This window comes from Brassica napus, chromosome A4 (genome assembly GCF_020379485.1).
Source record: "Brassica napus cultivar Da-Ae chromosome A4, Da-Ae, whole genome shotgun sequence".
Lineage (NCBI taxonomy): Eukaryota > Viridiplantae > Streptophyta > Magnoliopsida > Brassicales > Brassicaceae > Brassica > Brassica napus.
In genome coordinates, this window is record NC_063437.1 from 14198373 (window position 1) to 14340394 (window position 142022).

At 34.0% G+C, this 142022-nt stretch overlaps 18 protein-coding genes and 1 pseudogene across 26 annotated transcripts; 11 read left to right on the forward strand and 8 right to left on the reverse strand.

The window, feature by feature from the left end:
• The first annotated feature begins 777 nt into the window (after positions 1-777).
• On the forward strand, positions 778-3332 carry LOC125608031 (putative clathrin assembly protein At2g25430). The gene is made up of 2 exons (XM_048777745.1): positions 778-1023; positions 1136-3332. The coding sequence occupies exon 2, from the start codon at positions 1159-1161 to the stop codon at positions 3106-3108; it is 1950 nt and encodes a 649-aa protein (XP_048633702.1). The 5' UTR covers positions 778-1023; positions 1136-1158; the 3' UTR covers positions 3109-3332.
• A 1076-nt stretch (positions 3333-4408) lies between these two features.
• LOC106394094 (receptor like protein 21) lies at positions 4409-10887 on the forward strand. Of its 4 annotated transcripts, none has more exons than XM_048777750.1 (7): positions 4409-7067; positions 7384-7539; positions 7628-7696; positions 8187-8261; positions 8413-8487; positions 8617-10142; positions 10219-10284. In XM_048777750.1, exons 1-7 carry the CDS (start codon positions 6680-6682, stop codon positions 10282-10284), a joined length of 2355 nt encoding a protein of 784 aa, XP_048633707.1. In that variant the 5' UTR covers positions 4409-6679. The 4 variants fall into 4 exon arrangements, with proteins under 4 accessions (XP_048633707.1, XP_048633703.1, XP_048633705.1 ...); XM_048777749.1 differs by lacking the exon at positions 8187-8261 and adding exons at positions 7832-7906; positions 8018-8086 and having other exon boundaries at positions 4413-7067; positions 8617-10887; XM_048777746.1 differs by lacking the exon at positions 7628-7696 and adding an exon at positions 8018-8086 and having other exon boundaries at positions 4412-7067; positions 8617-10887.
• Positions 10888-11472: 585 nt separating this feature from the next.
• Positions 11473-14434, reverse strand: LOC106391136 (EIN3-binding F-box protein 1). Its single transcript, XM_013831706.3, has 2 exons — positions 14117-14434; positions 11473-13926 (listed from the first exon to the last, which is right to left on the reverse strand). Exons 1-2 carry the CDS (start codon positions 14139-14141, stop codon positions 12080-12082), a joined length of 1872 nt encoding a protein of 623 aa, XP_013687160.2. The 5' UTR covers positions 14142-14434; the 3' UTR covers positions 11473-12079.
• Positions 14435-16457: 2023 nt separating this feature from the next.
• Positions 16458-17243, forward strand: LOC125608204 (glutathione S-transferase T3-like). Its single transcript, XM_048778181.1, has one exon. The coding sequence runs from the start codon at positions 16458-16460 to the stop codon at positions 17241-17243; it is 786 nt and encodes a 261-aa protein (XP_048634138.1).
• Positions 17244-27465: 10222 nt separating this feature from the next.
• Positions 27466-29031, reverse strand: LOC106394116 (BAHD acyltransferase At3g29680-like). The gene has a single exon (XM_013834719.3). It carries the CDS (start codon positions 28798-28800, stop codon positions 27490-27492), a length of 1311 nt encoding a protein of 436 aa, XP_013690173.2. The 5' UTR covers positions 28801-29031; the 3' UTR covers positions 27466-27489.
• Positions 29032-39242: 10211 nt separating this feature from the next.
• Positions 39243-40807, forward strand: LOC106420801 (probable sugar phosphate/phosphate translocator At2g25520). The gene has a single exon (XM_013861655.3). The coding sequence runs from the start codon at positions 39465-39467 to the stop codon at positions 40500-40502; it is 1038 nt and encodes a 345-aa protein (XP_013717109.2). The 5' UTR covers positions 39243-39464; the 3' UTR covers positions 40503-40807.
• A 2424-nt stretch (positions 40808-43231) lies between these two features.
• On the reverse strand, positions 43232-46794 carry LOC106410519 (G-type lectin S-receptor-like serine/threonine-protein kinase At1g11280). 2 transcript variants are annotated; one of them, XM_048777752.1, is made up of 8 exons: positions 45415-46794; positions 45207-45351; positions 44997-45107; positions 44644-44777; positions 44348-44558; positions 44023-44260; positions 43781-43931; positions 43232-43687 (listed from the first exon to the last, which is right to left on the reverse strand). In XM_048777752.1, the coding sequence occupies exons 1-8, from the start codon at positions 46585-46587 to the stop codon at positions 43394-43396; spliced, it is 2457 nt and encodes an 818-aa protein (XP_048633709.1). In that variant the 5' UTR covers positions 46588-46794; the 3' UTR covers positions 43232-43393. The 2 variants fall into 2 exon arrangements, with proteins under 2 accessions (XP_048633709.1, XP_048633708.1); XM_048777751.1 differs by having other exon boundaries at positions 45207-46791.
• Positions 46795-48051: 1257 nt separating this feature from the next.
• On the forward strand, positions 48052-50595 carry LOC106380565. Its single transcript, XM_013820346.3, has 2 exons — positions 48052-48285; positions 48606-50595. Exon 2 carries the CDS (start codon positions 48636-48638, stop codon positions 50505-50507), a length of 1872 nt encoding a protein of 623 aa, XP_013675800.2. The 5' UTR covers positions 48052-48285; positions 48606-48635; the 3' UTR covers positions 50508-50595.
• A 5017-nt stretch (positions 50596-55612) lies between these two features.
• LOC106377696 (RING-H2 finger protein ATL34) lies at positions 55613-56539 on the reverse strand. The gene has a single exon (XM_013817952.2). It carries the CDS (start codon positions 56506-56508, stop codon positions 55942-55944), a length of 567 nt encoding a protein of 188 aa, XP_013673406.2. The 5' UTR covers positions 56509-56539; the 3' UTR covers positions 55613-55941.
• Positions 56540-57543: 1004 nt separating this feature from the next.
• Positions 57544-58501, reverse strand: LOC106377694 (RING-H2 finger protein ATL60). The gene has a single exon (XM_013817951.2). The coding sequence runs from the start codon at positions 58175-58177 to the stop codon at positions 57581-57583; it is 597 nt and encodes a 198-aa protein (XP_013673405.2). The 5' UTR covers positions 58178-58501; the 3' UTR covers positions 57544-57580.
• Positions 58502-60651: 2150 nt separating this feature from the next.
• Positions 60652-62884, forward strand: LOC106380564. Of its 3 annotated transcripts, none has more exons than XM_022718196.2 (4): positions 60652-60830; positions 60998-61940; positions 62010-62109; positions 62359-62884. In XM_022718196.2, the coding sequence occupies exons 2-4, from the start codon at positions 61007-61009 to the stop codon at positions 62456-62458; spliced, it is 1134 nt and encodes a 377-aa protein (XP_022573917.2). In that variant the 5' UTR covers positions 60652-60830; positions 60998-61006; the 3' UTR covers positions 62459-62884. The 3 variants fall into 3 exon arrangements, with proteins under 3 accessions (XP_022573917.2, XP_013675799.2, XP_013675798.2); XM_013820345.3 differs by having other exon boundaries at positions 62010-62105; XM_013820344.3 differs by having other exon boundaries at positions 62010-62884.
• A 5365-nt stretch (positions 62885-68249) lies between these two features.
• LOC106418126 (F-box/kelch-repeat protein At2g44700-like) lies at positions 68250-69414 on the forward strand. The gene has a single exon (XM_013858784.3). It carries the CDS (start codon positions 68355-68357, stop codon positions 69393-69395), a length of 1041 nt encoding a protein of 346 aa, XP_013714238.2. The 5' UTR covers positions 68250-68354; the 3' UTR covers positions 69396-69414.
• A 7472-nt stretch (positions 69415-76886) lies between these two features.
• LOC106449992 (F-box/kelch-repeat protein At2g44700-like) lies at positions 76887-78405 on the forward strand. The gene has a single exon (XM_013891648.3). It carries the CDS (start codon positions 77061-77063, stop codon positions 78096-78098), a length of 1038 nt encoding a protein of 345 aa, XP_013747102.2. The 5' UTR covers positions 76887-77060; the 3' UTR covers positions 78099-78405.
• A 386-nt stretch (positions 78406-78791) lies between these two features.
• On the forward strand, positions 78792-80247 carry LOC106449989. Of its 2 annotated transcripts, none has more exons than XM_022692384.2 (7): positions 78792-79036; positions 79115-79157; positions 79264-79351; positions 79442-79504; positions 79590-79685; positions 79775-79852; positions 79950-80247. In XM_022692384.2, the coding sequence occupies exons 1-7, from the start codon at positions 78961-78963 to the stop codon at positions 80034-80036; spliced, it is 531 nt and encodes a 176-aa protein (XP_022548105.1). In that variant the 5' UTR covers positions 78792-78960; the 3' UTR covers positions 80037-80247. The 2 variants fall into 2 exon arrangements, with proteins under 2 accessions (XP_022548105.1, XP_013747099.2); XM_013891645.3 differs by having other exon boundaries at positions 78793-79036; positions 79259-79351.
• A 2113-nt stretch (positions 80248-82360) lies between these two features.
• Positions 82361-83090, reverse strand: LOC106449988. The gene is made up of 2 exons (XM_013891644.3): positions 82900-83090; positions 82361-82818 (listed from the first exon to the last, which is right to left on the reverse strand). The coding sequence occupies exons 1-2, from the start codon at positions 82998-83000 to the stop codon at positions 82473-82475; spliced, it is 447 nt and encodes a 148-aa protein (XP_013747098.2). The 5' UTR covers positions 83001-83090; the 3' UTR covers positions 82361-82472.
• A 232-nt stretch (positions 83091-83322) lies between these two features.
• On the forward strand, positions 83323-87414 carry LOC106446815. Of its 2 annotated transcripts, none has more exons than XM_013888618.3 (5): positions 83323-83897; positions 84044-85753; positions 86070-86190; positions 86290-86349; positions 86627-87414. In XM_013888618.3, exons 2-5 carry the CDS (start codon positions 84075-84077, stop codon positions 87239-87241), a joined length of 2475 nt encoding a protein of 824 aa, XP_013744072.2. In that variant the 5' UTR covers positions 83323-83897; positions 84044-84074; the 3' UTR covers positions 87242-87414. The 2 variants fall into 2 exon arrangements, with proteins under 2 accessions (XP_013744072.2, XP_013744073.2); XM_013888619.3 differs by having other exon boundaries at positions 84099-85753.
• A 222-nt stretch (positions 87415-87636) lies between these two features.
• On the forward strand, positions 87637-90162 carry LOC106448688 (annotated as a pseudogene).
• A 241-nt stretch (positions 90163-90403) lies between these two features.
• Positions 90404-100469, reverse strand: LOC106446814 (protein TIC236, chloroplastic). The gene is made up of 23 exons (XM_013888617.3): positions 98403-100469; positions 97995-98193; positions 97851-97910; positions 97470-97574; positions 97110-97250; positions 96880-96942; positions 96552-96782; positions 96383-96466; positions 96021-96178; positions 95420-95927; positions 94999-95169; positions 94836-94895; positions 94452-94574; positions 93926-94201; positions 93714-93779; positions 93424-93555; positions 92512-93318; positions 92160-92440; positions 91828-92084; positions 91487-91725; positions 91214-91405; positions 90863-91135; positions 90404-90757 (listed from the first exon to the last, which is right to left on the reverse strand). Exons 1-23 carry the CDS (start codon positions 100172-100174, stop codon positions 90611-90613), a joined length of 6345 nt encoding a protein of 2114 aa, XP_013744071.2. The 5' UTR covers positions 100175-100469; the 3' UTR covers positions 90404-90610.
• Positions 100470-134475: 34006 nt separating this feature from the next.
• Positions 134476-135762, reverse strand: LOC106391137 (mitochondrial fission 1 protein A-like). Its single transcript, XM_013831707.3, has 5 exons — positions 135529-135762; positions 135203-135341; positions 134997-135118; positions 134859-134922; positions 134476-134765 (listed from the first exon to the last, which is right to left on the reverse strand). The coding sequence occupies exons 1-5, from the start codon at positions 135619-135621 to the stop codon at positions 134680-134682; spliced, it is 504 nt and encodes a 167-aa protein (XP_013687161.1). The 5' UTR covers positions 135622-135762; the 3' UTR covers positions 134476-134679.
• Between the last annotated feature and the right edge of the window lie 6260 nt (positions 135763-142022).

Here is a 142022-nt window from a genome sequence, read left to right on the forward strand (position 1 = left end):
GGTTCGGTTCGGATCTTTGCGGGTTCGGTTCAGATATTTGCGGGTTTGGTTTGGGTTTGGATAGCCCGTTTAAATTATTTTAAAAAAACTAAAATTCAAATATGCTTAAAAATTTTCAAAATTTTTAAATTAAAAATAATATAGAACATATAAATTTGAATAATATATGCCAAAATACTTAAATTGTAACTAAAAATTGAGTTGGCTTGAATATTTTGATGTAAAATTGTTTAGTTGTTTTAAACATTTACTTTTGACTATTTGTATATATTTTAAGTATTTTGGACAACTTTAAAATATCTTATATATTTTGTATATATTTTTAGATATTGAGTTTAAAATAACTAATATATTTAAGTATAATTCTGATTCGGATATCCGAAATATTTTGGTTCGGATCGAATTTGGTTCCGATTATCTAGATACCAAAATTTTGAACTCGTTCAATTAATATCGATTCGGATTTGGTACTACTCTTCTGATCCGATTCGGTTAGGTTCTTCGGGTTTTCGGATTTGTTGTCCTACCCGAGTGGAGATATTTAACCAATGACCAATGTTGATGTTCTTAGAGTTTGAGATTTATATTTTTAAAAAAAAAAAGTTTGAACGTCAGTTATTCACTGACAGTGAACTATGTAAAAAGTTAGGTAAATAACACATTTACCTTCCGACAAGCACACAGCTGCCGACAATGCCGGTAAAAAAAGTTTCGCATCTCTCTCCAAATCAACGGCTGAAAAATAGCCACGTCATCCCGAACTCGAACTCTTGTCTTAAATCCACCTCTTTCTCTCTCTTTAGCCCACCACCACCTTTCCCTACTCCTTTCTCCGAATCTCTCCACAACAGCCTTCGAGCCTTCGAGATCTTCTTCTTCGTCCTCCTCCTTCACAGATCTAAAGATCTCAATAACCGAAGAAACGAATCTCCAAACAATCCGACACCGTTTTCATCTCAGACGTCGTCGACGAATCTTCCTCCCTAGATCTAGCGAAGAAAACCTCTCCTAAATCTCCAAACGGTAATCTCTATTAATAGCTTTCGAAATCAAAAACCAATTTCATTATTTTCAAATGTTTTTTTCCCGTTAGATTCAAATAGTATTCGAACTCTTTTGTTATTTTTCCTCTCAGAAAATTCAAACCCGGTTTAGGAGATGGCGCCGAGCATCCGAAAAGCGATCGGAGCGGTTAAGGATCAAACGAGCATCGGGATCGCGAAAGTGGCGAGCAACACGGCTCCAGATCTGGAAGTAGCCATCGTGAAAGCCACGAGCCACGACGACGACCCCGCGAGCGAGAAGTACATCCGCGAGATCCTCAACCTCACCTCCCTCTCCCGCGGCTACATCCTCGCCTGCGTCACCTCCGTCTCGCGTCGCCTCGGGAAGACGCGTGACTGGGTGGTCGCCCTCAAGGCCCTGATGCTCGTCCACCGCCTCCTCAACGAAGGAGACCCTCTCTTCCAAGAGGAGATCCTCCACTCGACGAGACGGGGGACGAGGATGCTCAACATGTCTGATTTTCGCGACGAGGCGCACTCGAGCTCGTGGGATCATTCAGCTTTCGTTAGGACTTATGCATTTTATCTTGATCAGAGGCTCGAGTTAGCTTTGTTTGAGAGGAAGAGTGGTGGTGGTGGTGGTGGGGGTGGGGGGAGTAGTAGCTATCATAGCAATGGTGATGACCGTTACAGTAGAGGAAGAGATGATTTTCGATCTCCCCCTCCCAGATCTTATGATTATGACAACGGTAGTGGTGGTGCTTACGGTGGTGGTTATGGTGGTGTGCCTAAGAGATCTCGTTCTTACGGAGATATGAACGAGATTGGAGGAGGGAGAGATGAGAAGAAAGCTGTGACGCCTCTTCCGGAGATGACTCCGGAGAGGATTTTCGGGAAAATGGGGCATTTACAGAGACTGCTTGACCGGTTCTTGACTTTAAGACCAACCGGTTTAGCTAAGAACAGTAGGATGATACTTATCGCGTTGTATCCCGTTGTGAGGGAGAGTTTTAAGCTCTACGCTGATATCTGCGAGGTGTTAGCTGTTTTGCTAGATAAGTTTTTCGATATGGAGTATACCGATTGCGTCAAGGCCTTTGACGCTTACGCGAGCGCGGCGAAACAGATTGATGAGCTTATCGCGTTTTATAATTGGTGTAAGGAGACCGGCGTGGCGAGATCGTCTGAGTACCCGGAGGTTCAGAGGATTACTAGTAAGTTGTTGGAGACGTTGGAGGAGTTTGTTAGAGATAGGGCGAAGAGAGGGAAGAGTCCTGAGAGGAAAGAGATCGAAGCTCCTCCTCCTCCTCCTCCGCCGGTAGCGGAAGAAGAGGAGCCTGATATGAACGAGATCAAAGCGCTTCCTCCTCCGGAGAGCTACACTCCTCCTCCTCAGCCTGAGCCTGAGCCGGAGAAACCGCAGTACACGGAGGATTTGGTTAACTTGAGGGAAGATGGAGTCACTGGTGACGACCAAGGGAACAAGTTTGCTCTCGCGCTATTCGCCGGTCCGCCGGGGAGTAACGGGAAATGGGAAGCTTTCCCGTCGGATGGAGTGACCTCCGCGTGGCAGAACCCTGCTGCGGAGCCAGGGAAGGCGGATTGGGAGCTGGCATTGGTTGAAACAGCTAGCAATTTAGAGAAACAGACAGCCGCGTTAGGCGGCGGGTTTGACTCGTTGCTGCTCAACGGCATGTACGATCAAGGAGCGGTTAGGCAGCATGTGAGCACCTCGCAGTTAACAGGTGGCAGCGCGAGCAGCGTAGCATTACCTTTACCGGGTAAAGCCAACACTCAGATACTGGCCTTACCTGCACCAGATGGAACCGTTGAGAAAGTGAACCAAGACCCGTTCGCAGCTTCGCTAACCATCCCACCGCCTTCGTACGTGCAAATGGCTGAGATGGAGAAGAAGCAGTATCTGCTGAGCCAAGAGCAGCAGCTGTGGCAGCAATACCAGCGTGAAGGAATGAGAGGCCAAGCTAGTTTGGCGAAGATGAACAACACTGGTTCAGTTCCAGGTGGAATGCCTTACGGAATGCCACCTGTCAACGGGATGGGACCACCACCACCGACGGGGTATTACTACAACAATCCTTACTGATTTCATTCTATTTGTTATTTGCTCCACCAAGTCTTATTATGTATGTGTAGATGACTCGTTTGTTTTTTTCTTCATTTGTTCACCTTCGTTCTCGTGTGTTTTTGAAATGTTTCTTGCGTCTCTTGATCGAGTTTGGATTTATAGTTTATGTACACTTTATTGAGGATCTTAATTCCATTTTGTATAACACATTTTGATATATCTCTAATGTTTTTCACTGTAAACTTATTGAGAACAACTTTTGTTGGATTTAAGAGTGTTATTGTTTGACTTGCAAAAAACGCTATAGGACTTTGTTATGTTGTGCTACTCCTATGAGGTTTGAAGTCATTGGTTCAATTTTTTTTTGGTAATTATTAGGTGATATAGATTTGTCGCTTTCTTATCTTTTACAAGGCATAAATTATTCTTTTCTATAGTTGAGATTGGAAAATGACAGCGCGAGATGTGTATATATGGAAGTCTGTTACACCAAGAAGTGGGTGACCCAATGGGTTATTATTTATATATATTGACAGCTAGGATGGGACCCCCGTTACCAAATGTGTGTATAAATGATCAGTTCTTTTAAATTATGGAGAATGAATAATAATAAGGGAGAATTTGTTGAATATTCATAAGAGGCAAAAGAATGGAGAATATAACCATTATACAGTAACTCAAGATGGTTGAGATAATTTGCGCAAAACATGACTAAAATCTCCTTCCAGACGCGTGCGTTTGATGTTGAAATGCAGAAGATAAAATTATCATACTGTACTACACACTATTTAGTATAGTCACACGAATAATTTCACTCTAACTATAATATATTTCATTTAGAATAGCATGGCAATTGATGTTAGTTAACATAATGAAACACAACCAAATAAACCCTAAACCTGCTATCTAAACCATAATTCTAAACACTAAACCCTAAACCCAAACTCTAAACTCTAAACCCAAACGGTAGACTCTTAAATCCAAACCGTATACCCTAAACCCAAACTCTAAATCCAAAATCTTAACCCAAACCGTAAACCATAGCAGAGCTACCTAAATCCTAAACCAAAACTCTAAACCATAAACCCAAACCCTAAACACAAATTCTTAACCCAAACCATAGACCCATACGGAGCTACCTAAACCCTAACCCCCACTAAACCCTAAACCCAAACCGTAAACCCTTAACCCAAACCTTAAACCCAAATTGTAAAACCAAACCATCGCCCATAACAGAGCTACCTAAACCCTAACCTTGAAGGTCTAAACCCTAAACTCAAACCCTAAACCCTAAACCCCCTAAACCCAAACTCTAAACCCTAAACCCAAAACGTAAACCCTTAACCCAAACCGTAAACCCTTAACCCAAACCCTAAACCCAAATTGTAAAACCAAACCATCGCCCATAACGGAGCTACCTAAACCCTAACCTTGAAGGTCTAAAATATACTATATTTCATTTAGAATAGTATGGCAATTGATGATAGTTACTATATTGATGAATGGGAAAAGGAGGAAAATGGAGAGGGGAGGAGGAGGAAAGAGGAAAGATAGAAGTATGGAGGAAAGGAAAGAGGAATAGAGAGAGAGACCGGGGAAGGGAGGGGAGCAGAGAAAGAGTAGGAGGAAGTGTAAGAGTGAAAGCGACATCGGAGGAAACTATACTATTTTGATGAATAGATTAGTATACTATAATGTAATTTTAATTCAAATATTGCATGAAAGCAATATAAACTGTCAATACAAACATGTATGTGAATCTCCATTAACTTTGAACATTCATTCAACACTAACGAAGGAAAGGAGAAGAAGGAGAAAATACTAAGAAATCATTTCTATTCTATGTGTATCAAATAGAATAGTACAACGCAGTGTGTACTGTTTATCTTCTCCAATAGTTCTGCGCATTCTCTATTTCTTAATCTACATGTATCAAAAGTAACAAAATTCTAAAGGCAATTAAATATATAGAGAAAAATAATTTGATGATCAGTTGTTGTGTCTGGTGATTATACAGCGTGCTAAATCAGGATCTTATGCTCTTCAATCTAACCAGATTACTTTGATTCGTTTATTTTGATTGTAAAGTTCGTCGGGAAATTTAACGGCTTCGTGACTTTTGTGTGATGAAAAGGAACAAAAAATAAAAAGAAAAAACGCGTGTGTTAGTTGGTAAAAAGTGAGGGTAATTTTGTATATATTGTAGAAAATATATGGTATATCATAGCATATGCCTTATAATAGTTATGTACTTAGTTTTTTTTGTGCTATGGTCACGTCTCCTAATTTCCCTAATAATAAAGCTAAAGATAAGCTGGAGTCTCTTCATGTCCAACTCATGTAAGGGTGGGTGAGCCAGGTGGCATTTCTGGCACACCGTCCATGACATCCGTGTGATACTTATATAATAATGGTTGACTAATTTTGCGAATGATCGGGATCTTCTGTACTTATAGATGGTGTGGTCAGTTAGGGTTATTGGCTGGACTGGATCCAAGCCAAACAAGGAAAATATGCTTTAAATGGTTTCAGAGTGTTCTGGTAGAGGCTTTTTAGTTTAAAAAAAAATAGAAGTCCAAAATATGATAGTGTTAGATAAAATTTTAGATCGGTTTAACTAATATTTTAGTTAATTTTCAATTTACCTAAAATCATATAAAATCTATTAAAAAGCAAATCATTTCAATAACTAGTGAATATACTAAGTATTTCTAACTTTTGATGTTAGGTTAGAGATCATTTGGTCACAACTTTTTCAAAATTTATAATAAGATAAAAATCATTGTATTTTTTTTGAAACACAAACTTCCATTAATAGGTGAGGGGGTCTCCCTCATTTACTACAAGACTTTGCTTAGCAAGTTCATCTGCAACCATATTTTGCAGTCTTGAAATCCAAACAAAAGAGATAAATTCAAACTCAGCTGCTAGAGCTAAGATATCGAAGACAAATCCAAACAAAAATCCTTGTATTTATCTCTAGATTTTTCATGCAAAAGGTTTGGAGAAAACGGAAATGCAGGCATAATGGAGATTGCACCTTATTTCGCATAATCATCCATTTCATCGATAAGAATGTTCGCAACTGATTATCATTTTGTACATCCGGAAACCACAGATATGAAGATGGACTCAAAGTCTGGTTCGATATCCTTAAACTACTCTGTATTGCTCATGTATTAAGTTAAAGCTTACAAAAGTCTCAAAGTGATTCCGTTTTAATATTGGGATGAATAAATTCAACGTTCTTAATAAAGAACCCTGAAAAATTGAAATCGATAAGAACAAACCGTAGATATATTGCATCTCAGACTTGACTTGACTTCGCTTGCTTCTTGGAATACGGATATGGGGTCTTAGGCCACACGTATATAATACAATTATGGGTAATTTGGACAAGAAAATTCAAAGTAACCGATAGCTACACGCCTAAAGTTTTTTCATTTATAAAGACTTCAACCTTTTGAATAGTATGCGTTCTTATCGTGTTGAATTCTTATAACCGTGTGAGAATTTTCATTAAACTCCCATTTCCCAAATTGCTTGCAAGTTTATCTCCTTTGCTTTTTTTATATATATTTTATTTGCAATGGATCGAAAGCTTTTCTTGGGCCAATTCTTGATATGGGTGGTATTACTGTTGGGGCAGCTACATGGAAGCATAAGTTGCATTGAGAAAGAGAGAAAAGCTTTGTTGGAGCTCAAGAAACACCTTATCTCACTGAGTGTAGAATGGGGATACGATACTGTTCAACCTACTTGGACTAATGATACAAAAAGTGATTGCTGCCTGTGGGAGGGCCTTGAGTGCAATCGTACAAGCGGCCGGGTTATCGGGATATCCATTGGTGACATGATGTTTGAAAACTTCAGTTCTCCCCTAAATATTTCTTTGCTACAACCTTTTGAAGATATTCGAAGACTGAGCCTATCCGTCGAACAGAACGGATTTGATGGCTTCTTTGATGATGTTGAAGGTATTCTTAAGGTTTTTCACAGCGTTAGATTACCCTTTTTTGATGTCTAGGCCATGTAGAACAACATTACAATCAATTAAGTATTCTGTTAGAGTGAAGAATACTATGAAGTAAGAAATCTAAAAGCTCTATATTGCTTGGATGATTCTAACAACCAATACTTCATCCATGTGTTTATTGGAGCTTAAAAGGAATAGTATCTAATACATATCATATTCATCCTAAGTCCATATAGTTCTATTTTCTTTTGCGTAAAAGTATAAATGTACTTACTGAAGTGATTAGGATATCTTGTTAATGGGCGTTTTGTTTCCAGGTTATAAAAGCTTAAGGAGATTAAGAAACCTTGAGATTTTGGATCTCTCTTCAAACAGATTTAACGACAGCATATTTCCCTTTCTTAATGGTGCATCATCACTTAAAACTATTTTTCTTCACAATAACTTGATTGAAGGCCCTTTTCCTGCTGAAGGTGTGTTTTTTCTAATTTAGTAACCGCTACAATTGCTATCACTCATTTTGTTCTTATTATTCTTACATTCTCTTGGACTCTCTTTTAGAACAAAAAAACTTGACAAACTTGGAACTGTTGGATCTGAGTCTAAACATGTTAAAGGGCTCCTTGTCAGGTACCATCTACGTCTACTATATACCAATGTCTTTTGTCTTTAAGTGTCTAACTTGTAACAGATTTAACTCGGCAGATATCCTATATTCATATTAACTAAATGTGCATTGATTTGTGTCTCTTTGATTTGCAACAGATTTTACTCACCTCAAAAAACTGAAAACTCTAAATCTAAGTTCCAATTACTTGTCTAGCTCAATGGAATTACAAGGCAAGATTCTTCCATTTTTCTTCTTTTGTTTTGTTTTGGATGAAATCCTCATTTATATTCAACAATGGTAATTTTTCAAGGTGAAATGTCTTGGTCTTTATTTTGTTTCAGAACTAAAAGATTGGACAAACTTGGAACTGCTGGATCTGAGTCGAAATTTTCTAAACGGCTCCATGCTAGGTAGGATCTAAATGCTCCATAATTTTTGAATTGTTTATGCCATCTCATAAATAAATCTTACTCATATTAATTCTTAGTGTCTTGTTTTTCTGTGTCGCAGAATTTTCTTACCTCAAAAAGCTGAAAGCTCTAAATCTAAGTTCCAATGATTTTTCTAGTTCTATGGAACTGCGAGGCAAGTTTTTTCTTTGGTTTATTTTATTACGAATGGAAATGAATATATAGCTTCTTTAAATTCAGACAATGATCATTTTCAAGGTAAAAGACTAAAAGGTAAAAGACTAAAAGCTTCTTTAAACTCCTTTGGCCTCTTCCTTATTATTCAGAACTAAAAGACTTGATCAACTTGGAACTGCTAAGCCTTGCTCAAAACAGTTTCAGCGGACCTATACCAGTAGAAGGTAACCTATGTTTGCTTTTCCTTTTAAGATTATATGTATGAGAAGTGTCTCCTGAATTCTTGAGTATAACAATACAACTCTTCTTATTGTTCTCATTATCTTCTTGTTTTTAAAACCCTCTTATTACAGTATTTTGTGAAATGAAGAGTCTGCGGGAGCTCAATCTTAGAGAAAATCAGTTTGTAGGCCAGCTTCCTCTTTGTTTAGGTAGTTTGAAGAAGCTACGAGTTCTCGACCTATCATCCAACCAATTTAGCGAAAATATACCATCAAGTTTCATTAGCCTTGAGTCCCTCGAATATATTTCACTATCAGATAACAACTTCAGTGGCATATTCTCGCTCAACCCACTCACCAACCTCACAAATCTCAAGGTTTTAAAACTTTCAACAACGTCGTCTGATATGCTACAAGTAGTAGAGTCAGAGAGTACTTGGCAGTCAAAACTTCAACTCAGTGTTGCTGTACTACGATCTTGCAGCTTGAAAAAAATCCCTTCCTTTTTTCTGTACCAGAAAAACTTGCGTCTACTTGATCTATCCAGCAACAAATTATCCGGAAACGTTCCTACTTGGCTGCTAGAGAATAATACACAACTTGAAGTCTTACTCTTGCAGAATAATTCGTTCACTATCTTCCAGATACCTACTACTACAATAGTGCATCATAATTTGCAATTATTGGATTTTTCAAAGAATGATATTGGTGGGCTGTTCCCTGATAACATTGGCCGTCTGCTTCCGCATCTTGTACACATGAACGGCTCAAATAATGGATTTCAAGGGAATTTTCCATCGTCAATGGGTGAGATGAAGAACATTTCGTTTCTCGACCTATCTTATAATAACTTCTCTGGGAAGTTACCTAGAAGCTTTTTCACCGGCTGTTTTTCACTGAAATACCTGAAGCTCTCTCACAACAAATTTACTGACCATGTCCCTCCTAGAGTAACAAACTTTACTTCATTGGATGTGTTGAGATTGGATAACAACTTATTCACAGGGGAGATAGGAGTTGGTTTGCTTAGCTCCAACGCTACATTGTCGATTCTCGACATGTCCAACAATCTTCTCACAGGTGCAATTCCTAGTTGGATATCTAACCTATCTAATTTGGAATTTCTATTGTTATCAGATAATAACATCCAAGGCGCAGTACCACCGTCTTTGGGGAACATGTCCTCAGTTTCATTTTTGGACCTCTCTGGAAACTTATTATCTGGAGCCATACCTTCATACGTTGGTCACTACGTGAGATATCTCTTCTTACGAGACAACAACTTCACAGGAACAATTCCAGACACATTGTTGGCACGTCGTGTCCGAATACTTGATCTGCGGAACAATAAGCTCTCCGGGACTATCCCGGAGTTTGTCAGTACGGACTTGGAGGATCCCCCAGAGCTAAGTATTCTTTTGTTGAGGGGAAACAGTTTAATAGGATCGATTCCAAGGCAGCTGTGTGATCTGAGAACTATTAGAATTTTAGATCTTTCACATAACAAGCTCAATGGTTACATACCTTCATGCCTTTACAACTTATCATTTGATCTCGGAGTGGCAGAAGAGGATACAAATATCTACATTGGGGAAGATTACAACCCCACGAGCTTTCAGTTGGAATATTACAAATCTACATTTGTTGCGGAGAAGCTTGTAGTAAAGTACACTACCTATCATGAAATTGCAATAAATTTTGCAACAAAAGAAAGGTATGATTCTTATACTGGAGGAACTGAGTTCAGTGAAGGTATACTTGGTTATATGTATGGAATGGATCTGTCAAGCAATGAGTTAAGTGGTGTTATCCCACAAGAGCTTGGAAACCTCTCGAGAGTTCGAGCACTTAATCTATCTCACAATTTCTTGTCGGGTTCTATACCATCCAGCTTCTACAATCTGAAGGATATTGAGAGCCTTGATCTTTCTTACAACGAGTTACATGGAAGCATTCCTCAACAGCTAACCAGCCTTATTTCTCTTGCCGTGTTTGATGTGTCTTACAACAATTTGTCAGGAATGGTTCCCCAAGGAAGGCAATTCAATACCTTTGACAAGAGCAGCTACGTAGGCAATCCTCTTCTTTGTGGACTACCAACCAATATAAGTTGTGATCAGGCTAACGAGAGGTCAGAGGAAGAAGATAATGGTGGAGGGGAAGAAGAGGACGAGGAAGCTGTTGTTGACATGTTGGTCTTCTATTATAGCACTGGCTCAACTTATTTGACAGCGTTGATATGCATTCTTCTACTTATGTGTTTTGATTGTCCTTGGCGTCGATCATTGCTACGCCTTATTGATGCTTTCATTGCTTCAGTAAGAACTATGTTTCCTTGAAATCATTTGAGCCAAATGTGGAATCTTTTTGCAAAATGTTTTCGAGTGTTTCAGACTCAAGCATTAATTCCTAGTTAAACTTCTTGAAGAATATAAAAATTTAAAAGTTCCTTCTCTTTTGTTGAAATATATGCAATCATTTTAAGGACTACTATCCCTCTGTCTAATTTTATTCGTTTACATGTGCTTTGGATTTACTGTTTTAAAAAAATCCATGTTATTCAATCTCTTTTACTCTCACTTACGATAAAGATTGTGTGGAAGAAGACGCTCAGCTTCCAATGATTCCTTGTCTCCACTTTGAGGGTTCATAATTTGGGAACTTGGCCCCATCTTAATTAATGATTAAGATTAGTCAACAAATAACAATAATAGCGACAACGAAGACTCTTAATAATGACTCGCTTTCTTACTTTATTATAATCCCACTCAAATCATATCGTATCCACACAAATATAATCGTTGGCCAGATTCTTCTCATCAACCACATTCATTGAACTAGACCACATTTCGTTTTTGAATGGGACACACACAAACGTAAATCAAAGTCAAAAAGTCATGTTTTCACATACAATCTGATTCTCTGTCCCATATACAGTCTTAAAGGTGTAATAATTTCTCAGATCTCGAAAGGATACCAAAAATAAAATACAACGAAAAGAGAATTTTATTCAATACTTCATTAAACCATCCCAAAGAGCATATACATAACTTAGTACAGTGTTCATACAGATCGTAATACAGTTGCCAGGGAAAAAAAACGAGGGCTCTGGAAAAAAAAAACAACAAGAAAAAACTCTTTTAAAGAGTTTGTTGCAACAAAAGCCAGAGCAAACCTCTAAGAAAGAACCCATGGCAACCTGAACAAAATCTTGAACACGTGTACACATCACACAGACCCTTTCGAGGAAAACCAAACATGAACAAGACAAGCGACGCAAAGAAAACGAAACATACAAAACAGGAGATGATAAACCCTAAAATCTCGGTAATACCCGGTAAGTATATTCTCAAGCAACCACACGACATTCCGGTTTCATGGCAAGCTAGAGTTCCCCCTGATTAAAAGGGGAACCCCTGCAAAAACAACATTGACTGGAAAAAGAAACCGGAAGCCGAGCTACTTGGAAAAAAGGGTAATACCGAGCTTAGCGAGAGAGACACACGCCTGAAAAAGAGCTGACACTTAACTTGGAACAGTAGTACTAAGATACCTTCATTATAGGTGGATAGAGTTGTAACGTGGAATTGGTGGATCAGGAGAGGATGTCGCATTTGTAAAGCCTCTCGACTAAGAAGTCGACAGTGGAACAGGACACTGATCGACACTGTTGGAGATTTAACCCCAATAAAGTCGAACCCAACTTAACGATGGATGGTAAGCTCTTGTCAGTGACCATAGCGCAACCTGCCATGGATAGGATCTGAAGTTTGAGTTTTTCAGAGGAAGCCAATGCTTGAATCCCAAAATCAGAGACCGAGCATTTCGAAAGATCCAAATCACTTAGAATCTGGCAGTTTGCTGCAATAGAGACTAGACTGGCGTCAGAGATCTTGCTACATCCATCCATGTTCAAGACTTCGAGAGTCAAACCGTTGCGAGCAGAGATGGCAGAGACGACTCTGTCTGTCAAACCGGAACAGCCACTGAAGTTCACCTTCACAAGAGAGTTCTGAAGTAGATGTAAGAAGCCAGACTCTGTTATCCCCTTGAGCCCACACAGCTCAATATCTTCGAGCTGAGGGCATAGCTTCCCAAGTGCGGCAAGGTTTGCATCTCCAAAGCCAGGGCAGTTGCGAACAGACAGAGAGCGTAGACCACTGCAGTGAGACGAAGCAGGTAATCCCGTGGCGAGATCTCTAATCCCCAAACAGTTCACCATTGAGAAAGCCTTCAGCTTTGCACCACAGTTCAAAAGAGAACCAAAAAACCCAAACTGGGTGACCCTGTGGCACTCTTCAAGCTGAATACTCTCCAATGACAAAGAACCCTTCGCAAAAGAGACCAAACCGTTGTCGGACAACAACGGGGATTTACTGATCAACGCCTTTTTCATGTTCGGGCATCCCTTCCCAACAGATTCAAGCCCTGTGTCAGTCACTCCCTGGCAGGCTGTGATGGTTAAAGAGTTCAACTTTTGCAGCCCAATACCATTTCCCATGACCCAGAATCCCTTCTCGGTCACGTGCGACAAACCAGCGAGCACAAGTTCAGTGACCGACAAGCCGTAATGACCAACAACCGCAAGAGACACATCAGTGACATTCAACATCTGAAGCTTAAGCTTCGTCAGGGAACACGTGGTGTTAGACAGTAACGCGGCGACTCCTTGATCCCTGACGAGAGGACAGTTCTTGATAGACACCGACTTAAGCTTGGAGCAAGACCGTGCAACAGCTTGCAGGCCTTCATCTCCGATCCTCAAACAAGCCTCCAAACTAAGCTCGCTCAAGTTAGGACAGCTCTTGGCGATCGCCACCAAACCCTTATCCGTGATTGCAGGGCAACGGCTCAGGTCAAGCTTCTCAAGCTGAGGGCAACCCTCTGCGATCTCCAAGAGACCAACATCAGTAACAGCAGAAAGGTTACACAGGGAAAGAGAGCCGAGAGAAGGGCAGCTCCGACCAATCGACCTAAGACCAAGATCCGAAACCTTATCGCTTCCGCGAACAGAAAGTTTCCCGAGTCCACCACGGCCAGCAGTTCCAACAGCGACAGCAGCTAGTCTAACATCAGTCGCCTTCTTCCCATCTAAGCTCCTAGATAAGCATCCTTCACAGTCATCTTCGGTTTTGTTGTCAACAACAACATCAAGCTCGCTTTGTCGGATGCTGGTTACAAGAGTAAGCCAGTGTTTGGAGACGAAAGCGCAAGCGGTCCTCTCTTGTGGGCCAGGTAAACGCCTGAAGATCTCGAAGAGGCACTCATCAGGAAGGAGGTCGATAGAGACTGGCTTCTCCTCCTCCTCAAAAGCACTGAAGAGTGAAGGCGCAGCAGCCACGACGCGAGACCTCTTGCAAGGAGGGTAATAGCAATCAACGAGGGACAGGAAAATGTTAGCTTCCTTTGGATTTGAGCCACGTCGGTAAAACTCACTTTCACCTGAAAAAAAAATTAAAAAAAAAAAAAAAATCTGATTCAACTCAAAATCTAGATCTATTAATCGCAGATCTATAAAATTATTCCAGCTCATCATACACGATCGATCGTATTCAGATCTATAAAAACTCCAGCTAAAAACACATTCAAACGCCTAAAATCTAATCGAATCCCTTAGATCTAAGAGACTCACCAGCAAAGCTATAGATCTGAGACATGATTCGAGCTCCAACTTCCCAGGAAAAAGAACGAAAGCGCTTATTGATTCAACAAGCGAAAACCCGTGGGAGAGAGCAAAAACGATAGATCCGAAGACGGTGAAGAAGAGAAGGAACGAATCAGCTTTGATTGTGTTGAAGAAAGAGATGAACATGAAGAAAACCCTATCGTATAGGGCAAAAAGGAGCAAGGGAGAGAGAGAGAGAGAGAGAAGGAAGGAAAAAAAATAAAGGTGGAGAGGAGAGAGGATATGGGTCGCAACAATGAGGTGAAGATGTGGTTTTTTATACTTTGGATGAAATGTAAATGCAATGTATCTGTTCCTATAAGCTAAAGATCTTTATTATAAAAAAAAAAAAAAAAAAAAAAAAAAGATCTTTCTTTATTTATTTCTTTATTTATTTATTTTGTCTCTATATTTATTGCCACACAAAAAAGAAAGAACTGCAGAGGAAGCCCCCTCCAGAGCGCGTTAAGACCATGTACATCAAGAGATTATAAGAGGTTCATGGGCTGGGTTTCACAGGATTTTAATCCAAAAAGAAAATGTAAAATGGGTTAATTTAAGTGAACCGGGCCGCTTGAGTGATCCCGTGTGAAGCGAGTTCACAACACGTGTCGCCACGGTATTGGCTTGCCCTTTCTCAGATGTCGACGCGGAAAATGAAGGCGTCGCGTGTTTCTCCTCATTTCCGCTTCTCTTCCAAAAGCTAGGGTTTTCTAGGCGAGAGGCGATTTGTGCTGCGACCACGATCGAGAGGTCGTTTTTCCATCAAATCGACGAGGAAGAGTGTTCTTTTCGACTTCACCGTCCTTTGTAATCCTCTCTCTTCTCAGTCTTTTTATTTTTTAGGGTTGAAAAGCGTCGATACGAATTCGAATTGGGGGTTTCTCCTCCAATAGAGTCTGGAAGTGAAATCGATTAGGGGTTTGTTTGTTAGGGTTCTAAATCGAGTCTAAATCGAGTCTGAGAGATTTCTATTAGCTGTGCTCGATTAGAGGGTTTCTTTGTTTAATAGAGTCGGCCTGCCTAAAGTTGTGGTTTTTTTTAGGGTTTAATAGAGTCGATATGAATTTGAAAAGGGGGTTTCTTTGTTTAATAGAGTCGGCCTGCATAAAGTTGGGGTTTTTTTTACGGTTTAATAGAGTCGATATGAATTTGAAAAGGGGGTTTCTTTGTTAGGAATCGTTTGTTCTAATAGAGTGGAGATATCTGTTTGGGTTATAAGAATTTTGGCATTAGTTTGTTCTAATCAATTCGTTTTGTGGTGCAGATGGATCCCTCAGAAGAACGTAAACATTCAAAACAACAAAAGGAGTACTGTGACATGTTAGGCTTCGTGGAGGATTCACAGTACGGTATTCCAATACGGTGTGCTTGCGGTGGGAGAATCATTGACGAGGTCCGGGGGAAGGAAGACTACGACAGTCATCCTGGAAAGAGGTTCTTCACGTGCATAAACTATGAAGTTAGTATATTTTCCTTAATCTATGTCATTAAAATTTATGAAACTCGAACTGTCTCTAATATTTTGTTTTCTGTTGTCAACAAGGATAATGGGTTGCACTATAGTCATCCTTGGGTGGTTGGTGTCCAGGAGGAGATGGAAAGGCTGAGGAAGCGTCTGGAAGAGGCTGAGGAGGTTATCAAGGGGGTGCCGAGTCTCAATTACCAGATTGAGAGCCTGGAGGTAAATACCAGATTGAGCCTGGAGCTTGCTTTATTTCTGTTGCTTTAATATGTATGTCCTCTATTAATATTAATGAGTAACACTGTATTCTTGTTGTTTGCCTGTCCAGGAACAGGTTCGAAGCCTCACTGTCCAGGTCGGTACCCTAGAGAAGCTGTGCTTCGACTGAAATAGAGAGGTAAATGTTCTAACCCATCTCTAGCTGTGATGTAGACTGTAATGTGTTTGGCGGGAATTGATAACTAGAACTAGAAGAATTGATAACTAGAACTAGAAGTATTTAAAATTCGCGTTTTAAAATTCTCTAGAACTAGCCTTGATAACTAGAACTAGAAGTATAACTAGAACTAGAAGTATTTATTAGTAAGAGTAGCCTTGCTCAGAAAAGTAGAGTGGAATTAAATCTGTCTTTAAGTAGTTGATAGTATTAAGTTGTTGATTTGATGTGTATTTAGTTCTCTGTGTGGAGTAGTTGTTCTCTATTAGGTTTTATATTCAATGCTTGGCTGGTTGAATTTAATTTAGCTCTACTACCTGCGTGAAAACAACCTTAAATAGAGCAGTCCATAACCCCATTATCTTTAAAAATATACCTAAACCATAACTAAAACATAAACCAAAACCATGGAACCCTTTTCCACACAAACTTCCGGTTTCATTTCCCTACTAGCTTCGCAGAGCAGTCCATACCCTAACTGCGACCCTCCAGAAGCAGTAGCTAACTCTACTGGGTTAGTGAAACCGGCTTCCAAGAGGAAGTGGACAACTAAAGAGGACCTTGTGCTCATCAGTGGTTGGCTGAACACGAGCAAGGACCCTATTGTCAGTAATGAGCAGAAGATCACCTCCTTTTGGAGGAGAATAGAGGTGTACGTGAATTCTAGCCCTCTGCTCACTGGCAGCGCTCCAAGAGAGTGGGGTCAGTGTAAGCAGAGGTGGGGAAGGGTCAACGAGCAAGTCTGCAAGTTTGTAGGCAGCTACGACGCGGCTTTGAAGCACCAATCAAGTGGTCAAAATGATGATGATGTGATGAAGGCTGCCCATGAGATTTTCTTCAATGATTACCAAGCCAAATTCACCATGGAACACTGTTGGAGGGAACTGAGACATGATCAGAAGTGGAAGTCAGTTTTGAAGTCAAGAGATGGCGGGAAGGAGAAAACGAAGGAAGCTGAACAGGTAATGGCTGAGGACGAGGTTAGACCACCTGGTGTTAAGGCTGCTAAAGCAGCCAAACGCAAGAGGCACGGGAAAGAAGCTGCATTCGATCAAATAGAGACCATCCTGGCTGAGAGAAAAAAGATCTCCCAGCACAAAATCCTACAACTTCTACTAGCCAAGATTGAGACTGATCTAACCCCTAACGAAATAACCCTCAAACAGAAACTCATATCTGAACTACTTGATTGATTTGGTTAATATGTGTAGTAATTAACTTATGTTGTCACGTTATTGTTGTGCAGGTTGCTTTGTCAGGAGTTGCACGATCACGGGTTGGTGTCTGTTGCTGTCTCACGGGTTGGTGTCTGTTTTTCTGTCGTATGCTTTATGTCTATCGGATGCAGTGTAGTATTTTTGTTGGTTTCTACACTGATGTTGCTTTGTTTCACGGGTTGTACTTGTTCTCTACAATGCTTTGTTTCACGGGTTGTACTTGTCACGGGTTATGTAACAAAACAAGCATATATAAATATGCTCTCTTGATGTATGCTTTTATAAATCAAAAAACTCTGCTTCTCTTGTTTCTCTTCGATTCACATGTTCAACTCCATTTCTCTTTGCCTCAACGTACATCACCAACAAGAAGCAACCAAACAACCACCAAGAACCAAGAACCAAACGTAAGTTTTAAACAAAAACTTACACTTTTGTTAAACATACCTGTAATAATTATTCAAAGTTAAAAAAATTCAATGGGTTGGATATTAAAAATTCAACCGATTATTCAAAGATTTCAAGTTAAAAATATGCAATAGTTTGGATATTAATAATTATTCAAAGTTAGAAATATTCAATAGTTTGGATAATACAAAGAGTTCATCGAATTACTAAAAGTTTTAAATATTCAAGAATTATTCAAAGTTATAAATATTTAATAATTATGCAAAGCTAAAAAAATTCAATGAATACTCTAGCTGATTCGGACCAGTAAAAGTTATAAATATTTAATAATCATTCAAAAACAGGAACAATGTCAAGCAACTCAGATGATGAAGTATATGAAGTATTTGAAGAAATGGTCGACCAACAAATTGATGATTACATCGAGTCTGCTCTAACCAAACAGCCGAAGACACGAGTATATATCGAAAGAGATCGGGAAGTAGGACACATGCAACTTTGGCAGGACTATTTCAGTGAAAATCCTACATACACACACGACTTGTTTAGGCGACGTTTTCGAATGAACAAGTCATTGTTCCTTCGCATTGTCGAACGTCTAGGTAATGAAGTTCCATACTTTCAACAACGGAGAAATGGTCATGGAAGGAACGGCCTCTCTACACTTCAAAAATGCACTTCAGCTATGAGAATGTTGGCTTACGGTCGTGCCGGAGATGCAAATGACGAGTATCTCCGACTTGGGGCAAGTACTGCAATTTTATGTTTGGAGAATTTCGCGGAAGCGATAATACAAGTGTTTGGAGATGAGTATCAAAGAAAACCAACACCTGAAGATCTTCAAAGACTACTTGATTCTGGAGAGGCACGGGGGTTTCCGGGAATGATAGGCAGCATCGATTGTATGCATTGGGAGTGGAAAAACTGCCCAACTGCTTGGAAAGGTCAGTTCACACGTGGTTCGGGAAAACCGACAATTGTCTTAGAAGCCGTGGCATCACAAGATCTTTGGATATGGCACTCATTTTTCGGATTACCAGGTACACTCAACGATATCAATGTTCTTGATCGGTCACCGGTTTTTGATGAAATTTTACAAGGTCGAGCTCCTAAAGTGAAGTTCAAGGTGAACAACCACACTTATCGTATGCCCTACTATCTTACCGGCGGGATTTATCCTAATTGGGCAACATTTATCCAATCCATCCCGCTTCCTCAAGGTCCTAAAGCAGTGGCATTTGCAAAACGTCAAGAATCGACCAGAAAAGATGTAGAACGGGCATTTGGAGTCTTGCAATCGAGGTTTGCAATTGTTAAAAACCCTGCTCTTAAATGGGACAAAGAAAAGATAGGAAAGGTAATGAGAGCCTGTGTCATATTGCACAATATGATAGTAGAGGACGAAAGACAAGGATACATTCTAGCTAATACATCTGAGTTCGAGTCAGGAGGATCTAGCCGAAGTTCGGAGGTGAGAAGGAGAGAAAGTGTGAATGTTGATATGCTTAACATTCGCAATAAGGTTCGGGATTCACAAATTCATGAGCGTCTCAAAGCTGATTTAGTTGAAAATGTATGGGCAAAATTTGATGATCGTAGTGACTAATCTTTTGTATGTTCTTGAATTTCCAATGTATTGAATAAAACATTTTACAATTTAATTAAAAATATTTTCTAAGTTTATGAATTCTCAATGTATTGAATTACAACTTCTTTAAAAAAAACAAATTTTTTATTTTTTTCAAACTTTGTTTTTTTTCCCAAAAATATATTATTTTATTCGTATGAACCCGAACTTGAGGTTCATTGATGCATAACCATATATGAGAGGGTTCAACACTGTTCACTGGCCCCACCATTAAATTTATAAAAAAATCCAATGAACCCCAAGGGGGGGTTCATTGATGTACATGCTCTAAGGCAAAAAGTAAATAAAATGGCCAAATGGGGGTGAGAATCCAAGGTGTTTGGTAGTTGGGATAACTCTATTCCTCTCCTTTGTATTTGCGACCTACGGTATCTTCCATCTTCTTTTTCCTTGGGAATTGTGAGGCTATGTATGTAATTTATCAGAAATGCAGGTAGAGTAACGGCCGGGTTTCCTTGAACTTTGATTTCGAGATCCTCAAGTGGGAATAATGTGGGATCTAAACACACATGACACAACTAACTGAGAGACTCAGAATATCAGTGCCATGGGTCATACAATTCTGCTGTTTCTTCTCTAAGTATGATATTCTATAGCTGAAGAAATGGTGAATGAAACATTAGTTAGATGGTTAGTTTCAATAAAAGTTCATAGTTTGACTGAATAAAACAATAGCTTCAAAATTCGTATAACAAATTAGTTATGATAAATATCATTCTACAACCTTATTTTATATTGTCTCGGTTTTGAGAATAAATCGAGAAGAAGGAAAAAAAAAGTGTTTGAAAGAGGTTTAGGACTTGCACGGTGAAGATCGACCCATAATAGGATGCGATCGATCAATTTTAAGAGGACTGGTCGATCTGATCGAGTATGTCTGATCCTTTTCCATTTGCAATTTTTTCTTTTTTCATCGTCGAGGTGCTTAGGAACCAAGATCGACTGATCGTTGTAGATGGATCGGTTGGTCTGTCCTAGATCGACCGAGGCTGAAGTTCATGGTCAATCTGCTGCCCATTTGTCTTTTCTCTTGTTGGAAGCTTGTATAAACTTGGCCAAGATCGACCTGTCTTGACCATAATTTCCGGAAATCTCATAAATTGAACCCATATAACACATACTAAGACTGTCACATCATACTTTTGAAATGACAATCACGAGCGTGCAATTTTTAAAACGTTGGCGATATATATAAACCATCAAAGGAAACAATGTTAGAAAATGGTTGGAGACAACACCACAAAGTTTAATTTTTCAACAACTAAACCTCATCTTCAACCACAGCAAAATCGATGCATTCTTCGAAACCACTAACATTTAGAAGCCCACTAACATTATATGAGAACCAATTGCATCCAGCCCGCGAAAAGCAACCAAAAAGAACATCTATACTATACTAAAAGCACAATAAGCTCAAAATCTAAGGTGTCCACCTAGGATTATTAATTCCAACCAATGATAGAGCTTCATCTCTCCACATCACCATCGGTTTTGTTTAAGTTTGTGAGCCCACGGTTTGGTTTGGTCATTAATTTTTTCCAGCGTTCAGATTTCGAATCTCCATCTCGGTTCAATCATTTTGGTATGTTCGGTTATACTGCTTTTTTGTGATCAAGATTAGGGTTCCATAGTCACGCCTCTTCAATCTGACGTTTCCGTTTTCGCTCATCTTTTACTGCAAAGACAATGAAGTCTTTTCTCAACTCTTAGCATCCTCTGTCGTTCAACTTCTCTTTCTGGCCAATAAATGTGAAAGGAATCGTTTTTGGCAAGCAGGCAATGCAAATCACAGTGCATCAACGGAGGAAGGTACTGTGCTCCTGATACAACGGGAGAGACATGATCGATCAGGATTTGCGGCAGGCTTGCTTCTTTAGAATGATGAATGAAAGTGGAAAGCCTTGGCTTTGGTGGGATTATGTCACCGAATTTCCATCCGTTGTCCCATGAAACAGGAAAATTACAACAGACTATAAGCCGATCAAGTTATTCGCTCTCTTGGTAAACCCAACATCTTCTTCTTATTCTATATATGTCTTTCAAGTAGGAGTAGATGTTAATAAAATAGACAAATTCATTGGGGACATCAAAGCAAATACTGAGAATCACGTGTTCAGAGGTGAACAAGAAGCACAAGTGAGCTCTCTATCTTTTTCTCCCTTTTTTTCCACAAATGTAAGGCTTCTAACTATTGATTGCTAATTTTGTTTAAGGTTGGGAAAGGCTCGCGAGGAGATGTGACAATATTACCAACTATTGTGATAAACAACAAACAACCCAGAGGTGAGAGAAGCAAGGATGTTCTGTTGGAGAGATCAATGGTGCTTAAGGACCTTTGCTCAGGGTTCAGCGAGACGACTGAGCCACACATATGCTTAAACAAAGGTCCTCTCTATCCTTCCTATACATATCTCTATTTGATAAACACTAATTTTAACGTATGGTTCTGTGATTGCGCAGGCAGACATAGAAACCAACGAGTGTTTGCAAAACAATGGAGGGTGTTGGGATCAACATTACAGCTTGCGGGGTGTATAAGATCTTAAAATAATTTTTATTGTTTTGTTAGAGTTATGCTATATATATATCTACGTATATGTTACAGTAAAAAGGAATCTCTTTATTGCAGGCCACTTTCAGAGGAAGAGTATGTCAATGTCCTGTTGTTCAAGGTGTCAAGTTTTGGGTGAAGGTAAAAACTAATGCTCAAATGTATGTTATAATTACCGTAATGATATTTTTTCACATGTTTAAACAATGGAGGATGCTGGAAACATACTCAAATGGGAAGTACATATTCGGCTTGCTGTGTAATATGGCATATCTCAAAACTAACTAACTTCCCCTCCTCTGTTTAAACATTCCCTCTCTTTCTATATATCTGACTTACAATGATTAATTCTTACCTCTTTTTCAAAAAAAAAATGATTGACTCTTACCTTTTATTTTATTTCTGTAGTTGTTGCTGCTGTTCAATATGATCATTGAAAAGGCTGCAAATGTCCACCTGGATTAAAGGGAGTTGGGCTCAAATATACAGTTTGTGAAAGTCATGACTCATGAGACTTGAACTGGAAATGGTGGAGAAAGAAAAGAAAGAATTCATCTCTCGACTTCTCCAAGGTCAGTATCTTTCATTCAGTTTTTTAAAACATATATATGTTTAACAACGTCCAGAGCTGTCTTTTTCATTTGTTTTGGTTATGTTAGTTGTAACAAAGCTTATATATCAAATAAATGCAGGATTTGGAGGAATTTTGCAGCTAAAACAGTCACTACACGTGTTCTTTAGGTGCGGAATCGGTAATGGTCGAACAGTTTCCTTCTGGTACGATTACTTGACTGAGTTAGGGCATATTGGGGATCTCTTGGGTCCTGCGGGATCAACAACTTCGCATACAGTGGAATGCAACTTTTTCAGTAGCAACACGTCTTGGAAATTATTACTTTCCTCCCGTACGTTTTCTTAATGCAGAAACTCCAATGGTTGGCATTTCTTCTACACAACGTCCATAAAATTCTTACGCGATGATGTGTATTTGTGGTGAGGTCCTGCTGGAATTTTTTTTTAAATAGATTGATCTCCTCCAAAGCGACATAGGAACGGCTTAGACAACCTGCACCTGTTGTTTCTTGCCATACTACGGTTTGGTTCAAGCAAGAAATTCCAGGATGTTCTTTTGTTACTTGGATTGCTATGTCATCTAGACTCCCTTCTAGAGATAGGCTGTTGTCTTGGGGTTTGACTGTCCTTGCAAGCTGTTTTCTATGTACGAATGGTACAGAGTCTCATGGACATCTCTTCTTCCACTACGCTTTTGCAGTTGGATTGTGGAACATATTCACGGGGAACCAGCTAGACATTGGCCCATCAGACTTCTTGGACTCGGTGGACTGCATGACTTATCACCGGACAGTGCAAACATCTTCAAGCTGCTACTGCAACTCATCATGTATAATATATGGAGAGAACGTAACTGCAAGATTTCAGACAAACTTCCTCTTCTGCTGAGGCGGTTCTCAGTATAATTGATTGATCAATGAAGGATAAGCTTCTCTCCATTCCAACAGTTTACATCTCCCTCTATGCTCTAGCTCTACCTCTAATTCATTGAACCTTTCAGCTAATGATGCTCACTCTTTGTTTTTCATTTTCTTTGTTTCTCCTCCTCTGTCCTCAAAAGAGATAATAAAATGAGAGGAGATTTTGTTTCGGTTTGACTCGAAAAGAATCTAATCGCCATGTAACCATTTTGAGTAATCATGTCATTGACTTTGGCTCCGATGTATTAGATATATATTGGTGTTAGCTTTGTCTCCTCCCAGTTCAATTAAATTGTATTATATACTTTTAAATTATTTGATCAATGTGAACAAAGCATGTGTTTCCATGCATTAAAATAATGAACACTATTCTAAATTTTAATAGAGATATAGATAAAATTATAAAACAAACCAGCATGTATGAAATTATGAATATGTCATCAATTTAATAAAATTAGGTTATTATGTTGATTAATTGTAAAAGCCTATCATATATTTTCATTAAAAAAAAGTCTATCATTTTATTATAAATTGTTGTCTTGAACAATATTTCAGCTTAAACTTTTAACTTAACAAAATTAAATTTATATATATTTAAAACATCTATTACTCTCAAAGTATAAATGAAATTTTTTCGAACAATTTTTAAATGTTTAACAACTAAATATTCTACCATAATGAGCTGAATTTACATCAATATTGTTTTTAGGTCCAATATTAGTCCTTTTTAACAAATAATAAAGAATTTACAAATTTAAATATTATTTATAAGAAATTTTTTAGCATAAGTTTTCACGGGTGTATAATACCAACTCAATATCACTATGCTTCTTCCACATAACCATTATATATCTTCAAAAATGGATTTCAAATCATTCATTATAAATCAATAAAAAAATCCATAAACAAATCCAAAGAAATATCATTGCATGTGCAGATCAATCGTCGAGGAGCAGACAACGTTGGTAATATCATGGAACCATCAATCAACGATTTTAACCAAAAGCACTCAAGATAACCGGGTATGAGCAAGTGCAACAGAACAGAAGTCTCTTGCATCATTTCTAACCAGATCAAAAAACAAAAAAAAATTAGAAATAAGAAAGAGAAAGCCTAAAGGAAAATAGAAGAGAAAAAAAAACGATTCTTAAAAAAAGGACGTTTCTGAGGTTACTTCTTCACATGTCTCTTTTTAGTGGCAAAAAATATTAATCTATGAAACCACTTATTCATTAATTTATAAAAACCACTCATGCTGTTATTCATGTTGTTCTAAGCAAGTACGAAACAAAATAATACGCTATTTTCACAAACCACTATCAAATACATCAAAAAATAATTTTTAATTCAATAAAAATAAAACATATAAATCCGACGCGTAGCGCCGGAATACCACTAGTAATTCTAATACCATCTCAAACATGTCATGCCGACCACCAAAACACATATAAAGATAAAATCTCAATTTTGAATAAAACACATAAAAACGTGACCACACAATGTTGAAAACACGAGTTCATATTTGTTTAAAATCTCCTTGAAAAACACTACAACTTCTTTTTATAGTCACGTGTCATCATATGATTCTTAAAATCTTTAGAAAAATAGATTGGTTCATCTAATTATATCATAAGTTTTTTATTAAACTAATCATAAATTTATTGTTAATATTCTTTATTATTTCCTTAAATAAAAGTTACGAAATTGTCTAATGTGACTAAAATATATGACAATTAATGATTTTGAATAATAAAAATTTGATAAAAATTAGTGTATTTTCTATCATATTTGCTTAATTTTCAACTATTACAATAAATTAAATAACTACATTAACTATATAATAAAAATTTAGATTTTTCTATATATGTTATATTTTGATTTTTTTTAAATGACTATAAATTACTAAAATTGTTAAAGGTCTCATATTCAAATTATGTGATCTATGGTTTAAAATTTTGATTTATGACAATATACAAATGATTACAAAATCATATAAGTAAAAAGTCTAATTAATTAATTATTAAGATTAAAAGATATATATATATATATATATATATATATATATATCATTTTAAATTAAACTATGTTTCATATAAAATACATAAATATTTTAATTTCAAAATTTACTCTGAACAATTTTGTTTTTGATAAAAGCTTTGAACACACATTGATAACTTAATTTTTTTAAATTATAAATTACTAAAACTATTAATCGCACAATAAAATTTGTGTTGTAAGTAATTTAAAGTTTTTACTATAAAAGATACAAGTGATCAAAAAAACATATGAGTATAAAGCATAATTTAATAGACATTAATATTAATATATTATGTTGTTAATATCATTTAAATTTAATTATATATCCTATCAAATAGAAAAAAGTTATTGTTTGGATTAATTAAATTTATTTATATGTTTGCACCAATTTAATTATATATATAATAGTTACTGATTTTTTAATTATTTTATATATATTTATTATTTCATAAGTAAATACGCCGATTTTAACCTAGTTTATATTAAACAACTCTACCAAGAAAAATAAACTCAAAGTAAATAATAATCATAGCCACCAAGTAGGAAAAAAATAAATAAACACAAAACAACAACGAATACAACTTCAAACCAAAACAAACACCCAAGTTCAATGTACAACCATGTTTGTAGTATCGCTGCGACATGCAATTAGTTGCAAATCACGACTTTAAATTGCTAAAAGTTAACGGTTAAAAATTAAAATGTTTATAACAGACAATAATAAAATAAACATTCGGTCGTTGGTCGCAAGAACCTATGATCACAATTCACAAAACAAACAACATTTCATCACATTGTCATAATCGCATGTCGCTGCAACATGCAAACGAATATAGCTTACATCCCTTATTCAGCCCAACTGTTTTAGAGTAGTAACACACAACAACCACAAAACAAACTAACCCTCCTACCTATCACATAACTTCCCAGTTCCCACTATAATACAAAAAACGCACCCAAGCTAAACAAATAAAACCAATAGTCGACCTTTTATCAAAAATTAGTTTCACCAAAATTGAACCCAAATGCAGCATGGGAAAAACTCTAATATTAACATGAGTGACTAATCAAGTACAACGATAATTTGAAATTCAATGCATGATCGCATACTTGTTTTTTACAATCCATTTTGAAGTTCAGAAATAAAAACATCCATCTCCCATTTTTCTCTAACACATAGGGCTGTTCAATATGGTAAAACCGAACCGTACCGAACCGAACCGAACCGAAATAGACAATATGGTTTGGTTTTGGTATATACCATATAAACCGAATGGATATAATTTTATAAAAACCGTAGGATTTGGATATGGTTTGGTATATAACCGATTAAACCGAATAAACCGAACAAAACCGATTAAAAGTAGAAACATGTAAATATGTATCTATTTTATAACAATACATGAAAATCTATTTGTTACATAAGTTAAATTTGTGTTAATAACTATTATAATTTTATAGTAATAAAAAACCTTAATTTGTAAAACACTTGAACTATAACTAAATAACAATACATCGCAATTCACATTTTATTTTCTAAGTCTTTTTTTTATCTTTTTGATTTATTTTAGTCTTCACTAAATTAATATGAAGATTATAAGTTTGATAGACAATAATTAATGGAAAATTTTCAATTGAAAATGCATGATTTTAATGAACACTAAATATGGAAGAGTGGAAAAACTTTTATTTCATGTTTCTGTTTTGTTTCATATTTTTATTTTCAAAATTTCAAGCTTTGATTTTAGTTATAGATTTGATTATTTTATTTGATGGTAGAAGTATTTTTACTTTTTTGTTCATTTATTTGAACAGGTAATATATTTTTAATAAATGACTGTGTTGACAATATGACTCTAAAATTCATATAATATGATCTCAAACAAAATAATTATGTTTTTTGGTATAAAACCGAATAAACCGAAAACCGACGGTATATAAACCGAACCGAACCGAAGTAAATATGGATTTAGAATGGTAGTTATATTTTACTAACCGAAATACCGAAAACCGAAAAAAACCGAACCGAAACCGAACCGATATCCGGATTGAACACCCCTACTAACACATACCAACCTCCACATCTTACAGTCCATTTTGAAACTCAGTAACAAAAACATCCATCTCACATTTCTTCAAACACATGCCAATCTCCACACCACCGGCTTCATCCCTGCTCTCCGACATAGAGTAGAGAAGGTTTCCGCTGTTGGATACATTCTCAGTATGAACGGGTCGTCCCCACCCAAAATCCGTCTCATATATCCCAAACCTGTTAGACCCACCAACGGACAGCTTCTTTATACCTGGTTCTATCTTTTTCAACCCTTCCTCATACAACTCCCATATCGACTCAGCCCCTCTCAAACTCAAATCTCTGACCGCATCATTGACAATCTCCACACCGTTAACGAACCCCTCTTCTCCCAAAAACATCTTGCCTTTGTACCCTAAGAAGTTGATAGGCAACACGCAGTTCCCAAAGTAGCTCGCAGGAACCGGCGGGTCTAACCGGTCTCTAAAATCAGCAACGAACGTGAAAGGAACCGGTTGGTCCGCGTTGACTCCACGCGCTTTCACAACGCATGTCAGTACATAGGCGTACGTGACTACGAAAGTCGACAGCTGAAGATCGGAGCGAGTCGACTCGCTTTTGGCTCGCTCCCTGAGTTTCTTCACGTTCTCATGAGTCAGCTCGAACGCGAACCTGACCACGTCTTCTTCGATCTCTTTCACGGGAGGAAGCTTTAGTGTTCTTACGTCTACAGAGAGATTCGGCAGTTCGGATGGAAGATTTATAACCGTACGATCTAGAAGCATAGGTAGGTCAAGATCTTGCGGTATTGCTCCGTACTTACAGATGTGAGCCCATGATTTGAGAAATTTCACGAGAGTCTTGCCGTCCACGGCAGCGTGGTGGATTGTGGTTCCGATGCAAAAGCCTTGGTTCGGGAACAAAGTGATTTGAAGAGTGAGAATAGGCGCTGAGTCAGAGGAAACCGGTAACTCGGGGACTAGAGCGCATAACTCAGTCTGGTAACGGAGCCCTTTGCCGGAAAGATGAGAGAAGTCGGCATCTGTCTCAGCCACCGTGAGAGAGACGGCATCTTGCGGTGAGATGATGATGTGCGGCTTGGGATCTTCTTGGTTCCACTTGACGTGGCCGGAGAGAGGGAGAAAGTGTGAAAGGACGAGGGAGAGGGAGTGCTCGAGCTTGGGGAGGATGAGTGAGTAGAAGGAGTGGCGAGATGACTCGGTGAGTTTGTAGAAGCTGACTCGGTTCGTGGGAATGTCTTTTAGCCACACTAAGTCGAAGAAACTGAGTGGGAGGATGAGGGAGTCGACAAGATCTGTTGCGGGGCTGATCCGAGAGATCTTGATCACGTTATACGCCATGGTTGAGAGATATGTAATGGAGTAATGAACTATATCTCTCAGACAGACTTGTTGTGATGGCAACGTAGTTACTATGTATTTATTTCCCGTGAGATAAGGTTAGGTGGGCCAAATCAATAAATGTTTATCATCGGAAGCAACGCATCATCACGTGAAAACCAAATATAAAATGGAAGTAAGCAAGATCTGACAGATGAAAGCGCGACGCATCAGATCCTCCACAATGGTTGCAACACCCTCCCCCACATTAAACACCCTCTTTTTCTATTTTTAACACTCCAAATCATCAGTTTCATGTATTTGTTTAATGACACCGTTTGGAAACAATGGAAAACAAAACCATCTCTCTTAATGACACAGTCTGCGCCTAACTTTTATGTATCAGTTTAAGTTCTGATAATTTCAATATATATCTCAACTTCATGAAAGTTTAATAATGCGATACATCCTAAATTAGAGATTATGAATTATTTGTTGTCCAAAAAAAAAAGAGATTATGAATTATCTTTGTTTTGTGAAAAATATTTGACACTTTTATATTTTAAGTATTTTCTATGAGATGAGTTTTCATTTTCTATCTTGCTAACTAATTAAGATAAAAAAAATTCTCTTTATAGTATTATATTTTTCCAAACAAAAAGTTATATTTTACTTATTTTTTGCTTAATTTTTGCGTAATTTTAACTTAATTTTACTTTTATTGATTATTAAAGTTTTGCCACATCAAAGTTTTTGCAATGATGTTTATAATAAAATTTTGTTTAGAAGACATATTAAACTTTTGTAGTTATAATTTTATGGTACTATGGTATAAGATTTATATGAACTTATAATTCTTTTTACCGACCACTAAAAGATCGAATATTTTTTATCCATATCTGTCAGACGTAGACGATACCGGTTGGCAGGTATGGCATAGAAACGGGACGAAATGTCCTAAAGGGACAATCCCCGTATGACGACTGAGCGAAACAACAGGTTTTCAACCCAAAAACCTCAAAATTTGAGGATTTGAGGTTGGGTTGGATATGCTCTTATGGTTTCCTTTATTATTCTTTCGGATAAATCGATCACCGAAATTTTAACTAGACAATTTTTGTTTCCCGGTTACACAAAAATTCCAGTACGAAAGTAAAACCATGACCCAAAAACGGCCATTTCTTCTTCGTTTCTCTTTTAAGTGACGACTCGTTAAGATCTACAATGACATATAACTATGACGTATAAATGGATCATATAAACCATTCTTTTCTAAAGGTATACAGAATTTCTAATGAAATCTATTAGTTAAATGGTTTGCTCAACATTTTAAAACAAGATTATGTTTTGTTTACCCACTAATACCGCGAATCATAAGTTATGAATTCAGATTTTGTTGGAGTTCTTCACATTTTATAGAGTTTTTCAAAGTTTCAAATTAACATGATCGTGACATGTGTTAATAATTTTTTTAAGATTGCGACATGTGTCAAAAATATTATCTCTTTTCTTAGGATTTAAAAGAGATTTAGAAAATAAAGATATTATTACAAATATCTTCTTACAATTCTTTTTAAGATTTTGGAAAAGAACAATTACTATTACATAGTCTTTTACAATTATATATTGTTAAAATTATTGGATAGTAATTTTTTTTATTCTAAACAAGTAAATAATTGTAAAAATTTATTTGGAAGTATTTTTTTTAAGAAAAATATATTTTCGTTTTAAAAGATAATAAAGAAAGAAAATTGTAAAAGAAAAATATTTAGTAAACAAAATCTAAAAAAACAAAGTATAAAATCCTACAAATACAATATATTATTTTAGAAAAATCAAAAAGTAAAACTAACTATAAAATATGTAATATTTCTTCTTAAAAGCCTAAACAAAAAAAATTGTAAATGTATTACTATTATATTGCTATTATATAGTCTTTTACAATTATATATCGTTAAAATTATTGGATAGTAATTTTAATTTTTTTAAATCCTAAACAAGTAATTAATTCTAAAAAGTTATTTCAAATTAATTATTTGTTTTAAAAAATATAAATTTCGTTTTTAAAGATAATAAAGAAATAAAATTGTTAAAAGAAAAATATTAACTAAAACAAATATAAAAATATTATAAAATCCTTAAGTACAAGAAATTATCTAATGAAAATCATAAAGGAAAAATAACTATAAAATAAGAAATATTTATTTTTTTAAAGCCTAAACAAAAGAAAATACTAAAAGTGTTACTATGATTTTACTATAAATAACAAACTTTCTTTTTTATAGATAATTGTATGTTAATAATTTATAAACCAAAAAATAGCTACAAATATTTCACAACTATATTTAGGTTTAAGCTTCTACATATTATTTTCAAAAAAACAAAATATTATTTACGAGAAAAGTATTACCTAAGTATTTTCTTTTAATTTCTTGATACAATTCAATTTTTCTTATAATCTTATCCCCTATATATTAATTGAGGAACATTTGAAAAGATGTAACCTCAATTTTGTAATAATTAAAAAAGACTCCTTGCTTATATGTCAATCAATTAAGTAGTTAATTAGTCCTATGTGTCAGCCTCACATTAAAATTGAAAAACATGTTGGTCCAATTCGATTGTTATATCTCACTAGAAACATTTAATACCAACTATATAATATCATATGATATTAACTAAAGCAAGGTGACTATTTATTATATATTCTTTCATTAAATAAAACCTACAGAATTACCAAATGTGATTATGATATATATATAGTTATTAATGATTTTAAATAATGAAGATTTGCTAATAATTTGTATGTTTTATATCATTTTGTTTAATTCTTTACTATTAAACTAGGTTAAGACCCGCGCCTTGCGCGGGATGAACATTATATATATAAATTATTTATATATTATATGTTTATAACATATTATGAAATAATAAATATATATATTGAATAATTAAAAAGTCATTATCTACTACTTATATAATTAAATTGGTGCGAACATATAAATAAATTTTATAAATCGAAAAAATATTTTTTCTATTTGATATGATATATAATTAAATTTAAATGATAATAACATATATATGGTATATTTTAATATTAATATTTATTAAATGATGCTTTTTGCTCATATTTTTTTTATCATTTGTATCTGTTATAGCAAAAAATCTAAATTGGTGATATCAAAATTTTCACTGTGGGATTAATTGTTTAAGTAATTTATAATATTTTAAAAAATTAAGTTGTCAATATTTTTTCAAATTTTTTATCAAAAAACTGTTCAAAGTAAATTTCAAAATTAAGATATTTATGTATTTTTATATGGCATATAGTTTAATTTAAAATGATACATATGTTTATATATCTTTTATTTTTGATACTTATTAAATGAGACTTTCAACTTATATTATTTTTTAATTATTTGCAGCATGTCATAACAAAAGTTTTAAATCGTAGATCACAAAATTTGAATGTGAAACTTTTAACAGTTTTAGTAATTTATACTCGTTTTTAAGAATTCAAAATATAATATATAAATAATTTTTTAAGTTTTTATTATATGGTTAATATGATTGTTTAATTTATTTTAATAGTTTAAAATTAAACAAATATAATTATAATACACACTTATTTTTATCAAATCTTTATTATTCAAAATCATTAATTGTCATATATACTTTAGGCACATTAGGCAATTTTGTAATCTTATTTAAGGAAATAATGAATCACATTAATAATGTATTTATTGTGGTTTAATAAAAAACTTATTATATATTTAGATGGACCAACATATTTCTCTAAGGATTCTAAGAATCATTCTAGTGATGACACGTGGCTACAAAAAAATGTTACAATGCTTCTCAAATAATATATAGGGGATAATTACACAATTACATTAATCATATATTAAAATTTTAGATGTTTTTGTATATGTTGTATTTTGAATTTTTCAAAACGAGTAAAAATTACTAAAACTGTTAAAAATCTCACATAAACTTTTGTGATCAATGTTTATTTTTTTTTCTATAATAAGATACAATGATAATAAAATCATAGAAATAAACAATTTTATTTTAATAGGTGTTTATGTTAATATATATATATATATACTTCACATCGTTTAAATTTAAGTATATATCATATGAGATATATAAGATTGATTGTTTTGATTTGTTTATTCTAAAATGATTGCGAATAAACATGAGCGGTCATTTGATTTATATGTACAAGTCAATTTACTATATAATACTAATTGATTTCTTAGTTATTTAATATATAATATGCAGAAAAATATAAAATAAGTATTTATTATGCACAAGGCGCAGATCTGAACCTAAGTATGTATCTTAATAATTTTGAATCTTAACGATTTTCTAAATCTTAGGCCAAAATAAAAGAAAGAAATGAGAATAAACTCAAAAATCAATATTTATATCGAGTAATAACCAAAATGACACAAAAAGAAGAAAAATATCGAAGATAGATGGAATTAGCACGTGAACGTAAACTTTTCATAACCATATTTAACTTTTAAATTACTAAATCATGATATAAAACTGAGCTAATATAGTTTCATCGTAACTAAATAGTAGGCATGAGACTCTTCGGCATAAATGTTAGATTTTTATGCGATAAATAATTTTTTGACCTAAAATATTTTTAAAAATGGGATCAGTTCATCAGTAAACAAATTATGTAACTAACAAAAAATGTTTTATAAAATTGTTTAAGAGCCAAATATATTAATTCGATCAATAATATAATTTTTTTTCCATACCATATTTCTTAAATAATTTTCATATAAATTTATAGGTCTTATCCTAGTTACATTTTATGATGTTAACGCAAAATTTTCAATTATGATGTGTTGTTGTATATGAGTATGTGTGAATATTAAAGTATGATAAATACGTATAAGACAAAATATTAAATTCGTTAAACAGAAAATTCTATTTAAAAGACAAAATATTAAATTTGTTTAACAAAATATTAAATTCGTTAAACAAAATATTTAACTTTATAAAAAAATTAAACAAAAATGAATTATAGTATCCTACCAATATAAGAAAATTTTAAAGAAATAATTATAAAATAAGTTTTGATCAAAAAAAAAAAAAAAAAAATTATAAAATAAGTAAGTTTCCTTTTTTAAAAGTCTAAATAAAATAAAATTTTAAAAGCAATATTAACTAACTTTCTTTTTTCACAGGTAATTTTGTGTTTAGAAAATTATAAACCAAAATAACTTCAAATATTTCACTCGATATGATTGTTACATGTGCCAATAAAAAAAAATCTATTGTTAATGTGTCAATAAATACCTGCCATTATGTGAATTCCTATTGTTTCCTAAAATCCTAAATAAAATAGATTTTGTAAAGTAAGTTTTCCTTTTTTAATCTTGACCAAATAAGATTTTTTTAAAAAAAAAAAATCCTTACAAAATATAATTGTGAAAGTCTATTTAATAGTAATTTTCACTTTTAAAATTTAATGATAGATATGATACTAAAAATTATTTAATTAACAAAGAAAAATTGTTAAATAGTTGTGACATTGAAAAAATGAATTTTGAAAATAGGAACTTCTAAAAATAGTTAATATTAACTGGAAATAATTATTTGATAGTAATTTTATTTTTCTAAATACTAAACAAAGTTAAATTTTAAAAAATCATTTAATATTAATTTCCATTTCTAAACCCCTAAAAACAATTTAAGAGAATATTTGATATATTTTTAAAAAATCATAAACAAAAGAGATTTTATCATGTTTTTAAGTTTTTAAAAATTTAATGATAGACATGATTTTTAGTGTCATGTCTATCATGTCAAAACATTTTTAAAAATAAAGCTAACAAAAAAAAAAGTTTTAACCAAAATAAAATTGTAAAAACTTATTTGGTAATGTTTTTAAGAGATAATTTAATGATGAACATCTATACTATACTAAAAGGGGGATATAAGCCATGGAGAGGGTGTCCACATAGGATAGAAAAATCAACCAATCAGAGAACCCGAAATTGCCATGTCATCTCATTTATTTTTCGTAAAAAATAAAAAAACAATGCAAAGGTGAGAATCGAACCCGGGTTAGTATGATATATATATAAGACAGTTACCACTAAGCCATTGAAACTTTCTTGGATACATATACAAGAACCACTAAGTATATAATCACAAACTCTTATGTACATTTACAATAATATGAATTCAACTTTCAAGACTCCGATAGTTTGTTTTGTAAAAAAAAAATAAGTAAGTGACTAAGCTAATATATTCTTAGAAAGTGTGAGAACGTTGACAAATATGAAAAAGCATAGATTTTTGTTTTCGTGACAAAGTTAAGAATTTTGTAAAAGTAAGTTTAACATATAAATTTTCGTGACAAATATGAAAAAGCATAGATTTTTGTAAAATTTTGACAAAACAACTCATAACATACTTCTCTAATGTCTTAATAAAATATTATTTAAGGGTGCAATAATTAAATATATTAATTCAATAAATTTTGTAATTTATAGACAAAACAATAACACAACAAATTTTGAAACATTTGTTTAACCTATCGATTTTTTTTCATGAGAATCCAACTAAACAAGATAAAAAAAATAATTAGATTTAAAAATATTTAATTACCATTTTATTCAATTTTGATTAATTTCAAATTATCATAATGTATCTTTTTGAAGTTACAAATATGAAAAAGCATAGATTTTTGTACAATTTGACAAAACAACTCAAAACATATTTTTCTAATGTCTTAATAAAATATTATTTAAGGATGCAATAATTAAATATATTAATTCAATAAAATTTATAATTTATAGACAAAACAATACCACAACAAATTTTGAAACATTTGTTTAACCAATCGATTTTTTTCTTCATGAGAATCCAACTAAACAATTAGATTTACAAATATTTAATTACCATTTTATTCAATTTTGATTCATTTTAAATTGTAATAATGTATCTTTTTGAAGTTACAAAAAATAATGTTTTTTCTTTATTACACTAGCATTATATATAGATTCTATATACACAAAATAAATATAATATAACAACATAAGCATGCTTTCCCCGATTCATATGAAACTTTTTAAGTTATCCACCAAAGCAAATTAATTAAATCAATGAAATTTTTAAAATACAGTAAATTAATATATAATTTTATTTTAAATAAAATTATTTAAAAAGTGTATTTTCGTTAAAACAAAATAATAAATAAGTAAAACTGATTTGATGGTAATTTTTATGATATATATATATATATATATATATATCAATTCTGTGAAAGAAATAGAAGCTTAATATGGAAAAAAATCTTAAATACAAAAACCTCTAAAAATTAACAAAAAATCTAATAAATTAAACTATGATATCACTTAAAAGCTTCTTAGACCATATTAATAAAATATTTAAGCGATAATTAGACAAATTTGATTTTTTTTCCAGCAAAAAGTTTATTATTAATTAGCATCAGTTATTTCAAGATGTTTAAGAAATGGTGGACAAACAAATAGGATGGACATTAATGATATATGAACTATGAATAGTACTTTGTGAAGCAGACTTAGATAACATATCTGCACATCCATTTTCAGTCCTTTTTGATGCCTAAATTTAATTTCTTCAGAGTAGTTATTCCACAAATAGATCGTATGAGATATTGTTTTGATATGTAGATTTGTTTTTTCAATGTTAAGAAGATTGACAACTGTAAAAATGTCTCCTTCGTATATGATATGTCTATAACCGAGTCTCCAATATGAGACAAATTTGTTTAAAAAGTAAATAATTTTATTTTTCTTATATTATATAATCAATATATATTATTTACTGATAATATTAATATAGTTATTCATCTATCACAAATATCTATGCAAATATGTGAATCAAGTACAACAATCAAACAACATAATGATTTCCACAAAGAAAATTTAAAAAATATATTTATGTTATGTAGTCATATTTTATATTTTTTAAATAATGTAATACAATATTATACATTATTTTTTATAGAATTGAGAAATACATATATCAGTTAGACAAATTAAGCGATAATTAGACAAATTTGATTTTTATTTTGTGAGCAAAAAGTTTATTATTAATTAACATTACTTATTTCAAGATGTTTAAGAAATGATGGACAAAAAAATAGGATGGACATAAATGATATATGAACTATAAATAGTTTTTTGTAAAGCTGACTTAAAAATAAAATTTTACTTTTCTTTTTAAAAAATAAAAACTCTTCCAAAATTTTCTAAAAACTTAAAAAGATCTTTAAAATTCCAAAAATTGAAACAAATAAAGAATTTTTTTTATAAAATTAATTTTGAAATTAATTTTATTTATTCTTTCAAAAAATAAAAATTCTTCCAAAATTTTCAATTTTTTTAATACATTTGCTAAAAGTTGAAATTAATTATACACACATAAAAAGTTGATAATTGTAACTTTAATTTTTTGCATTTTATTATAATTTTTAAAAAATTTAGATTTTTTTTTTAAAAATGATTTTTTTTTTATTTTTTAAAGAAAAAAAAATATTTTAATTTTAGTTCAAAATTTATTTTATGAAAATTTTGGAAGATTTTTTATTTTTTTAAGAAAAATAAAATTTTATTTTTTTAAGAAAAATAAAATTTTATTTTTTTAAAAGAAAAATAAAATTTTATTTTTAATTTTAATTTCAAAATTAAATTTATAAAGAATTTCTTTATTTTTCAATTTCTTGGAATTTAAAGATCGTTTAAATTTTTTAGAAAATTTTGGAAGAGTTTTTATTTTGTTAAATGAAAAATAAAATTTATTTTCAATTTTAATTTCAAAATTAATTTTATAAAAAAAAATTTATTTTTTAATTTTTTGGAATTTTAAAAATCTTTTTAAGTTTTTAGAGAATTTTTTATATTTAATATGTACCAAATAATAGTAAACATGTTAGTAAGCACATTGAAGTGCCAGTAGCCCAGTGGTAAAATACCTTGTCATTTGACCATCCAACCTGGGTTCGAATCCAGGGGTCTACATATTTTTAATTTCAAATTATGTAAAACGATGTCGTTTTCAAATGAGATGAAACGACGTCGTTTCATTTAACGTCTAGTTAACACTGTGTTAACTGTGAGTTCAAGGCGTGTTAAATTGGCAAGTCAATATTAAGTTCATTAATAAACTAAAAAAGTCAACAAAAGTAAATGATTTTTTTGGTCAGGCTCGAGTACAGGTTTTCTTTGACAATTCGTGAAAAGTTTGTGTTTTTTTTGGCCGAATTCTCATTTTTTATCCATCCATGTCTACATCTTTTTATGTTCACGTATTTTTTTTACATGTTCACAAATTTTCATCCACACTTCTTATTGTCCATATATTTCTTTTATATAACTGTTGAAATATATAAAATATATATATGAAAATGGATGCTAAAATATAGAGAAAAACAAATTACAATTTATTGTAATAATTATACTTTCTTCAAATGTATTAAACTCTGAGAAAAAAACAAATAAAAACAAAAGAATTTTGCAAAAAAAACAAAAAAAAAAGTTGAGAAAAATAAATAAAATAAAAAAATACAACCATCTTTTAGTTTTTCTTAACCAAACGCGAGGAATACTGCTGTAAAATCACAAGAGGTAGAAGATGACAATGTGTCCTTTCAGTGAAAAGTGTCTTATCATAATAAAAAAGAGAAAAATGTGTCTGAGAAGCTAACGCACTCCAACAAGTATCTTACTAGGTCAGCGAATGACAAAATTCTTTTTTTTACAACTCAACGGACTCTGGTTCGACCCGAAGTTCATTTTCTTAAAAGTCACCAAACGTTACGACAACAACTACACTAGCACCAATGATACAACGTAACAAGAACGCAGCGAAACTGTCGCGATGCGTGAGATTCACGTGCTCTTTATCAAACGTTGACTTTTTGTTTCACCGTTATTCACCCACCTTTAATTACTTCGCATTTCTTGGTTACAATTTTCCATTAATTTAGTCCTACTAATAGCTTAAGCGATTAGTAATAACTAATCACTTTAAGGCAACGTAAAATCAAAGGAGTTTACAACTTTTTATTCATTACGATGTTTAGTAAAGTTGGAAACTGAAAGACTTCAGATAAAATTATAGTCAAGTAATGTTTCAGGAAAAAAATGTAAATAAAATACAGTTTAATCAAAGTACATCAATAATAATGCATCATCGCTTAATTTTTATAAATGGCTAAGTAGTTGGTTTATAAGAAAATAATAACTAAGAATATTATTAAGATCAAGATTGGACAACTACTGTTAGAATTTTTTTCCCAGCTATTTTTTAAAAAAATAAGAGACAATTAAATCATGATAACTTGGTCTTGGATACACGGACGAGCAATGGAAATTTAACCCAAAATTCACAATTCACTGCTTTAATGCACTTGGCTCTGTTCACTCTTATTATATTATTTACATATTTTGTAATTTGTAATTGTCTAAAAACAAAACTGGTAATAATTTTTTTAACTTGCAGGTCCCACCAGTAAGCCAATCGTCAAATAGCCAAGCACCCTTTCGCCACGTAGCATAACACAGTCACGTAAGCCTTCCCTCTCTACCTTAAAACCCCATTCACATTGAGAAAAACAGAGAGGAGAAGACGCTCGGCTATTTATCCTGCGCACCACCACCACCAACACTATGGGGAAAGGTCGTGCACTAAGCGACGGAGTGATAAAAAAGATCCTCCTCTCCTACACCTACGTGGCAATCTGGATCTTCCTCAGCTTCACCGTGATCGTCTACAACAAATACATCCTCGACAAGAAGCTCTACAACTGGCCTTACCCCATCACACTCACCATGATCCACATGGCCTTCTGCTCCTCCTTAGCCATTATCCTCATCAAACTCTTCAAGATCGTCGACCCCGTCTCCATGTCCCGCGACACCTACCTCAGATCCGTCGTCCCCATCGGCGCGCTCTACTCGCTCTCCCTCTGGCTCTCCAACTCCGCCTACATCTACCTCTCCGTCTCCTTCATCCAGATGCTCAAGGCCCTCATGCCCGTCGCCGTCTACTCCATCGGTGTCTTGCTGAAGAAGGAAGCGTTCAAGTCCCGGACCATGACCAACATGCTCTCCATCTCCTTCGGCGTCGCGGTCGCTGCCTACGGAGAGGCGAAGTTCGATGTCTGGGGCGTTGTGCTTCAGCTTGGGGCCGTTGCTTTCGAAGCCACGAGGTTGGTTCTGATTCAGATCTTGCTTACTTCCAAAGGAATCAATCTAAACCCCATCACTTCTCTTTATTACGTGGCTCCTTGCTGTTTTGTTTTTCTGTCCGTGCCTTGGATCTTTGTGGAGCTTCCGGTTCTGAGAGAGGCTTCGAGTGTCCGTTTCGATTTTGTCGTTTTCGGGACAAACTCGGTATGCGCGTTTGCGTTGAACCTTGCTGTGTTTCTCCTCGTTGGGAAGACTTCTGCGTTGACTATGAATATCGCTGGCGTCGTGAAGGACTGGCTATTGATCGCTTTCTCCTGGTCTGTGATTAAGGATACGGTCACGCCGTTGAATCTTTTTGGGTACGGGCTTGCGTTTTTGGGTGTTGGGTATTATAATCATTGCAAGTTGCAGGCCTTGAAGGCGAAAGATGCTCAGAAGAAGGTTCAGGCGAGTGATGAAGAAGCTGGGAAGCTTTTGGATGTGAGGGAGAGTGAACGTAACGAAACTAAAGATTGAGATGCTGAATCTTGATCTGGTTCAAGAATTGCTATTTCAGGGAATAAGAGCTGAAGGGTTAAAGGATGAATTTTTTGAAAGAGTTTTGTTTTTTTCATAGGTATGTTTATTATTATGATCATTATGGTTGTTCGTTTAAGTTATTACATAGTTGATTTGATGGTACGCATGGGGTTTTAGAGGTTTTATAAATCTTTGGTAACTCGACTTGTCTTCTCTTGAGTTTATTTATCTTTGTTTTCTGTACTTTTACTCTTTTGTGGGTAAAAGACTTGTTGTAGTAGTAACTTCTTTATATTTTTGCACATCGAAACTTCTTTTTTCTTTCTCCAACGAAAACGTTTTCTTTGGAAGTCAGAAGATGGTCAAAGCAAAAACATTTCAATGTATTGAAACTTCTTTGATTATGTCGGATCGTTTGGAAGCAAGATCCATGAATCTCGGGTAAAAGTTAAAAGTTAAAACATTCACATACGGACGTTATAATAATGCATCATTCATACTGACAGAAGGGTCTTTTAAACATCTCCAAATAGCGTTCACTTTCTTAGAATCCAGTAACTAAATATGAGTTCAAAACATACAACACTTCAAGAAAACACTAATCCTGACGGAAAAACCGTCGGAAATCCGTCGAGAACGCGCAATCCCAACAGAATTCGATGAATTCTCAACCGACAATAATAGTCGTTGAAAATTTTCATCGGGAACGATTCCCGACAAAATTGATCTGTCAAGAGTAGTCCGTCGAAAATTCGGACTGAGTCCCAACGGATTATGGTTTCAAGTTATGAAAAATGAAAAAAAAAAGACTATCGAGATTATCCAATTACGTTATACATCAAATATATATATATATATATATTTATTTATTTTTTTTAATAGTCACAACTAACAAAGATACTTAAAACCCATTTTATAAAAGTTGTCTACGAATTCTCTACGAACACAAAAAAAAAAAATACAAAAATAGTTGTCTACTAATTCTCTTAATCATTTATATAAGTATACATAATGTTTTTTTTTTTTTTTTTTTGAACACATGTATACATAATGTTACTAGATGTTTATAATCCAATTGAATTACCTTTAGGTGATGTTATTCTGAATATAATTTTGAGTGTTTACTATGTCCAAACTTATTTTTACACTTATCATATTACCCGGTAATTTTATTGTGATCGTTAACCCCTAAGTTGTTATATTTTTAAGATTCTAAATTGATTTTCATCGGGAATTCCTCGAAAGTCAAGTTTTTTTTATTTTCGTTGAAAATTTCAAACGGATTCACGACGGAAATATTTTTTTTCTATGGAAATCAACTTTTTTTGTTTCCTTCGCAAATCCGTTGGACGGAAGTCATCTTTTTAGTAGGAATTTCGTCAAAACTACAACATTTGAAAAAAAAAACATTTGGGAACTTCAACACTCGCTTTGGCATAAAGCTGTTTTGGTTTCAGAATACGATTCCTAAGCATGCATTGGTTTGTTTCTTTGTGACTCAGAAATGATATTCCTGTCTCTCGGCAGATCTTCCTATAGGAGAAGTGTTCAGTTTCATATGAGAATCAAGCTAAAACTGATTAGTCCAACATTTGTAGACTGAACCAAACATTAGACATCTGACTGGGCTACATCTGTGTTTGGCAGATTGGCATCCTAGTTTTGACATCTACAATTAATTTCTCACTAAACAAACCTCTACGATATTGACAAACCAAATCAGCAATTCAATATTCTACTCACGTCAGCACCTGCTTAGACTGTGTACATTGGTTTAAATATTTAACACCATATTTTTTATTTTTAACACTTCACCACGTCTTCTTTTCTTTTTCCTAATAATCCGATAATTATATTATTACAAATTATGAAAAACATAACAAATTTTTTTATAGTTGACAATTCTACATGCTTTATAAAAATTCACATCTGACTACATTACCCTGAGCCGTGTTAGGTTTACTTCACACACGGTACTTCTTGCACAATCCTAAAGACTATTGTAAGCATTTTCTTTTTTAATCTGCATATTTTTTTCCAGAACACGAAACTCAGACCTCAATGTATAGAATTATTAATGAACTATTAGTCAAACTACTGGACTATGTGGGTTTCCACCTTTAAATAGCGTTAAACACGTTTTTATTCTCAAACTAGCACAAAAGAATTAAAATGATCAAAATATGTTTCATTAAAAACTTCACTAAAAAAATAAATGATAATTATATCATTTCCAATAGCTATATTAAATAAATAAAATTTTAAATTGATAATATTTTTTAACTTTTATAATTCTTTTTAAATTTTTGAATTTTTTAAATAAAAAATTGTTAGGAAGCAATTTTTTTAAAAAAAAGTTTAGGAAAAACAACGTTTATGACATCTTCTTGAATTTGAGTTATATACATATTTAAGAAAGCAATACTAAATAGATATGATCTTCTAAGATATTTGATAAATGTGCAATATCTTCATAAATTTTAGGAATGTCTGTTATTATTGGTCATTAACTTCAGTTCTAGATAATTGTGAAGGTTTGATCAATACTGTAATACCTATGTTTTGTTGATCTAATCCATACAGATGAATTGCCAGCGCAGAACATTTTTTCCAAAAAGTCCAATATGCAGCAATAGAGAGGTTCTGTATGGTTTCTTCTTCTTGAATTTGAGTTATATTCATATGTACTGGGAAAAACCTGAAAGGAAAAACAGAGCAGACACATGAATAAATAACATGGACGCTTCCAGGCCTATAAACCAACTTCATATTTCACAGAGGTTTCAATGCAAGCAACATCAAATTTTGTGAAACAACCAAACCCAAATCACGTCATGTGTATTTAAAAGTTTAGTGGCCACAATACATTTTTCAGCATAGTGGAAACTCTATCGCCCATAAATTGCAGTTTGTGTCATATGATTTACGGACTCTAACACAGAGACAGTACTCTCTTGATCGTGATTCTGCAATGCAAAGACTGGTTGTTGTGGTCTCGGAAGATCTGTTGTGGTTGTGATCATGGACACTACTTGTGCAATGTTTGGTCTGTCAACAGCTTGCTGTTGGATGCAGAGTAAACCAATCTGAACACATCTCGCGACTTCAACTGGAGAACACGAGCTGGCAATATCTTGATCCAAAAGATCAACTCCATCGGTCTCCAGCCAAGACTCCCATGCCTATTATTATATAGTCCAAAAAAGTTGACAGCATCTAAGAAACTTGTGTGCATCAAAAAGATGTTGTGTGATTTTTGAACTTGAGATTCTTACATATTCAAGAAGGGTTTTGCCTTCCATTCCACAATTAAAACTTGAGATCTTCATCCCACTAATAATTTCTAACAGAAGAACTCCAAAAGCATATATGTCAGACTTCTCTGAGAACATCCCTGTCCATGCATATTCAGGAGACATGTATCCTCTGTTCATATCCAATACAGTACAGCCTAGTAAGTTGACATAATTAATATTTTGACTGAGAATTAATCACTGGGATATATATGTATACTTACATAGTTCCGACAACCCTACGAGTGCTGTCTTGATGTTGAGTTCCTTGAAACATGCGAGCCAATCCGAAATCTGATATTTTTGGGTTCATGTTTTCGTCCAAGAGAATGTTGCTGACCTTCATGTCACGGTGTATGACCTTGAGGCATGAGTCACGATGGAGATAGAGAAGCCCACGCGCAACACCTTCAATAATGTTGAACCTCTTGGGCCAATCAATCTGAAGCTTTAGAGTCGAATCTAGCCAAACAAGATAAAATCATATTCATGAGCAAAGAAAAACGGACTTCAGGAACATGAAAAAGCACAAGGGACTAGGGAGCAGACCAAAGAGAAAACTGTCGAGGCTTTTGTTCACCATGAACTCATAAATTAGTAGCTTTTCTTCTCCATCAATGCAGCAACCCAAAAGCCGAACCAAGTTTCTGTGTTGTAGTTTTGAGATGAGTTTTATTTCGTTCATGAACTCTTCTGTACCCTGTCCGGAACTGCTAGAAAGCCGTTTAACCGCTATTTCCTTCCTATCTGACAGAATTCCCTTGAAAGCAAAGTTGCAGACAGAGTCAGTTATCCACAGAACAATAAATAAATAACACAGACATGATAATTAATATATCTGTTACCTTATAAACTGGACCAAATCCACCTTGACCGAGTTTGTTTGAGATTTTAAAGTTATCAGTAGCAGCTCTTATGGTATTCATCTCAAAGAAAGTTAATCCTGAGATTTCTTCTTGTTCCAGACCACTTTTCCAGGCTAAAACTCAACACAAGCTCAAGTAAATGTATAAATACATGAAATACAAAAAAAACTTCTATATAAGCTAGAAAAAAACCATAATCTCTATGGGGCAGATACAAGTGGAAGTGTAGATTAGATCACGAGATAGAGATGTGGAATACCTCTTTTACATAAGTGAAAGTAAAAAAAAAAAAAAACCACAAGACAAAGAAAGAGAGTTATTATGTATCTCACCATTTCGTTTTGCTCTGTATCTCCAGTACTTATATGAGGCAAAGGCCAAAATCACAAAAATGGAAAGGCAGATACTACCAGAAATAATCATCATGGTCCTCCTGCTTTCAGCTGAGAGATTTTACCACAAAACCAAACTGTAAAAAATGGTAAAAAAAAACCACACTAACAATAGAAATGAACGAAGCTAAAAAAAGTATTCAGCCTTACCAAGTTCTGAGCTTGCAAGACGAATCGAAAGAAACTCTCCTCCAGCAGAATATTGAACTGTGTCCATTAGCTCCTGATTCCAAAGCAAGCATCCGATTCCAGTAACAAACGCAAAAGCAGTGCATGAGCAGTTTCCGAGACAGCCCTGTCGGCATTGATCTTTATCAGCAAAGCTTGCAGCGTATTTGTAGAGATCTGGAGGCTTTACATTGGAAAGACGATAAAATGCGTCTGTAGATGACTTTGTTGCCTCCTGACGACAAGATGATAATTCTTTACGTCTCACACATCCAGAAGTCTTGTTTCCTCGTTTCCACTCCTCTTTGTGTTTTGGCACAAACCCTTTTATGCATTCACACTTTATAGGAGTGGACGTCACACATAACCCAAAAGGTCCACATGCACCGTAGATATCACACTTATTCGCTGGAGTCACAAAGTCCACAACCCACCCCGTCCCATTGTAATGAGACGTCTTTACATATCCCTCTGACGTTACGATAACTCGCGTAAGCAGCTGAGAGTTTCTCTGTAAATAAGAGAAGTTCCCTTTCCCGTTTGCTACGTCTTGGACAAGGCTAAACGGACTCGCGTACGATTCGTCCATTTGCGGTACGCCGGTGAACCCGGTCTTATCCCACGGACCGCTTCTTTTATAAACTTTGTTGCCTTTCATAGTAACGAGCTGTGACGGCACTTGCGGCGTCAGCTCGACTGAAAACTCGCCAGGAGATGGATCCGTTTGGCTTTTCCAAGAGGTCAACACTCGCTTCTCCTTAGCGGCGAGGTTGTACGTTAGCGATGAGAGAGGGAGCAGAGTATCCCCTGGATTCTCGAAGCTTTGCCACAGAAGAGTTCCTGAAACTTCATCGACCACGACGAGATTGCCTGTATCTAAGAGCTTGGCGTGACACTTGTTAGTAGAAGGTTCTCCTCTGGTTGATGACCAAACAACTCTGTTTCTGCTGTCAAGCAAGATAAGACTCCCGTTTCCGCTGATAGTGAGGTTTGCCGCAGGGCTTGTGATAGGCTTTTCTCTGTTAGCCACCCACACAACCACCAGCGGCGTGATTTTCTTGAACCAGATCCCGACATACTGGTTCCGGGAGTTGTTAGGACTGAAGAATCCTAACTCGTAAGATTCACCAGGGGAACTCAGAGTTTGTCCTAGTGACAAAGGACTTTCTCTAGATATAGCTGCGTCGCCACAGTCAGAGAATATACTTAGCCACCAGAGAAAGCAAAAGAGAACTACATCCATCTCTCTCCAGTGTACCCCCATGTGTGCGAAAGAGTTCTTCAGATCTAAATGTATGAACAGAAAATAGTTGAGTCTGCTAGATGTATAGTATAGTATAGTATTATAATCATATATGATCATTGAGTTGTTTTTATATTTTGGCACCTCGTTTTTTTTGTTCTGAAATAAACCTTGTCCTTCAGTGAATAATAATTAGAATTGTAATATTGTATTCCTATTTTAACCTCCAACTTGCAGGAGCCCTGTCCATGTTCAACGAGGCCTTTGTCTGATAGTACACAACGTATCTTAATTATTAGAATTTGGTTATTGTATAGAAATCTTGGGCCAATGGCAAACACTTTTCAACTTCTAACATGTTGTGCTAAGACGTGAAATGAAAGGAAAAACAGAGCTGCCAAAAATGAATAAATTGTTAGAATCGGATTTATTACGGACTTCTACCTTAAAACCAATTGGTAATTAGTGGATTAATCCTTATCCTTTATATATTACTTAATGTCCTTTAGAATTCTCGATGTAAGATATATATCCTAATACCTCTCTTCAAAATAATGGCTCTTATTGGCTAGAAATTTCGAAACTTTAAGACATTTATATTCGATCGAGCGAGTTTAACACAACCTTTATATCTGGTTGGAAGGGTTAATCACGACCTTTATACCTGGTCGGAAGGATTAATTTTTAATTTTTAATTTTAATTAGGAGTTTAGGGTATTTAAGATCTGAACTCTGATACCATGTTAGAATCAGGTTTATTACGGGCATCTAATAAACCTAATTGGTAATTAATAGATTGGCCCTTACCCTGTATATATTACTTAATGTCTTTTAGAATTTCCGATGTGGGATACATATGCCTAATATAAATTACATGGACGCTTCCAAATAAGTAGATTATTATAAATCGGCTAAAAGAACTTAATAGAACTGTGAGTCTGTGACCGTGATGCAAGTTAATCTAGAAAACACTTTCTTCTATGTGAAGTGATTTATTGGTTGGAGTCTGAGCAGGTTTCGTATAGAATTGTTAAGGAGAGAACATGAACGTCAAGCTTGACTGCTTGAGTGTCCTTCCATTAACAAACAGTTTGCCGCAGAGAAATAGAACGCAAGTTTGAGTTAATAGTATTTGTAGTTGCTAGTGTAGTCGATCTATTGCTGTTGAATTCTCTTGCAGTCACATTTTGTTTGTTGCCTATGATTTCTTTATTTTTTCCTTCTAGTAGAGGTATGACTTTAACATGGTTCGTCATAGAGCTTTGAATCTGTTTAGTCGGTTCACCTCTATATACGTTCCTTTGTATTTTGATAAGCATTCATAAATCTATTGAATAACAAAACCAGTAACATCAGATTTGAATATAAAATTTAAAATAATAAAATCGAATAAAACTAGATTTTGTCAGAATTTCCAAATCCATTAAAATATAGTACTAACCAATAACAGTTTTTAAAATCACGTTAGTCTGTATCAACGTGTGTTGGGCTTCCATTTGTATTCATACTTTGCATGTTGGGCTTAATATAGAGCGTTGACAAAAAAAAGCCCATAACCTATTGCTTCTGTTAACCCACAAATTAATCATTTTCTTAATCACATCACAAACCGGTGCTTTATCTTTCATCTCCTTTCCCAATTACGAAAACATCCTTAAATCCATAAATCAGAGACAGTAACACAAAACACGTTCCGAAGCGCCGCCGATTCAGTAGAAGAGAGAGAGAGAGAGAGAGAGAGACCAATTCTCTGTTTGGGATCGCTCTGCTTACTCCCGGCTCCAATCTTCTTCAAACCCCTTCCTTTTTACCGTCTATGTAAGATTCCTTATTGCTTCTGTACTCTAGTTTTCCTCTTTTTATTAAAAACAAAAACTCCGATCTTTACTACTTTGTGTTAATACCCTCTCGGTGTGTTTTAGGACGACAATCAATGTCCCTGCGGACACATTTAGGGTTTAGGATGTCTTTGAAACGACATAACTGCATACTTCATGTCCGAATTTTCCTTTTTTTTTATTTATAATTCATTATTTGCTGATTAGGGTTTCGTCTAGTTTACATTGTATCACTTTTGGGATTAGCCTTATTTATTTTGAATCCTTGTCTCATTAGTGATTGATTCTCTCTCTGATCAGGTATTAATTATAATCATTGGAGGACTTGTAATGGAATCTAATAAAGAAGAGGCTAATAGGGCTAGCGAGACTGCGAAGAAGAAATTTTTATCAAAAGATTTTCAGGGAGCGAGGAAATTCGCATTGAAGGCGCAGTTCTTGAACCCTGACCTTGAAGGAATCGCCCGGATGGTGGCGACTTTCGATGTCCACGTGTGCGCTCAGAACGTTATACACGGGGAGATAGACTACTACGGCGTTCTCGGTATTAACCCCGAGGCTGACGACGAGACTGTGAGGAGACGTTACAGGAAGCTGGCTGTGACGCTTCATCCTGATAAGAACAAGTCTGTGGGAGCGGAGGAGGCGTTTAAGTTTCTTTCTCAGGCGTGGGGTGTGTTCTCTGATAAGGGGAAGAGAGCTGAGTATGATTTGAGGAGGAACTTGGGGTTGGTTGAAGGAAGAGGTGCTGCTGCGGCTGCGGGTTCGTCATCGAAGCATGGTGAGAATGGGTTTCAGAAAGTTGCTACTAAAGTGAAGAGTTCGAAGAGAGTTCCAAAGCGGGCAAGTGATGCATCTGCTCCTGCTGCTAGTTCTGATGGAACGTTTTGGACTGTGTGCCGCACTTGCAGAACACAGTATGAGTATCATCGTGTTTACTTAAACCAGAACCTTCTTTGTCCCAACTGTCGTAAGCCCTTTATTGCTGTGGAGACTGATCCTCCAGGGTCGGGTTCGATCCGCAAGACCTTTCACGAGCACCAGTTTGAGTCTATTCGTCAGTCAACAGATGGTAGAAAGAGAAGTAGAGACAACAGCAACAACGGTGTGTATGGTGGTGAGTATGATTCCTTTGAGTGGACTGCAACCAAAACCGGTGCACAGACCGGGTCAAGGAAAGACGATGCTGTCCGTAGAGAGTACACGAGAAGGGTGGCTGGTGGTGCTCCATCCACAAACGCTCCAAAAAGAAGAAAGGGTATGGATAATGCAGTTGCTGGTGGCTCCAACGTGGCAGCAAGTTGCTTTGCTCCCAAGTCCAATAGCGTGAGAGAGTTTTCTGATGACGAATTGAAGAATCTACTGAAGAAGAAAGCAAAGCCGATAATCAGCAGAAAGCTGCAAGAGCTTGCTGAAACTGATGCACGCAAAAGTGCCATTGAATCATTCTGTCTTGACTCCGTTGAGGATACTTCTGGTCCTGATAAAGATTTGGATCCCTTAGAAGTTACTGATCCAGATTTTTGCGACTTCAACAAGGATCGAACTGAGAAGTCGTTGAGTGATAACCAGATATGGGCTTGTTACGACTCTTTAGATGGGATGCCTCGAGGTTACGTCGTGATAGACAAGGTTATCTCCGTGGATCCGTTTAAAGTGTGTATCGTTCAGCTTACTTCAGAGACGAGCAGTGAGCTTAGGTCAACAAAGTGGCTTGGCTTTGGTGTTGATAAAGCTTGTGGAGGTTTCAGAGCTGGGAAAAAAACCCAAATGTGCAGGTCACCTTACATTTTCTCACACAAAGTGGAACAGGTCAAAGGCAATCATCAAGGAGAGTTTCTTATATATCCTAGAAGAGGCGATGTGTGGGCTATGTATAGGAACTGGTCCCATGAGTGGAACTATCTTGCAGGAGGCGAAGCGATAGAGTATGATGTGGTCGAAGTAGTTGAAGGGTATAGAGAGGAGTATGGTGTTTCAGTGGTTCCTTTGATGAAAGTTGCCGGTTTCAAATCAGTTTTTCAACATCATTTGGATCTTAAAGATGTAAGGAGGATCTCAAGGGATGAAATATCGAGGTTTTCGCATCGGATACCGTCTTACTTGCTCACAGGTCGAGAAGCACCCGGTGCACCCAGAGGTTGCATACAACTCGACCCAGCAGCAACACCATCACAGCTTCTTCAAGTTATAGATATGTGACTGTAAAAGGTGTAAAAGATTACAAATTATTGTACTTTGGTAATGTTGTTTACCTATAACAAGGAACCGTTATGATGTTTTGTTTCTTTTAATTTATGGGTAACAGAGTGCCGGTCTTGATGACATGCCGATGAGACACTGGAGTGGGATCCCCAGTTTTTGTGACCCGTTATTTTAAATATTAAAAGTAGTACACCGAAAATGGTGGCGCCTAGGCCCCTATAAACAGCAAATTGGTCTTAGTTAAATTAATTTTCATAAAATCTTATTTATATAAGTCAAACAGTTTTAAGTTATTATAAAGGGGAATTGAGTTGTATAACGTTTAAACAAATTATAATTCATTGTATAACAAAAAGATCTAGCTTGCATATATGTTTTGTATATTTTGTATAATAATGTCATTATATCCGTGTATGCAACTGGTGAAACCTACACAAAGAAAACAAAAATTAATTAATTATTTATAAGTGTAAAAAGTAAAACACGATGAAGTCATAGACGGTAAGCATACACAACAACTCTTTCATTTTTTTTTCTTTTTTTTTAAATCAATTGATTCTCACAATCGTGGTTTTGTTTTCATACTTTGTTTCTGTTTTGGTTTTACAGATCCAATGGTGAAAAACAGACAACGATGAAAGCGTAGACGGTGAGCACACACAGCAACTCTTTCATTTTTTCCTTTTTTTTCTTAAATCAATTGCTTCTCACAATCATGCTTTTATTTCCACACTCTGTTTTAGTTTCCGTTTTTGTTTCACTCTATATGGTGGTGAAGAATAATGACGGTGAACGAAATGAATGTGTATCATCCTGTCTAAAAAAAGAAGAATTGAAGAAGATGAACTCGCCGTCTATACTATATTCGGTGAAATGAATAGTATAATATATATTCTTAAGTATAGCTACCTATGTATGGTTACTATACTATTTGAGACATATTTCTATACCACTCCTTAAAAAATATAATAATATGTCATGTTTTTAAATTTGATAGGTCTCTTCTTTGTCATTTTGTGTGATTGACTGTAATATGAAATTCATTTTTCGAGTGTTGGACAAATTTGATTATTTGGAACATTAGTTTACTATACTACTTAGACTATATGAAATATAAGATATGCAACATGCTAACCAAGTAAATGTGTTTTCAAATGTTTAATATTGGAAAACAATTTATAGATTGTATTTGAGTTTATAGGTTTATGCCTAGGGTTTAGATTTACTAAGTAAAGGTTTGGGTATAGTAAATCATATTATATACATCTTATTTGGGTTTATACTTCCTTGACTAGGGTTTAGTAATTATGATTTAGAGTTTAGTATTTAGTAGTTGGTAGTTGGGGTTGGGGTCAGCATTAACTTCTTACATGCAATCATAAACATTTCATAATTTCATCAGTTTTTCATCAGTTTGTACTATTCTATTTATTGATTAGTGATTAGTTGATTGAGTTTAATGATTAGTTGATTGGATTTAGTTTATGTATGATTGGGATTGACATTGAAGCAAACATTACCACCTTCCATGAAGGTATATCCATATCAACATTTGAGAAATATGATATTTTGTTCCATTATATTTGGGTTTAGGGTTTATACTTGGGTTTGATTAAGATTTTGGGTTTAGTATTTGGAAGGTAGAGTTGAGGTTTGAGTTAGTGACCCTATCATTATGATATATGGTGTTTTAGACATCTTGAATATATGCTTTTCAATTGGTTTTCAAGTCTTTATCGAGTCTTCCTAGTACTTTTCGAGTCATTACAGGTCTGGAGTTGCATTGGATGGGAGATGGACCAGCTGGAACAAAAGAGGCAGAAAACAGTGCAATTTGGTGATTTTCACGCAGAACAGTTGAGCAGAGTACCCCGAGTGCCTGTTCCAGTGGCAAAACTTTTTAAGGAAGTTTCCAAATATTCGTGATTTTACCTAAGGCTTCCCCCTTTTACTCCCAGACCGCCATAGGCCTGCATATATATCTTTTCTTATTTTTTATTATCATTATACACAAGAAACCATTGGAGACTTTTGTACTTGAAGATTTGCTACCTTGAAAGGGAGAAGGCTTCATCTCTCTCACCTTAAGTATATTCATGAACCCTATCTTATTTATTTATTGATTCAACATGTTTTCTTCATCTATTGTCTCTGTGATTTCTCTGTTCATGGCTGATTAGTCGCTTGTTAGGTTTAGGGTGTTAGGGATCATGGATCAATGAGCTAGACACAAATAGGATTATTATTCCTTGATATCTCTGTCTATTGCTAATATTAATGCTTGTCTTAAATTGGCTATTTATCATCTGATCATAGGTTTAATCTAATCATCAAAAGTGTTTTAGATTGCTCGAAAAATCATAGATAGGTGATTTGTCCTTAGCCAATGAAAGCTGATTTTAAGGCAAATCGTGAACCAATTCAATCCAAACTTAATGCTTGTCATCATTCTCTAATCCAAACGACATTTTAGGCATTAGGATTTCTTGATAAATTGGTAGACACCACGACAGTAGGTTTATCTATTCTTGTTGTTCAAGTTTAGATTGGCTCTTATTGCCTTCATGAATAGTTGTGTAGCTCATGATCCTAAGTATCCCGATGAATCACCCTGAACTTAGCTCTCTTAATCATCTGAAAACCTTAAACGAATTTATTACTTGCTTGTTATCAAACCTTAATCTCAAACCCCATCATTGTTTTAGCTAAGTATTGATCCAATAAAGATAAAGTGTAATCGTTGGTCTCTGTGGATTCGATCCTAAAGTGCTACAACGACATACCATTCGATTGTGGTAGTGTGCACATTAGGTTAATTGGTATGCGTATACATGTAATATCACATTATCGTTCCATTTGACGATTAATAAAGCGTATTCTATTTTGTTCACCAATATGTACTATACTATGTATTTTGTTCCATTCTATTTGGATTTTAGGGTCTATATTCGGGTTTAAGGTTTGGTGATTAAGATTTAGAGTTTAGTATTTAAAAAATAGAAGTTGAGGTTTGGGTTTATTGATAGCAGTTTAGGGTTTAGTATTCAAAAGTTAGATCTGTAATTAGGATTTAAAAGTTGTGTGTTGGGTTAGAGCCCTATAGTATTTAAAAGTTAGGCATAGATTTAGTTTAATATTATACTATTTTCATATTTTGATCATTAGGTTTAGGGTTGATAATTAAAGTTTATATTTGGGTTTAATATTTTAAAGTTTGGTTTGGGTTTAGTATTTAAAAGTTGTGTATTGGATTAATATGAAATGCATTCTTTATTGAAAAATCTTATATTTTATCTATTCATTTTATGGTCATTCAGTCACCTAATTATAGTTTATATTTGGATTAGGATTTATGATACAATATTTAGGAGTTGAGATTGTGTTTAGTATTTAAGGATTGTGGATGTGGTTTTAGTCCTTCTATACTACTTCGTGTGATATGAATTATAATATTTAGTACATACATATGTGATCAATAAATATGTAACGTGAATGTCTCTTTTTTCTCCACTCCTGACCATATATTATTTGCTATAATACTAGCCATATTTTTCTTTATCTATGTCATCTCACCTTCTTCCCTTTCACTTGTTACTTGTACGAGAAAAGTTTAAAACCGGATTAAAAAAAGACACAATTGTTAGTTGCCTAGTTATGTCAAAATCAGTGATATGCACTTAATTATCTTCTCAAACTTAGCTATTTTGCAAATTTACCCATTTATAAAGGGGTTTCAACTTATCTGAATTAATTTAAATCTGTTAAATTAAACAAATAATGTCTTTAGGTGTTGTCTTCGTGTGTGATATGATCTTACGCGTGTTCGAGCTGGTGTGTTAAGCTGTGTGGATCGCAGTTGTCGTTTTTCCAAGATTATGTTTACATATTGGATAAGGATTAAGCAAGAGATTCATCCTCACCTTTTCACCCATTATGTTGCTGTTCTGTTACATTATTTTTGACACTCAAGCTCTTTGCTGAGTTTTTTTTGGCTCCAGTCTAATGATTTGGAGTTTCAGCACATGTTACTTAACTTATGAGAAGTTCCAAGATTGAATTGATTCCCTTCTTGATTTCCAAGCTTTTGATCTTGGTGGTTCTTTAATTATTTGGAGCAATATAAAGAGTTAAGCTTGTCTTTCAGCTTTGAATTGTAAAAGCTACAAGGTTTATACCATGGTGATTCTCAATTCAGCTGCATTTTACCTCAATGATTATCTTCCGAATCAGGATGGATTGAGGCTGGTCACAATTTATCTTAGTACTTACTGGTAATCAATATAGCTAAGCTTCTAATAGTTATTGTTTTCTATTTTGTACTAATTTTTTGTTTGCAGCATTTCTGCATTTATGTAAGACCAATTTGGTCATGAACCTATATTACAATGATTCAGTGTTAAAAAAAAAACTAAACAAATAATGACAGTATAAATTCACAATTTTCTTTTTGTATACCTAATTCAGATAATTAAAACCAAAAACTAAATATTTTATATAAATGTGAATATATATAAATTAATAATTTGATTTATGTTTAGGCTTGCTTAGGCTTCATTTAGGTTCAGAATAATCAGTTTCTTCAGTAGGTATTGCCTAGCGAACATACCTACCGAATTTTTGAACATTGATTGAAACTAATACTCCCTATATATCATTTAAATAGTTTTTAATATTTTTGAAAAAAGATTAAAAAAATACAATGTTTATGTCATTTATCTTGGTTATTTAAAAATAACATTAAACAAAATTAGTTCAACTAATAAAAAAAGTATAGTATTTTATAATTAGTCATAAATTTTAAATGACATTAAAATTAACTAGAATAGTGAAAACTTCACTTATTGTGAACAAAATAAAAATTCTTAAACACCACGTCTTAAAGTGATATGTAGGGAGTAAATTTTATATAAATAAACCAACTTAAATATCTTTTTGAAAAAATGCTATTGATTATTTGTTTTCATATATATTGGCTAGTTTTTCTTTGCTTCTATTCTAAAAAAAAGGAACTTTTTTCATTGTGTTTTAGTTACTTAAGAAAAAGAAGCTTTACCGAATCTGAATACTTTCGTTGCTTTTTTTTTTTTTTATCATCTATTAGATTAAAGATAGATTTGCAACAGTTCTTACTCAGAGCCGGCAAAGGACTAATGATACAACCCGGAAACACACGATGATACAACCCAAACTTAAGAAAACAAAGAAGTAAAAAAGAGGCTAGAAGCATACTGGAGACTAAATAAGGACTTCAAGAACGATGAAGCTGATCTGAACCGGAAGCAGGACACTTCTTCAAATAAGGACTTTCGTTGCTTTTCTGACAGTAGTTTCTTGGTAAAATAAAAACAAAAATAGTTTTTTTGTTTACAATAAAGTAGTTTCAGTTATAACAAGACATGAAAAAATAAAAACGAAAAACAAAATCACTCTACTAGATTAAAATTTGACGGCAGAGAGGGCAAGAGTTACTGGTCTGTAACCACTCGGCGATACATCTAAGATGAAACCGATGCGAACAAGGAAACACCAGTTTCATCTTTTCATCATTCAACATGTCCTCTAAGCATATGGCACAGGTCGACTCTTCTTCTTCGTCTTCTTCCTCCTCCTCTTTTTGATGAGAATACGTTCCCGTGACGAACACGTTTTCGGTAGTAACCACGTCAACGAACATGCGATAAGGTTTTCCTATGTGTTGAATCGTACAATAAGCCATCTTCTCGGTGATAAGATCAGATGTATGAGGAGAAAGGAGGTGATAATCGATGAGCGAGAACAGATATGACGGACTAAAGTCGTAGTCGTGGAAATCTAAATTGATTTGAGCGAAATAACTCGTAGATGGGTAACGTCCAGTACAAGTCTTTGTTTCTGACGATTCGTCGATGGCTAATCTCTGGATTTGGTTTACAAGATTGATGCAAATACTATTGCGTGCAGAGGGGTGATGAGGAACAGGGGTTCCGTCGACATCGATCGATACTAAAGTAGTCTCCATTGTTTTTTTTTTTTGGGAACAAATCAAAAGCAGAGAAAGAGATATGAGAGCAATCGTTTGAATGAGAGAAGAACTGAGTGTTGATATACGACGACACTTTTTTCTCGAACGATAAAGTTTCCTGTTTCATTCTTAACTTAATTTCCTTTTTTGTTAAAGAAAAACTTAATATGCTTTTTTTTCTTCTTAAAATTCGAAAGTTATTGGTGTTTCCATTTTTGGTTGTTCCATTTTTCTTAAAAAACGAACGTTATTTGTTTAGTAATTTATTAGGCAAAGAAGAAATAACCAAAATTGTCCAACTTAACTAAAATTTCAAGTAACAGAAATTGTCAAAACCATCTAAATCAAATCTAAAATTTTAAAAGAACTGAATTTATCAAAAATTTATAGCTTATTCTTTTTAAAAAATAAATATATGATATCAACTAACAATATATTTGTCTTAATTATTTTGTCCAAAACATAATCAGATATAAGCCGACTCTGAATCTGAAGTAACCCAAGCCAAAAGCGATCATATTTGGATCAATATGTTCTTATGTGAGTTTGTGTTTGTGCAGATATCGAAAATGTCAAATACAGTATGCTTATTGTATGACAAAAATGATGTTAGTATATATCCCTATGCATTGGTGACTGTGTTGTTAAACATGATTCATGTTTTGAAGAATATTTTTGTGTGCCTAATATCTAGAAAGCCCTAAAAGGTAAAAGGTGCCTGGATGCAGTTGCAAAAATGATAAAAATGATGTTACCAACTCCAAGCTCGACATCATTCTCTATATTATAACACACTTGTTGATAAGATCCTAATATCCGATTCACTAAGTAATTGTTATGTTTGAGGAAACAATTATATAATGAAACATTTGTTGATCAAGAAGCAGATGTTTCTTGGTATTCAGGTAATAAGCAGACGTTTGTTGACCAATGCTTTTAATTTGTTGGGTAACATATAATCTCTAGTGTCAAGTTCTCATTGTGTTATGTTACCAAAAAAAGAAAGAAAAACAAGGAATCTGAAGTAGTTTCAATTACAATACATTTTAAAAAAAACGTAAGAAGCAGGTCACTCAAAATCACTCTTTACGAACACAATTTCACGGCAGAGAGGGCAAGAGTTGCGACTCTGTAACCACTTGCTGATACATCTAAAGTGAAACTGATGCGAAAAATGTGGCAATTTCAACTGTTTGTTAGTCCACAAATCCTCCAAACAGATGGCACATGTCGTTTCTTTCTTTAGGGTCTCTTCTTTTCCAGGAAGACAAGAAACAGGAATCTTGTGGAACACGTCTTGGACCAAAACAACGTTAACGGCCATGAGGTAAGGTTCTAGTAGAAACCCGTTGTTCCGAGCCGCTTGTTCAGCCATCTTCTCGACGATCTGACGAGACAAGTAAGGATTATGGAGATGGGAATCGAGACGAGAAAGAAGATCTTGTGAACTGGTTTTGTCTTTATAGAGATTCAAGCAGATATGAGGGACGGGAAGAGGAGGCGCGGGGTAAAGTCCAATACAATTGATGGTTCCATCTGATTCGTCAACGACATGTCTCTGGAGTTTGTGGAAGAGATTGATGCAAGCTGTATTGAGGTAGCTTCTAGTGCTCAACGACACACTCACATCTATATGTACTTTAACATCTCGTGGAACCGTCTTCATTTTGTGAGGAAATGTCAACAAGTAAAGACGCAGAGAAAGAGAGTGCCGCTGATGCTATTATTATATAGAACAGTTTTTTTCAAACAATAAAAGTTTCCTTTTTTTATTTCAACCTTATTTCCTTTTTTCTTATACTCAAAACGTTCCTTTTTTCTTATACTCAAAACGTTCCTTTTATTGTTTCCTTTTTCCATTTTTGGAGCACTCCTTTTATTTTTGTTTTTCTGTTTTTTTTGGGAAGAATTGGAAAAAAATGGACACTTTCAATTTTATTTTGGAAGTGATTGTTTGGGATGTAACTGTAGAAAATTTATTTTAGAATTTAGTTCGTAAGATTTTTGATTTAGTTTTAAGGGATGTATCTTTAAAATTTCATACAGCTAAAAAGATGGGGCTTTAAAAAATAAAATTTTTACAACCATTTTTTGTGTGTTTTTGTTGTACCTTTAGTTTTTTTGGTTGTAGCTTTAAAAACCAAGGTGAAACATAATTGGTAGTATTTAAGGATGTAGATAAAAATTAAAGCTAAAGTCACTTCCTACAACCCAATAGGATTTTTGATACTCTTGGTCATTCTGAACATATTTTATCATTTTGTAATAGAAAAAGTAGTAAACTAAAATTTTAAAATATAAAAAATATGAAAAGCATTGTAAACATAAGTTGACTATTTTATATGTTTAAAATTCTTTTAAAAAATAGGAAATCATATTTTATTTTATGTCCTAGCTATAGAATACTCATTTTGGCTATCTACTTATCCAGAGTTTGGGTAGTAAGTATTTTCCATTTTTGGACCACTCCTTTTATTTTTGTTTTTCTGTTTTCTTTTTTGAAGAATTGGAAAAAATGGACACTTTCAATTTTATTTTGTCCCAATAGGATTTTTGATACCCTTGGTCATTTTGAACAGATTTTACCATTATGTAATGAAAAAAATAGTAAACTAAAATATAAAAATAAAAAAAATATGAAAAGCATTGTAAACATAAGTATGACTATTTTATATGTTTAAATTCTTTTTAAAAATAGGAAGTCATATTTTATTTTATGTCCTAACTGGGATAGAATACTCATTTTGGCTATTACTTATCTAAAGTTCGGATAGTAAGTATTATACATAGATCTATCCTCGATATATAACTCACAAAACTTTATTGTGTATTCTATTTTAGCTATAATTCGTTAGGTTATATTCTAGCAAGATGTTTTTAGTGTACATGTAGCTAGCTATATACAACTTATAGTGACGAATCTATGAATTACCTTTTCTTGTTTACGCATCATAACTTGTTATGCCTTTTACCTTAAGTTATGCTTACAGAAGAATAATTTCCCACCCTATCTACAGTGTTCTTCACAACGTATAATACATATTATAGCCAAATCACGAAAAATATGAAAAAACTTCCAGTCCGATCTCTTGAACCTCAGTCTAGCCACTTTAGTAGTCTGAATCCCAGCCTGCAACACAATGGTATTTGTGGTTATAAACCACTGACCACTAACCACACACCAATCCGAAAATCTCTATAATACGTTACTAACCGCTAACCACATGTAACAAAAATACAAACACTTTCATCTTGAGTACTCACCTTAACTCACAACAACTTAAAAACCAGACTTTTCTTTTCTTTTTTTTTTGTTTCCTGATATTATTTGTTGTATGCATTTTGAAAATTCCATTAATATTCGTTCTTGACCACTTGACCACAACTAGAAAAAACAATCCTATAGCTATTATCTATGACCACATCCATGCACAACATAATTGTCCACAGTTCTCAGGTTATTTCATCGAATATACAAAATATTTATCAAGTAAAAACGAGTTTACCAAATAGATTTTTTATTTATGTTATGAACTAAGAAATGGATTACTAATTTTATCAACAAAAAAAAATTTGGCGCTTTGGAAAGCGGGTCAAAATCTAGTTTATATATTAAATATGAAATGTTGATCTATTAGATATGTGTGTGTAAAGATTATAACTAAATAAAAATATTTTTTAAAAACACATGGGAAACTAGATTGTTACAAGACAATTTTTTTTTTTTTGAACCAAGTTACAAGAAAAATAAGGTTCCTAACTAACTGTTTGATTCAAGAATATTTAAGTAAAAATAAATTCATTTACCTAGCTCAAAGTACACCACAAGTAAGAAGTATGTCAAAGTGTAAGATTCCAAGCCCAAAGTTTGTCATAATGCTAAGCATTCAGGGGCTTCAGCTGATGATCCGGACTGTTCTCAGAATTAAAAAAAAATACTTGGATCATTCGGTGGACGTGCCATGTAATGATGTAACAAAGTAAAGCTGATGATCCGGACTGTTCTCCATAAAGCTTTTCACGTTTTCATTAGTAATTTACTTTATTCTTTCTATTAGAAGCCCATTAAGCCTTGAAATGATAAACGACAAGCTCCATTACAATCGGCCCATTACCAATTGACTTATTCGGCTTGTTAAGAGTAAATAGGTCGGTAGCATTTAATTAAAACTCAAAATATTAAATAATATAAATTGCTAATTTCTGATCACGCCTAGTTTCATCGGTATCTCTTCAAAGCCCTAAATCTCCCAATTTCAATTGCGATAAACTTGTTCAGAGGAAAATCCTTATCTTACGTTACTCAGATTTGTACAAAGGTATGTTCTTTTGCAGTTTCTTCGATCGAATTTGGAAATTCTATTTCTGTTAAATCTGGAAATTGTATTGCTGTGCTATGTGGGAGAAATTGATGTTTCTGTCACTTTTATTATATTGAATGCATCACTAATAAGTTTTTTTTTTTTTTTTTTAATTTTGTTTGCAGAAAGCTATTATGAGATTCAGAAAAGGAAGCAGAGTTGAGGTTTTAACCCTCAGAGAGACACCTTATGGCGCGTGGCGAACGGCTGAGATTCTTTCAGGCAATGGTCACACCTACAACGTTCGATATTACTCGTTCGGGGTTGCAAAAGACGAGACATTGGAGGAGAGAGTTGCGAGGAAGATGATCAGGCCTTGTCCTCCGCTAATCGATGTATACAGGTGGGAATCTGGCGAACTAGTTGAGGTTCTTGATCATGTTTTCTGGAAACCCGCTACTGTCCTCAAGGAGTTGTCGGGACGATGCTATGCTGTTCGGTTACTTGGTTCCGCCTCGGTGGAGCTTACTGTTCATAAAGTTAACCTCAGGGGTAGACAATCTTGGCGAGATGAAAGATGGGGTCTGATCGAAAAGGTGTCTTGTTCTGTGAAGTCCTCTACGTTGACTGGTTCTTATGTAAACCAGAAGAAGCTTAAGCCACGTGAGAGGAGTGTTGTTTCTATAAGACTGGTGAAGAGACCTTCACCCTGTGAGTCTGCTGAATCTTGCACGGGAACTCCTAAGAAGATGAGATTGACGGAAGGAGGTGCTGCTACTTGCTGTCAAATGGTGAGGGTAAGAACAAAAAGGTTTAGTGATGATGCATGCTCGGTTGGTAGTTGTAGCCCTATTAGATATGATGAGTCAACTTCTTTTCTAGATGGTGGTTCTAGCCAAGACGCAGACTCTTATACTAGTGATGCAGAATCTTCAAAAGGATGCAGACAAGAAGTGAGGAGGTTCTGTAGGCCTGAACTGTCCACGTACCGGAGTACACTGGGGAAGTTATTTGCTCAAGGACCGCTTAACTGGGATCAGGAAGCATCACTAACGGATCTCCGACTTTCGCTGAATATATCAAATGATGAACATTTGATGGAGATAAGAAACCTAACGTCTTCTGCTGGTACAAGGCAATAGTAAATTTTGTTAGTAATCAAATATTCTTTTTGATCATTAACAATCTTATCTTCAGGTACTTCCCTGCAATGTGGAATCAGCTGTTACATATTGTTCTTTTCCAAGAGGGTTCTTATAGTGATGATCTGTATAGGCAACAGAGTGGAAGAAAGTATGTATGGAAACTCCAATCCTTATTGTGATGTTCTTCTTCTTATAGTCAGCTTAATTTTCTTTTGTTATAATTTTGGGATATTGAACTACAAAATGTTACAGTATATGTGCTTTAACATAAGTCATGTTTTGAGGATTGAGTTTTTTTTTTGGTCGTCTTTCATTGATTTACGCTTTAGATTCTGTTGGATAAGCTATTTGTATTTTCATTATTATTGGTTGGATTATGGAACTTCCCTACATTTTTTCAGGAACAGTGCTGCAGATCTTGCTTCTAGAGATCTTTACTCAGATGCATTGGGTTTACCTATCCGTGCAAAACACGAGGCCCCTTCTTACTCAAATACATAAGTTAAATTGTACTGTCTTTTTCTTTTTGGTTATTCAAAACTGATCTGTTGCAGGTGTTGTTGGATCAACTCTGTTCACAGGCACTTGATATGTTCCTGTTCTAAGGAGGAAATTCACGGTCTGGTTGGATAAGTTCGGTGATAACAAAGTGCATACCTGAGAGACTATTGAGTTGTGCCAAATACTTACGACAGTAGTCTTTTTAATCTTTCAGTAGGTATGATTCTCATGATATCTCTTCTAAACACTCTGAATCCGGAGCTGTCCATTTTCGTTAGTTTCTGCTATGTATACTTCAATTCAATACTAAGGGGGATTCATATGTTTGAATAAAACAAAAATTAGATGGGCGTTTTATTAAGTTTGGGGTCGTTACATTATCTTTGATTGTGATGCTAATGATGTTATTCAAGGTCTCTTAAGCTTTAAAGTGTGGCCTACAATGCAATGCTAACAACAAAACATTTTCACTCGGACCATATAATTGACTTTACAAGCTTCAAGATATATTTTAAGCAAGGAGAATATACGTAACAAAATTGCTCACTATTAACATACAGCCAGTCTTTGCCTAGACCACTTAAATTATACCATTAGACTAAAACAAATATCAACATTTGTGGCTGTAATTTATTAATAAAAAAATTTGGCCGGAAGTTTATGATTTATTAGCTTAGCCCAGAGGCAGGCTATCTATCTATCTAAAACAGGGTTTTCTCTCACCTTCTGCCTCCACATCAGCAAGAAAGATGGGACATTTTTTGCCACCTGTCACCTAAAAAAATTCAAGGAAGTTCTTAAAATCATTCCGAAAAACATTATGGGCTTTGTCGTAACAAGACCAAATCTTTTATTTGAGCTTAAATCAGGTTTGATTGTGCATGCCCATTTGTTTGTGTGTCATAACTAAGTCGTCCCTTTTCATACCGTATCCGATTAACATCCTGTAACGCCTTTAGATCCCATTAATTTCCTCCTTTAATCCGGCCATTAATATCTTCATCCCACTCAACTCCACTCTGTAGCTTCCTTGCAGATTCATTTGTCTGATCTGAAGGCGGAACGGTGAGGTAACGTGTTGAGAGAAAGCTTTTGCGTTTCTTGGTCGCTCATGGAGTTTACAAAAGAACACAATTGACAGCCAGCTCAACCAAATGCCGGAGAACTGAAAGCCGTGCTCTCTATTCCTCTTCACCTACGCAGAAGACGTTATGCTTCGGAGTGCGGATTAATGGCTATCAATCAAGTCCACTACGTCCTCATCACTGCATGTTAACTCCGTCATCAGCAGTTTGATTGAGCATATATAAACACCGTCTAAAAGCTGCAACCAAATCTGATTCGTCTTCCCAAATCAGAGCTCCCGTATAACAGACTCAAACATTTAAAAGTTCGAGATCGTCTAACAAAATCTCCGCTTCATCACGCTTTGACAAACCAGACCCATGTACGATTCTACTTCGTTGTTAAACAATAACGTTTGAGCAGCAGCAGCACCCAAGTTGTAAATGTCCCAAAAGGTACTATAGCACTTAGTTCACACACCAGAATTTTATGGTTCTCGCATCCGTATCATAAAATTAACCTCTAACTATGTAGATTCTTTGAGAAAAGATGGCCCAAAGGTACAGGATGTGGTTGCCCAAATCCAAGCTTCTTACACGCAACATGAAAGGTGAGTTGTGTTTCCAAAACAAACAACCATATCCCTTCATCCGGACCCCCATTCCTTGCAGACACTTAACATTAATATTAACCAAAATCTTTTCCAGGTGAAAAGGCTGAGGCACACACCTCTCTGAGAATTTATAATGAAGCTGGTGAGTTTAAAACTGCATTGCTCTGTCGTCCCGCTTCGTCTCTCTGAAAAAAAAAAACAGAACAAGGTGCATAACTACTTTGTTTTTTATTCTTACGGGTTACAAAGAATACTTACTTCTGTCTTGCTTTAAAAACATTACAACGCAAATTCTGATATTACTCGGCCGTGGTTATACGAGAACTATTTGGGCAGCACTGGCACTCCAGTTGTAAATGTCACAAAATCTACTATATCAGCGACGAGTAAGTTCAAACAACAATCAGGGCAGTGAAGAAAATTTATGGTTTTACTGTGTAGATGCTTTGAGCAAGTTCCCGCAACAACAGGATGCTTTCGTGCAACGCCAAGCTTCTAAAACGCAACATGAGGTTAGTTGTGTTTCCAAAAAAAAAAAATTTCCCATTCATTCACAAACCCACTTCTCTGCAGGCATTCAACCTTTTAACAACAACAAAACTGTTGCAGGCAAACATGCTGAGGAACATACATCAATGAGACACATCATACCTCGGCTGCACAGGGTAAATTACCATATCTCTCTTTCTCTTAAGTAATACTTACAGAACTATTTTTGAAACATATCTTTAACTTAAACAATACAAACTCTCGATTGTATTAACAGGCGGTATATCAAAGGACTGCACCACGGTATTTGCGTCTGTTCCTCACCTAAATCACGTGATTCCCGCATTGTTATAGCAGACCGATCTTGCCACTAGACACGGTAGAAACCTAAACAAACGAGTAAATAAACTGAACTTGATGTGTGCATAAAATTTGACTACTTTAAATTTACTTCTTAGGTACGGCAAGCAATAACGAGCAATGCGGCTTCGAATTTGTGCCTTCAAGACAGCTGCTTCCAAAATCTCAAGTTAGATTATCTTCCCCAATTTATTAAAATATACAAATCCTGCTATCTTTAAGCCAACGCTGACACTCATCTTTTGTTTGACTTCCCAGCTCTACATTAGTAACAAAATTTTAATTACATTCCTTAATTTGCATGAATCACTCTAACAACAAAAGCAGGGAAATGGGAGCTGGTTACATGCCTTCAATATGGATATCTACTATGGAATGGAGAATTTGTTAGGGATGTTTTAGATGCAGCAGATTGAAAGTTCAGCATCTGCTGCCAGCGAGTCCGTGAACCAGCGTCACCCTTGAAAGAGCTTCTCGAGACTCCAAGCTTCCAAATCAAAATCCATGTTGCCAATGGTATGCTAGCTTTCATATATGGGTGCTGTAGTTGATAAACAGTCACATGACACTGGGCCCTTTCAGTTATAGGATTCATGGCCATAACTACCACCAAGTCGGCTCCCTTTTACCAGTTGACGGGAAACAACCGCAATATCTCCAGCTTTACATCTTTCACACTATCAATGAACTGGACAATGGGAGGAAAGCATTTGCTAAGGGATCAACCATCCACAAATATGATTTCAGACACATTATAGGTAATAGGTAATCAGAACAGCTTTTAAAAAGATATAGTTAGAGAAACAATATAATAAAATATAAAATAATAAGAAACATAAGAACAAAAATAATGCTTTTGGTTTATTATATAAAAAACAAAAGATCTGATAATTGTATCTAAATAAATGCATAACTTAAAAAAAAAAGGTTTTGTCATCAATTCGGAAAAAAATCTTTAACATAAATATAATATTAATACTAAGAGTTTATATATAGTTGCAATGTCTGAACAAAATATAAAATATAGAATAACATGTCAAGGAACACACTAAAACATAAACAAAACTAAATAACCTAAACTAAAAATAGAACCTAGCTTAATCAAAACAATTTTAACAAAATTTATTTAACAACAACGAGATAGAGACGAAATAAAAAAAATCAATCATGAAAATAATGATTTACGTATTATATATGACCAAATATTTTAAAATTAAAACAAAAAAATATTTAATAAAACTAAATAAAATATTTAATAAAATAAAAAATGCAACCTAAAACTTGGTTTTCCTCAGTTAAGATCTAGAGTTTGAGTTTCTATTGCGACTTGCAAGTTACAAAAAGAAAGTGTGACAGAATAAAACGTGATTATATTTTGATGAGTTTTTGTTTAGTGTAAAAATTTATTAATTAATATTACTGTAAATTTTTATATATCTGGTAGTTATTTATAAAAGTTTTATGGATTTATTTTGACAAATATAAAGACTATAGTGTAAATTACAAATATTTTTGAAGTTAAATTTGAAGTTTTGATTTTGAAAAATAATACCTTGAAACTTCAAATATAAAGTTTTGTAAACTCTAAAATATAGAGTTTTTTTGGAAATGCTCTAAACCAAATTTATTTCGTGATATGCCCCAAAACTGCTCTCGAAACCAATTTGTTGAATTGATCATTGAAACCACTTATGCTATTTCTTTTTGACCAAAACAATTTTTTTTTGAAACACAATAAAACTTAAATAACTTCAAAACAAAATAATACATTACCGTCACTAACCACCATCAAATGGATAAAAAACAATTTTGAACTCATTGAAAATTAACATACGAACCCCGGAATACCACTAGTCTACATATATATTCAACCTTTTGATTGTTTAGTTAACTGTTCCAATCTGTTTTACAACATTTAATAGAGGCTGATAAACAGGTGATGCAAACGTAATATGTTAAATGAAATGATGGTGAGCTTTTAAGAAAATAAAATTTTGATAAATTATACGGAAATTATTTACAAAAATTATGGTTGTCATTGCAGTGGCGAAGGTGTTCAAGGGAGGGAGGTCAACTGACCCCTATGACTTTTTGGAAGACAAAATATTGCTTCAATATTTACAAAAAAAATTGTTTAAGACTAGCTTATTGACCTCTTTAATATTTGTAGAAAATCAATTGAACCTAAGATTTTATTCTTTTTAAAAAAAATTATTTGAAGTAAAACGAAAACAATTCTTCTTCTAATCTAATATTTCAAATCATTTTTTTTTCATTCTTCAATTATGTTTATAATCATTTCATATTTTTATACTTTATTTTCTTTTATTCCATAGTCAAATACTTTTATTTCTGATAAATACTTTTAAATATAGTTTTATCTTTTTTACATCAGCTTATAAATATTTAAAATATTGTATAATGTTCCAGAATTGTAATATCTAGATGCATCTATAAATACTTATTCTAATATGTAATTATATAAATTTAGTTATATTTAATCATAAATTGGTAGCTCCGCCACTGTTGTTGTGCATATTAAGAGCACCATTATCCCTATAACCCCATTTGGGGTTTTAATGAATATTTTATAATTAAATGTAATCAAAAACCTTGTTTAAGAAACATCTTGATTCATACCCTCCAATGGTAGTTTCTTATTTAGAGTTTCTTAAAAAGTGTTGTTTTTTGTTGTTCAAAAAAACAAGATCAAACATCTTGAGTACTATCTCTCCATCAAATCGCGGGAGAGTAAGAGGTCTTTGGCTTCGCTGAGAATCTCGGGTGAAATGGTGGATTCCGTTAGGGTTACGTAGAGTAATTTGGGGAGGATTATGTCCTCGATTTCCTTCGGCGATCTTTGAGAGAATAGCTAGAGAAGAAGACGATGAGGAGATCACGAGAACAGACGGAGAAGACGGAAAAAGAAAGAGAAGAAAAAAAAAGAAAATAATGTGGTGATGACACGTGGTTGAAAAACCACGCTTATAATCGGTCTCCAAAATGCCCCATTAAGGATCGATAATATGCTTTTTCTTTTGTTTTGATTTAATTAAATCACCAATTATAGTTAAGGACCTCATTAAGGATCAGCGTTAAAGATGGTCTAAGTATAAAGTTTTTCCGTAGTTTCAAAAGTCTACGAGAAAATATAATAAATAAGTATTGACCAAAAAAGACTACAAGAAAATTTAACATACAACTGAAAACCGATATTTGTTTAATACAAACTTCTAATTTCGTCGTATAAAGTATCAACGCGAACAAAGAAGAAAGATAAACTGAGTATTGCTAACTAACTACATTTGACGTCTTTCTTTCGCCGCCTCTAACGCCGACGAGAGCCACCGTGAAAAATCAACCAAACCAATGTCGCCTTCACGGTTCTCCTCACTGCCTAAGGACATCGTGTGGCAAGTCTTGGCCCGCGTGCCGAAACGCTCATACCCACTCCTCGCTTGCGCCTCCAAGAACTTCCGTCTTCTTGTTCGTTCCCCGGAGATTCACAAGATTCGCTCTCTCCTCCGCAAAGATTCCCTCTACATCTGCTTCATGGACAAAACCAACCGTCCCCAGACCCCACACTGGTTCACTCTCCGCAGAGCCGAGAATAATCCGTTAGAGAACGAGTACGTCTCCGTCGATCTTGCCTTTCCTGATCACGACGAGTCCAACGCCTCGATCATCGCATATGGCCCGGAGATTTTCTTTATATGCGGAGCACACGTTCACTCATCGAACCTGTGGGTCTTTGACTCTCGCTCTGGACAGTTTCGCCGAGGACCAAGCATGAACGTGACTCGAATGTACAAGAGCGTGGGGTTAGTCGGGAGTAAGATATACGTGGTCGGAGGCAACATGGCCGGTGACATTGAAGCCGAGTCGTTTGACCTGAAGACGGAAGCTTGGGAGCCAGCGCCGAGTCTTGAGGAAGAGATGACGTGGCTCTCGGCTGCCACGGTGTCACTAGACAGGAAGGTTTGCGCGTTGATGCTTGTTGGAGCCTGCGCTGTTTGCTACGATACTAGGGATGGTTCTTGTACGGAGTTCAAGATCAAAATCGAAGAGTGGTGGAAAACGGGTGCGTGTGTAATCGATAATGTGCTCTACGTTTATTACGGTAGACCCGGGTTGATGTGGTATGACACTAAGATGAGGGTATGGAGAGTGGTAACTGGTTTGGGTGATCTCAAGAAGGTTCGGTCTGTTGGAATGGTGGAATACTATGGAAAGTTGGCGGTTTTGTGGAAAGAACATAGTGGTGGTGCAACGAAGGAGATTTGGTGTAGAATGATTAGTTTGGAGAGGAGTGAAGATGGGATCAGTGGGACTGCAGAAGAATCGTCTCAGCTTCTGGGGAGTGTGCCTCGTTGCTTTAGGTTGCACCGTGTTCTATCTGTTTCAGACTAGATTGAGCTAATTATTTTGATGGGATCTATGCTCTGTTTCTTTGTTTACCTACATCTTTCCAGAGACTAAAAGAGGATCGTTCTGTTTTTGTTAATGACAACAAAGCCTGAAACGAGTTATACAATTCATGGTTTGGTATCTTCTATGTTAACTTGTATGTCAAGTTTATATAAACATGCATGAATTGGTTTGCATATTTTGAGAAACCAAAACCCGAGAATATTGGGTTTGTTAATTAAGTTTTGTTTTGGTTTGGGGAACAGTTCAAGGTATCTTGGATATTTTCGGATTTTGAATACAAAATACCTCAACCAAACATTATCAGTGGTTACTTTGGGATTATACATAGCTAGTATGAATAGAGTTGCTCAATAAAAAAAAAACTAGTATGAATGGTATCCGATATGTATTCGGGTAAAGACCGAATCTCAAACATATTACAAGAATCAATCCAAAGAAATAAATATCCAGATGTGTTTTATATCTCTACTCTCTAGTACTGAAATATCCAAGATATTGAAAAATAATCGAAGCGATTCTTTTTTGTCTAAATGCGACATATTACAAAGGTTGGGACAAATTTGTCTCTCCGTAACTCTAAAGGCATGAAGTATGATGTAAAACAAAGTTTCTAAGAATTGCTGAAAACTATAAGATATGTGCCAAAATTACGTCATGGCATAACCAACCAAAATAAAGAAAAGCCGATGTTTCTTAATAATAGACAGATCAGATTTCAGTATAATACACATAGCTTTTGATTCAACTGTTGAATCGATCTCAAAGCAATTGCATTTGAAAGTTAACTCAACCTTTTTATCTATTTGAAAAATAAACTATCTATTGGTGAAATATTTTCACCCGTTATTGAACTTCTGACGTGCATGTATGCACAATTTAGATCTTTAATTATTTATTTGTAGTCAATCGATTCCTTTAGTTTCAAATCGACCTAAAACCAAAAATAATCGATAAAGACTAAAATACTCTAAAATACCCATTTTGACTCGATAAATATTAAGCCCAGAGATGAAATTCAAACGCAGGCCCACTTCAATGGTTCAAGTCAGCAAAAGCCCAAGACAAGGCAAACAGAAGCAACGGTCAAGAATAAAGGAAGAGGAGACAAGAGTACGGTTTCACCAGCTCAGCTGCAGCTAAGCAACAGGTTTGGAGTGCTAGAGGACCACATCGCTTAGCTGTCATCTTAACCTAATGAGAAGACAGAGTCTCCCTTCCTTCTTTAGTATATATATGAGACAAAGCAAGATGTAAACGTTTGAGCATTGAATATATATTTTGAGAAGAAATATCAAAGTTCCAAAGTTTCTATCTTTACCTTTATGGTATCAGAGCCAGGTTAATAAAAGATCTATGGAGTCCTAAATGGGTTAGGAAAAGAGTATGAGTCTGTGACTGCGGTAATAGAGCATGCTATGAATAGCTATCCAGCTCCATGTTTTGAAGATATTGTCTACAAACTCACTGGATTTGAAGACAAGCTGCAGTCTTATCAGTCAACAGTTGACGTTTCTCCACATCAAGCTTTCTATACAAACCGAGGAGGCTACTCTGGACGTGGAAGAGGAGGATACAGAGGAGGATACCGAGGTCGTGGCTCTTACACAACACAAGGCCGAGGTTTTCCTCAGCAGTTTGGTCAAAGTGCGCAACGGTCTTCAAATGGTGCTGGTGCTGGTGCAGGGAATCGTCCTACTTGTCAGATTTGTGGTAAATATGGACACTCAGCAAATGCGTGTTACAGACGCTTTGATCTTCACTTTGCTGTTGCAGAACAACAGCCGCAGGCCAATGTTCTCACCACAAACTATCAAGCAGGCGCAGAGTGGTATCCAGACAGTGGATCGTCTCATCATGTCACCAGCTCAGCTCAGCATCTCGACACATCTCAAGAGTACTCTGGAACAGATCATGTCATTGTTGGTAATGGAGAGTTTCTACCTATCACTCATATAGGTTCTGCGTCTATTCAAACCCAGACAGGTAATTTACCTCTTCTTGATGTGCTTGTTTGTCCAGAGATTACTAAATCACTCTTGTCAGTATCAAAGCTTACAGATGATTATCCTTGCTCTGTAACTTTTGACTCAACATCTGTTTGTGTTCTGGATAAGGCAACCCACAAGGTTCTCAGTCAGGGAAACAAAACTAAAGGTCTCTACTGCTTGGACAACCCTCAGTTCATGTCGATCTACTCATCAAGACAACAAAGCTCGAGTGATGTAGTGTGGCACAAGAGGCTGGGGCATCCTAATGATCAAGTTCTACAACATCTATCTTCAACAAAAGCTATTCAAATAAACAAGACCATCAAGTCGCTGTGTGAAGCATGTCAACTAGGCAAGACATGTAAACTTCCTTTTTCTAGTTCAGATTTTCAGTCCAGTAGAGTTCTTGAAAGAATACATTCAGATGTTTGGGGTCCTGCTCCGGTTGTGTCGGTTCAAGGATTCAGATACTACGTTGTATTCATTGACAATTATTCAAGATTCTGCTGGTTTTATCCTATGAAATCTAAGTCTGATGTGTTCTCAATCTTCAAAATTTTTCAACAACAAGTAGAAACACAATATGATCAGAAAATCAAAGTTTTTCAGTCTGATGGTGGTGGCGAATTCGTCAACAAACAAATGGCGCAACACTTCTCTGAATGTGGTATAAAACACATCATGTCTTGCCCTCATACACCTGAGCAGAACGGGATAGCAGAGAGGCGTCACAGATACATCACAGAACTAGGCATGTCTATGCTTTTTCAGAGTCACTTGCCACATACACTGTGGGTTGAAGCATTGTTCACATCAGCCTTTCTCGGTAATCTCCTTCCTAGTTCGGTTAATGACAAGATGTTAAGTCCATATGAGTTGTTGAATGGAAAAGCTCCAGTCTACACTGCTCTCAGAGTGTTTGGTTGTGCCTGTTACCCTTATCTTAGGCCATACTCACAGAATAAATTTGATCCAAAATCTCTTCTGTGTGTGTTTCTTGGCTACAATGAAAAGTATAAGGGATACAGATGTTATCATCCACCAACAGGAAGAGTTTACATCAATCGTCATGTACTTTTTGATGAAGACAGACTTCCTTACAAAGATACTTATCAGCATCTGGTTCCTGATCCAACAACTGCTTTGAGTACAGCTTGGAGATCACAAACTGCTTCTTCAGCACAACCGGTGCGTACTGATTCCTCTGATCATGATGCTGCAGCAGAGGAGAGTCAGTCTATTATGCGACCCTCTGTCACCTCTACTCAAACACAGACAGCTACAGACAACAATGTTGCTCCTCATGATCTTCATCCTGCAGAATCAAGCGAATCTGAATCAAGTAATGAGTCTCAACATTCTCTCTCACCAGCTGGGTCTCCACTTCCTCAAGTTCCTGAACCTGTTGAAGACCAAGAAAACGATCATGGAATGGTCACAAGAGCTAAAGCTGGAATCAGAAAACCTAATCCTCGTTATGCTTTACTTGCGGTGAAAGGCATACCTGAGCTACCTAGAACACTCAAGGAGGCTCTGAATCACCCTGGATGGAATGGAGCAATGACTGAAGAGATAACCAACTGTGATGAGACTAAAACTTGGTCGTTGGTATCACCCCCGGAAGGTGTCAATCTTCTTGGTTGTAAATGGGTTCACAGAGTTAAATTAAACGCAGATGGAACATTCTCAAAGTTTAGATCAAGAGTGGTTGCAAGAGGAGATGAGCAAGAGGAAGGAGTTGATTTTCTTGAAACCTACAGCCCTGTTGTTCGTACGGCTACTGTTCGAATGATACTTCATATTGCAGTGGTTGAAAGATGGGACATTAAGCAACTAGATGTCAAAAATGCTTTCTTGCATGGTGATCTCAGTGAAGCGGTTTATATGCGACAACCTCCTGGATTTGAAGATAAGGAGAATCCTCAGTATGTATGCAAGCTCCACAAGGCGATCTACGGCCTAAAACAAGCCCCAAGGGCGTGGTTTGACAAGTTCAGTTCGTTTTTGATTGAGTTTGGTTTTCTCTGCAACAGTAGTGATGCTTCTCTGTTTGTGTATCAGAAAAATAAAAGCATTATCTTCCTTCTTCTCTACGTTGATGACATGTTGATCACAGGAAATGATCAACCTCTCATTCAACAACTGCTGAAGAGTCTCAGCAAGCAGTTTCGGATGAAAGATATGGGACCTCTCAGTTACTTTCTTGGCATACAAGCTCAGTTTACTCCAACTGGTTTGTTCTTAAATCAACAAAGGTATGCAACGGATCTTCTACAAGCTGCAGGTATGTCGGATTGTGCTCCAATGCCTACTCCTCTTCCTCTACAACTAGACAGAGTGCCTCATCAAGATGAAGACTTCTCAAATCCAACATATTTCAGAAGTTTAGCCGGTAAATTGCAATATCTCACACTTACGAGACCGGATATTCAATTTGCGGTCAATCTTGTTTGTCAGAAGATGCATAAGCCTACTGCAGCTGACTTTCATCTCTTGAAGAGGGTTCTGAGATATGTTAAAGGAACACTGGAGATGGGATTAACTCTTGAGTCTGATACAAATTCTCAAGTTCGAGCTTATTGTGATAGTGATTGGGCTGGTTGTAATGCCACAAGGAGATCAACTGGAGGTTTCTGCACATTTATGGGATCAAATTTGATTTCATGGTCAGCAAAAAGGCAAGATTCGGTTTCAAGATCATCAACTGAGGCAGAGTACAGAACACTATCTGATACTGCAGCTGAGCTTGAATGGATAAGTCTGATGATGAAGAGTATCAATCTACCTCATCCAGAGCCAGCTGAAGTTTATTGTGATAATCTCTCTGCAGTGCACTTAACAGCAAATCCGGTTCTGCATAGAAAATCGAAACATTTCGCCACACACTATCACTTTGCGCGCGAGAAAGTAGCAAATGGAACTCTGCTTGTCAAACACATACCGGCAGCTCAGCAAATTGCAGATATCTTCACCAAATCATTGTCACAACACAGCTTCTTCTCTTTGCGTTTCAAACTCGGAGTTGACTTTCCACCCACCTCGAGTTTGCGCGGGGATATTAAGCCCAGAGATGAAATTCAAACGCAGGCCCACTTCAATGGTTCAAGTCAGCAAAAGCCCAAGACAAGGCAAACAGAAGCAACGGTCAAGAATAAAGGAAGAGGAGACAAGAGTACGGTTTCACCAGCTCAGCTGCAGCTAAGCAACAGGTTTGGAGTGCTAGAGGACCACATCGCTTAGCTGTCATCTTAACCTAATGAGAAGACAGAGTCTCCCTTCCTTCTTTAGTATATATATGAGACAAAGCAAGATGTAAACGTTTGAACATTGAATATATATTTTGAGAAGAAATATCAAAGTTCCAAAGTTTCTATCTTTACCTTTAATAAAGATTCAATACAAAGGTTAGAAACCGGCATAAACAAAGTTTGTCAATTCTCTTAGACAGACTTTTATATTTTCTCAAACAAAACATTAAACCAAGACTAAAGTTTAAAATAGTAGGAACTGACATATATATCCTTCAAAACACCACTTTTACCATCACCAATTGTAAGTACATTTAAATGAACTAAACTCAGAAGTTACTTTCATTTGTTGACCTTCAGCTTAACAAACCAACCACTTTCACCCCTACAGCTCATAAAGCTATCCAAAATCACGGTCACTGACCTTTTTTATGATTGAATTGTGTAGTATCATCGAGAGGGTACCGATTCAAAGATGTATAGATTCTAACCAATTCAAATTTCAAATCACGCATAACATGTATTAATAGTATAAATAGAAGAGTGTCACCGAAAGAAAGAAAGAAAGATAAAAGAGTATTAATAGTTTAGATTTCATTGATCGGAATATCAGGTTGATTATATTATCTGGTTTCTACTGATAATATGTAAATGTTTTTGTGCGGACTTTACAAAACATAAAAAGTTATAATAATTTTTTACCTACAAATCTAATTCTCTTTGTAGGTAAATAAAAATATACAATAAATAAATAATTTATTTATTTGTAGTCAATCGATTCTTTTTGTTTCGAATCGACCTAAACCGGGATAAAGACTAAAATATTCTAAAATGCACATTTTGACTCGATAAAAATTTAATACAAAGGTTAGAAACTGGCATAAACAAAGTTTGTCAATTTTCTTAGACTTAAGACTTTTATATGTTCTCAAACAAAACATTAAACCAAAAGTAATTAAAAAAAAGGTTTGAAATAGTAGGAACTCACAGATCCTTCAAAACACAATTTTTACCATTACTAATTGTAAGTACATCAAAAAGAACTAAACTCAGAAATTACTTTCATGTAGTTGACCTTCAGCTTAACAAGCCAACCACTTTCACCCTACAGCTCATAACAGCTATCGAAAATCACGGTCACTGACTTCTTTTACGATTGAATTGTGCAGTCTCATGACTCTCATCGATAGGGTATCGATTAAAAGATGTATAAACTCTTATCAATTCAAATTTCTAATCACACAAACATTATTAGTTTTGGTTTCTTTCTCCTCCATTTTCTCACTTTCTCACTCAATTTTTTTCCTATTTTGTAGGATATCATTTTTTTCCTTCTATTGACTGAGTTCACTTGAAAGGCTTCCACAGATGCAAATACTAATGAGAATTACGTAACAAAATTGCTTAATATAGGGCCAGTCCTAGGTTTTACAAGGTAAGAAACAATAAAAATGGTCATCTTTCCTTAAAAAAGTTGGTGTAGAAAAGTTTCGAACCCAATTTGTCTATGTGGTCTAGACCATTTTCTTAAACTTATACCATTAGTCAACTGTTCTCTTCTGTTTACAATGTTCAATAGAGGTTGATAAACAGGTGATGTAAACGTTATACGTTAAATGAGAAGATGGTGACTTTTAAGAAAATAAAATTTCCATAAATTATACGGAAATTATTTATGAAACTTATGATTGTCATTGCAATGGCGAATGAGGTCAACTGACCCTTGTGACTTTTTGGAAAACAAAATATTGCTTGAATGTTTACAATTTTTTTATTAAAATGTTTAAGATTAGCTCATTGACCTCTCTAATATTTGTTGAAAATCAATTTGAGCCTAAGATTTTTCAAATCAATTATATATTTTTCACTCTTAAATGTATATGTTTCATAATCATTTAATATTTTTTATGCTTTAGTTTCTCTTTTTCGATAATAAGATACTTTTATTTCTGATTAATGCTTTTAAATATATATTTTTTACATTATAATTTATAGATGTATCTATAAATACTTATTTTAATATTAAATAATTATATAAATTTAATCATAAATTGATATTAACTCTAGAAAATATTATGGCTAGCTCCTCCACTGTTGTTGTGCATTTTAAGTATAAAGTTTTTTCGTAGTTTGTCAAAAGTCTACAAGAAAATATAACTAACTATATCGTTTTTTTTAACTAACTATATCGTTGACCAAAAAAGACTACAAGAAAATATATAAATATATCATAGAAAATTTAACGGCCAACTGAAAACCTATATTCTATTTTCGTCGTATATATAAAGAGTATCAACGAAGCAAATAAAGAAAGATAAAAGAGTATTGCTAAGTGCTGACTATAGTTGACGTCTTTCTTTCGCCGCCTCTGACGCCGACGAGAGCCACCGCGAAAGATCAACAAACCGATGTCGCCGTCACACTTTTCCTCACTGCCTAACGACATAGCGTGGGAAGTCTTAGCGCGCGTGCCGAAATGCAAATACCCACTCCTCGCTTGCCTCTCCAAGAACTTCACTTATCTCGTTCGTTCCCCGGAGATTCACAAGATTCGCTCTCTCCTCCGCAAAGATTCCCTCTACATCTCCTTCAGGAACAAAAACTATCGCGCCCAGAACCCGCGTTGGTACACTCTGCGCAGAGCTGAGAACAATCCGAGCGAGAACCAGTTCGTTGTCTCCGTCAACCCCGCGCTTCCTAACCATTACCACCGCATGCCCTCGATCGTCGCTCACGGTCCGGAGATTTTCTTTATCTGCGGACCGTTCGTGCAGTCGCCAAGCTTTTGGGTCTTTGATTCTCGAACCGACGTGCTTCGACGAGGACCAACCATGAACGCGAACCGAACGTATAAAAGCGTGGGAGTAGTCGGACGCAAGCTATACGTGGTCGGAGGGGTAAGATCTAACGAGAATGTCGCCGAGTCATTTGACCTAACGACGGAAACTTGGGAGCCAGCGCCGGTCCCTAAGGAAGAAAAGACGTGGCTCGCGTCTGTCACGGTGTCGTTAGACAGGAAGGTGTGTGCGTTGATGCTCGTTGGAGCCTACACTGTTTGCTACGATCCTTGGGATGGTTCTTGCGACAGTTTTGCTTTGCCTGAAGATAAGTGGTGGAAAACGGGTGTTTGTGTGATGGAGAATGTGCTCTACGTTTATTACGCTAGATTCGGGCTGATGTGGTATGACACTGAGCTGAGGTTATGGAGAGTGGTGAATGGTTTGAGTGATGTCAAAAAGGTTCGATCCGTTGGGATGGCGGAATACTATGGAAAGGTGGCGCTTTTGTGGAAAGAACATGGTGGTTGTGGAAAGGAGATTTGGTGTAGAATGATTGCTATGGGTAAGTGTGAAGAAGGGGTCAAGGGGACTGCAGAATCGGCTCAACTTCTGGGGAGTGTCCCTGATGGTTACAGAATGGACAATTGTCTATCAGTTTCAGACTAAAGAGGATAGATAGATTGGATAGGTTGAAGTAATTATTTTGATGTGTGGGCTATGCTATTCTGTTTACTAGTACTTTTGCCATCGTTGTACAAAACTCAAAAAGCATGTGGTGTTTGCACAAGTGTTATGTTGTTTCCAGTTTAAACAGGGCAGAGAACAAGACAATAAATGCGTTTGAATATCAATGAGGTTATACAGCCAGTTTGATTGTTTATAGCTTCTCGTAGGTCTTTTTAGCAGTAGTAGCATATCCAGGAAGATGGTTGATAAACTTATACTTTCACAATAAAAAGAAAAAACGTATACTTTCACATTCACAGTAAATTATACTTTCCTTTTTTGCTCTTTGCTATGTGCTTCATCTTTATTATTCTCATGCTTTGAACAGGGCCTGATTGTACACTATACATTATAAACATTATATAACAATGTCATTCTTATAAATAGAAAGAAAAAACACATATTATCGCAAGCCCATATGTTGTGGACGTCGCCTCGCTTGTATATGTTCAGAGAAAACAAATATTATCCAATCTGATGACAAATGGTCACGTTCACAAATCTGTACATGGCTATTTTAAAAAATATATATATCTCATTATAAACATTAGCCTAAAAGAAAAAGGTTTATTTAACATTTGGCCCCAAAAGAAACATGCGGCAGATAATGTCCAGCCCGCTTCCAAACACAAAACCGGTTATAGTTGTGCTTGATATTAAAAGTGAAACACAATGTCCGTAGTGAGGAAAACAAAGATCGTCACAGAACCTTAACTTCTGCTGCCGAAGGAAACGATGTCGTTTTGGTCTCTCGTTCTTCCATCCTCTCCTTCTCTGTCTGCTAACCTCGTTAAGCCTCATAATGGCTACGGAAGGCTCGATCGTTACCTCGTTCGAGCTTCTTCTTCCGATGTTCCAGATTTCCTCTCTGCGGATTGGTACAACTACGAATCAAATTTCATTGATCGAGCTTTACAAATTTCATGTTGATTTTTATTATTATCTGGTTTTTACAGGTTGGAGAGTCGTAGGAAACGTCCTTTTGGCCCCAGACTTGATGTAAATGATACTACTTTTTTTGTATAAGGCCAATCTTGATTTGTCTCTCTCTGTTACAGTGTGTATTGAATCGAGTTCTTAGATTGTTTTTTTTGTAATAGTTTAGTGCGGAAGATGCTGTTCGACATCAGCTTGATGCATTGAAGTATAACGACCATCCTCGTTATGATTATGGCATCGAGGTCATGTATCGGGTAAAAAGAACCATCCTTTGATGTTTTTTTCTCAATTATTAAATTTTGTTACAGCTTTTGATGATCCTTTGTCGGGGAAAAATAAAACAGTTTGCTGGATTCGACCCGTTTGAGAGATCCACCTACTTCGGTCCTTTCTTTGATCTAGGACAGGTTACTTACTTACTTACTTACTTTCAACGCTTCATATCGTTCTTTGGCTACTACTTACTAGCTTATTGGTTGTTGTTGAATGCAGTTTGAAAGGTTTCGGCGTATTTTTCACCACTCGTCTTACCGTGTGTTGCTTGGTCACAAGGATAGAAAGATCTTAAGCAGTTTACTCGTTGAAGAGGTATAATCACTTCTCTTTCTTTTGAACATCTTTTACATGAATCATGATTTCCTCTCTTTAAGTTTTGGTAAACTGGTGGTATTATACAGAACCGTTTCAAGCAGAGGATTTGGATTCAAGGAACTCGGCCTGAGGAAGAAGAGATATTTGAATTCACTATGTTCCAGGTTGTTTCCTATGTGAATTTGAATGTTTGGAATAGTTAAATACTATGTGAATTTATGATCTGATTGTATATGAATTTGAATTGTGTGTTAATGGCAGCGGATAGGCGGTTCATGGGATGGTTATTGGTTGACGGAGAGCTTGCTTCATGATGGAGATGTGTTTTCAGGAGGGATGGCTTACTGATTCATTTGCCTCACCTTCATTTCCTTTTCAGGTTATATCTATATTTCTTCGGTCAGATCATATACGTAAATATTGGGACACAGCTCTGTAAGCTTATGTTAATATTATACGCAATTAGTAACAGACTAGGTAATAACCCGCGCCTTGCGCGGAATGTGATTATTAGTTTTGTTATTTTTAATAAAGACATATTAAATATGTTTAATCTCGATATCGGTTCGGTTTTAAGTTATTTTTTTAGTTTTTAATCTCCTAAAATATAACTATTATTTTAAATTAATATTTATTTTGGTTTGTTCTGTTAGAATGTTTGATTTTTAGTCTTTTTGGTAAAAACCAAAAATTACTATTATTTGTTTATTTTCATGTTATAAATTTTAGATAATCTTCATGTCGAACCAATGGTTTCATATCATAGTTTGTAAGCGGATAATAGTTCAAGAAAAAGAAAAGAAAATTATTAAAACAAATCATTTAACTACAATTTGGTCGGTAGTGAAAGAAGCATTAAGAAAAAAATATTTTAACTTCCAAAAAAAAATAGATACTTTAGTGGTGGTAAATACTTATAAAGTGCTCACATCAAGGTGCACATGTATATGTATGTAAAAGTATATAAGAATAAATGACAAATATATAAAGATATTGTTAATTAATATTAAATGACATTTTTGTTCTAAATAATACATGAAAGATAAAATTAAAATTAATTAAAAATTAAAAAGGCCTTGACTTTACTGAAATTTTTTCATATAAAGAAAAATCAATTGTATCCGTAAATAGAGGTGGACACAGATCGAATATCTTGGTATTTAGAGGCATTCAAGTCGATTCAATCTTTAGCCACCTGGATAGTCGGTGACTCTGATAACCGAAATGATTTAGAATTTTAAAGAATATCCTATTTGATCTGTAAATAAAATAAAATTTATAAAATAATTGAAAAATTTAATAATAACATTTTATTACAAAATAAAATATTATTTAACTTTTTAAAATTTAATACCTATTATAATAAATTTAATTCATAAAATATTGTAAACTTATATAAACTATAATATATATAACATATATATAATTCTGTACATATATGTATATATATGCATATAACATATCAAATTTGATATCCGTTCCTAAAAATATTGGAATTTGTGATTTTTTTAATTGTATTTTAGTAACTGATTTGCTTCGTAGAGTTACGGATATCCATATTTTTTTGTTCAAATCAAAACGGATAACAAATCGAATCAAAATTTAGAAATGTTTTGCCTGACTTTATCCATAAACAATAAAAATAATATATATAGTTTAGATTTTGATTCGTTATTTGTTTTGATTCGAAACGAAAAATCCAAAGTTTTATTGAAACCATGCATATGAGTTTTATATTAAAAATATAAAGTATATAGTGTGAACACATTTATGAATATAATGTGAACGCGTTAGCATATTTATTATCAAATCATTGTGAGACTTCCACGTGTCTATTATAGTGTGAATGCATTTATTACAATGTTTCTCCTTTAATATATAAGGGATGTTTTTATCTAAGAAAACTGTGTTGTTAAACAAAACGGATATAGGAAATATCACCATTCTCTTCTCTGTTCATAAAATTTTGGTATCAGTGTTGTAGTTTTTAATTTAATTTTATTATTATATAAATAACAATCACAATATGTGCAATCAAATAATTAAGGAAATATCATCTCACATCTGCACAAACCATCCTGTATTCTTAAAATTTTGGTATCAAATATTGTATTTTTACTATAATTTTATTATTATATAAATAAGGCATTCAGTTAGTAATATTGTAGATTTATGGTTCTAACTTCTACATAGCCAACAACAAGAGGCTGACTTGGGCCGCCTTGCGTCCGTCCTCCTTGGGCAAAATCAGGATCAGCTGTACTAAACAAATATTGTGAAATCTAAATAAAATTTGGAGTGAAATAAGATTTGGGCTTTGTTTCTGAACTGACAATGGTCCCAATGAGTAAGAAGTACTTGTAGTTTTTCTTCTGTACTACATGCATGTACTGCTTTCTCTAATCACACATCCAACAGAGTACTACTCCAACACACAACACTGAACACTTCCAAACATATGGTAGGAAATAAAATCGTATAAAAAGGACAGTACAAAAGAGACAAAATCTAAAGGACCCAGACGAAAACTAATTTAGCAAATAAATATACTTACGAACTAATCAACTATTTCAACATCTACAGTCAGTCGATTAAATTTCTTTTTGTTCATTTTAGAATATTATATTAAATTAAATTTTATAAACCCGAAAATAAAATTTTGGTCAATAATATGCAAATAAGACTTTTATTTATTGACAAAAGTTTTCGTGTGTATTACAGTTTGTATCTAACTACTTTTTACACGTGCCTAACACTTTCGCGTACACGTAATAAACTTCCAATTTACATGGAGAAACAAGCAGCCTTACTGGCGCGTGTCACCACCGCACCGACCGGCGGTGCGTCACGCTTACCGAGTCCGGCTAACTCCAAACGCCGATGACTCGACGGACGAGGAAGATTCTCTGGTACGATGGTCTCGAGTGAGTTCTGAAGCCAAGGCGGACAAGCCCTCTTGTCACTCCACCTCCGCGGCGCCGTCTCTTTGATCACCGTCGGTTTTACAACTGCCGCTTCCACCAACGGCACGTTACTGATCTGAATAGCGCCGATCACAACAGTCGCTGCCAAGGCCATGGGAAGGGAACACTTGTTCTTCCGTGGCTCGGTTTCATCCTCTGTTCTCCTCCTAAAATTCGTAATAATTAGTTGGTGAATTCAAGAATGAAAATGAGCTTTTAAATTTTATTTTGTTGAATTAAAGAGATACCGAGAGATCTGTGACGTTGTCTTGAGTCGTTGAGAAGATGATTGCGCAGAGTTGGAATCTAGGAGAGGAAGATTCAGACAACAGCTTATTCTCCCTGCCATTGTTTTTCCTCTGTTTTCTTTTTTTCCCTTTTGAGTTCGCCGAATGCCTCTCCCTCGTATATAAATAAATTTACTACAGTTTTGAATAAAAAAATATTTTCTGTTATTTTTAATAAAACCCATCAACAAAAAATTGCGACAAAAACATTTCAATTAAAAATTTGATACTGAAATATCCCCAACCGTCTACAATAGCACTATAAAAATTAAGCGTTTTAAAATATCAAAATACATATTAAAAAAATGAAATAATTTCTTATTATTTTTTTTTCCGCGAAATAATTTCTTATTAAAAACTCTAATTTTTAGTAAAAACATCTTAACTAAAATTTTTTTTTGGGTGAAATTGTCGACTAAAATATTAATGAAAAGTACATTCAAATAATTATTTGTTAATAATTTAACCCTACATTCTACAATATTGTTAATTTCTAATTGATGTCAAACATTTGATTAAATTAAAAATAACTTATGATTTTTTTTTTGAAACACAAAAAGATCATAAAGTTATTTTAAATTTAATCAAATGTTTGACATCAACTAAAAGTTAACAATATTGTTAAATAACGAATGATTATATTATATTTATGGGTTATCAGTATTTTATTAATAGTTTTGGACTTAGTATAAAAAGATGAAAAATGTGATAATCAATAAAAATTTAGAATATTATTGTATGTTTTAAATTTTTGGAATGTCTATTGATTAGGTGGCAGGTTAAGTAGAGAGAAAACTATATATTATATAATAGATTAGACAACTCCGCACATGCAAGTTGTTTTAGGGTTTTCTTCTTTCACTATAACACCGCCACTCTTCCTTTGGATAACACAGTAATGACAGATCTCTCTACTAATCGCCGCCTCTAATCTCTCTACCTCCGTTGTCACCGATCAGGTATACATACATACACCTCCGACATTGAAATAGTTAACATTTGTCTCTGTCTAATCGTTCCGAGGAATCATTGGGAGTAGAAACTTGGATATTCATAACCAATGCTATTGTTTTGAACCCGCCTCTCATTTTTATTTTATTTGCAGCCTTCTTTGCCTTACATTGCTTTTGCCTGTTATGTCCAACAATGTCTTGCCTCAGCCTTTGCCTGTAAGTACACAAATGGGTCCATGCGTTGGTGTGTCTACTCCGGAAGTGAGATTCTTGTCAGAACCAAACTGTAACTATCAAGAGGCTCAGATCTCTGTGAGGCAGGATTGTAATGTAATGATGCAGTCATCGTTTGTGCCTAATGGTGCTATTGATACAACTCAGTTACATGGTAAGAGGAAAACACTGTCGCAGCCTATGTCTCATTCTCAACCATTGGCTGTGCAAAATAAACGGATGGTACCGAACCGAGCATGGGCGTCTGACCTAAATAAAGGTCCCAAGTCAGCTTCTCTTTCGCCTAAAACACAGTATTTGCCTGCTTCATCATTATGTACGAATACTTCTTTTTCTTGTAATAAACCTGGGAAGCCAACTACAACGAGGAAACAAGTTTCACAGCCGCTGAAACCTCAAAACGAGTCTTCTAATATTGTGAGGTCCAAAATGAGAGAATCGTTAGCTGGTGCACTGGCAATGGTACAGTGCCAAAAGGATGCTACCAAGGAGTCAAAAACGTTACATAGCGAGCTAGAGTTAGCTGCTTCTGGAGTTGATGTGATGGTGTCTAAAGGGAGCCTCAATGATTCTAGATTTGGAGGAGGTATCTCTGTTCAGACTGAGTTTTTAGCCATGGCTAAGACAAGTGATACCCAAGACTTTGCTGCACAAGAGCCTTCTCCGCAAGCCAATGTTTCGTATAGTGACAATGTGTTTACAAAAGATTATCTTTTGCAAGGGAGTGGTGACCTCTCTTGGGCTCTTGAGTCAGATTTAGAGTTTACAGAAAATTGTCAAAATGAAATGACTGGAGCTGCGGCTAATGGTGGGAGCCAAGAAAAGTTGTTGCTGGATCCAAAAGTGTTGGCGTTTAAAATGGAAGCAGAGCTCTTCAAGTTATTTGGCGGCGTGAATAAGAAGTACAAAGAGAAAGGACGGTCACTGTTATTCAATTTGAAAGACAAGAGTAATCCTAAGCTCAGGGAAAAGGTTATGTACGGAGAAATTGCAGCAGAGCGGTTGTGTTCAATGTCAGCTGAGGAGCTTGCTTCAAAGGAATTGGCAGAGTGGCGGCAAGCCAAAGCAGAAGAGATGGCTCAGATGGTTGTTCTGCAGGACACAGAGGTGGATATCAGAAGCTTGGTGAGGAAAACACACAAAGGAGAGTTCCAAGTGGAAGTGGAGCCAATGGATAGTGGCTCACTGGAGATCTCTGTGGGGTCGAGTTCGCTTAACTGGTCTCGACCAAAGAAAATCAAGAAGAAAACACCTGGTGGAGTCAAGAATGAGTCTAGTGAGGGCTCTGCACTAATTCACGGTGTCACAGTAGATGATGAGATGCAGGCTGCCACTGGATCTCTTCCTCCAATTGTTTCTCTTGATGAGTTCATGTCATCCATAGATCCAGAATCTCCATCTGAGTCTTCAGGTATTGGGAAAGGACCTTCCGTATCAGATCATAATGATGCAGAGGCTAATATTGATATTGGTACATTACCAGTTAAGGCCGAGGGTGATGACTTAGTATCCTCAATGTCTCATTCTGATTTGAAATCTGTTTTCATACCTGCGGGTGAACGTCTATGGGAAGGTGCACTCCAGTTGAGTGTTTCTTCTCTGATCTCTGTCATCGGCATTCTGAAAAGGTTTGTAATCAATGGTTCCATTAGTGGTAGCAAACCTAGCTCAGTATTTTGTTTCATCTACATCTTCAAATTTGGGTTTGGGTTTTTGAAACGTTTTCGTTATACTGATTGATCTAAGACTCTTTATATACTCTCTAGTCTCTCCCTTTGATCTATACTGTTCCACTGTTTCTTAGCTGCATGGAAGATGTTATAAGCTTCTCATTGCGTTTGTGCCATCCATAGAGATTCATTCGCAGTATAGGACAGTTGAATTTATGTCAAAGTTTGTACACTTACTGATCATATTTACTTGCCTGATATTTTCTCTGGACAGTGGTGAAAAGACTACAACAGAAGAGTGGCCTATGTTGCTTGAGATCAAGGGAAGAGTCAGATTAGATGCATTTGAGAAGTTTGTTCGAGAGCTCCCAAATTCCAGGAGTCGTGCTGTAATGGTATTATTTTACTGCTTGCAATTTTCACATTCATTGCTCGAAAACTGTCTACTTGGCTAAAGTAATCCAACATATATAAACCTTACTTTTATGTTACAGGTTATGTGTTTCCTCTGCAAAGAAGAGTGCTCCAAGACAGAACAAGAAACCATTTCTGAGGTATGTCCTTGGTAGTTAACTAAATTTTGGTGTAGGAGTGTTATCCGGATTAACTGATACAGAAAAACTGAATTCATATAAACAAATACCAATCAATAGTAGAAAAGGTGTTACTTGGTTAATGTTGCTATTGGTAGACTAAGAACTCGAACATAAGCCCGGTTTGAAGAGCTAATTTTATGTAGTATATATATATAGCAACATCAATATTCTTTAGTGGTTATGTTACCGTCTTTAGTGGTAACAGTTTTGTGAAATGGGTATTGCAATTATGCAGGTGGTGGATTCATACTGTAAAGATGAGAGAGTGGGTTTCGCTGAACCAGTTTCAGGAGTTGAGCTTTACCTTTGCCCAACACGTGGCAGAACCACCGAGATTTTAAGTAAAATTGTTCCAAGAAACCAACTTGATTTCTTGAAATCTTTAGATGATGATGGTCTTATAGGTGTTGTTGTATGGAGAAGACCACAATTAAAAAAACCACCACTATCTTACTCTCATCACAAGAACCACGGTTCTTCGTTAACCACACTTTATTCGTCTCGTTACGGTAACATGCCAGAGGTCAACAACCATGACGACGGTGGTGATGTGCCGCCGGGGTTTGGTCCAACGGCCGTGGCTAGGGATGATGATGATGACTTGCCTGAATTTAACTATTTGTCTCGTGGAGATGTTGTCATGGACCGGACCAGCCGGTCCGATTCTGTAAGAGAGCTAATTCATAAATATGGAAAATCTGAACCTTTGTGGAATCAAGGTTATAATAATAATTGCGACAATGGCATACTACCAGAATGGCAGCCTCAACCAAACCCAACGAACGTAAATGGTGGCTCAGTGGTTAGACCACGTAATGAGTGGTGGACGCATCAGGCTGGAGGATATTAAATGACATTTTATCCAAATTTTGAAAATTTGTTTGTTTGTTTTGTAATGTAGATGCTTCTTAAAACTGAGTGCTTTTATTTTTTTTATCAAGATCTTTGAATTTTGCGTTCTTAATGGGCCTTAAGGTCAACTCATTTGTTTTTTTTTTTGTTCAAGGTCAACTCATTTGTTTTTCTTGTGTGTTTTATTAGTAAAAGAAATTTGATGGAAAAAAGTGGACCACTGAATGTAAACCGATACAGAATGTATCATATACAATATTATATACTAATATTTAATTATACTAGAAACAATATGTTTTTGAGTTTCTTACCCAAAAGGATTACCCTTGTAATATAAATGTTGAAAAAACTAAATATACACCTAAGAAAACTAAGGAAATAGTTTTCAAAAGCGCTCTCTTTGTAAGATTTACTGTACATATTGTTCATAAAAAATATATGTGATCTTTAACCATCGACTATGAGTGTGTATAAAGCCTTAAACTTTGTAACACAATCAAGATTTACAGTCATCTCTATCCTTTTTCTCTAGTTTCTGTTCAGAAATGGCTGACAAAAAAGATGACTTCTCCGTCAAGAAAATCTCTCCAAAGCTCGGTGGAGAAAAAGGAATTCGAAACCCTAAGGGCCCAACTTCTTCACATGACCTTGTCGAACAAATGGAGTTCCTTTACGTAGAAGTAATCAAAGCAGACACATATAACCCCATCGTGGAAATCACTCTCGGAAACTACAAATCATCCACCAAAACTCTAAAACTTGGACCAAACATGGAGTGGAATCAAGTATTCGCTTTCGACAAAACAAAAGGCGATGTCTTGTCGGTTACGCTAAAGGACGGTCGACGGGAGAACGGTACCGTGATCGGCAAGCAAAACTTTAAGGTAGCCGCTGATATTCCGTTTAGGGTTCCTCCCGATGCAAGAATTGCTCCGCTGTGGTACTCTATGGGTAACATGGAACTGATGACGTCGGTTTGGTTCGGCACACAAGCCGACGAGGTTTATCCACGAGCATGGTTTGCGGACGCTTCTGACGTCAGCGCTAGTTGCGTGAGAAACACGCGACCTAAACTTTACCTAGCTCCAAGGCTATGTTACGTTAGGGTTACGATTGTTTCGGGTCACGATTTGATTTGTAACGATGCAGAGAGAACACCTTCGGTTTACGTGAGAGCAACTCTCGGTGTTGTCGAACTATACACCGAGGTGTCTTTAGGTTCGAACCCGTCGTGGAATCAAGATCTCATCTTCGTTGCATCCGAGCCGTTAGAAGAAACTGTCTACAACCCTATTCGATAAAGTCAACGGTCAACCCCACGATGACGAGTGCATAGGGGTACTAAATAAAAAGCTCTCTGAGATGAATGCGGTTAAAGTCCCTGGATCCGCACCAGCCTTGTTCTACGACATCGAACCGCCGGTTAATCTCGAACAGGCTGGCGATTCGAGGCGGTTCTCTAGCAGAATCAAGATGAAACTAGCTACCGATCAAGCTTATCATGTATTGGACGAATGCATCCAATACTCTAGCGATTACCGAGCTTTCGCTAAAGGGCTATGGCCCGATTTGCTCGGGAAGCTAGAGATTGGGATCTTGGGCGCTACCGGTTTACAACCGATGAAAGAGTGGAGAGATGGGAGGAGGAGTACTGACGCTTACGTCGTGGCTAAGTACGGGAACAAATGGGCTAGGACTCGAACCGTGGTCGGTAGCTTTTCGCCGAAGTGGAACGAACAGTACTCGTGGGATGTTTACGATAAATGCACCACCGTTACATTCGGAATCTTCGATAATAACCAACTCGCGGTGGTGTCTAGTAACACCAACTTGGATGGTCTTATTGGAAAAGTAAGGATTCCACTGACGTCACTCGAGTGGGACAGGGTCTACACTTGTTCATGTCCGATTCTGGTTCTAAGGGAAGATGGATTAAAGAAAACGGGCGAGCTTCAGCTCGTGGTTCGTTGCCTTTGTGTAGCGAACGCTTACGTGCGAGCTACGTCTCCTTTCAGATGGATGCTACCGAAAGCCCACTACAAATCTCCAATGTCGATGGTTCAGACAGAGGATCTGCGATGGCAAGCTATCCGTTTGAACTGTCTGAATCTGGCGAGAGCCGAGCCGCCGTTACGAAACGAGGTCGTTTTGGATATGTTGAGGCCGACGAATAAGAGTTTCAGTATGAGAATCACCAACGCTAACTTGGAGAGGCTTCGTAGAGCCGCTCGGATGTTTAATTGGTGCGTTTGGATGAAGGAAACGGTCAGATCAACGACGGATTTTCGTCCGAAAATCATTGCGTGTGTGGCAAGTTTAGTGGTTGTGTTTGGTTGGTGGTACTGGATCTTGTGCCTTGCGGTTTGGCCTGTGGTTCCGGTTTACCTTGCGGTTATATCTCTTCGGGAAATATTCAGACTCTCGAGGCGAGAGTTCAACAGGTTGGTGCTTGGGGTTGTGAGTCTTGTGACTCATCCTCCTCCTCCTTTGGTTCCCGTCGATTTGAAGCTCTGGGGCCTCGACTCGCCCGACCTAGACGAGTTAGCCGAAGAGTTCGACACGTTTCCGTCGTCGATGGTCGATGTGAACGTTCTTAGGATGAGGTACGATAGGTTGAGGAAGGAGATGGGGGAGAACGTGATGTTACTACTCGGTGATGTTGCTTCACAATGCGAACGGTTTTGCGCGCTCGTGTCGTTGCTTGACAGTCCACTAGCTTGGATTTCCTTCTCGCTTGTCTGTTATGTGATCGTGGTCTTGGTCTACGTGTTTTGGGATCACGTGATTTTTTTTCAGAAGTTTGTGTTTATCTGCTTTGTTGTCCGTTGGGTTAACTTCCAGTGTTTTCGTAATGATTTGCCCAGTGGTATCAGCAACTTCTTCAGAAGATTGCCCACCAATGAGGGTCCCATGTTCTGAATGAATGAATCTCAAGGTGTTTTAATAATGGAAATTTTTAGTTCCAAAATCTCTATGTTATCTCTTCATTTTTATTTATCTGTTGGAATATGACATGATTTAGTATTTACTTTGGATTAATCACGTATAGAGTGTAATTAGGCAACATTCACAAGACTATAATTAAGAAAATTCACATATTGCTTTTTAAAAAATTCATCTACCAAAATTTCCTCTACTTTGTAAACCTTGTAAACTGGGATTTTTCATAATTTTGTATGCCCTACCAATTAACATGTACAACGTAATTTTTTACAGAGCAGAAGAAGCAAATAATGAAACCTAACCAAATAATAAAATAATTTTTCTTTGTCAATAACAAATGCTAATAATAACCAAAGTCACTAAAACCTTGCAGTCCCTAACAAGCGGCTTCATTCATCCATATACAGAGGAAGGCACAAGCTTTTTAGTCTTGTGAGGTTGCAGAGTATTCAAAAAGCAACCGTTTTGAAGGCGCAGATTGAAGGAGGACACGCAAGCGGCTCGTGAGCTTATAAATCAATGTCCATTGCATCGCCATCTCAGAATCTTTCATCTGTCTTACCACAGAGGCCTGTTGATAAAAGACAACAAGAACCAAGCGGTGTTTATTTTAGTAAGGTTTTTGCTTATCATATGGAAAAAAATAGAATTTTTTACAAGTTTATAAGCCTTTGACCTGAAGACGTTTTCCGAGCTGCACTTCGACTTCAGTTCCAAAGGAGATGTTGCTGGCCAGAGACTTGAGAGGATCTACAGTTGGATCAACAGAGAGCAAACTTGGGATTTGTGGGGCATACACCAACCTCCATCTCGCCTGACCAAACTCTCCTTTCCCTTCTATCCTTGGCATTAAGGCATCAAGCGTTGCGGTTGCAAGTTTCTTGAAAGCAAGTTGCCCATCTCCTTCTAATATGGATTCTGCTAATTGGCTCTCAAACACTTTTGCAGCCTGTGAGAAGTGATATTCCAAAACAGAGAGGATTCAGTCAAGAACACACTTGGAAAACATTTTGACTTCAAAATTTACCTCGGATGGTGAGAGAGCATCCTGTTCCACAGAACGAGTTGAAGTCACCACAAGTTTGTCCTGCCAATTGCTGGCACGGCTTTGGATCCTGAATTGCCATTCTGAACCAACTAAAGCTAAATCTAACAGAGGATCTAGTCCATGCTCAGGCTCAAACTTTGCAACGTTGAGGTGCTCCCTTTTCAGGCGTACCTGTGTTTTAGAAAACAAAATAGATAAGAGAGCTTGTAATGAGTTCACCCTGGAAAGTCAAAACAGAGATTAGACAAAAACCTGAGTAGCCACAAGATTGACATCTCCATTCTCGAATGTGAGGATACCCTTTGGTTTTAGATATTTGGGATGAGCCATGCCATCAAGCTCAAGCTCACCACTAATAGCAAAATTAAGGATTAAAGGATACACAATCCTCAACTCCGGTCCTAAAACAAGTTTCAGATCACTCAGACGGATATCCATATTGGGTTTCATCCTCACTTCTTCAATCTCCTTTTCAACAGAACTTGATTCACCTGTTCCCGGCAAAACAAGCATCAGAGATGATTTCCAAAATTTTACCCTACAAGAACTCCAAAATAGATTATTTTGCTAGTGGAGGAGGCATATAAGTGTACCAGTTGTCTGGGAGAACTTCATCCTTGACGAAACCGGTTCTGTACCAAAGAATCGAGCAAAATATCGAGAAGCAACTGCTTGATTAATAGAAGCACCTGGAATCCTTGATTGATTGGCTGCCAATCTATTGAGCGGGGCAGCTCCTCCACCCTTATCATGAGGTAGATAAGCTTCCCCATGGCTTAATTTAATGTTTCCTGATATAGTTGGCTGCAACATTGATCCACTAATCTGTAGCTGAGTATCAACCTGACCACTGAGAAGAGTAAAGAATATAAATCAATTATACATATTAAGATTATGTACTACAAGCTCCAAATGAGTTGAGTACCTTAAGAAATTCTTTGCTCGTACTTCTAGAACTTCACATTTGAGCTCTATACTATCACCACTAGATGCTTCATTTGACCTAAGGGGAAGGTTTCCTTTAACAACCAGCTTTCCCCTTCGGCTCACCCTGCTTTCCAATGAGGTTATGCACAGCCTGTTTGATTTAACATGTAAGGTCCCACCGAAGTTTGTGAGAGGTTTACGGAGCACAGGTGAAGATATAGACGCCCTGTGGAATGATGCAGACCCATCAAGAATTGGATTCCCCACTGTTCCACCGACCTGCTCAGCACATGGAATATTAATCTAACTATCTACTGATGTAAAGATAAGAAAAAGCACAGGCAACAAACCTGGAGCCTGATATCAGCATTGCCTTGAAGCCAATTTGCATAAGGGGATATGGCTGTCAACAATGTCATCCCCCCATCCTTGATGTCTGCCTCCAATCTAACTTCTCCTGCATCTAAAATGTTCCAATTTAAACCCTTGAGAGATTCTGCAAGTTGGCTGTCCCATCCCTCTTCGCTCCTCTCCCTTGAGGTTCTCTTCTCGTCATCTTCCTTTTCTTTTGCCCAGCTAGGGACTTTCACTGCACCGCCTTTATCAGTTTCTCTGTCTTCTCCCTCAGAGATGTCTTTCTGCGAGAAGCTAACGGGAACACTCCCTTGTATATGCACATGACCGTTTTGGACAAATGGTTCGAAGTTGGAGTTGAATAGAAAACGGCTGTTGGATGTCAGAGACGCAAAAACTTCAGCTCGTCCAAGGTCTATACCGCCAACTGCGCCATCCAATAATCTGACTTGTACATCACATTCTGGTTTCTCAAGACTCCCTCTAAGGTCCCCTTCCATGTGCAAAATGCCTTTGATTGGTGATAAGAGTTGCCTCAAAGAGTGCACAAGATCACTAGCTGACGATTCAACAACCTCGACCAAGGTGGGTATCAAACTAACAGGGAAATTCAGAACAGCAAAATGAAGATTCGTTTTGGGCCCCAGTAAGGTCCCATCTGCATGCAGTGTAGCGTTTCCTTTTTGAATAAGCATCTCCTTAAGGCGTAAACCATCATCATTGCTGTATGAGCCAGTTGCCAGAACACGCTGTGTTTTGTAAGTTCCCCACTCCCAATCATCTCCATGGAAGTCAAATTCGGCCTGATTTCAAGAGGAAATAGGTTAAAACAATAGCATCATTAGAAAACCTATTGGGAGTCTTTACCCTTTTATTATAAAAACAAGATGAAAGGGTTATTTTTGTACCAAGGTGTCTCCATTGCCTCCACCACTAGCATCTAGCGAACCATGCCAATGACCTTTGAGTTCAGCTAAACCTGGAAGACTTAGATCTTCAAGAATGACTTCACTTGCTGGAGTATAATACCCACGTATCTCCTGATTACAAGGAATCGTGAAATTTAGAAGAGAAAAACAAAGAGAGTAGCTTAATAGCACCTACACAGTTTTATTGTCATAGTATAAAATCTGCTTTCTATGTCAGAAGCCCTTAGTTACTTTCAAATTGAAGAAATACACCCTATTTGGTACATTACCTCAAGCAAGTCTCGAAGATTGTCAGCTTGTAGACAGAGCTTTTGCACACTTTGAATAAAAAGATCCTGCCACACCAACCAAGAAACCTCATAATCAGAGGAAAAGGAAAACATATTTGTGGAGTAGACGAACATGAATATGCTCATACAGGTTGAGTTCTTATCGAATTAGCATTTTAGAAACATGTGATTTAGCAAAAACGTTGGCAAACCTTAGATCTGGAGAGGACAGCTGGATCTGTACTTCTTGAAAGAAGCCTTGCAAGAGGAAGCATCTCAGCAACCTCTGCCTTAGGCACTTCAAGTCTCATTCTCCATCTTCCCACAGAAGATATAACACTTCCAAGATGACCAGTCATGGCTCTCATTAAGAAACTGCCAGCTTCCTTCTGACCAAGGTCTCGGTCACGGGAGCCTGGTAATACATATTCACCTTGAAGCTCATAACGGCTATTGCTTTGTTCTAGTATAGTTTTCTCGACAGTGATCTTCAAGAAGAAACATGACAAGGATAAGTAGAAATATCATAATGCACATTCTCATATAGCCTTCACAGCTAAGAGAATTTATCAGTTATGCACATTCTCAAATTTTAGGCTTGATTGATGTAGGTAGGACCTTTTATAGGCAAATGATGTACTGTGAGATTATTAAACTAGACATCAGTGGTGATTATTCTCTAGATTTCTTAAGAACTAAACAAAAAAGAACAGGGATCTGTAGGGTTGTAACACATACCACATCACCGCTCCATCTTACTGCGACGTCTAAAGCTTCACCTAGTACTCCGCTAAATTTTGGCCGAATTACAGACAACAGGCCATGTCCCCTTCGCTTCTGAAGATTTAGTTGAATCTCTGCCTGCAAGTAAAATGGAAAGTAAGATATATTATTGATAGTTTCTGAAAAGCTGGTTTTCTAAGTTAACATTAATCTCATAGCACATCCATACATAGGAATTTCGAACAACAGTATGAAGTGTAGACCATCAACAAACATGATGTTTACGCACACTCTATCAAGTGAGCCTAGTCTTTGTAGACAACAAAATATCCCCAAAAGACTTTCTGAACCTTCACTCAGTACTAGCACATAATGAACTATTAGTACGAATGTGCTTACCCTTTGAATCACCCCTCTCAGCGAGGCCAACTCCATCTCATCAAGTGGAAAGTGGCGTATCTGCAACCAGGCATGTGAAAAAATGTAAACCATCTGCAGCTGATTCTCAATTTCGCAAATCAAACAAAACATATAGTTCACACAAGACAAGAGAATGCAATACCTCCAAAGTAGCGGACTGTTGTGGTTGATAACAAGCGTTAGCTCTTAATTGTCCCTTTTGCAGAGAAAAAGAGAGCAACTTTCCACTTTGTACATTTTCCTCAGAATTAGGCTGTAGTGGACCTATAAAGTCTAGTGTAAGACTTTCATCTGGCCGCCCCACAGCATCAAGCTAGATATGCAACAATACTAAAAATATTAGTATAAACATCATGGGTTAAACTATCTTACTATAAATCTGTTTAGAACACTGTTCAAATAAGAGATGAGACATACAGCCACAATTTTGACAAGATAGCCTTAATGACTTTAATAAAAAGACAATGAACTGAAGCAAAAGGCTTCAACAATTAAAGTTCTACTACTGCTACTTGTGTTACTGATACTGATGATACACCAAAAGTAAGAAAGCAGGTGATTACCTTGACATGATCACGAGAAACGCTCAAACGTCCAGCCAGTTGAGGGGCCAAAATCAACTGATTCAGCTTGAGACTTGAGATGGAAATTTCACCAACGAGGCTTGAAACTGCAGCTGCATCTTCACTTTTTTCTGACTCAGCGTCTCCATCATCTGTTGTACTGTGACGTTTTATCTTCCCCATGAATTTGATCCTTCCTGTAGCTTTTAAATGCGTAGGTCTTGGCGAATCAAATGGATAGGAAGGGACCAAACTGAAAAACTCAAAATTCCGCATACGCAAATCCAAATCCAGGCCCTCAACAACAAACGGCATGACGGTCTCCCCTTGAGTGAAGTCATCGTGAGACAAGCACTGGTCTCGGTATGAGGTATCTAGTTTTGTGTATAGATCAAAAGCAACAGATGATGAATTAACGATGATGTTATCATGTGATATCACAATATCTCCCCGAGCATCAGTTAAGGAGCCATCAGCTTTGGGTGCGGCCCATTTGATGTCAAATCTCCTGCACCCCAAAATTTAGATAAAGCAAGTAAGACAAGCACAAAACATAAGTGAACACTAACCATAGCCCAACAGAAAGGCAAGAGAATCTTACGGTTTCAAGAGGGCCCCAGAAAGTTTTGTCTCCCCAGTTAAATCACCTAACTTTAGCATCCCAGGATTAAGATATTCAGGCATATAACGATGCAGAACCTTATCAAATGATATATTTCCTGAAAAGTTCACATCCAGTGCTGTATCATCTACCTCCCCCTGTAGACATATAATACAATTTCAGCATTAAAAACAAAAACAGAAACGCAAAAAAAAAAAGAAGTAGTCTTTAGCATACAAATTGCTAGAGAAGAGGTGACAAAATGAAGATATGGGATGTCGACATGCTATGCATAATGTCCCTCACATGGATCTTATAAGACATCATCTTAAGAAAGCTAATTCAGCTCTTAAACAGCATACCTCTGGACAGATCCAAGCATTCCCTGCTCCACGAATCTCACCACCATCAACAAGGGTAGCTCTAATACCATATAAATCCGCAACCTATCAAATGAAATAAGCTAATGTGAGAATATTCGAAAATTTTAGACATAGACTGCTTCAAGAGGTGGAAACCGAAAATACTTACACAGTTGTCAGTGTTAAATGTGAAATTAGCAGAAAGATATGAAAATGGAACACGATCAAACGCTGCAACTGCACCAGCTTCCTTGTTTTTCAGCATCGACTCATATGCCACAGATGCAGGGAGATCTGGAGACAGGTAAGCTATCTTCCTAGAGACCATACAACTCCCCACAAAAACGGGAGCATCAAGCGGGCCTTGACAGTTGAATACAGCTGTTACAGAACCAGCCAGCTGCAGTCCAAGATGTGAGAAGGAATTGGCAAAAGATAAATGAGTCACGAAGCAAAAAAAAAAAAAGAAAGAAAAGACAATATAGAATGAATGATACCGGGAAAGACAATGGCTTCATCTTGAATGTTTTCATCAAAGCATTAATTTCCACATAAGGAACCTAAAACAAAACATGAAGAATCAACACTTTAGATGGGAAAAACAAACAAATCAGACATTAAGATCAGGAAAGTCATCCTATGTAGCTACAATATTGACCCACATAATATCATTTCGTTTAGTCTTTGACTGTGATCTAGATCAGGGGTTTTACATAACATATGCTACCTGACACATCAGATGAAACTCCCCGTCATCAGGATGAATACCGAAATCTCCAGAAGCCTCCAAGGGAACCTTTCCAAACCAACCACTAGTATTATGAAGGAAAATGCGTTGGCCGCGGAACGACAAGCTGGCTGAGACATCCTGCAAAAACAAAATGAGATTTAAAGGTAGATTGAGTCACCAAATAAAACCTTGGACTGGCATCATATCTGAACAATTACATGGAAATACACATATCATAGATCGGTTCTATCGGACATGAAGTATATTACAAAGACATGGGAAGGCATATTCAGAAAAAAAACTTAAAATCAAGACATGAGAAGGCATATTCAGAAAAAACTTAAAATCAAGACTTACAGAAAACGACGAAGGTGCATCATATATATGGAAGCCTAGTCCTGTGACATCAAGTTGTCCATGTAGGTTCGGAAATATTTCCCCTCTAGACATACACAGATGAACCTGCAATGCAAGAGAAGACAGTTAGGGGAAGGTGTTCAGAAGTTTGCTCAGAATATGTCACAGTTTATCATGCATATAGACTCCACCAATAAGGTGTTCTCTAGCCGGCTTGTAACAATGAAATGACTAACTAATTGGACATATTGTAACAGCAAGTAGAGATATTGTACAAGGAAACTACAACAGAAAAAATGAAAAGGGCAAAAACATAAATCATAGTAGATGATAAAACTTCAATTTTGCTAAGATGGTACAGAGTGGACATTAGAAAAGCACCTCACCAGTAGCTCTTCCCTTAGACCACTCAATTGGGATCTCTAGAATTCTTTCAAAAATCTGCAAAGATTGCAGAATAAAGAGATAAGTCAACCATTGCAATTGATACCATTCATAACTCATCTATTCAACATGATACCTTACCGGGATAAAGAAGTTGGCAACCTTCAAGTTTGCATGCCAATTCTGTTCCACAGTATCAACAAAAACATCAACAGACAAGAGCCCACCATCTTCAGATGTTACTTCTGACCTCCACATACTACAGTTTCCACCGAGTTGAACGTACACACGACCATAGTGATTCTGAAACTTAACATGCCCATGGATGTTCCTCATTTCTCTACATAATAAATGTTGTTTACCAAAATCAGTCACTTGTTAAGACCTCTACTTCTCTCAGGTTGCAATAAGTAATCAATGGAAACAAAACAATACTAATCTCTTATGATATATTAGGGTCTCATATCCACTTAAACCAATGCCAAAAGTCAAAAGGTGATGCTACGAATTTGAATGAACATTACAGTTACAGAGATAGATGACCGTTACCTGGGCTCTGTATCGCCATAAGCTAATAGAATAAGTGTCCCACCTTTAAACTGCACAGAATCAAGCATAAATGGTAGTGTCTTCTCATCAGAAACATCACTCAACTGAGAAGCCTTGTCAGCAGCATCACCCGTTAACTTCTTAGACGAACCATTTAAAAAATTAAACACCGCTTCTTTCAATTTCATGTTCCACGGCCAAGTAGGACGCAAATGATTTGCTACAGACTGATGATGCTCATGCTTTTTGAAAGCAAAGTCACGAGGTTGATTTCCACTTCGATTAGCATTCTGATTCACAACATTCATGGATATGTCTCCTCTCTGACTGCGTGAAGTCTCAGATTCAGTAGAGCTTCGTTCAGTTTGTAAGAGTCCACAGAGTCTATCAACAGTCATAAGGAATGGATCACGTGATACAGTGAATCTATCTAACGTCGTAGCCTTGGGCCCTTCTCCCCTCCCATCCAAACCATTAGATAATGAATGCTCCCCATAAGGCACATGATAATCATACTGATTGCTAGTTTCTCTCTCACCTTTGGCTAAAAGCATATCCAAACTCAACTCGTCAGACCTTTGCTGCGATAGGCCGTGGAAATAAGACAGAGCCGCTGAAGCACTCCGCTCAAGAATCCGCTTTTTGGCACTTACATCAGACATTGAGCTATTGTGTGATCTTGAATTCCACTTGAACTTATACTTCCTCGGTCCCTTCAACATTTTGGACAAGAACTTGAGCCCTGAGCCAGGGATCTTTACCCCAAACGATTTCTCCAACTCAGAGTGCTTCACATCGTAATCAGCCCCTGTGTCCATGCAATGCTGATCCGCAGAATGCATAACATTCTCATCATTGCAAGTAAAAGAGTTCAAATTCGCTATCTCACTCAAACGCCTATTGTGCTTCAACGCATCATCTTTACCTTGAGAGGAAGAATCTTTACACGGAACAACATAACCCATCTCCGCAGCTTTCCTCGCATCACTGTCCCTTTCACTATCCCAACGGACCCCTGCTTCCTCCCTAGAGACTCTCCGAGTTTTAGTCCGAGAATCAATCCCTTCTTCAGAGGACAAACGACTCTGCAAGCTAGCTTCGGAGAAAGGTATCCCTAACCAAGTGAAGTCTTTCTTCTGCGCAACCAAGACTGTCGGATTGTTCAGAATGGCATCAACCACAATCTTCCCCCTCCTCAAGCTAGCGAAAGGACGGACACAGAGCTTCATAGTTGGAACCTCACCGCAAGAGAACTCTTCACCATGAGGACCAGCCGAGCAGGCCTCAAGAGTTATGCACAGCGGCGAAACTCTTCTAACCTTACCGAAATCAACCTCACGCTGTATACTCTCACTAACCATAGAGCAAACAGACGGCAAAAGCTTAGTCTCCACAAAGGCGCGAGCTTTGTTCTGTCCGTACCAGACCAGCAAACAAACACCAGAGATCACAGCGAAGAAAACAGAACACCTGAGGAAAAACAAACCTTCTTCCCAAACGGGTGCCAAAGACTTAACCAAACCCCTGCTTCTAACAAAAGGCTCTTTCAGACACTTAACCTCCATAATCATCCTAGACTTGCTCAAAAGCTCTACATTTCTCCCACAGAAGCGAGAGAACTTGGCTAACCAATCGTTCTTATTCTCTGAGGAGATGCTACCACGCTTGCTGCGGAACGCTCTCCTACCACCATCAAAAGCATTGATTTTGCGGCGAGGAAGAGGAAGAGGAAGGGGAGTGCCAAGAAAAGGGCTTTGCAATCTCAGGCTCATTATCTGTCTTTGGGGACCAAGAAGTCGTGAGCTCTCTTAGTCCCCGAAAGATTCAGAATTTAAGACAACCCACGTTCCGGAATCCCGACATGAATTAGATGATGAGGCAAGACAGGTTCTTTGCGTGTGTGGACTGCACAAGTGTCTTAGATAATTAGGGTTTCAGAACTCTCTATTCAATCCCAGTGATAGAATTTTTGCGGTAAGGGATACAAATAGGATTATCAGAGACTCAAATTGAAGAAACTTGAGAGAGAGATAGAGAGAGAGATAGAGGGGAAGGAACTCATACAGCATATCATATAAACAAAAAAGCATATCATATCAGGACTTGGCAACTAGTTTTCTGATGATTTTTTAGCTAAGACATTCCGTAGGGAACTACTTTTCATTGGTTGTTTTATTTTACATTTCGTAAGACAATTTATAGCGAGTTATCCAAACCAATTCAAGTTTGAGCAATAAAATAGTCGTTTGTTGTTAAAAAAAATCATGTCTCATCTACTGATAGCAGAAATCCCAATTAATAATAAAGATTGTGAATTCCAATTAAGTTGAAAGGTTTTATCTTTGTTTTAAAAGTTGTGTCTATTCATATAAATATTTTTACAAAATAACTATATTTAAATTGAAAAAAATATGACTATTTAAATATATTCAAATAAAAAAGTTGTGACTATTCGTATAAATATTATTACCAATTAATTACAATAGTTGTGAATTCCAATTAAGTTAAAAGATTTTATCTTCATTTTAAAAGTTGTGACTACTCACATAAGTATATTTACAAAATAATAACTAATTTTAAATTGAAAGAGCGCGACTATTTAAATTAAAATATTGTGACTAATTATATAAGTATCATTTCAAAAAGAAGAACTTTTATATTGAAAAGATGTGACTATTCAAATAGATCTTTGAAAATCTATAAATAGTTTATGTTCATGCCTTTCACAAAATAAAAAAACTATTATTAATTATATCAGTTATTTTTATTAATTAATCTATTATTAATAGATATAACTGACTTAACTTAATTATGAAAAGATGCAACTGTTAAATATCAAATATTCATCACCAAAAGGTGCATCTAATAGTTATGAAGATTGATATGAAAAGTTATGTATGTTGCTTATGTCTACTCATTATATATATATAGTGTGTATTGTACAACACTTGGATCTAAAATCCCATTCTTTTCAAAGACATTTTGTATTTCTTGTTTAATATATGTGTAAACGTTATTCACCAGCGGAAGAGATTGATCGTTCAAGTTAATAATTTGCCTTCAAAAGTACCAAGAGTGTCTAATACTTATATGCATCAGCAAAGATCAAAGATCCATTATTCCACTATTTTTCAACGAAGAAGGTTATTTTACATTCATATTTTTAATATACTGCTTACATATTTAATATTCAAACTATTTGAATATATAAATTTAAATATTTATTTATGCAAGGAGTTCGTCATCATCCCCTGTTTATGATATACAATTATTTTTACTCTCATATATAGTAGACTGATCGATATTCATTTCTTATATTTTAATTTTAAACGTTTTAACGTTAAAAGATTTTACGATTATTTTTACCCCATATATATATATATTAAATCAATCAATATTTATTCCCTATATGTTAATTTTAAACATTTGAAACAATTATATTCGATGGCCACTAATCAATGATGATTTTTAGAATCCGAATTACAGGTGAAACTATACAGTTCTAGAAACTCAACAGGTATTGACCTTTCAAGGAGAATCTGATCAACAGGTTTTCAAAAATGTTCCACCATCAAAGAGATTTAGCTAATCATTGATGATTTCATGTTTGATTCAGAATTACACTGGAAACTATACAGTTCTAGAAACTCAACAGCGTTGACCGTTAATTATTTGACCACTAGAATCAAGGAGAATCTGATCGGCAAGGTTTTCAATTCAAGAGGTTTTGCGCAAAAATTTTAATATTTCAAATACGTGAAGTAAAAAACACTAAAATTTAATAGAAAGTAATATAGTGGTTTCTTTATTTTATAATCTTTGCCACCCTGTTCATATTCTCTGATTATATCTGCTATAATCACAGTAACAAGCCAACCTTCGACAATCTAGCACAAACCTCCTTTTTCTAATACAACGATGTGCACATTCTTGACAAATATCAAGTGTGTCACTGGCAGCATGAGGTTTAATGTTTTCATCATGAAGCACTTGATTTTTTATTTGGATATCAAGTTGAGGGCTTGGTGCTTGACTTGAAATATTTTTTTTATCTTCAGAAAAAGTGTTTGCAAAAACAGTTGAGGTACCTACAAAGTTTTCAGTCATATATAGAGTTATTATATTCATTTAAGATATTAAAGATTTTGAAAATGTATAATATTATATTTATCACTGAAATTCAACTTACATGACATAAAAATTACTAGAAGAGTTGCAAAAAAAAAGGCCAGATTTCATCTTTTTGGAAATTTAGTAGTAGTTAAGAATACCGATTTTAAATTCTATTTGTTTTGATAATTTATTGTGATGTTTTAAAAGTTTGATGCCTTCCTATTTATAAAAGTTTTCACAAATGTTACATAAGAGCAATGTTTTAAATTACAGTTTGTGATAGTAATAATCACAAAAGAAACTGCTAACTTTTAGATCTTTTTACGAAACTATATGGAACTGCAGTTACTTTTTTGTATGGTGAAATGTTAAAAAATGTAATGAGACAGTGCAATGCCCAATTGTATGTACACATAGTAAAAATGATTGTGTTAATATGATGAAATTAAAAGTTTGAATATTTACAGTTCACAGGAAATTATGATCAGTTTCAAAAATTTTAAGCGACGTTTTTAGATATTGTAAATTAGAAGGACCTCCTTGCAGATGAATGTAAAGGATGTTATGTTTTCATTAAGTGCATCCATTCAATTTGAAGCCCAAAATATGTATTTTCCATCAAAATGTTCAATATTTATACTCGTTTCAGCGTCCTCCCCCCAAAATTTTTCTACAGCGTCCTTTGCGGATTAGGGTTAAAATTGTTAAACTTTTTTTTTATCTCCATTCACTTCTTTTGGATTCTGCAAAGAAATAAACAAGATTTCTTGTATTTTAATAATTACAGTTGAATGGTTTTAGCTTTGAAAATTTCTGGTTATATTGTAGCTTGTTTTAATTGTTTTTGTAAGGTTCTATTTTTTTTTCCAAAATGTTCCACCATCAAAGATATTTAGCTAATCAATGACGATTTTCTGTTTGATTCTGAATTACAGTGGAAACAATACAGTTTTAGAAACTCAACAGCGTTGACCGCTCTTTATTTGGCCACTGGAATCAAGGAGACTCTCATGGGCAATGTTTTCAATTCCACAGGTTTTGGGAAAAAAAAATTAAATTTCAATATGATTGTCAAGGTTCTGGGACGGGTTCCAGACTGGTATGTGGCACACTGATAAGCGCCTTAAATCGTTAGTCAGACTCGGCAAATTTCATCTTTCAACTGAGTGCAATTTAACCGATTTATGACCTTATATACAAGTATTTCAAGACTTGTTACCATGTCTTGATAGCTTTGGTCAGAGGCTTTCAGTTGGTGTCTTGACATTAATTTTGGATCGTCTTTTGATTATTGTTGATTTTTCACGATCATCATATGATTATCAGTTTTTGTAACATCCATCCAAAATTTGATCAGCGGTGAGTTATAGTTTCTTGATAAAGAATATATATTTATTTTATCAGTTCGTTTTAAAATATAACTTATACAAGAGTTCAAACTTGTAGGCTCTAGATTTTCATTATTTTAACTATGAAAGATATTTTCTTATGTATTTTTTTTAGGAATTACAATTTATTTAAACGAGCAAAATCAGTACTATCTCCACCGTAAATTTTGAATAAAAACTCATTACTTTAGTATAATCATTTCGTTTTGATATGTCAATTTTTTTGTTTTTACAAAATATTTGCACCCATATATATCCAACAAACTAGTTAACTTAAAAAATATGTGAAGTAAAAAACACTAAAATTTAATAGAAAGTAATATAATGGTTTCTTTATTTTATATTTGAATTCCAAAATACGTCTTAGTGATTAATGCACTATAATCTTTGCCACGCAGTTCATATTCTCTGATTATATCTTCTATAATCACAGTAACAAGCCAACCTTCGACAATCTAGCATAAACCTCCTTTTTCTAATACAATGATGTGTACATTCTTGACAAAAATCAAGTGTGTCACTGGCAGCATGAGGTTTAATGTTTTCATCATGAAGCACTTGATTTTTTATTTGGATATTAAGTTGAGGGCTAGGTGCTTGACTTGAAATATCTGTTTTATCTTCAGAAAAAGAGTTTGCAAAAATACTTGAGGTACCTACAAAGTTTTCAGTCATATATAGAGTTATTAGATATTCATTTAAAATATTAAAGATTTTGAAAATGTATGATATTATATTTATCACTGAAAATCAACTTACATGACATAAAAATTACTAGAATAGTTGCAAACAAAAAGCGAGATTCCATACTTTTGGAAATTTAGTAGTAGTTAAGAATTACCGATTTTAAATTCTATTTGTTTTGATAATTTATTGTGATGTATTAAAAGTTTGATGCCTTCATATTTATAAAAGTTTTCAAAAATGTTACAAAAGAGCAATTTTTTAAATTACAGTTTTTGATAGTAATCAGCACAAAAGAAACTGTTAATTTTTAGATACTTTTACGAAACTATATGGAACTGCAGTTACTTTTTTGTATGGTGAAATGTTAAAAATTGTAATGAGACGGTGCAATGCCCAATTGTATGTACACATAGTAAAAATGATTGTGCTAATATGATGAAATTAAAAGTTTGAATATTTACAGTTCACAGGGATTTTATGATCAGTTTCAAATTTTAAAGCGACGTTTTTAAATATTGTAAAATAGAAAGACCACCTTGCAGATGAATATAAATGACGTGATGTCTTCATCAAGTGCATTCATTCAATTTGAAGCCCAAAATATGTATTTTCCATCAAAATGTTCAATATGTATACTCATTTCAGCGTCCTCCTCCCAAACTTTTTCTACAGCCTCCTTTGCGGATTAGGGTTAAAATTGTTGAACTTTTTTTTTAATCCCCATTCACCTGTTTTAGATTCTGCAAGAAATAAACGAGATTTCTTGTATTTTAATAATTACAGTTGAATGGTTTTAGTTTCAAAAATGGGCAAATCTCCAAAATAGCACATTTCTATGTTTATGTCACAAAAATAGCTCTCAAAAACTAAAATGACCAAAATAGCATTTTATCTTTTGAAAAATTTAAATTTTTTTTATTTTTCAAAATTTGAAATCTTATCCCCAAAACCCCACTCCCCAAATCTAAACCCTAAAACCTAAACTCTAAACCCTAAACTCTAAACCCTAAATCCTAAACTCCACCCCTTAACTCTAAACCCTAATGTCTAAATTAATTTACCATTAGGGTATAAGTGTATATTTATCTCTTTTGATAAAATATTAAGTGCTATTTTGGTCATTTTTATTCTTAGAGGCTATATTTGTGACAAAAATCTTTTTAGTGCTATCCTAGTCATTTTCTCTTTGAAAATTTGTGGTTATATTGTAGCTTGTTTTAATTGTTTTTGTAAGGTTCTATTTTTTTTTTCAAAATGTTCCACCATCAAAGATAGTTAGCTAATCAATGACGATTTTCTGTTTGATTCTGAATTACAGTGGAAACTACACAGTTCTAGAAACTCAACAACGTTGACTGTTCATTATTTGACCACTGGAATCAAGGAGAATCTGATCGTCAAGGTTTTCAATTTCACAGGTTTTGAGCAAAACATTTTATATTCAAACCGATTGTCAAGGTTCTAGGACGGGTTCCATACTGGTAGGTGGCACACCGATAAGCACCTTAAATCGGTAGTCAGACTCGAGAAATTTTATCTTTCAACTAAGTGCAATTTGACTGATCTATGACTTTATAGACAAGTATTTCAAGATATATTAACATGTCTTGATAGTTTTTGTTAGAGGCTTTCATTTGGTGTCTTGACATTAATTTTGGATTGTTTATTGATTATTGGTGATTTATTTACTCTTCACGATCATCATACGATTATCAGTTTTCGTAACATCCATCCAAAATTTGATCAGCGGTGAGTTATAGTTTCTTAATAAAGAATATATATTTATTTTATTAGTTTTAAAATATAACTTATACAAGAGTTCAAACTTGTAGGCTCTAGATCTTCATTATTTAAACTATAAAGATGTTTTATTACGAATATTTTGGGGTATTACAATTTATCTAAACGACCGAATCAGTAATATCTCCACCGTAAATTGTGAATAAAAACTCATGACTTTGGTATAATCATTCCGTTTTGATATGTCGATTTTTTGTTTTTACAAAATATTTACACCCATACATATCCAACAAGCTAGTTAACGTAACAAATACGTGAATTAAAAAGCACTAAAATTTAATAGAAATTAATATAATGGTTTCTTTATTTTATATTTGAATTCCAAAATATGTCTTAGTGATTAATGCACCATAATCTTTGCCAACTGTTCATATTCTCTGATTATATCTGCTATAATCACAGTAACAAGCCAACTTTTGACAATCTAGCATAAACCTCCTTTTCCTAATACAATGATGTGCACATTCTTGACAAAAATCATGTGTCACTAGCAGCATGAGGTTTAACTTTTTCATCATGAAGCACTTGATTTATTATTTGGATATCAAGTTGAGAGCTAGGTGCTTGACTTGAAATATCTGTTTTATCTTCAGAAAAGGAGTTTGCAAAAATATTTGAGGTACCTACAAAGTTTTCAGTCATATATAGAGTTATTAGATATTCATTTAAAATATTACAGATTTTGATAATGTATGATATTATATTTATCACTGAAAATCAACTTACATAACATAAAAATTACTAGAAGAGTTGCAAACAAAACACCAGATTTCATCATTTTGGAAATTTAGTAGTAGTTAAGGATTGCCGATTTTAAATTCTATTTGTTTTGATAATTTGTTGTGATATTTTAAAAATTTGATGCCTTCCTATTTATATATGTTTTCACAAATGTTACAAAAGAGCAATGTTTTAAATTATAGTTTGTGATATTAATAACCACAAAAGAAACTGCTAACTTTTAGATACTTTTACGAAACTATATGGAACTGCATTTACTTTTTTTGTATGGTGAAATGTTAAAAACTGTAAAGAGACTGTGCAATGCCCAATTGTATGTACACATAATAAAAATGATTGTGTTAATATAATGAAATTAATAGTTTGAATATATATAGTCACATGGATTTATGATCAGTTTCAAAATTTTAAAGTGATGTTTTTAAGTATTGAATAATAGAAGGACCATCTTGTAGACGAATAAAAACGACGTTATGTCTTTATCAAGTGCAACGACTCACTTTGAAACCTCAAAATATGTATTTTCTATCAAAATGTTCAATATTTGTACTCGTTTCACAGCGCCTTCACCCCAAACATTTTCTACAGCCTTCTTTGCGGATTAGGGTTAAAATTGCTGAACTTTTTTTTTTAATCTCTATTCATCTCTTTTGGATTCTGCCAAGAAATAAACAAGATTTCTTGTATTTTAATAATTACAGTTGAATGGTTTTAGCTTTGAAAATTTCTGGTTATATTGTAGCTTGTTTTAATTGTTTTTGTAAGGTTCTATTTTTTTCCAAAATGTTCCACCATCAAAGATATTTAGCTAATCAATGACGATTTTCTGTTTGATTCTGAATTACAGTGGAAACAATACAATTTTAGAAACTCAACAGCGTTGACTGCTCTTTATTTGGCCACTGGAATAAAGGAGACTTTGATGGGCAAGGTTTTCAATTCCACAGGTTTTGGAAAAAAAAATTAAATTTCAATACGATTGTCAAGGTTCTGGGACGGGTTCCAGACTGGTATGTGGCACACTGATAAGCGCCTTAAATCGGTAGTCAAACTCGGCAAATTTCATCTTTCAACTGAGTGCAATTTAACCGATTTATGACCTTATATACAAGTATTTCAAGACTTATTACCATGTCTTGATAGCTTTTGGCAGAGGCTTTTAGTTGATGTCTTGACATTTATTTTGGATCGTCTTTTGATTATTGTTGATTTTTCAAGATCATCATATGATTATCAGTTTTTGTAACATCCATCCAAAATTTGATCAGCGGTGAGTTATAGTTTCTTGATAAAGAATATATATTTATTTTATTAATTCGTTTTAAAATATAACTTATACAAGAGTTCAAACTTGTAGGCTCTAGATTTACATTATTTTAACTATGAAAGATATTTTCTTATGTATTTTTTTAGGCATTACAATTTATTTAAACAAGCAAAATCAGTACTATCTCCACCGTAAATTTTGAATTGAAACTCATGACTTTGGTATAATCATTCCGTTTTGATATGTCGATTTTTTTGTTTTTACAAAATATTTGCACCCATACATATCCAACAAGCTAGTTAACGTAACAAATACATGAAGTAAAAAACACTAAAATTTAATAGAAAGTTATATAACGGTTTCTTTATTTTATATTTGAATTCTAAAATACGTCTTAGTGATTAATGCACTATCGTTGCCACATTGTTCATATTCTCTGATTATATCTTCTATAATTACAGTTAGGGGTGTCAAATGAGTCAACCCATCCATAACCCAAATAGGTTTACTGTTAATGGGTCATGGGTCAACCAAACCCATTTAATAAATGAGTTTGATTGACCCATGACCCATTAAATTAAATAAGTTAGATGGGTTAATGGTTGACCCATCAACCCAACATCCTACTATATAAATGGACTAAATTCAAGGCTTTTGGGAGTATCCACCTCAACCAAAATATTATCATCCAAAAAAAATTAGAAATAAATATCATGTAAAAGATAATTAACTAACATACAACTTTTGATATTTCTAAAAATTTTAAATATGTAACTGCTAATTTATTAATAGAATCATATATCTATATTGAATTATGTTCTATTTTTAATAGTTAGACTTCAAGGATAAATAAATTATTAATTTATAATATATATAGTTTATAACTTTATATTGTAGTTATAAATAAAGAGAAAATAACCAGGAAGGGTGAAGAAGCTCATATAAAATTATGTAATTAAAATGGTAAAATGGTGAGTATGATGAGTTGAATCTAAGAAAATTTGTTGTACAAATTATTGTGTTTTCTTCGTCCACTATAGTGATTTAAAATAAAATATATATTCACATAAATAAGTCAATATTTATTATTTTTTTTGGTAAGATCTTACTATATAAAAGGGACTAAATTCAAGGCTTTTGGGAGTATCCACCTCAGCCAAAATATTCTCATCCAAAAAAATTAGAAATAAATATCATTTAAAATATAATTAACTAACTAACATACAACTTTTGATATTACTAGAAATTTTAAATTTGTAACTGCTAATTTATTAATAGAATCATATATCTATATTTAATTATGTTTTATTTTTAATCGTTAGACTTTAAGGGTAAATAAATTATTAATTTATAATATATATAGTTTATAACTTTATTTTGTAGTTATAAATAAAGAGAAAATAACGGGGGAGGGTGAAGAAGCTCATATAAAATTATGTAATTAAAATGGTGAATATAATGAGGTGAATCTAAGAAAATTTGTTATACAAATTATGGTGTTTTCTTCGTCCACTATTTTAAATTACTATTTTAATGTAAAAAAACCGACAAATAATATTATAAATAAAATAAATTTATAAGACACAATCCGCGCGAAACGCGGAAAAAATCTCTAGTCTTTATAATGAATTGTTTTTAAGTTAAGACCAAGTTGATCAAAATGAGAAAACGTTTTTTGTCGTTTAGGCGGAAAAACGCATTTTGCGGAAAAATGAGTTTTTACAGTTTCGGTGGAAAAATGAGTTTTGCTGTTTTGGTGGAAAACATTTTTTTGCGATTTAGGCATGAAAACACGTTTTTGCGAGAAAATGAGTTTTTGCAGTTTTGGCGGGAAAACGCGTTTTGTGGTTTTAGCGAAAAAATGTGTTTTTGCGGATTTGGCGGGAAAACACGTTTTAGGTTTTGGCGGGAAAACGCGATTTTGCGGGAAAACACGGTTTTGCGGGAAAACGAGTTTTACAGTATTGGCGGGAAAACTCGTTTGGTTGTTTTGGCGGAAAAACACATTTGGCGGAAAACGAGTTTTGCAGTTTTGGCGGAAAAACGAGTTTTTGCAGTTTTGGCGGAAAAACGCGTTTTGTGGTTTTGGCGGGAAAACGCGTTTTGCGGTTTTGGTGGGAAACACAGTTTTGCGGGAAAACTAATTTTTACAGTGTTGACGGGAAATTGCGTTTTGCGGTTTTGGCGGGAAAACACATTTTTACGGTTTTGGTGGGAAAACACGTTTTTGCGGAAAATTTGATTTTTCAATTTTGGCGGGAAATTGCGTTTTGTGGTTTTGGCGGGAAAATGCGTTTTTTGCGGTTTTGGCGGGAAACATGTTTTTGCGGGAAAACGAGTATTTGCGGGAAAACGAGTTTTTGCAGTTTTGGCGGAAAATGTGTTTTTTTGGTTTTGACGGGAAAACGCGTTTTTGCGGTTTTGGCAGGAAAACGCGTTTTTGCTGTTTTGGCGGAAAAACATATTTGCGCGGTTTTAGCGGAAAAAAGTATTTTTGCGCTTTTGGCGGGAAACGCATTTTACCTATGAATAAATGATTGAACTTTAGAGAAACTCATGATTTTCCAATTTTATCAAACCTTAGAATTGAGTTTACTCATGGTTTTTTTTAATTGAAAATAAAATGGATCAGAGTTTACCCAACCCAATAAATTCATTAACTTGTTAACCCATTAACCTGTTAACTCATTAACATGTTAATCCATAACCTATTAACCCATTAATCAATTGGATCAAAAATAAACAGTTCATTTGGGTTAATGGGTCAACTTGGGTTAACTTGGGTTGGGTCAATCCATGGGTCATGACCCATTTTGACACCCCGAATCACAGTAACAAGCCAACCTTTGACAATCTAGCATAAACCTCTTTTTTCTAATACAATGATGTGCACATTCTTGACAAAATCCAAGTGGATTATTGGCAGCATGAGGTTTAATTTTTTCATCATGAAGCACTTGGTTTTGTATTTGGATATCAAGTTGAGGGCTATGTGCTTGACTTGAAATATCTGTTTTATCTTCAGAAGAGGATTTTGCAAAAATATTTGAGGCACCTACAAAATTTTCAGTCATATATAGAGCTATTAGATATTCATTTAAAATATTAAAGATATTAAAAAAGTATGATATTATATTTATCACTGAAAATCAACTTACATGACATAAAAATTACTAGAAGAGTTGCAAATAAAACACCAGATTTCATCTTTTTGGAAATTTAATAGTAGTTAAGAATTACCGATTTTAAAATCTATTTATTTTGATATTTTGTTGTGATGTTTAAAAAGTTTGATGTCTTCCTATTTATATAGGTTTTCACAAATGTTACGAAAAAACAATGTTTTAAGTTTCAATTTGTGATATTAATAAGCACAAAAGAAACTGCTAACTCTTAGATACTTTTACGAAACTATGTGGAACTGCAGTTACTTATTTTTTGTATTGTGAAATGTTAGAAACTGTAATAAGACTGTGCAATGGCCAAATGTTTGTACACATAGTAAAAATGATTGTTATTATGATGAAATTAAAAGTTTGAATTTGTACAGTTCACGGAGATTTATGATCAGTTTCAAAAGTTTAAAGTGATGTTTGTAAATATTGTAAAATAGAAGGACCACCTTGCAGACAAATAAAAACGATTTTATGTCTTCATCAAGTGCATCGATTCAATTTGAAGCCCAAAATATGTATTTACTCGTTTCAGCGCCTCCCCCCCCCCCAGACTTTTTCTACGGCCTCCTTTGCGGATTAGGATTAAAATTGCTGAACTTTTGTTTATCACTATTCACCTTTTTTGGATTTTGCCAATAAATAAATGTGATTTCTAGTATTTTAATAATTACACTTTATTGGTTTTAGTTTTGAAAATTTATGGTCGCATTATAGCTTGTTTTAAATGATTTTGTAAGCTTCTACTTTTTTACTTTCAAAATGTTCCACCGTCAAAGAGATTTAGCAAATCATTGATGATTTCATGTTTGATTCAGAATTACAGTGGAAACTATACAGTTCCAGAAACTCAACAGCGTTGACCGTTCATTATTTGACCACTTGAATCAAGGAGAATCTGATGGGCAAGGTTTTCAATTCCAGAGGTTATAGGAAAACAATTAATATTCTAACCGAATGTCTAGGTTCTGGGACGGGTTCCAGACTGGTATGTGGCACACTGATAAGCGCCTTAAATCGGTAGTTAGACTCGGCAAATTTCATCTTTCAATTGGTGCAATTTGACCGATTTATGACCTTACAGACAAGTATTTCAAGACTTATTACCATGTCTTGATAGTTTTTGTCAGAGGCTTTCATTTGGTGTCTTGACATTAATTTTGGATCGTCTGTTGATTATTGGTGATTTATTTACTCTTCACGATCATCATATGATTATTGGTTTTTGTAACATCCATCCAAAATTTATCCAGCCATGTGTTATAATTTCTCTATAAAGAATATATATATTTTATTAGATTTAAAAATATAACTTATACAAGAGTTCAGACTTGTAAGCTCTAGATTTTCATTATTTTAACTATTAAAAATGTTTTCTTATGAATTTTTTGAGACATTAAAATTTGTCTTAACTACCAAATCGTAATATCTCCACCGTAAATTTTGAATAAAAATCCGTAACTTATGTATAATCATTCCATTTTAATATGCTGATTTTTTTTTAAAATATATATGCACCCATACATAACCTACAAGCTAGTTAACGTAACAAATACGTGAAGTAAAAACACTAAAATTGAACAGTAAATAATATAATGGTTTCTTTATTTTATATTGGAATTCCAAAATACATCTTAGTAATTAATGCACCATAATCTTTGCCACCCTTTACATATTCTCTGATTATATCTGCTATGATCACAGTAACAAGCAAAGTTTCGGCATTCTAGCATAAACCTCTTCTTTCTAATACAATGATGTGCACATTCTTGACAAAATCCAATTGGATTATTGGCAGCATGAGGTTTAATTTTTTTTATCATGAAGCACTTGGTTTTTTATTTGGATATCAAGTTGAGGGCTAGGTGCTTGACTTGAAATATCTGTTTTATCTTCACAAGAGGATTTTGCAAAAATATTTGAGGCACCTACAAAATTTTCAGTCATATATAGAGCTATTAGATATTCATTTAAAATATTAAAGATATTAAAAAAGTATGATATTATATTTATCACTGAAAATCAACTTACATGACACAAAAATTACTAGAAGAGTTGCAAATAAAACACCAGATTTCATCTTTTTGGAAATTTAGTAGTAGTTAAGAATTACCGATTTTTAAATCTATTTGTTTTGATATTTTGTTGTGATGTTTAAAAAGTTTGATGCCTTCCTATTTATATAGGTTTTCACAAATGTTATGAAAAAACAATGTTTTAAGTTACAGTTTGTGATATTAATAAGCACAAAAGAAACTCCTAACTCTTAGATACTTTTACGAAACTATGTGGAACTACAGTTACTTATTTTTTTGTATTGTGAAATGTTAAAAACTGTAATGAGACTGTGCAATGCCCAAATGTATGTACACATAGTAAAAATGATTGTGTTATTATGATGAAATTAAAAGTTTGAATATGTACAGTTCACGGAGATTTATGATCAGTTTGAAAAGTTTAAAGTGATTTTTGTAAATATTGTAAAATAGAAGGACCACCTTGCAGACGAATAAAAACGACGTTATGTTTTCATCAAGTGAATCAATTCAATTTGAAGCCCAAAATATGTATTTTCCATCAAAATGTTCAATATTTATACTCGTTTCAGCGCCTCCCCCCCCCCCCCCCCCCCAGACTTTTTCTACAGCCTCCTTTGCGGATTAGGATTAAAATTGCTGAACTTTTGTTTATCACTATTCACCTTTTTTGGATTTTGCCAATAAATAAATGTGATTTCTAGTATTTTAATAATTACACTTTATTGGTTTTAGTTTTGAAAATTTATGGTCGCATTATAGCTTGTTTTAAATGATTTTGTAAGCTTCTACTTTTTTACTTTCAAAATGTTCCACCGTCAAAGAGATTTAGCAAATCATTGATGATTTCATGTTTGATTCAGAATTACAGTGGAAACTATACAGTTCCAGAAACTCAACAGCGTTGACCGTTCATTATTTGACCACTTGAATCAAGGAGAATCTGATGGGCAAGGTTTTCAATTCCAGAGGTTATAGGAAAACAATTAATATTCTAACCGAATGTCTAGGTTCTGGGACGGGTTCCAGACTGGTATGTGGCACACTGATAAGCGCCTTAAATCGGTAGTTAGACTCGGCAAATTTCATCTTTCAATTGGTGCAATTTGACCGATTTATGACCTTACAGACAAGTATTTCAAGACTTATTACCATGTCTTGATAGTTTTTGTCAGAGGCTTTCATTTGGTGTCTTGACATTAATTTTGGATCGTCTGTTGATTATTGGTGATTTATTTACTCTTCACGATCATCATATGATTATTGGTTTTTGTAACATCCATCCAAAATTTATCCAGCCATGTGTTATAATTTCTCTATAAAGAATATATATATTTTATTAGATTTAAAAATATAACTTATACAAGAGTTCAGACTTGTAAGCTCTAGATTTTCATTATTTTAACTATTAAAAATGTTTTCTTATGAATTTTTTGAGACATTAAAATTTGTCTTAACTACCAAATCGTAATATCTCCACCGTAAATTTTGAATAAAAATCCGTAACTTATGTATAATCATTCCATTTTAATATGCTGATTTTTTTTTAAAATATATATGCACCCATACATAACCTACAAGCTAGTTAACGTAACAAATACGTGAAGTAAAAACACTAAAATTGAACAGTAAATAATATAATGGTTTCTTTATTTTATATTGGAATTCCAAAATACATCTTAGTAATTAATGCACCATAATCTTTGCCACCCTTTACATATTCTCTGATTATATCTGCTATGATCACAGTAACAAGCAAAGTTTCGGCATTCTAGCATAAACCTCTTCTTTCTAATACAATGATGTGCACATTCTTGACAAAATCCAATTGGATTATTGGCAGCATGAGGTTTAATTTTTTTATCATGAAGCACTTGGTTTTTTATTTGGATATCAAGTTGAGGGCTAGGTGCTTGACTTGAAATATCTGTTTTATCTTCACAAGAGGATTTTGCAAAAATATTTGAGGCACCTACAAAATTTTCAGTCATATATAGAGCTATTAGATATTCATTTAAAATATTAAAGATATTAAAAAAGTATGATATTATATTTATCACTGAAAATCAACTTACATGACACAAAAATTACTAGAAGAGTTGCAAATAAAACACCAGATTTCATCTTTTTGGAAATTTAGTAGTAGTTAAGAATTACCGATTTTTAAATCTATTTGTTTTGATATTTTGTTGTGATGTTTAAAAAGTTTGATGCCTTCCTATTTATATAGGTTTTCACAAATGTTATGAAAAACAATGTTTTAAGTTACAGTTTGTGATATTAATAAGCACAAAAGAAACTCCTAACTCTTAGATACTTTTACGAAACTATGTGGAACTACAGTTACTTATTTTTTTGTATTGTGAAATGTTAAAAACTGTAATGAGACTGTGCAATGCCCAAATGTATGTACACATAGTAAAAATGATTGTGTTATTATGATGAAATTAAAAGTTTGAATATGTACAGTTCACGGAGATTTATGATCAGTTTGAAAAGTTTAAAGTGATTTTTGTAAATATTGTAAAATAGAAGGACCACCTTGCAGACGAATAAAAACGACGTTATGTTTTCATCAAGTGAATCAATTCAATTTGAAGCCCAAAATATGTATTTTCCATCAAAATGTTCAATATTTATACTCGTTTCAGCGCCTCCCCCCCCCCCCCCCCAGACTTTTTCTACAGCCTCCTTTGCGGATTAGGATTAAAATTGCTGAACTTTTGTTTATCACTATTCACCTTTTTTGGATTTTGCCAATAAATAAATGTGATTTCTAGTATTTTAATAATTACACTTTATTGGTTTTAGTTTTGAAAATTTATGGTCGCATTATAGCTTGTTTTAAATGATTTTGTAAGCTTCTACTTTTTTACTTTCAAAATGTTCCACCGTCAAAGAGATTTAGCAAATCATTGATGATTTCATGTTTGATTCAGAATTACAGTGGAAACTATACAGTTCCAGAAACTCAACAGCGTTGACCGTTCATTATTTGACCACTTGAATCAAGGAGAATCTGATGGGCAAGGTTTTCAATTCCAGAGGTTATAGGAAAACAATTAATATTCTAACCGAATGTCTAGGTTCTGGGACGGGTTCCAGACTGGTATGTGGCACACTGATAAGCGCCTTAAATCGGTAGTTAGACTCGGCAAATTTCATCTTTCAATTGGTGCAATTTGACCGATTTATGACCTTACAGACAAGTATTTCAAGACTTATTACCATGTCTTGATAGTTTTTGTCAGAGGCTTTCATTTGGTGTCTTGACATTAATTTTGGATCGTCTGTTGATTATTGGTGATTTATTTACTCTTCACGATCATCATATGATTATTGGTTTTTGTAACATCCATCCAAAATTTATCCAGCCATGTGTTATAATTTCTCTATAAAGAATATATATATTTTATTAGATTTAAAAATATAACTTATACAAGAGTTCAGACTTGTAAGCTCTAGATTTTCATTATTTTAACTATTAAAAATGTTTTCTTATGAATTTTTTGAGACATTAAAATTTGTCTTAACTACCAAATCGTAATATCTCCACCGTAAATTTTGAATAAAAATCTGTAACTTATGTATAATCATTCCATTTTAATATGCTGATTTTTTTTAAAATATATATGCACCCATACATAACCTACAAGCTAGTTAACGTAACAAATACGTGAAGTAAAAACACTAAAATTGAACAGTAAATAATATAATGGTTTCTTTATTTTATATTGGAATTCCAAAATACATCTTAGTAATTAATGCACCATAATCTTTGCCACCCTTTACATATTCTCTGATTATATCTGCTATGATCACAGTAACAAGCAAAGTTTCGGCATTCTAGCATAAACCTCTTCTTTCTAATACAATGATGTGCACATTCTTGACAAAATCCAATTGGATTATTGGCAGCATGAGGTTTAATTTTTTCATCATGAAGCACTTGGTTTTTTATTTGGATATCAAGTTGAGGGCTAGGTGCTTGACTTGAAATATCTGTTTTATCTTCACAAGAGGATTTTGCAAAAATATTTGAGGCACCTACAAAATTTTCAGTCATATATAGAGCTATTAGATATTCATTTAAAATATTAAAGATATTAAAAAAGTATGATATTATATTTATCACTGAAAATCAACTTACATGACACAAAAATTACTAGAAGAGTTGCAAATAAAACACCAGATTTCATCTTTTTGGAAATTTTGTAGTAGTTAAGAATTACCGATTTTCAAATCTATTTGTTTTGATATTTTGTTGTGATGTTTAAAAAGTTTGATGCCTTCCTATTTATATAGGTTTTCACAAATGTTATGAAAAACAATGTTTTAAGTTACAGTTTGTGATATTAATAAGCACAAAAGAAACTCCTAACTCTTAGATACTTTTACGAAACTATGTGGAACTACAGTTACTTATTTTTTTGTATTGTGAAATGTTAAAAACTGTAATGAGACTGTGCAATGCCCAAATGTATGTACACATAGTAAAAATGATTGTGTTATTATGATGAAATTAAAAGTTTGAATATGTACAGTTCACGGAGATTTATGATCAGTTTGAAAAGTTTAAAGTGATTTTTGTAAATATTGTAAAATAGAAGGACCACCTTGCAGACGAATAAAAACGACGTTATGTTTTCATCAAGTGAATCATTCAATTTGAAGCCCAAAATATGTATTTTCCATCAAAATGTTCAATATTTATACTCGTTTCAGCGCCCCCCCCCCCCCCCCCCCCAGACTTTTTCTACAGCCTCCTTTGCGGATTAGGATTAAAATTGCTGAACTTTTGTTTATCACTATTCACCTTTTTTGGATTTTGCCAATAAATAAATGTGATTTCTAGTATTTTAATAATTACACTTTATTGGTTTTAGTTTTGAAAATTTATGGTCGCATTATAGCTTGTTTTAAATGATTTTGTAAGCTTCTACTTTTTTACTTTCAAAATGTTCCACCGTCAAAGAGATTTAGCAAATCATTGATGATTTCATGTTTGATTCAGAATTACAGTGGAAACTATACAGTTCCAGAAACTCAACAGCGTTGACCGTTCATTATTTGACCACTTGAATCAAGGAGAATCTGATGGGCAAGGTTTTCAATTCCAGAGGTTATAGGAAAACAATTAATATTCTAACCGAATGTCTAGGTTCTGGGACGGGTTCCAGACTGGTATGTGGCACACTGATAAGCGCCTTAAATCGGTAGTTAGACTCGGCAAATTTCATCTTTCAATTGGTGCAATTTGACCGATTTATGACCTTACAGACAAGTATTTCAAGACTTATTACCATGTCTTGATAGTTTTTGTCAGAGGCTTTCATTTGGTGTCTTGACATTAATTTTGGATCGTCTGTTGATTATTGGTGATTTATTTACTCTTCACGATCATCATATGATTATTGGTTTTTGTAACATCCATCCAAAATTTATCCAGCCATGTGTTATAATTTCTCTATAAAGAATATATATATTTTATTAGATTTAAAAATATAACTTATACAAGAGTTCAGACTTGTAAGCTCTAGATTTTCATTATTTTAACTATTAAAAATGTTTTCTTATGAATTTTTTGAGACATTAAAATTTGTCTTAACTACCAAATCGTAATATCTCCACCGTAAATTTTGAATAAAAATCTGTAACTTATGTATAATCATTCCATTTTAATATGCTGATTTTTTTTTAAAATATATATGCACCCATACATAACCTACAAGCTAGTTAACGTAACAAATACGTGAAGTAAAAACACTAAAATTGAACAGTAAATAATATAATGGTTTCTTTATTTTATATTGGAATTCCAAAATACATCTTAGTAATTAATGCACCATAATCTTTGCCACCCTTTACATATTCTCTGATTATATCTGCTATGATCACAGTAACAAGCAAAGTTTCGGCATTCTAGCATAAACCTCTTCTTTCTAATACAATGATGTGCACATTCTTGACAAAATCCAATTGGATTATTGGCAGCATGAGGTTTAATTTTTTCATCATGAAGCACTTGGTTTTTTATTTGGATATCAAGTTGAGGGCTAGGTGCTTGACTTGAAATATCTGTTTTATCTTCACAAGAGGATTTTGCAAAAATATTTGAGGCACCTACAAAATTTTCAGTCATATATAGAGCTATTAGATATTCATTTAAAATATTAAAGATATTAAAAAAGTATGATATTATATTTATCACTGAAAATCAACTTACATGACACAAAAATTACTAGAAGAGTTGCAAATAAAACACCAGATTTCATCTTTTTGGAAATTTGTAGTAGTTAAGAATTACCGATTTTCAAATCTATTTGTTTTGATATTTTGTTGTGATGTTTAAAAAGTTTGATGCCTTCCTATTTATATAGGTTTTCACAAATGTTATGAAAAACAATGTTTTAAGTTACAGTTTGTGATATTAATAAGCACAAAAGAAACTCCTAACTCTTAGATACTTTTACGAAACTATGTGGAACTACAGTTACTTATTTTTTGTATTGTGAAATGTTAAAAACTGTAATGAGACTGTGCAATGCCCAAATGTATGTACACATAGTAAAAATGATTGTGTTATTATGATGAAATTAAAAGTTTGAATATGTACAGTTCACGGAGATTTATGATCAGTTTGAAAAGTTTAAAGTGATTTTTGTAAATATTGTAAAATAGAAGGACCACCTTGCAGACGAATAAAAACGACGTTATGTTTTCATCAAGTGAATCAATTCAATTTGAAGCCCAAAATATGTATTTTCCATCAAAATGTTCAATATTTATACTCGTTTCAGCGCCTCCCCCCCCCCCCCCCCAGACTTTTTCTACAGCCTCCTTTGCGGATTAGGATTAAAATTGCTGAACTTTTGTTTATCACTATTCACCTTTTTTGGATTTTGCCAATAAATAAATGTGATTTCTAGTATTTTAATAATTACACTTTATTGGTTTTAGTTTTGAAAATTTATGGTCGCATTATAGCTTGTTTTAAATGATTTTGTAAGCTTCTACTTTTTTACTTTCAAAATGTTCCACCGTCAAAGAGATTTAGCAAATCATTGATGATTTCATGTTTGATTCAGAATTACAGTGGAAACTATACAGTTCCAGAAACTCAACAGCGTTGACCGTTCATTATTTGACCACTTGAATCAAGGAGAATCTGATGGGCAAGGTTTTCAATTCCAGAGGTTATAGGAAAACAATTAATATTCTAACCGAATGTCTAGGTTCTGGGACGGGTTCCAGACTGGTATGTGGCACACTGATAAGCGCCTTAAATCGGTAGTTAGACTCGGCAAATTTCATCTTTCAATTGGTGCAATTTGACCGATTTATGACCTTACAGACAAGTATTTCAAGACTTATTACCATGTCTTGATAGTTTTTGTCAGAGGCTTTCATTTGGTGTCTTGACATTAATTTTGGATCGTCTGTTGATTATTGGTGATTTATTTACTCTTCACGATCATCATATGATTATTGGTTTTTGTAACATCCATCCAAAATTTATCCAGCCATGTGTTATAATTTCTCTATAAAGAATATATATATTTTATTAGATTTAAAAATATAACTTATACAAGAGTTCAGACTTGTAAGCTCTAGATTTTCATTATTTTAACTATTAAAAATGTTTTCTTATGAATTTTTTGAGACATTAAAATTTGTCTTAACTACCAAATCGTAATATCTCCACCGTAAATTTTGAATAAAAATCTGTAACTTATGTATAATCATTCCATTTTAATATGCTGATTTTTTTAAAAATATATATGCACCCATACATAACCTACAAGCTAGTTAACGTAACAAATACGTGAAGTAAAAACACTAAAATTGAACAGTAAATAATATAATGGTTTCTTTATTTTATATTGGAATTCCAAAATACATCTTAGTAATTAATGCACCATAATCTTTGCCACCCTTTACATATTCTCTGATTATATCTGCTATGATCACAGTAACAAGCAAAGTTTCGGCATTCTAGCATAAACCTCTTCTTTCTAATACAATGATGTGCACATTCTTGACAAAATCCAATTGGATTATTGGCAGCATGAGGTTTAATTTTTTTATCATGAAGCACTTGGTTTTTTATTTGGATATCAAGTTGAGGGCTAGGTGCTTGACTTGAAATATCTGTTTTATCTTCACAAGAGGATTTTGCAAAAATATTTGAGGCACCTACAAAATTTTCAGTCATATATAGAGCTATTAGATATTCATTTAAAATATTAAAGATATTAAAAAAGTATGATATTATATTTATCACTGAAAATCAACTTACATGACACAAAAATTACTAGAAGAGTTGCAAATAAAACACCAGATTTCATCTTTTTGGAAATTTAGTAGTAGTTAAGAATTACCGATTTTTAAATCTATTTGTTTTGATATTTTGTTGTGATGTTTAAAAAGTTTGATGCCTTCCTATTTATATAGGTTTTCACAAATGTTATGAAAAAACAATGTTTTAAGTTACAGTTTGTGATATTAATAAGCACAAAAGAAACTCCTAACTCTTAGATACTTTTACGAAACTATGTGGAACTACAGTTACTTATTTTTTGTATTGTGAAATGTTAAAAACTGTAATGAGACTGTGCAATGCCCAAATGTATGTACACATAGTAAAAATGATTGTGTTATTATGATGAAATTAAAAGTTTGAATATGTACAGTTCACGGAGATTTATGATCAGTTTGAAAAGTTTAAAGTGATTTTTGTAAATATTGTAAAATAGAAGGACCACCTTGCAGACGAATAAAAACGACGTTATGTTTTCATCAAGTGAATCAATTCAATTTGAAGCCCAAAATATGTATTTTCCATCAAAATGTTCAATATTTATACTCGTTTCAGCGCCTCCCCCCCCCCCCCCCCCAGACTTTTTCTACAGCCTCCTTTGCGGATTAGGATTAAAATTGCTGAACTTTTGTTTATCACTATTCACCTTTTTTGGATTTTGCCAATAAATAAATGTGATTTCTAGTATTTTAATAATTACACTTTATTGGTTTTAGTTTTGAAAATTTATGGTCGCATTATAGCTTGTTTTAAATGATTTTGTAAGCTTCTACTTTTTTACTTTCAAAATGTTCCACCGTCAAAGAGATTTAGCAAATCATTGATGATTTCATGTTTGATTCAGAATTACAGTGGAAACTATACAGTTCCAGAAACTCAACAGCGTTGACCGTTCATTATTTGACCACTTGAATCAAGGAGAATCTGATGGGCAAGGTTTTCAATTCCAGAGGTTATAGGAAAACAATTAATATTCTAACCGAATGTCTAGGTTCTGGGACGGGTTCCAGACTGGTATGTGGCACACTGATAAGCGCCTTAAATCGGTAGTTAGACTCGGCAAATTTCATCTTTCAATTGGTGCAATTTGACCGATTTATGACCTTACAGACAAGTATTTCAAGACTTATTACCATGTCTTGATAGTTTTTGTCAGAGGCTTTCATTTGGTGTCTTGACATTAATTTTGGATCGTCTGTTGATTATTGGTGATTTATTTACTCTTCACGATCATCATATGATTATTGGTTTTTGTAACATCCATCCAAAATTTATCCAGCCATGTGTTATAATTTCTCTATAAAGAATATATATATTTTATTAGATTTAAAAATATAACTTATACAAGAGTTCAGACTTGTAAGCTCTAGATTTTCATTATTTTAACTATTAAAAATGTTTTCTTATGAATTTTTTGAGACATTAAAATTTGTCTTAACTACCAAATCGTAATATCTCCACCGTAAATTTTGAATAAAAATCTGTAACTTATGTATAATCATTCCATTTTAATATGCTGATTTTTTTAAAAATATATATGCACCCATACATAACCTACAAGCTAGTTAACGTAACAAATACGTGAAGTAAAAACACTAAAATTGAACAGTAAATAATATAATGGTTTCTTTATTTTATATTGGAATTCCAAAATACATCTTAGTAATTAATGCACCATAATCTTTGCCACCCTTTACATATTCTCTGATTATATCTGCTATGATCACAGTAACAAGCAAAGTTTCGGCATTCTAGCATAAACCTCTTCTTTCTAATACAATGATGTGCACATTCTTGACAAAATCCAATTGGATTATTGGCAGCATGAGGTTTAATTTTTTTATCATGAAGCACTTGGTTTTTTATTTGGATATCAAGTTGAGGGCTAGGTGCTTGACTTGAAATATCTGTTTTATCTTCACAAGAGGATTTTGCAAAAATATTTGAGGCACCTACAAAATTTTCAGTCATATATAGAGCTATTAGATATTCATTTAAAATATTAAAGATATTAAAAAAGTATGATATTATATTTATCACTGAAAATCAACTTACATGACACAAAAATTACTAGAAGAGTTGCAAATAAAACACCAGATTTCATCTTTTTGGAAATTTAGTAGTAGTTAAGAATTACCGATTTTTAAATCTATTTGTTTTGATATTTTGTTGTGATGTTTAAAAAGTTTGATGCCTTCCTATTTATATAGGTTTTCACAAATGTTATGAAAAAACAATGTTTTAAGTTACAGTTTGTGATATTAATAAGCACAAAAGAAACTCCTAACTCTTAGATACTTTTACGAAACTATGTGGAACTACAGTTACTTATTTTTTTGTATTGTGAAATGTTAAAAACTGTAATGAGACTGTGCAATGCCCAAATGTATGTACACATAGTAAAAATGATTGTGTTATTATGATGAAATTAAAAGTTTGAATATGTACAGTTCACGGAGATTTATGATCAGTTTGAAAAGTTTAAAGTGATTTTTGTAAATATTGTAAAATAGAAGGACCACCTTGCAGACGAATAAAAACGACGTTATGTTTTCATCAAGTGAATCAATTCAATTTGAAGCCCAAAATATGTATTTTCCATCAAAATGTTCAATATTTATACTCGTTTCAGCGCCTCCCCCCCCCCCCCCCCAGACTTTTTCTACAGCCTCCTTTGCGGATTAGGATTAAAATTGCTGAACTTTTGTTTATCACTATTCACCTTTTTTGGATTTTGCCAATAAATAAATGTGATTTCTAGTATTTTAATAATTACACTTTATTGGTTTTAGTTTTGAAAATTTATGGTCGCATTATAGCTTGTTTTAAATGATTTTGTAAGCTTCTACTTTTTTACTTTCAAAATGTTCCACCGTCAAAGAGATTTAGCAAATCATTGATGATTTCATGTTTGATTCAGAATTACAGTGGAAACTATACAGTTCCAGAAACTCAACAGCGTTGACCGTTCATTATTTGACCACTTGAATCAAGGAGAATCTGATGGGCAAGGTTTTCAATTCCAGAGGTTATAGGAAAACAATTAATATTCTAACCGAATGTCTAGGTTCTGGGACGGGTTCCAGACTGGTATGTGGCACACTGATAAGCGCCTTAAATCGGTAGTTAGACTCGGCAAATTTCATCTTTCAATTGGTGCAATTTGACCGATTTATGACCTTACAGACAAGTATTTCAAGACTTATTACCATGTCTTGATAGTTTTTGTCAGAGGCTTTCATTTGGTGTCTTGACATTAATTTTGGATCGTCTGTTGATTATTGGTGATTTATTTACTCTTCACGATCATCATATGATTATTGGTTTTTGTAACATCCATCCAAAATTTATCCAGCCATGTGTTATAATTTCTCTATAAAGAATATATATATTTTATTAGATTTAAAAATATAACTTATACAAGAGTTCAGACTTGTAAGCTCTAGATTTTCATTATTTTAACTATTAAAAATGTTTTCTTATGAATTTTTTGAGACATTAAAATTTGTCTTAACTACCAAATCGTAATATCTCCACCGTAAATTTTGAATAAAAATCCGTAACTTATGTATAATCATTCCATTTTAATATGCTGATTTTTAAAAAAAATATATATGCACCCATACATAACCTACAAGCTAGTTAACGTAACAAATACGTGAAGTAAAAACACTAAAATTGAACAGTAAATAATATAATGGTTTCTTTATTTTATATTGGAATTCCAAAATACATCTTAGTAATTAATGCACCATAATCTTTGCCACCCTTTACATATTCTCTGATTATATCTGCTATGATCACAGTAACAAGCAAAGTTTCGGCATTCTAGCATAAACCTCTTTTTTTCTAATACAATGATGTGCACATTCTTGACAAAATCCAATTGGATTTTTGGCAGCATGAGGTTTAATTTTTTTATCATGAAGCACTTGGTTTTTTATTTGGATATCAAGTTGAGGGCTAGGTGCTTGACTTGAAATATCTGTTTTATCTTCATAAGAGGATTTTGCAAAAATATTTGAGGCACCTACAAAATTTTCAGTCATATATAGAGCTATTAGATATTCATTTAAAATATTAAAAATATTAAAAAAGTATGATATTATATTTATCACTGAAAATCAACTTACATGACACAAAAATTACTAGAAGAGTTGCAAATAAAACACCAGATTTCATCTTTTTGGAAATTTAGTAGTAGTTAAGAATTACCGATTTTTAAATCTATTTGTTTTGATATTTTGTTGTGATGTTTAAAAAGTTTGATGCCTTCCTATTTATATAGGTTTTCACAAATGTTATGAAAAAACAATGTTTTAAGTTACAGTTTGTGATATTAATAAGCACAAAAAAAACTCCTAACTCTTAGATACTTTTACGAAACTATGTGGAACTACAGTTACTTATTTTTTTGTATTGTGAAATGTTAAAAACTGTAATGAGACTGTGCAATGCCCAAATGTATGTACACATAGTAAAAATGATTGTGTTATTATGATGAAATTAAAAGTTTGAATATGTACAGTTCACGGAGATTTATGATCAGTTTGAAAAGTTTAAAGTGATTTTTGTAAATATTGTAAAATAGAAGGACCACCTTGCAGACGAATAAAAACGACGTTATGTTTTCATCAAGTGAACCAATTCAATTTGAAGCCCAAAATATGTATTTTCCATCAAAATTTTCAATATTTATACTCGTTTCAGCGCCTCCCCCCCCCCAGACTTTTTCTACAGCCTCCTTTGCGGATTAGGATTAAAATTGCTGAACTTTTGTTTATCACTATTCACCTTTTTTGGATTTTGCCAATAAATAAATGTGATTTCTAGTATTTTAATAATTACACTTTATTGGTTTTAGTTTTGAAAATTTATGGTCGCATTATAGCTTGTTTTAAATGATTTTGTAAGCTTCTACTTTTTTACTTTCAAAATGTTCCACCGTTAAAGAGATTTAGCAAACCATTGATGATTTCATGTTTGATTCAGAATTACAGTGGAAACTATACAGTTCCAGAAACTCAACAGCGTTGACCGTTCATTATTTGACCACTTGAATCAAGGAGAATCTGATGGGCAAGGTTTTCAATTCCAGAGGTTATAGGAAAACAATTAATATTCTAACCGAATGTCTAGGTTCTGGGACGGGTTCCAGACTGGTATGTGGTACACTGATAAGCGCCTTAAATCGGTAGTTAGACTCGGCAAATTTCATCTTTCAATTGGTGCAATTTGACCGATTTATGACCTTACAGACAAGTATTTCAAGACTTATTACCATGTCTTGATAGTTTTTGTCAGAGGCTTTCATTTGGTGTCTTGACATTAATTTTGGATCGTCTGTTCATTATTGGTGATTTATTTACTCTTCACGATCATCATATGATTATTGGTTTTTGTAACATCCATCCAAAATTTATCCAGCCATGTGTTATAATTTCTCTATAAAGAATATATATATTTTATTAGATTTAAAAATATAACTTATACAAGAGTTCAGACTTGTAAGCTCTAGATTTTCATTATTTTAACTATTAAAAATGTTTTCTTATGAATTTTTTGAGACATTAAAATTTGTCTTAACTACCAAATCGTAATATCTCCACCGTAAATTTTGAATAAAAATCCGTAACTTATGTATAATCATTCCATTTTAATATGCTGATTTTTTTAAAAAATATATATGCACCCATACATAACCTACAAGCTAGTTAACGTAACAAATACGTGAAGTAAAAACACTAAAATTGAACAGTAAATAATATAATGGTTTCTTTATTTTATATTGGAATTCCAAAATACATCTTAGTAATTAATGCACCATAATCTTTGCCACCCTTTACATATTCTCTGATTATATCTGCTATGATCACAGTAACAAACAAAGTTTCGGCATTCTAGCATAAACCTCTTCTTTCTAATACAATGATGTGCACATTCTTGACAAAATCCAATTGGATTATTGGCAGCATGAGGTTTAATTTTTTTATCATGAAGCACTTGGTTTTTTATTTGGATATCAAGTTGAGGGCTAGGTGCTTGACTTGAAATATCTGTTTTATCTTCACAAGAGGATTTTGCAAAAATATTTGAGGCACCTACAAAATTTTCAGTCATATATAGAGCTATTAGATATTCATTTAAAATATTAAAGATATTAAAAAAGTATGATATTATATTTATCACTGAAAATCAACTTACATGACACAAAAATTACTAGAAGAGTTGCAAATAAAACACCAGATTTCATCTTTTTCGAAATTTAGTAGTAGTTAAGAATTACCGATTTTTAAATCTATTTGTTTTGATATTTTGTTGTGATGTGTAAAAAGTTTGATGCTTTCCTATTTATATAGGTTTTCACAAATGTTATGAAAAAACAATGTTTTAAGTTACAGTTTGTGATATTAATAAGCACAAAAGAAACTCCTAACTCTTAGATACTTTTACGAAACTATGTGGAACTACAGTTACTTATTTTTTTGTATTGTGAAATGTTAAAAACTGTAATGAGACTGTGCAATGCCCAAATGTATGTACACATAGTAAAAATGATTGTGTTATTATGATGAAATTAAAAGTTTGAATATGTACAGTTCACGGAGATTTATGATCAGTTTGAAAAGTTTAAAGTGATTTTTGTAAATTTTGTAAAATAGAAGGACCACCTTGCAGACGAATAAAAACGACGTTATGTTTTCATCAAGTGAATCAATTCAATTTGAAGCCCAAAATATGTATTTTCCATCAAAATGTTCAATATTTATACAATGTTAAAAACTGTAATGAGACTGTGCAATGCCCAAATGTATGTACACATAGTAAAAATGATTGTGTTATTATGATGAAATTAAAAGTTTGAATATGTACAGTTCACGGAGATTTATGATCAGTTTGAAAAGTTTAAAGTGATTTTTGTAAATATTGTAAAATAGAAGGACCACCTTGCAGACGAATAAAAACGACGTTATGTTTTCATCAAGTGAATCAATTCAATTTGAAGCCCAAAATATGTATTTTCCATCAAAATGTTCAATATTTATACTCGTTTCAGCGCCTCCACCCCCCCCCCCCCCCCCACCCCCCAAGACTTTTTCTACAGCCTCTTTTGCGGATTAGGATTAAAATTGCTGAACTTTTGTTTATCACTATTCACCTTTTTTGGATTTTGCCAATAAATAAATGTGATTTCTAGTATTTTAATAATTACACTTTATTGGTTTTAGTTTTGAAAATTTATGGTCGCATTATAGCTTGTTTTAAATGATTTTGTAAGCTTCTACTTTTTTACTTTCAAAATGTTCCACCGTCAAAGAGATTTAGCAAATCATTGATGATTTCATGTTTGATTCAGAATTACAGTGGAAACTATACAGTTCCAGAAACTCAACAGCGTTGACCGTTCATTATTTGACCACTTGAATCAAGGAGAATCTGATGGGCAAGGTTTTCAATTCCAGAGGTTATAGGAAAACAATTAATATTTTAACCGAATGTCTAGGTTCTGGAACGGGTTCCAGACTGGTATGTGGCACACTGATAAGCGCCTTAAATCGGTAGTTAGACTCGGCAAATTTCATCTTTCAATTGGTGCAATTTGACCGATTTATGACCTTACAGACAAGTATTTCAAGACTTATTACCATGTCTTGATAGTTTTTGTCAGAGGCTTTCATTTGGTGTCTTGACATTAATTTTGGATCGTATGTTGGTTATTGTTGATTTATTTACTCTTCACGATCATCATATGATTATTGGTTTTTGTAACATCCATCCAAAATTTATCCAGCCATGTGTTATAATTTCTCTATAAAGAATATATATATTTTATTAGATTTAAAAATATAACTTATACAAGAGTTCAGACTTGTAAGCTCTAGATTTTCATTATTTTAACTATTAAAAATGTTTTCTTATAAATTTTTTGAGACATTAAAATTTGTCTTAACTACCAAATCAGTAATATCTCCACCATAAATTTTGAATAAAAATTCGTAACTTATGTATAATCATTCCATTTTAATATGCTGATTTTTTTAAAAAATATATATGCACCCATACATAACCTACAAGCTAGTTAACGTAACAAATACGTGAAGTAAAAAACACTAAAATTGAACAGTAAATAATATAATGGTTTCTTTATTTTATATTGGAATTCCAAAATACATCTTAGTAATTAATGCACCATAATCTTTGCCACCCTGTACATATTCTCTGATTATATCTGCTATGATCACAGTAACAAGCAAAGTTTCGGCAATCTAGCATAAACCTCTTCTTTCTAATACAATGATGTGCACATTCTTGACAAAATCCAATTGGATTATTGGCAGCATGAGGTTTAATTTTTTCATCATGAAGCACTTGGTTTTTTATTTGGATATCAAGTTGAGGGCTAGGTGCTTGACTTGAAATATTTGTTTTATCTTCACAAGAGGATTTTGCAAAAATATTTGAGGCACCTACAAAATTTTCAGTCATATATAGAGCTATTAGATATTCATTTAAAATATTAAAGATATTAAAAAGTATGATATTATATTTATCACTGAAAATCAACTTACATGACATAAAAATTACTAGAAGAGTTGCAAATAAAACACAAAATTTCATCTTTTTGGAAATTTAGTAGTAGTTAAGAGTTACCGATTTTCAAATCTATTTGTTTTGATATTTTGTTGTGATGTTTAAAAAGTTTGATGCCTTCTTATTTATATAGGTTTTCACAAATGTTATGAAAAAACAATGTTTTAAGTTACAGTTTGTGATATTAATAAGCACAAAAGAAACTCCTAACTCTTAGATACTTTTACGAAACTATGTGGAACTACAGTTACTTATTTTTTGTATTGTGAAATGTTAAAAACTGTAATGAGACTGTGCAATGCCCACATGTATGTACACATAGTAAAAATGATTGTGTTATTATGATGAAATTAAAAGTTTGAATATGTACAGTTCACGGAGATTTATGATCAGTTTGAAAAGTTTAAAGTGATTTTTGTAAATATTGTAAAATAGAAGGACCACCTTGCAGACGAATAAAAACGACGTTATGTTTTCATCAAGTGAATCAATTCAATTTGAAGCGCAAAATATGTATTTTCCATCAAAATGTTCAATATTTATACTCGTTCCATTAATATTCTAACCGAATGTCTAGGTTCTGGGACGGGTTCCAGATTGGTATGTGGCACACTGATAAGCACCTTAAATCGGTACTCAAACTCGACAAATTCCATCTTTCAATTGAGTGCAATTTGACCGATTTACGACCTTAGAGACAAGTATTTCAAGACTTATTGCCATGTCTTGATAGCTTTTGTCAAAGGCCTTCATTTGGTGTCTTGATATTAATTTTGGATCGTCTGTTGATTATTGGTGATTTATTTACTCTTCGCGATCATCATATGATTATCGGTTATTGTAACATCCATCCAATTTGCATCGATTTTATATCTTCATCAAGTGCATCGATTCAATTTGAAGCCCAAAATATGTATTTTCTATCAAAATGTTCAATATTTATACTCGTTTCAGCGCCTTCCCTTCTCTTCTCCCCCCCCCCCCCTAACTTTTTCCACAGCCTCCTTTGCTGATTAGGATTAAATTTGCTGAACTTTTTTTAATCACTATTCACATCTTTAGGAATTTGCCAAGAAATAAATGTGATTTCTAGTATTTTAAAAATTAGAGTTTATTGGTTTTAGTTTTGAAAATTTCTGGTCGTATTATAGCTTGTTTTAAATAGTTTTGTAAGCTTCTATTTTTTATTTTCGAAATATTCCACCGTCAAAAAGATTTAGCTAATCAATGCTGATATATGTTTGATTCAGAGTTACAGTGGAAACAATACAGTTCCAGAAACTCAATAGCGTTGACCGTTCATTATTTGGCAACTGGAATCAAGGAGAATCTGATGGGAAAGTTTTCAGTTCTAGAGGTTTTGGGAAAAAATTAATATTTCTAACTGATTGTCAAGGTTCTAGGACGGGTTTCAGACTGGTTTGTGGCATACTGATAAGCGCCTTAAATCGGTAGTCAGGCTCGACAAATTTCATCTTTCAACTGAGTGCAGTTTGACCGATTTATGACCTTATAGACAAGTATTTCAAGACTTATCACCAAGTCTTGATAGCTTTTGTCAAAGGCTTTCATTTGGTGTTTTGACATTAATTTTGGATTGTCTGTTGATTATTGGTGATTTATATACTCTTCACGATCATCATATTATCAGTTTTTGTAACATCCATCCAAAATTTGATCAGGGGTGTGTTATAATTTCTCTATAAAGAATATATATTTATTTAATTAGATTTAAAAATATAACTTATACAAGAGTACTTCAGACTTGTAGGCTCTAGATTTTCATTATTTTAACTATTAAAGATGTTTTTTATGAATTTTTTGAGACATTTCAATTTGTCTAAACGACCGAATCAGTACTATCTCCACCGTAAATTTTAAATAAAAATTCGTAACTTATGTATAATCATTCCGTTTCTATATGTCGATTTTTTGTTTTTAAAATATATTTGCACCCATACATAACGTACAAGCTAGTTAACGTAACAAATACGTGAAGTAAAAACACTATAATTTAATAGTAAATAATATAATGGTTTCTTTATTTTATATTTGAATTCCAAAATACATCTTAGTGATTAATGCACCCATAATCTTTGCCATCCTTTATATATTCTCTGATTATATCTGGTATGATCACAGTAACAAGCCAAATTTCGACAATCTAGCATAAACCTCTTCTTTCTAATACAATGATGTTTAAAAAGTTTGATGCCTTCCTATTTATATATGTTTTCACAAATGTTACAAAAGAGCAATGTTTTAAATTACAATTTGTGATATTAATTGGCACAAAAGAAACGACTAACTTTTTGATACATTTACGAAACTATGTGGAACAGCAGTTACTTATTTTTTGTACTGTGAAATTTTAATATTGTAATGAGATTGTGCAATGCCCAAATGTATGTACACATAGTAAAAATTATGAAATTAAAAGTTTGAATATGTACAGTTCACGGGGATTTATGATCAGTTTAAAAAAGTTTAAAGTGATGTTTGTAAATATTGTAAAATAGAAGGACCATCTTGCAGACTAATACAAACGACGTTATGTCTTCATCAAGTGCATCGATTCAATTTGAAACCTAAAATATGTATTTTCCATCAAAATGTTCAATATTTATACTCGTTTCAAAGCGCCCCCCAACCCCCCAAAAAAAACATTTTCTACAACCTCCTTTGCGGATTAAGGTTTAAATTGCTGAAATTGTTTTATCACTATTCATCTTGTTTGAATTTTCCCAAGAAATAAACAAGATTTCTTGTATTTTAATAATTACAATTTATTAGTTTTAGCTTTGAAAATTTGTGGTCGTATTGTATCTTGTTTTAATTGCTTTTTGTAAACTTCTATTTTTCACAATGTTCCACCATCAAAGAGATTTAGCTAATCAATGATGATTTTCTGTTTGGTTTAGGATAGCAGTGGAAATTATAAAGTTTTAAAAACTCGACAGTGTTGACCGTTCATTATTTGGCTACCGGAATCAAGGAGAATCTGATCGGCAAGGTTTTCAATTCCAGAGGTTTTGGGGAAATTTTTTTAGTATTTCAAACTGACTGTCAAAGTTTTGTGACGGGTTTCAGACTTGTATGTGGCACACTGATAAACGCTTTAAATCAGTAGTCAGACTCGACAAATTTCATCTTTCAACTGAGTGCAATTTCACTGATTTATGACTTTCTAGACAAGTATTTCAAGATTTCTTACCATGTCTTGATAGCTTTTGTCAGAGGTTTTCATTTGGTGTCTTGACAATAATTTTGGATCGTCTGGTGATTATTGGTGATTTATTTACTCTTCACGATCATCATATGATTATCAGTGTTTCTAACATCCATCCAAAATTTGATCAGGGTTGAGTTATAATTTTCCTATAAATATTTACTTTAGTAGTTTTGAAAATAGAACACATACAAGATTTTAGACTTAGGCTCTAAATTTTCGTTATTTTAACTATTTAAGACGTTTTCTTTTGATTTTTTTGAGGCATTACAAATTTGCCTAAACAGCCAAATTACTATTATCTCCACCGTAAAATTTGAATAACAATTAATACCTTATGTAAATATTATAATTATTCCATTTTGATATGTCAATTATTTTCTTACAAAATATTTGCACACATACATAACCTATAAGTTAATTAATACGTTTAGTAAAACTTGGTCCCTCTAGTTGCTTAAGTTATTTGAGAACATGAATATGTTAATCAACACAATGTTCAAGTTAATGCCATTGGTTCCTTTCAATTTATGTTTTCCAGGGAAATTTGCTCGGCGTGTTCTTTGTTAATGTCTTAAACTAACATTCCATCAAGTTTTCTATGAGATTATTAGGCATATGTTTATAGCTAAATATTTGTTTTATGTCTTACGTTCATGAGATTTATGAAGTGAACGACGTGGTTGACGATTAGTTATATGGTACTTTATATCTATGCTATGTCTTCTACAAACAAACAATTATCAGATTATGACCGTAGAAAGACAATAAGTTTGGCTCTGACTTTGGGATATAGGCGTGAGGGGAGAGTTACTATTTGAACAGAGCATAGAAAATAAAGTAATGGAACATCTGAAAGCTGAAAAAACAAAAAAAAAAAGAACTTAAAAGAAAGCATATGTTATTTATATGCACAGGGAATCTGCGAGGGTCACTTTTTGCGAGCCAAAGCAGCAGCGATTCCACCGGCTATGAGGCCAACGGCCGTAGCCGTGATGCCTATCCCAATAACACCATCTGCAAATTAGGACCAACAAAGTTTACCATCACATCATTTTGTTCAGATTAGCAACAAAAGAAGAAAAGATCCAAAGCCGCATTTTAATTTACCTTTTGCAATTTTGTCTTCAATGGTTTTCTTTAAGGCTAAAGCTTGCCTCCAATCAGGTTGAACCTATTGAAACAAAAACACGTTACAAGAGTAAAAAAAACATTTGTTTTATTAACACTATGAGGCTATTATCAAACCTCGAGACAGCGTTCCACGAGCTGCCTGCTTCTAGAGTAGTCTCCAGTACGATAATAACCAACAGCGAGAAGATAAATCTTCTCCCGGTCCTGCAAAGGAGGGCTACTACTTGCTAGAGAAGCTGCATCAAAAAAAGAGTTTCGTCAAGCTTTGTAATAATAATTTTTTTTTTAAAACACTTTCATTTGATGCAAACAGTGTATACCTTCGAGCATGGCGATTCCACGCTGGATATCTTCGGCTTGTCGGGAATGGACAAGAGCCCAAGACAATCGCATAATGCTCTCTTTCTTTTGGTCTTCCGAGTCACCGTCCGTTGCTGTCTTAACTTCTTTCTCACATTCCTGAAAACAACCAATCATCATGCTTTGACTTATAATCTGAATTTATACACATCAATTGCGGTTTTTCAGATACGATTAAGAGTCTTCCGATCAATCATCGAGAAATCAAACAGATTATGAGAAATTACAACAAGATCGAATATCGTGATTTTGTTCGCTTTACATGGTCGATAGAGAGGAGACTTACAAGGATGACGTCACGGTCGCACCAAGGGATCTTATCGCCGCCGCTGAAGAAGGAACCGATGGAGTCGAAGAAATTTCCCATTTTAGAATCCATTTGAGGAGCCTTTATCGGATTAATGCTTTGTTTCTCTTCTCTCTTAATTGTTAAGAAGCGACGGACTTGACGCCCAAGGCCAGACAAATTATATTCTTGTTGAAATTGTAAGAAGACACATGTATTTTAGGATATTCATAAATCTATCTCTATATTTTCATTATTTTAACTATTTAAGATGTTTTCTTATGAATATTTTTGAGGCATTATAATTTTTCTAAACGACCAAATCAGTACTATCACTACCGTAAAATTTGAATAAAAATTCATAACTTATATATAATCATTCCGTTTTGATATGTCGTTTTTTGTTTTTAAAAAAATATTTGCACACATACATAACCTACAAGCTAGTTAACATAATAAATATATGAAGTAAAAAACACTAAAATTTTACAGAAAGTAATATAGTGGTTTCTTTATTTTATATTTGAATTCCTAAATAAATGTTAGTGATTAATGCACCATAATCTTTGCCATCCTGTATATATTCTCTGATTATATTTGCTATAATCACAATAACAAGGCCCAATTTCGACAATATAGCATAAACCTTTTCTTTCTAATACAATGATGTGCACATTCTTGACAAAATCCAAGTGGATTATTGGCAGCATGAGATTTAATGTTTTCATTATGAAGCACTTGATTTTTTATTGGGATTTTTGCAAAATTGACCTATAACTTAAAGTCAAACACAAAACTAACCTCCTTTTTTTTTGAAAATTGGTTTTGCCCTATTCACCCCACAAGTTCATATAATTTACGAAAATGCCATCCATTTTTTTTTTATTTTTTTTTTCGAAAATGACATTTTTACTCTCTCACCCTCATCATCTTCAAGTAATTACAAGATTGCCATTGTCATCAATACCACAACCACCATGAACAACCAATTTGAAGCTCTTAATGCTCCTAAAATCGATTTACCCTTCTTCTTTTTCCATTCTTGTGACCTAAACACAACATATCTCTCACTTTCTCTCCACAATGAGCTAAAAAAACTCAAGATTTTGATTCTAAAATTTTTATGGTTCATAGAGTCATAGAAGCTAACGATTATGGGTGGGTGACTTCCGTTTGTGATTCTGTGTGCTTGGAGAAGCCTTATGTATGCTAAGGAACTTATCTCACTAATTTAAGGTATGACATCGAGTTTTTTTCCAGATCTGTTCGTCAGACGACTTACTTGGGAAGTCGTCTGGCTGTAGACGACTTACCTTTCAGTCGTCTGGCTGTAGACGACTTACCTGGAAGTCGTCTGGTCAACGCAGAGGTTATTTTTGCAATTGACTTTGAAATCTGTAACCTGAGACGACTGAAAGTTAAGTCGTCTACTATTGTTTGGTTTCAAAAAAAATTCCAAAGAACCTAGACGACTTACATTTCAGTCGTCATAGGTTAGTTTTGTATTTGACTGGATAATTTCAGAAGTTTGACTTCCCCAGACGACTTACATTTCAGTCGTCTGGCGAAAATTAAAATAATAATATTTTTTTTAAAGTAAACGACTTACAATTAAGTAGTCATAGGTTAGTTTTGCAATTGAAAAAAAAAACTTCAAGATTTAATTATACACAGACGACTTATAATTCAGTCGTCCACCAGACGACTTAATTGTAAGTCGTCCAGGATTTTTTTCCGAGATTCTGGTCAAACCTCGTAAATCCTGGACGACTTACATTTCAGTCGTCTCGTGGACGACTGAATTATAAGTCGTCTGTATATAATTAAATCTTGAAGTTTTTTTTTTCAATTGCAAAACTAACCTATGACGACTTAACTTTAAGTCGTCTACTTTTAAAAAAATATTATTATTTTAATTTTCACTAGACGACTGAAACGTAAGTCGTCCAAAAAGTCAAACTTCTGAAATAATCCAGTCAAATGCAAAACTAACCTCTGACGACTGAAATGTAAGTCGTCTAGCTTTTTTGGAGTTTTTTTTTTAACCAAACAATAGTAGACGACTTAACTTTCAGTCGTCCGAAATAACAGATTTCAAAGTCAATTGCAAAAATAACCTCTGCGTTGACCAGACGACATATAGTTTAGTCGTCTAGACAACTTAGATTGAAGTCGTCCGCGTCTTCTCCACTAGTTTTTAAGTCTTCTACGTTAGTTTTTGAATAACTTGTATTTTTAAGAGTGATAAGTAACTTCAAGATATGTAAAACTCATATTTACAAAATATGTTCTCTCCCTTAGTTTTACTAAATTTGACTAAGTTTTTCAATGCAAACTTATAAAAAATATGATATGCTTTGACTAGTTACTATTGTTTGTTTCCATCTCTTACCAACATTCTTGTTTATTAAGATGAGAAAAAGGCCATTGGAGTTTATTATTGCATATGAGAGATCCAAAGATAAGAAAAAGGCTACTGAAGTCTATTATTTCATTGATTTGTAAATGTGTAAACACATTGTTAGTACATTTAATACATCTTGGAAAACATTATTACTGATTTTACAAAAAATTCACAACTAAAAGAGTATACATGCAATTCATAAAACAGATCACAAACAAAACTATTATAGATCATTCATCTACAAAGACAAGCTTGGATTCCACTTGAGTAGACAAGACCAGACAACTTTTAAGAAGTTCAGACGACTTCTAAGAAGTCCAGACGACTTCCAGGAAGTTCAGACGACTTTGCCAGAAGACTTTTAGGAAGTTCAGACGACTTCCAGACGACTTTACAGGAAGTCCAGACGACTTTACAGGAAGTCCAGACGACTTTTAGGAAGTCCAGACGACTTCCAGACGACTTTCAGATGACTTCCAGACGACTAACAAGTAAGTCGTCCCAGAAGTTTTCCAGATCTGAAAAACCTGCATATTAAATCCAGATCTGAAAAACCTGCATATTCAAAAACGTTCAAATGGCTTAAAAACAGAAAAAATGAGTGGAAGATTATATAAATCTACCTTTACAGAACACACAAAAATACATATCTAAAAATAATAGATCTACCTTTAAATTAGTGGAAGATGAATACCAAATAATTAAAAACCTGCAAAAAAAAAATAGATTAGTAACAAAGACATGAGACAAAATTGAAAAATTCATATAAAGTTTGGTGTTTTCAAGTCAAAGAGATTAGAGTGGGTTTGGAGAGTTTTAATTTGGGAAAAAAGTAAGAACTTTATACAACAAGAAGTTACCAAATGAAGAAAAATCAGACATAAGAACTTACCAAAACGCTCAGAAAAATCCAGACGACTTCCTAGAAGTCTAGACGACTTCCTGGTAGTCCAGACGACTTCCTGGAAGTCCAGACGACTTCCAGGAAGTCCAGACGACTTCCTGGAAGTCCAGACGACTTTGTCAGAAGACTTCCAGACGACTTCCAGACGACTAACAGGTAAGTCGTCCCAGAAGTCTTCCAGATCTGAAAAACCTGCACATCAAATCCAGATCTGAAAAACCTGCATATTCAAAAACGTTCAAATGACTTAAAAATAGAGAAAATGAGTGGAAGATTAGATAAATCTACATTTATAGAACACACAAAAATACATATCTAAAATTAATAGATCTACCTCTAAATTAGTGGAAGATGAGTACCATTTGATTAAAAACCTGCAAAAGAGATAGATTAGTAAGAAATACATGAGACAAAACTGAAAAATTCATATAAAGTTTGGTGTTTTCAAGTCAAAGAGATTAGAGAGAGGTTGGAGAGTTTTAGAATGATGAACATTACATTTTTGTTGCAGCCATTTGAGAGGAGGAGAGAGAATGTGTAAATTTTTCTTTATATAGGGAGACAAAAAATCCAATTAGATTAAATATTTTTGACTCAGACGACTTCCTGGACGACTTACATTTCAGTCGTCTGGTGAAGAAATTAAAACAGACGACTTACATGTAAGTCGTCCAGAAGAGTTTAATATTTTTAGCGGGAAATTAAATATTTTTAGCGGGAAACTAAAATAGAAGACTTTCCAGACGACTTACAAGTAAGTCGTCTGGACGACTGAAATATACGTCGTCCGGGTAAATTATTTAACAGACGACTGAAATATAAGTCGTCCACACCCTAAACATAACCCCTAAACTTAATTATCTAATTAAACACTTCATAAAACCAAATCAAACTTGAAAAGTGTTTGCTATACACAGAAATAAACACATATAGGTGAAAACTAATTTTTGAAAAAAACATTTTAGTTTTCCAAAATCTAACCCTAACAATACATACAATACTACAACATATGTTTGCCAAACTCCTAAACCAAAGTATTTCATGATTCACTACTTCCACTCATATATCTTCAAAACAAATCAATTTTATCATATCTTAATTTATATCAGTTAAAACTGTTTATAATTACTTGATTTTTATTTTTTACGCATCAAAATATTTTTTTACAAGATTTATAAATTACTTTTAAAATAAACTGGTACCAGACGACTTACACTTCAGTCGTCCAGACGACTTACACTTCAGTCGTCCAGACGACTTCCAACATCTCAGACGACTCAGACGATTTACTGGGGCTATATTCGTAAAAATGGCTTCTGTTTTTTTGTTTGGTCACAAGGGGCTGAGCTGTAATTTCACTAGGCTTTTAGGTTAGTTTTGCATTTGATTCAAGTTTGGGTATAGGTTTGGAATTAAAATCAAGTTGTGGGTTAGTTTTGGCAAAAACCCCTTTTTTATTTGGATATCAAGTTGAGGGCTAGGTGCTTGAGTTGAAATATATTTTTTATCCTGAGAAAAGGATTTTGCAAAAATATTTGAGGTACCTACAAAGTTTTCAGTCATATATAGAGTTATTAGATATTCATTTAAAATATTAAAGATTTTAAAAATGTATGATATAATATATTTATCATAACCATACAAATCAACTTATATTTATCACTGAAAATCAACTTACATGACATAAAAATTACTAGAAGACTTGCAAACAAAACTAATTTTATATTATGTATATCACTAATACTAATATACATAATATTTTTAACTACTTTAATCATAATATTTTTTATATCTTTTAATTTTTTTAAATTTTTTTTTAAAAAATTCTAACAAATCTCTTGAAAAAGATTATAATAAGATCTTAATTGTCATAAATTGAATATAAATATTTTCAACTAATTTTGTAATTAGTGATGAAATGTTACTAAAAGAATAAAATTATATCGTATTTTATCAATTTTATAATAATATCTATCATTTTAAAATAAAAATGTTATATTGAACAAAATATGATAAAATTATTTTAAATTGATAAGTTAACATATTTTATTTTCATAAATATAAAATATTTATGCTAAAAATATAATATATTGGTAGAACGGGTTAATATTAGTAAACTATATAATACATGTATAAAAATTTAACTTATCTTAAACTTTTTAATATACAGTAATTTATTATATAAAATTAATAAACATTAAAAATTTACTAAAAAATCTAGTGATTTGAATTACGGATCATGATTATAATAAATTAAATACAAAATTATTTTCATATATGTTGTTTCATGCATTAAAAATTTTAGTTTAGTAATCAAACGCAAATTCAATAAGACAAATATATAATAAGCAACATATATATGTGATGATTTTAATTTACAGCATAAAAACTATAAAATAATTATATTTGGTATAATTATACAAACATTTAAATATGTGAGTAACATTAAAAATATATAATAATTATGTAAAACAAATATTTATATATATAAATGTGAAAATATATACCCGCAACCGCGCGGGTGTTTGTTTTTACTTTTTTTATACATAAATTATTATTTTTAAACATTAGTGATATTTTTTTTAACATTAATCATATACTTAAATGTTTATATAACTATTTCAAATATAATAATTTTATAATTTACATGTTATAATTAATCATTTGGTTAAAACCGTATGTATTTTCACTTCTTATTATATATTTATCTTATTGTATTTGTATTTAATTATTAAGCAAATTATTATATTCATGAGAAAACATATTTGAAAATTATTTTGTATTTAATTTATTCTAAATTCTGACCCGTTTTTCAAAGATGTATTTCTTTTTACTAATATTTTTTATACTTATTTATTTTAGATAATATATTATTGTATATACGAAAGTCTAAGATATGTTAATTTTTAGACATGTATTATAAGGTTTGTTAATTTTAAGCCGTTCTATCATCATATTATATTTTTAAAATAAATAATTTATATTTATGAAAATAAAATTTATAAATTTATCAATTGAATATACTTTTATCATATTTATTTAAGTATAATAATTGTATTTTAACATGATCATGACTATAATTTGATAAAATAGGATATGATTTATTTATTTTTCATTTTATAAACGATAACTTAAAATATATTAAATTATTGTTAAAATACTTTTACACAGATTTATTAGAATTTT

What these genes read in the sequence shown, in the direction of transcription:
- LOC125608031 (XM_048777745.1), top strand. Translation starts at nt 1,159, where the DNA reads ATGGCGCCGAGCATCCGAAAAGCGATCGGAGCGGTTAAGGATCAAACG.
- LOC106394094 (XM_048777749.1), top strand. Translation starts at nt 6,680, where the DNA reads ATGGATCGAAAGCTTTTCTTGGGCCAATTCTTGATATGGGTGGTATTA. An exon ending in TCTAAACGGCTCCATGCTAG is followed by an intron (nt 8,087 to 8,412) that starts GTAGGATCTAAA and finishes CTTATTATTCAG; the next exon opens with AACTAAAAGACTTGATCAAC. An exon ending in CGGACCTATACCAGTAGAAG is followed by an intron (nt 8,488 to 8,616) that starts GTAACCTATGTT and finishes CTCTTATTACAG; the next exon opens with TATTTTGTGAAATGAAGAGT.
- LOC106391136 (XM_013831706.3), bottom strand. Translation starts at nt 14,141, where the DNA reads ATGTCTCAGATCTATAGCTTTGCTG. An exon ending in TCAGATCTATAGCTTTGCTG is followed by an intron (nt 13,927 to 14,116) that starts GTGAGTCTCTTA and finishes TTTTTTTTTCAG; the next exon opens with GTGAAAGTGAGTTTTACCGA.
- LOC125608204 (XM_048778181.1), top strand. Translation starts at nt 16,458, where the DNA reads ATGGAACCCTTTTCCACACAAACTTCCGGTTTCATTTCCCTACTAGCT.
- LOC106394116 (XM_013834719.3), bottom strand. Translation starts at nt 28,800, where the DNA reads ATGGCGTATAACGTGATCAAGATCTCTCGGATCAGCCCCGCAACAGAT.
- LOC106420801 (XM_013861655.3), top strand. Translation starts at nt 39,465, where the DNA reads ATGGGGAAAGGTCGTGCACTAAGCGACGGAGTGATAAAAAAGATCCTC.
- LOC106410519 (XM_048777751.1), bottom strand. Translation starts at nt 46,587, where the DNA reads ATGATCATATATGATTATAATACTATACTATACTATACATCTAGCAGA. An exon ending in TCTTGCAAGCTCAGAACTTG is followed by an intron (nt 45,108 to 45,206) that starts GTAAGGCTGAAT and finishes AAAATCTCTCAG; the next exon opens with CTGAAAGCAGGAGGACCATG. An exon ending in CCTCGACAGTTTTCTCTTTG is followed by an intron (nt 44,261 to 44,347) that starts GTCTGCTCCCTA and finishes TTGTTTGGCTAG; the next exon opens with ATTCGACTCTAAAGCTTCAG.
- LOC106380565 (XM_013820346.3), top strand. Translation starts at nt 48,636, where the DNA reads ATGGAATCTAATAAAGAAGAGGCTAATAGGGCTAGCGAGACTGCGAAG.
- LOC106377696 (XM_013817952.2), bottom strand. Translation starts at nt 56,508, where the DNA reads ATGGAGACTACTTTAGTATCGATCGATGTCGACGGAACCCCTGTTCCT.
- LOC106377694 (XM_013817951.2), bottom strand. Translation starts at nt 58,177, where the DNA reads ATGAAGACGGTTCCACGAGATGTTAAAGTACATATAGATGTGAGTGTG.
- LOC106380564 (XM_013820344.3), top strand. Translation starts at nt 61,007, where the DNA reads ATGAGATTCAGAAAAGGAAGCAGAGTTGAGGTTTTAACCCTCAGAGAG. An exon ending in AAACCTAACGTCTTCTGCTG is followed by an intron (nt 61,941 to 62,009) that starts GTACAAGGCAAT and finishes TCTTATCTTCAG; the next exon opens with GTACTTCCCTGCAATGTGGA.
- LOC106418126 (XM_013858784.3), top strand. Translation starts at nt 68,355, where the DNA reads ATGTCGCCTTCACGGTTCTCCTCACTGCCTAAGGACATCGTGTGGCAA.
- LOC106449992 (XM_013891648.3), top strand. Translation starts at nt 77,061, where the DNA reads ATGTCGCCGTCACACTTTTCCTCACTGCCTAACGACATAGCGTGGGAA.
- LOC106449989 (XM_013891645.3), top strand. Translation starts at nt 78,894, where the DNA reads ATGTCGTTTTGGTCTCTCGTTCTTCCATCCTCTCCTTCTCTGTCTGCT. An exon ending in GCAGTTTACTCGTTGAAGAG is followed by an intron (nt 79,686 to 79,774) that starts GTATAATCACTT and finishes GGTATTATACAG; the next exon opens with AACCGTTTCAAGCAGAGGAT. An exon ending in TTGAATTCACTATGTTCCAG is followed by an intron (nt 79,853 to 79,949) that starts GTTGTTTCCTAT and finishes TGTTAATGGCAG; the next exon opens with CGGATAGGCGGTTCATGGGA.
- LOC106449988 (XM_013891644.3), bottom strand. Translation starts at nt 83,000, where the DNA reads ATGGCAGGGAGAATAAGCTGTTGTCTGAATCTTCCTCTCCTAGATTCC. An exon ending in ACAACGTCACAGATCTCTCG is followed by an intron (nt 82,819 to 82,899) that starts GTATCTCTTTAA and finishes TACGAATTTTAG; the next exon opens with GAGGAGAACAGAGGATGAAA.
- LOC106446815 (XM_013888618.3), top strand. Translation starts at nt 84,075, where the DNA reads ATGTCCAACAATGTCTTGCCTCAGCCTTTGCCTGTAAGTACACAAATG. An exon ending in CCAGGAGTCGTGCTGTAATG is followed by an intron (nt 86,191 to 86,289) that starts GTATTATTTTAC and finishes TTTATGTTACAG; the next exon opens with GTTATGTGTTTCCTCTGCAA. An exon ending in AACAAGAAACCATTTCTGAG is followed by an intron (nt 86,350 to 86,626) that starts GTATGTCCTTGG and finishes GCAATTATGCAG; the next exon opens with GTGGTGGATTCATACTGTAA.
- LOC106446814 (XM_013888617.3), bottom strand. Translation starts at nt 100,174, where the DNA reads ATGAGCCTGAGATTGCAAAGCCCTTTTCTTGGCACTCCCCTTCCTCTT. An exon ending in AGTTTCATCTGATGTGTCAG is followed by an intron (nt 96,943 to 97,109) that starts GTAGCATATGTT and finishes GTTTTGTTTTAG; the next exon opens with GTTCCTTATGTGGAAATTAA. An exon ending in ATGCTGATATCAGGCTCCAG is followed by an intron (nt 92,441 to 92,511) that starts GTTTGTTGCCTG and finishes TGTGCTGAGCAG; the next exon opens with GTCGGTGGAACAGTGGGGAA.
- LOC106391137 (XM_013831707.3), bottom strand. Translation starts at nt 135,621, where the DNA reads ATGGATTCTAAAATGGGAAATTTCTTCGACTCCATCGGTTCCTTCTTC. An exon ending in GCGACCGTGACGTCATCCTT is followed by an intron (nt 135,342 to 135,528) that starts GTAAGTCTCCTC and finishes GGTTGTTTTCAG; the next exon opens with GAATGTGAGAAAGAAGTTAA. An exon ending in TGGAATCGCCATGCTCGAAG is followed by an intron (nt 135,119 to 135,202) that starts GTATACACTGTT and finishes TTTTTGATGCAG; the next exon opens with CTTCTCTAGCAAGTAGTAGC.